The sequence below is a fragment of the Loxodonta africana genome, chromosome 18 (genome assembly GCF_030014295.1).
Source record: "Loxodonta africana isolate mLoxAfr1 chromosome 18, mLoxAfr1.hap2, whole genome shotgun sequence".
Lineage (NCBI taxonomy): Eukaryota > Metazoa > Chordata > Mammalia > Proboscidea > Elephantidae > Loxodonta > Loxodonta africana.
In genome coordinates, this window is record NC_087359.1 from 52,735,316 (window position 1) to 52,878,232 (window position 142,917).

Here is a 142,917-nt window from a genome sequence, read left to right on the forward strand (position 1 = left end):
CTAGCCACAGCGGCCCCCCACCCCCGGCCCCCGCCAGCTGGACCCTCCACCCAACGCCCTCCCCACCTCTCTGACTATTCCTGGCCTCATCCTCTCTTCAACTGTTGCATTTACTTCCTGAACCTCATTATTTACACTCTTATGTATTGTTTTACCCAGATGTCCAGCTGTCCCTGATAGGTCTCTAAGTCCTTTCATGGCAGAAACCCCTAATCAAATTTCTGTGTCTCCAAAGTCTCCCCCGGAGCCCCGCAGGGTCTCACTGAGTGCGAGCTGCGGCTGGGGTATTAGAAAGCAGGGGCAGCTCAAGCTGACCTCAAAACACAATGGACTCATGCCTAAAAAGTTTCTCAGAAACTTCTGAGCACTTAACCAAAATCCCTCCTGGGATGGTCATATTCTGTCCCATTTCACAGATGGAAAAACTGAGGCTGCAAGAAGATAAAAACAGCTAATGACTTAAATACCTACTATGTGTCAGATAAGGAGCTCTGGTGGCTCGTGGTTAAAATGCTCGGCTGCTAACTGAAAAGTCAGTGATTTGAATCTACCAGGTACTCTGTGGGAGAAAAATATGGCAGTCTGCTCTTTTAAAGATTACAGCCTTAGAAACCCTATGGGGCAGTTCTACTCTGTCCTACAGGGCTGCTATGAGTTGGAATCGACTCAACAGCAACAGGTTTGGTTTGATTTTATGTGTCAGGTCATCTGCTGGTTGCTTTACATCCACCATCTTATTTAATACCCCCTTTGAGTTGTCCTTGACTTACAGATGGGGAAACAGAGGCCCAGAGAGATTAAGTACATTGCCCAAAGTCACACACTTAGAAAGTAGGGGAACTGGTATTCAAACCCAGTTCTATCTGGCGCTTAAACACTGCTCTTTTAATTGACACTCCCCAGTGTCATCTTGAATTAATTAACCAACAAAAAGTTCTCCTCTCTGTTCAGAGCCCTTCTCCCTATGACTCAGTCAGAGGGGCAATACGCACCTTCTGGTCCTTTTTAGGAGTCCTGGATGAGCCACAGAGCCTGGGTTCTGGAAGCTCTCCCCCTACCCATCCACCCTAGGTCCCAAAGAAAGCAAGTTCTGACTCATTTAAGGATCCTGGGAGGGTAAGAATGAGGGCAAAAGGTGCAGGGCAAGCCAGGAGGAGGCCTAGCATGTCCCGAGAGCCAAGGGCAGGGGGTTGTGGTATAGAGGAAACAAGACAAACTGGGCTCAAGGATTAGATAAGGGGAGGGAGATCCTCCAGGCCTCTGCTGGAATCTCCACTCTGCCACTGTATCCATGGCCAAGTGACTCTCTGAGCCTCAGTTTCTCATTCAAGGTAAAGCATATAAAGCACTCCGCAGAATGCCCAGTGTACACTGACAATGAATAAAGGGGTCTCATTCTTTCTTCCTCTCAGATGCCTCGGACACCACGCCCTGCTGCTTTGCCTACACCCCCCGCACACTGCCCCACGCCCACGTCAAGGAGTATTTCTACACCAGCGGCAAGTGCTCCATGCCAGCAGTCGTGTGAGTCTCAGGCCCCTGGAGCCCTCCAGACCTAATCAAATCCACATACAACCTCAGAGGAACTAGGGAGGAGAGGTGAGGGGTCAGGGCCCTAGTCACATTCAAATAATAAAAAATAATAATTTTTTAAAAACTTTTATTGATTGCAGAAATAATGAGGTTCTCTTTTAAATATATAAATAAATATATTTGGAAAAATGTAATAACCCCGACTAAAACCAAACCGAACCCATTGCCATCGAGTTAATTCCAACTCACCGAACCCATTGCCATCGAGTTAATTCCAACTCATAGCGACCCTATAGGACAGAGTAGAACTGCCCCATAGAGTTTCCAAGAAGCGCCTGGTGGATTCGAACTGCCGACCTTTAGGTTAGCGGCCGTAGCACTTAACCACTATGACACCGTGTCAAATGTCTGGTATGTATTATCTCTAAATTTCATACCCAATGAGTATGCATAATTCTCTCCATGTTCTGGGTAAAGAAAGTAAGGCTCAGAGAGATTTCATGACTCGCCCAAGGTTCTATAACAAGTGAGGGGTACAGTCTGTCTCTGGAATCTTCTCTTTCTACTAAAACAAGGTCTTTAGTGATCTTTGCTTCGGAAATTTAAGATGACGGAGAATGTAAATGGGACCATCCTGAAGTTTCCTATGGAAGGGCGAAATTTTTTTTTTTTTAATAATTTTTATTGTGCTTTAAGTGAAAGTTTACAAATCAAGTCAGTCTCTCACACCTTGCTATATAACACCTTGCTACACACTCCCAATTACTCTCCCCCTAAAAAAAAAAAAAATTTTTTTTTTTTAATGAGACAGCCCGCTCTCTCCCTCTACTCTCTCTTTTCGTGTCCATTTCACCAGCTTCTAACCCCCTCGGAAGGGTGAAATTTTTTAATCCAGAAGTTCTCATGACACCAGCAAAGGGACAAGTATTCAAAGTCGGGCTTTGGTTCTGATGAATCCATTTAGTGGTAATATTTAGCATTATTCATTTTAATTCTGCAAATACTTTTCAAATGAAAAATATCCTTCACTGAATACATATTATGTATGGGGAGAGACTGATGAGCCACCCTCCCTGCTGTTATAGGGCTTTATTGGAGGGACAGGATAGAGACAGCATGGCTGGAGTGCCCTGTATAAGAACAGTACAAAAGGCTACACAGCAGGAGGAGGGAGAGAGCATGTGCGGTTTCAGGGGTGAGGAGAGGGGACTTAGCAGAGGTTTCCTGCAAGAAGTGCCTGTTGAGTGGGACATGGACTGGCAGAGAAAAGCCTGAGGATCTGAGTCTATCAGGCAGAGGCAATGCCTCCAGGACTCGGCTTTGGTTTATGCAGAGTCTTCATGTAGGCAAGTCTGAGAGATGAGGCAGAAAGACAGAGGCTGGGCCTGTCCTGGAAGTCAGGACAAGGAACCGAACGCTTCTAAGCAGTCAAGTATGAAATGAGCTGGAACAGGAAAAGCCTAGAAAATAGGGGTCCAGTTTAGAGACCGTTGTGACTATCCACACGAGTGGTTTTGAAGGCTGAACAGTGCCTGAAGGAAAAGAAAAGAGACCGGGTGAGAAGCCTTCAGAGGTGGAATGAGCAAGCTCTGGCTGGTGGCTTGAAATCAGGAGCAAGGAAGAGAGAGGGGGCGAGGCTGAGGCTGAGGTGTCAACCCAGATGGCTGGAGAGGGGCAGAGCCACATAAGTCTCAAGGAAGAGCTGTTTATAGAGGAAAGAGAGATGTGTGTGGCTTGGGTTAGTTTGACCCTGAGGGGCCAGCAAGACAACCCTGTGGAAATGTCCAGCAGAGAGTGTGCTATTTGAGGAAGGGCATCGGGGCTGGAGATGTGACATTCTTTTCTAGGAGGAAGGGGTCTTCCAATAAAAGAAGGGCAATATAACACAGTCTTGGTGAGCACTGGCTCTGGAGCTAGCCTGCCTTTGTTAGCTCTGCCCCTTGGTAGGTGCATGAGCTTGGGACAGTCACATAACCTCTCTGAGCCTCAATTTTCTCATCTGTAAAATGGGGCGAATAGAAGTATTCCCCTCACTGGGTCACATAATAAAATGCTTAGAATACTGCCTGGCACACAGTAGGTGCCCAATAAGTGCTGACATCATCATCATCATCATCTAATTGTATTATTATATACATGGGAGTAATGGGTAAAACTTAAGGAGTGAATGCAATTCATTCATTCGCTACTGATTCAACAAATACCCATTACCACTATTTTATGCCAGGCTCAAGGCCAGAAACAAGGAGAAGAACACAGAGGAAAGGGCAGCAATGTTGAGAAACCACTCTTAAAGGACAGGTCAAGGTGGAGGTTCCCAAGGAGCCTGAGCAGACAGAGGGGCAAGTCAGGCAAATAGAGGGTCCCAAAACCGGGAGCAGGAGAGAAGGCTTGGCAAGGTATCACGTTCTGCAGGGAGGAGGCAGAAATGGAAGCCCGAGCAACTCTCACCCTAGATGTTGGTTTCCTGGCTCTTGACTTCCTGCCAACAGGCAAGGGGGCCAAGGAGAGAATGATTAGTCTGGCAGGATTTCCTGTGTGACTCCTGGGGGAGCAAGGGTAGGTAGGGTCTGTGCCTGAGCTCCCTCCAAATTCCGACTCACAGCGGCCCTATAGAACACAAAGAATCTGCCCCATAGAGTTTCCTAGGAAGCAGACTACCACATCTTTCTCAGGCGGGGTAGCTGGTGAGTTCAAACCACCAACCTTTTGGTTAGCAGCCAAGTGCTTAACCACTACACCACTAGGGCCCCTGACGCTCCCTCACCCTCCCACGCCCCGTCAAATAAGCGAAGAAACGCTAGAGGGCGCGAGAGCCCAGGATACCGTTTCTCCTCCCTTTCTCATCTGTGCACAGCAGGGTGGGAGCCAGTAAGAAAGCCAAGTGGCTCAGAGTGAGGCTCAGAAAGGGGAAACAGCTTCCCTGTGAGCAAATGTCATCCAGGCTGCAGCCCAAAGAGCAACCAAGGCATCTTCCTTCTCCCGAGACAACTTATGCCTTCTCTTGGCCTGGAAACATCTGGACTCAGGAATGTGCAGGAAAACATCCTAAAGAGGAAGTCAAATGAGAAAGGTCAAGCAGGCAGGGCTGACCCCTGGGTACTTCTGAGTATTCCAGAGTAATATGTTAATTGGCAGCACTTCTACCCAGGCCCAAGGTCTCCCCCAGACAGAACCATAGACCAGTCAGGCAGGCAGCTAGACCGATCCCCATGACCCCAGGCTTTTACACTTCCAGTTTACACCATCGCCACCTACAGAGATCAGGAGCTCTGGCTCTCAAGTTATTGTCAGCTGCCGGAGTCAGCCCCAGCTCCTGGCAACCCCATGCACAAATGAACGGAAACACTGCGTAGTCCTGTGCCATCCTCACGATCAGTTGTGGATCGTACCGTTGTGATCCATAGGGTTTTCACTGGCTGATTTTTGGAAGTAGATCGCCAAGCCTTTCTTCCCAGTCTTAGTCTGTAATCTCTGCTGAAACCTGTTCAGCATCATAGCAACACGCAAGCCTCCTCTGACAGATCGGTGGTGTCTGCGCATGTGGCACATTGGCTGGGAATCGAACCCAGGCCTCCGGCATGAGAGGCAATAATTCTACCACTGAACCACCACTACCCTCATCTCACACTCATAAGCCTCTACATCCTGGCTGGTTAATTGGTAGAAGTGCTTTGACATTGCCCCTCAGAGCCACGCTGTCCAATAACAGGAGCCATGGTCTCATGTTACTCTGATCCACACCAAAGCAGAGGCTACCCAGCAATCTAATAACGAGGACAACACATTTATGGTATTTTTCAAAACTCTTTCATACATTTGAGCTTCACAACAATTGTGCTAAGTAGGAATCACTTCTATCCACATTTTAGAGGTAAACAAATAGACTCAGAGTCCCTAAGTGATCTTCCTAAAGTCATCCAACTATTAAGTGGTGAAATCAAGACCCAAGTTCATGTCCTTTCATCCATCCATGCACGTACGGATATACTCACATATGCACTGTGTTGTCTGAAGCCAATCCACATGTTTTTTTTTAACCACTTTTCATTTCCCACTTACTCAGCCATGACTCTGTTCCCAGAGGACACAGAATTCACATTCGTTCTCTCCCAAGCACCCAGCACAGGGTCTGGAACAGAGGGAGCGCTGTTTGCTGGCCACTGGTTGACTAGCTCAACCCTGGGCCCTCAGGCTCCGTATCTCCAGATCTCTTTGGCTTTCCAGGCAACATGTTTGTGTGGGGTTAAAGTTCACACAAATCTACTTCTGGCTTAAAGCCCTCTGACCCAACAGGAGAGGAAATGTCCTTTCCTTAGAGGCCACAAATAAAACTTATGGGGCTCCAAATAACCCAGTACCACCATCCTTTCCCCTTATGTCTCAATCTACCTCATCCCAAAAACTGGCTGTCCCAGCCTTGACACAGTCTCACCCCTTCCTCTCCTTTTCCACAGCTTTGTCACCCGTAGGAACCGCCAGGTGTGTGCCGACCCAGAGAAGAAATGGGTGAAGGAGTACATCAACACCTTGGAGATGAACTAGGATGGAGGGCGTCTTGAAACTGAGCTTCTACAAATTTTTCAGTTGCTGCTTGCTCTTGTCCTAACCAGCTTGGGAGGCTGTTCCCCCAATCCTCTATTCCCACCCCTCCCTGGAAAGCAGGGATTCCACCATAAGGCAGCAGTTATAAAAGCTTCCCCCATCTAAAGCCTCAAAAATCTACTGAAGCTCTGCCCTATGAACAGGCAGTCTGTAGGTTCTGAGCTGCTGGCTCCTCGGGCTCAGCTTGGCCATGGCTTTGCGACCAGGAAGGAAGGTAGTGCGTCTCTAGAAGCAAGAAAGGAAGAAAACTGGGATCCTACGGGAATATCCCGGGGCCAAGTCCCATGTCAGCCCCCTCACTGGGACGGGATGACTGGCAAACATGAGAAATCAACTTTCTATTAAAATTCTCAGTGCAGTTGCAAAGCTGACTCCTGGTTTGATTTCCTCCTCAGGAACCCTCCTTCCCCAAGAGCATTAAGTATGTGCAGGTCTTGCACACATCTAGTGTCCACCGTAGATTTGGGGGCTGTCGTCCTGCCCAGTGAGCAGGGCTGGGAGCAAAAGCCCTCTGAGAAGGAGGCATGGCCAGGACAGAGCAGGAGAAATAACTGTGACTTAGCCACTCTGGGGGAACAGTCACTGTATCTCCCCACTCCCAGGTCTCGAGCAGTTTATACACTCTCTGCCTCCGACCTCAGCTGGCCCTTCCATCCACTCTGCTCCGCTTCTACCCTGGCCTACTCTCTACCTTATTCCCAGTAGGTTTCTTTAACACCATCCTTGTCCCAGAAATGGGATTTAACGGCAATCCCGAAACTCCTCAGTTCTTTAAAATGAGGAGCATAAGGTATTTTGTGGTTTTCCACAACTGCACCAGCACAAGGTAATACTTGAACTTCCCCACCTACGTGTCCCCTGCTGCAAACATATATTAAAGATATACATAAGAGTTATATAGTAACGATATTTAAAAAAAAAAAAAACCGATATAGCTAGCATTAATGGAGCACTCACAGTGCCTGGGTGCCAGGCATTGGCTCAGGCCCTTACATTCAGCTTACCTTTCCATACTCACAACCCTACGGGGAAAGTACTATTATTAAAAAAAAAAAAACCTATTATTAGCTCTGTTTATATTGAGAAAACCCTTGACAAGAGAAAGAAATGTCTTGCCCAAAGCTACACAAGGTAAAAAACAAAGGATGGGGGTACAAATGAAATTTAAACCCATGAGGTCTAATGCCAAACCCCATGCTTTTTGTTTCTACCTTTAATTTGTAAACTTTCAAGCCTACCGAAATTGCAAGAATACCCCCACGTACCCTTCACTGAGATTCAATTTTTAACATTTTACCACATTTGCTTTACCTATTTATGTGTGTGTGTATACACACACAGATTTACATATACATATATGTGTATATATCTCGCCAAAGCCAGCTGCTGTCAAGTTGACTCTGGCTCATGGCAACCACATGTGTGTCAGAGTAGAATCATGCTTCATAGGGTTTTCAATGGCCGATTTTTCGCCAATAGATCACCTGTCCTTTCTTCCAAGGCACCTCTGGGTGGACTTGAACCACCAGCCATTCAGTTAGCAGTCGAGTGCCTTAACCATTGGCACCACCCAGGGACTCGATAAACATACACATACACACACATATATATGTATAACATATGTGCATATGTGTGTATACATATATACATATACAGTTGGTATATACATTTTTTTTCTGAACCATTTGACAGTAAATTGCTATCACTTAACCTCTAAAAGTGTCAGTATGTATCTTCTAATAACAAGGACATTCTACATAACTACAACATGAGTAGCACACTCACACACTCAGAAAACTTAGCAGTGACACAATAGTATTTTCTCATACACGGTCTGTTTTACTTATCTAGTGCTGCTATAACAGAAATACCACAAGCGGATGGTTTTAACAAAGGGAAATTTATTTTCTCACAATAAAGTAGGCTAAAAGTCCAAATTCAGGGCGTAAACACCAGGGGAAGGCTTTCTCTCTCTGTCAGCTTTCTCATCAATGTTCCCCCAGACTAGGGGCTTCTTCACACAGGGACTCCGGGTCCAGAGGACACACTGTGATCCTAGCATAGCTTTCATGGTGCTACGAGGTCCCCCACTCTCTGCGTGCTTCCCTTTCCTTTGATCTCTTGAGAGATAAAAGGTGGTGCAGGCCACACCCCAGGGAAACGCCCTTTACCTTGGATCAGGGATGTGACCTGGTAAGGGGCTACAATCCCATTCTAATCTTCTCTAACATAAAATTACAATCACAAAATGGAGGACAACCACAGAATACTGGGAATCATGGCCTAACCAAGTTGATACACACATTTTCAGGTGGGCATAATTCAATCCATGACATTCCCCCCTTTGGCCCCCAAAAAATCACATCCTTGCAACAGGCAAAACATATTCACCTCATCATATCATAGCAAAAGTCTTAGCTCCAAGTCCAAAATCCAAAAAATCCTCTTCATCTGTGAAATCTAGAATACAAGTTATCTCCTTCCAAAGTACAATGGCAGAACAGGCACAAGCTAGACATTTCATTACAAATGGAAGAAACTGGAGGAAAAGAAGGAATAACAGGTACTAAGCAAGTCAGATGTCCTAGACGGCCCTGGGCTGGGTAAGCAAGTCAGCAGAACTCATTACATTAGCCCTTAAGGCTTTGAAAATAATCCTCTGCCCTCTGAGACAATTTACACAAGGCCCTGCCCTCCAGACTCTAGGTACTGGCCATCCTCTTCAGATTCCGAGTGGAGGCCCCTCGGCCCTGGGCTTCAGCGCCACCTTCCAGGCCCACTAGGACAGCAACTCTGCTCCCTTGGCTTTAGGCACACAATTCTCCTAGGCCATCCGAGTGGTAACTCCACCCCTAGAAACACCAGAGGCCTTGGCTCCACCTTTTGAAACCCTAGAGGTCCTGGCCATACCTTTTGAGAACTGAAGCTGCTCGGCTTCTTGTGTTCCTTGTCTCTTCAGCTTCTGCTTCCTGGTGTCTTGGTCTCTCAGCTCCTTGGGCCTCACGCCCACATCTGCCCTGCTGGGGCAAGTGTTCCAAAGCTCTGTAGCTCCACCAATAAGCGCTTGGAGGCACCCCACTCCGCCAGGAAGCTTCCTGTGCACAGGCACTCAGCTCTCTGGCTCCGTGGGTGGACCCCAGCATTGTCGCGCACTGGTCTCCTGGTTCTGCTGCTGCTGGTTCACTTCTGCTGCGGCCGCCGGCCCTCTGCTACTGTTTCTCACCATCTACACCTTCTCCAGTGTTAAGAGTTCTCCTCACTTCCTTCTGAGTCTTCTATCCATTTAGTTTCAAAACCACTTCCACACTTCAGGTATCTGTTAGAGCTGCACCCCACTCTTATGGTACCAAATTCTGTCTTAGTCACTTAGCTCTGCTATAACAGAGATACCACAAGTGGACGGTTTTAACAAAGAGAAATTTATTTCCTCACAGTAAAGTAGGGTAAAAGTTCAAATTCAGGTGTCACCTCCAGGGAAAGGCTTTCTCTCTCTGTCAGCCTTCTCATCAATGTTCCCTCGGACTAGGAGCTTCTTCACGCAGGGGCCCCGGTCCAAAGGATGCACTCTGATCCCAGCACTATTTTCTTGGAGGTATGAGGTCCCCCACTTTCTGCTTGCTTCCCTGTCCTTTGATCTCTGGAGAGATAAAGGTGGTGAAGGCCACACCCCAAGGAAACGCCACCGGTAAGGGTGTTACGACCTCATCCTAATCCCCTCTAACATAAAATTACAATCACAAAATGGAGGACAACCACAGAATGCTGGGAATCATGGCCTAACCAAGTCGATACACACATTTTTGGGGGGGGACATAATTCAATCCTTGACACAGTCCATAATCAAATTTCCCCAATTGTCCCAGTAATGTCCTTTATTGCTCTTTTTTTAAATCCAGGATCCAAATAAGAACACATATTACATTTAGTCGTTATGTTAGTATCCTTTTGTCTTCCAGAGCATTGATATTTTTTCAGCATTCAGACCAGATTTTTTTTTTTTTTTTATTGTACTTCAGATTAAGGTTTACAAAACAAACTAGTTTTTCATTAAACAGTACACATACGGTTTTAGGACATTGGTTAACAACCCCACGGCATGTCAATACTTTCCTTTCTCAAACTTGGGTTCCCTATTACCAGCTTTCCTGTCCCTTCCTGCCTTCTAGTCCTTGCCCCAGGGCTGGTGTGCCCCTTTAGTCTCATTTTGTTTTATGGGCCTGTCCAATCTTTGGCTGAAGGGTGAACCTCAGGAGTGACTTCACTACTGAGCTGAAAGGGTGTCTGGGTCCCATACTCTCAGGGTTTCTCCAGTCTCTGTCAGGCCAGTAAGTCTGGTCTTCCTTTTTGGGTTAAAATTTTGTTCTACATTTTTCTCCAGCTCTGTCTGGGACCCTCTATTGTGATCCCTGTCAGAGCAGGCAGTGGTGGTAGCCGGGCACCATCTAGTTGTGCTGGACTCATTCTGGTGGAGGCCATGGTAGCCGTGCAGACCAGGTTTTTTGTGGAACGTCTCTCAATATGGATTTGCCCGTTTGTTTCCTCATATTTAGATTTAGGTTCAACAGGTTTGGCAGGAATACCACATGGGTGACGTGTGTCTTTCTCAGTACCTCCTGGTGATGTTAAGTCTGATGACTTGGCCGTCCATGTTTTCTAGCTACGGTGAGCTGCCTGCTGTGTGCTGGACACTATGCTGGGCACTGGACAGGGCAGAAGAAAGAGGTAAATGAGCGACAATCTTTGCTCTTAGGCAGTCCAGTGAGGAAGACAGACCTGTGAACAGATAAGATGTATGAGAAACATTTAAAGGGAGACAACTGTACAAAAGGCTGTGATCACATTGAAGGTGGAAGAGGGAGGATTACACCTCTGGGTGGGTGGGGCAGGGAGCCTGGGGGAAGAGGCTTCAAAGATGAGATAACATTTGAACAGGTTGTGAAAGTTTTGAATAATACTTTAACAGGTAGAAAAGGAAGGGAAAAGTACGACAGGTAAAGGGAACACCATACACAAAGGTATGGCGGTATGAAAGCAGCTCCTTACTACACAGGTGAGCGTTCATAAGATTTGTGGGGAGTCTCTTGCCCTGAAGGAGTTGTGTGTATATAAAAGGGGTTTTCCCAACACTGCCATTTTCCTGCTGACTAATTCTAAGAACAATCCCTGCCCCCAACATGGGCTTACTGGAGCCGAACAGTTCACCAAACACTGACTTTCTTTTTGAATTTATGCCTCACCACGGCCCCTCCACTTCAGCCAGGCAGGTAAGATTTTCCCACTTTTCAGATGTGGAAACTGAAGCTCAGACAGGTAAAGCGATTGGCTCAAGTTCACAGGCCAATAGATGCCAGCGCTAGGGCTCAAGAATGGAACTCGAGTGTTCTATTTACCAAGGAGATCTGGTTGCTCAGCACTTGGTAGCTTCTACCTCCAGAAGTTGGACACTTCACTGGTCCTCTTATGTCAAAATGGATGAGTCTCCCCAAGATGTGCCTCCACCTCCAAAAGAGACCCAGAAGGAACCCCCAAGTTCTACCTCACCCCATCAGGGAAAGAAAAAGATGGTCTATGAGAAAACCATCACCAAGTCAATGTCCAAGTGCCCATGGCTGGAATTTCAAGAGAGGGCAAAAGGTGAGGCTAGAATGGAGAGGAACAGAGCCAGGGGCAGGGACCTGAAAGCCAGTGCCTGGCTCCCACTCCCAGCAGAGGCTGCCTAAGTGAGTTCAGCAAATTCATGGGAAGAGATAGGGCAGGCCCTTGGGTACTTCCATGGCTCTCCAGAACCCTCAAGGTAAGTCTTTAGCTCCTTAGCAGGACCCATGGGGCCTTCGAAGATGGGGCACCTGTGTGTCTCCCAACTTCTGCTCCCAGACCTGCATCCTGCTCTCTACCCCAACTCTCACACCTCCAAGTCTTTGCATAGGTTGTTCCCTGTGCCTGGTGCTTTTCCCTCTGTCTATCTGGCTGACTCCTACTTGTACTGAAGACTCATCTTGTATATAATCTCCTCTGGGAAACCTTCCTTGATCCTCCCAGCCAGGTTAGGTGTCCCTCGTCTGTACCATCTGCTTCTATCTATCTTCACATTTATTTCCTTCTGTTAATCACTAATTAACATTTATAACTCACAAACCAGACTGGTGGTCCCTGCCCAAATCCCCAAACCCAAAAAAAACCATTGCAGTCGAGTCGATTCCAACTCATGGCGACCTCATGTGTCATAGAACAGAACTGCCCCACGGGGCTTTCTTGACTGTAATCTTCACAGAAGCAGATTTCCAGGCCCTTCTTCCACAGCACTGCTGGGTGGGTTTGAACCGCCAAGCTTTAGGTTAGTAGACTATCGCCACGTACCACCCAGGGACCTCCAGAAATGCTAATTCTCAGACCTCACCCCAGATCTACTGAATCAAGAACTCTTGAGATGGGGTCCCAGAAATCTGTGTGTCAACAAGCCCCTCAATGATCCTGATGCACACTTAAGTTTGAGAAATGCTGAAGTAAGTCAATGGTTTTCAACCTTAGATGCACATCAAAATCCTCTGGGGAGCTTCATAAAATGCCTAGGCTCCATCGCCCCAGAGTCTGATTTGATTAGACTGATGTAGTAGGGCCTGATGTTGGATGGCTTTGAGTCAATTTTCAACTCATAGCAGCCCCATGTGACAGAGTACAACTGCCCCATAGGGTTTTCTAGATTGTAAATCTTTATGGGAGCAGACTGCCAGGGCCTAGGCATTATTAAAAGACTCCACAGATAATTCTAATATACAGCCAAGGTTGGGAACCACTCTGCCAGATCAGAGCTTCTCAAACTTCAACATGCATAGGAATCATGTGGAGATCTTGTTAAAGTGAAGGTCCTGATTCAGCAGGTCTGGGGTAGAACCTGAGAGTCTGCATTTCTGAGAAGCTCCCAGACTATGACAATGGGCTGCTGTTCCGTGGACCACATTTTGAATAGCAAAGTACTAGAAGACTATGAGCCCCTGAAAGGCAGGAATTATGCCTTTCTTACCTCCCTAGTACCTGGAAAAATACCTGGCACTAGTATTCACTAAATGCTGAATATATAAATATCTGAACGAATGAGTCTTTAACCCACCTTTGCAATTGCTCTTTCATTTGTTACTACACCACACTCTTATCCTTCTTCCCAGAATTCAGGAAAGCCACAGCTCTTGTTCACCTACCCTTGTCCTGCTAACAGGTAAGACCCCTAATTTCTGCCACCCTGGGAGCACTGTCAAAGTAGGAGGGACAGCAGACTGTCCCCTCCCATCAAGGCCAGCTCAGAGAACCCTGGCACTCACTCTGGGGAAGACATTGACTCTGCGTGACCTTGGACAAGTCACTTTTCCTCTCTGAGCCTCAGGTGCTTCCTCATTCACAGGCCAACCCCTGCCTTTGTAGGGCTGCAGAGACAGAATGTCTCTCAGGCCTGAGCTATGCAGGTGGTGCTTAGTAATGGGAGTTATTTTTATTAGTTAACACAGGGATCCAACAGGGTTTCCAGATAAAATACAGGATGCCCAGTTAATTTTGAACTTCAGATAAACAATGAATAATTTTTTAGTATATGTATGTCCCAAATATGGTATTCATTACCTGAAATTCAGTTTTAACCTGGCATCTTGCTTTTTGTGTTTATTTTTTGCTAAATCCAGCAAGCATATTCATAGTGGGTCAGTGCTCCATTTTCTGAAATCATGACAATCACTTGAGAACCCTTAATATTATATTTTCAGTCACCAACTTGGGAGTCACGGGCTGAAGCTCCTATTCCCTGTTGCCCAGAGAAATCTGCTGTAAAAACAGGAAGACTTGAGAAAGGGCAGGGATGAATCCCAGCCAAATCCTCACAAAAAGCCCTTTTTACCGCAAACCCTCCACTACAGTCAGAGCTGCTGTTTCACAACTGAGACAGTTTATCTGAAGAAGTCTGTTTTCCCAATGAAACTGTAAGTTCCATGAGGGCAGGGGCAATGACTGCATCACCAGCACCTCACACAGTGCTTGGCACATAATCCAAAAAAACAAAACCCAGTGCCGTCGAGTCAATCTTGATTCCTAACAACCCTATAGGACAGAGTAGAACTGCCCCATGGGGTTTCCCATGGCTATCGGTCTTCACAGAAGCAGACTCCCACATCTTTCTCCCGCACAGTGGGCTGGTGAGTTCAAACCATCAACCTTCTGGTTAGCAGCCAAGCCCTTTATCCACTGCACCACGAGGGCTCCTTTTTAGCACATAGTAGATGCTCAATAAACATTTGTTGATTCCTGAATGAATGAGTAGCCTATCTTTTCCCCATCTTAACTCCACATTTCCCCCACCCCTTGCCTTCCTTTTCATCTCTCTGCCCAGATTACCTTTTCAGGGAGCTCTGAGATCCTCAGCTAACCAAACTTTGTACAGATCCATTTACAGCTCACCAATGGCTTCACAATCTTCATCTCTTTCGATCTTCACAACAACCTTGGAAGGGGCACAGAGCGAGGATGATTAGCTCCATTTTACAGATGAGAAGACTGAGACCTGGGTAGGGTGAAGTAACTTTCCCAAGTCACACGTGGGCTAGGAGGAAGCTGTGACTCCAGCCCAGATCCAACACACATGTAAGGGCCTCGGAGACCCTTACTGAGGGATACCCACTCTGACTTCTCTGCCACTCATACCCCCAGATGCCAAAGGAAGAGTTCCCCCCAAGTCCAGAGTGCTGGAGGCAGCACCCAAGCAAGCCACACTCGGTGCCCTACTGCTACTCCCAGAGGCCTGAAATCTACTCGCACTGGCATACTCTCTATGACCAGCGAGAGGACCGCGAGGGCCAGAAGATACTGTGGAAAATGAGAGATCTCCCTAGGTGTGCTCTACCTGCCCCCAAATCCTCCACACCGTCTAGGAAAGAGGGGAAGGAGAAGGATGGGGTAGAACAGGGAGTGGGGCAAGTCAGCCTACAGGTCCCAGAGAGGACCCTGGGTGGAAGGGAGCCTTGGTTTGGGTGGGTGTCACTGAACTCTTCTCTGTCTTCCTCCGGTCCCATTCTTGAGCTGGGCTGAAGACTGTGGCAAGGAGGGGTTGTGATCTAGGGAGGAAGGAGCAAGGGAACCAAGAAGGTCTGTGCAATTTCTCATGCAGGCACTTCAGGGAGAGTATTCACCTCCAAAAACTTCATCTCCCCATGAACAAATTGTCTCTAAAACCTCAGGTGACAACCAGGGCCTTAGGGCCTACCTTGGACCCCCTGAAGTGGCAAAGATTAAAGGTCAGGGGCCATGGTGGGAAGGGGATGGGGAGGCTCCCTCTCTGTGAGTGTTCTTACCTTGGGCTCACACTATCCTTCAGCCCTCAGTCCCTGCCTGTCCAGTAGAGGGAGGGGAGGAAAAAGGACTACACTGGATGAGTTCCTTTGTTTGAACTTCTGTACTATATTTATCCTTTTCTTCTTTTCCACTGGCTGCCTGGGATGGGCAGGAACTCACACAAAGTCTGAAATCTCCCAGAGAGGATGAGCAACATTACGCAGCTCAGGTGAGACGTGGTAAGGGTTGGTTACAGTTAGGAGTTGGCTGCGCTGGAGAGTAAAGAGGCGGCTGAGGAGGCAGGTGGAGGTGGAGGTGGTTTAATGTACAAATTCCAGCTGTGTCCAGAGGATAATTCCAGGGGTGGTATCCAAGGTCTCTTTCTTTCCTCCACCCCTGTTGTTCTTGCAGGCTCTGGGGTGCCTGGGCATCAATGACAAATTCATCATGGAGGCATTATGGGAGGTGGTGAGTCTAGGGCTGCAAGGAGTTCAGGGGAGAGGGAAACAGGGTGTGATGTGTGCAGAGAATAGGCACATGGGTGCAGACAGGGCTCCCCAGAAGCTGCAAGGATGCTGGGTCAGATCCAGGGCAGAGAGAGCCACCAGTGTGTAGCATGTCCCCTATATCCTGCCCTTGGCTTCTTCAAGAACAGCTTAATGTAAAGGATGAGAAAGGGGGAATCTGAAGACCTCCTTGGTCTAATAGAAAAGACTGGACTGAAAGCCAGGAAAGAACTAGGGCTGAGTTCACTCTCTACCAATAACTGAAACATTGCCATATGCTTCTATGCCAGTTCACAACTGGGATCCTGCATCCTTATCCATAATCTCATTTAAATCTTCCACCAACAATAGGGACAGGAATTAGCATCTGCACTTTTCTAATATGAAGAGGAAAGCTTTGAGAGGCCAAATAACTTGCCCAAGGCCACGTGGCTACTAGATACCAGATGCAGGGATTTGAACAAAAGTCTTATTCCCAAATCCAGTGTTCCTTCCATTGCATCACCCTGCCTCTGCTCTGTTTGAGTGTAGAAAGGTCACTCTTTGGCCTCAGTTTCCTCACTCGTAAAATGAAAAAGGTGGGCTGAGATGATCCCTAAACCTCTGACATTCTATCACCTGTGGTATGTTTCCACTACCTGCCTCCTAAATCAGGCCAAAACTGGTCCAGAGAAAGTGAAGTTCGAGGCCTATCGATCCCTGGCTCTCCTGGGTAAGTACATTCTCTCCTGGGGTGAAGAACTGGGGTAGCTGAGAAAGGAGAAGGTGCAGCCAGTACTCAAGTCATTTGCGAAAGGGCAAAAGGGAGTGGAATGTACACCCACTACAACCTTGAGTTTAACAGAGCCTGGGAACTATCCTATTACTGCTGGGCAGAGAAAGGAAGGTGAGGTGAAAGGAAAGAAGAGATTGGAATGGGCAGAGAGGAAGGCTCTTGGAATTGTGGTAGAGTCCAGCCAGCTGCTCCAGTGTCCTGGGAAGATGGGCAACACCTTGGGAGCTAGTACTTGGAACTTCTTCTGTCTTGAGGGCACAGTGGAGTCAAATGGATTCTGGCAGAGGAGCAGCAGCCCGAGCTCTGCCTTGACCTGAGGATCCTCCCTGTCCAGGTTGCCTGAATAAGCATGTGATCCAGGCTCTCATCCACCATTTGAAGGGGAGAAATGAAGCTCGAAGGATGGAGACCCTGGTGGGGCTACGGATGGCTCTGAACAACTGGGTGGCTGTCCCTAAAGACAAGGTGATTGGGAGCAGATTCAGTAACTGGGGCAAACTGAGACAAGGTAATTGACCGTGTTGCCTGTGAGTTACATCAGGAAGAAGGCAGCCTAGCTCCCAGCTTGGATAGGGAGTGGAGTTCCTTGTGGAGTTGGACAGAAGCATATGGCTCTGCCATTTATTAGTCATACAACCTCTGAAAAGCCAGCTTTCCAAGTTGTGGTTTTGCTCATCTGTAAAATGGAGACAATAACTACCTTACAGCATTGTTGAGAAAATTCAATGAGATATGTCTGTAAAGAATTTAGTACAGTGCATATGCTCTTTAAATGGTAACCATTTATCATCCCTAAAATAACCTATTAAAATAAAGCCTCTCTCAAGACAGAATGGGACCAAGGGAGTTCTCTGACACTATTCTGGGTTTTTTTCACTTTAGGATCATCTTACTTTGACCCCATCACCGCCCCATGTGAAAGAGAATCCATCATTCATTCATTTATTCAACAAATATGTATTAAATACCTATCATGTGTCATGTACTGTTTTAGGCCCTTGGGATATATCAGTGGACAAAACAAAGAACCTGCTCTGTGGAGCTTACATTTTAGTAGGGAGAAATACATGCTACCCAATAAATTTAATTAGAAAAGTACATACAGTGAAACATGTAAGAGCCAGAACTCAATGGGATTGCCTTGTTTTTCTGGGTCTCAGGAGTTTTCTGCCTTTGACAGGGTGCAGTCTTACCACTTTTCTATCGTTCATTTTATTTGAAAATATTTGAGTTTTCCTTCTCTGACAGGTTTCCGCCTTGCACAGGTCCCAGATTTCTTAGGTTCTGCTGTAGTACGTTAGAGGCGATAGGGAAAACTATGTAGCAGGGTGAGGGTGAGCAGGAATGCTGAGTGGGGATGGGAATGGGTTGCAATTTTAAACATGGTGGACAGAGAAGGCCTCATTTAGACGGTGACGACAGAGCAAAGACATTCCAGCCAGGACCAGTCAACATAAAGGCCCTAAGGTGGGTGTGGTTGAGGAACATCAAGGAGGCCAGTGTGACTGCAGTGGAGTGGGAATAGAGAGCCATGGGAAATGATGTCAAGTCACAGAAGTTAACAGAAGACTAGATAATTGTGGCCTTCTGGGTTGTTTTAAGCACTTGGGCTTTTAGTCTGAGTGGAATAGGGAGTCATTAAAGGTTCTTGAGCAGAACAATGACATGATCTAACTTAACATTTCGAAAGGTTCACTCTGACTGCTGTGGTGAGAAACAACTGGGGGGTGGAAGGGCGGGCAAAGGGCAGTGGCTAAGAGTGGAAGCAAGGAGACCAATTAGGAGCTACTGAAACAATCCTGGAGAGAGAGAATGGCGGTTTGACCATGGTGGTAGCAGTGGAGGTGGTGTAAGGTGATTAAATTCTGGATATATTTTAAAAGTAAAACTTTGATAGAATGTGAGCTGTAAAAGAAAGTGGTGAAACAAGGATGAAGCCAAGGTTTTTGGCCTAGGAACCGAAAAGATGGAGTTGTCATCAACTAAAATGAAAAAAGTTATAGGTGGAATAGGTTTAGAGGTAATATCAGAAGTTCAGTTTTGGACAAATTTGACACGTCTACTGGACCTCCAAGGGAGATGACAAGTAAGCAGTTGGATATACAATTCGAAGCTTAGGAGAGAAGTCTGAACTAGAAATAGCAATTTGGGAGTTGTGAGCATACAGATGGTATTTAAAGTCATGACACTCATCACCAAGAAAAAAAAACAAAAATCAAGCTTTGGGGCATCCCAATGTTAAGAGGCCAGGTAGAAGAGAAAGAATTCAGCAAATACTGAGAAGTGGCCAAGGAGGAAGGAACGCAACCAAGAATGTGGTATTCCAACTCCTAGAGACCCTATAGGACACAGTAGAACTGCTCCATAGTTTCCTAGGAGTGCCTGGTGGATTCAAACTCACAACCTTTTGGTTAGCAGCTATAGCTCTTACCCACTACACCACATGGTTTCCTTTCTGAAAAACCACGTGAAGAAGATATATCAAGGAGAAACCAACTGTATCAAAGAATGTAACGGCCGATAATTGATATGTGCATTTAACAATGTAGATGCCACTGATTATCTTAGCAAGAGTCATTTTAGTGGGGTGGTAGGAGTGAAGGCATGATTCGAGTGGGTTTAAAAGAGCCTAAGAGGCAAGAAATTGGAAACTGCAAGTATGGATAACTTTTCAAAGAGTTTTGCTGGAAAGGGCAGCAGTTGGCACCACAGGTGATTCTAGAAAAGAGGAAAAGTAACAGTGTGTTTCTACGCTGTGGAGAACAATCCTATAGTTAGAAAAATGATTCTGAAGAGAGCAGGGAGAGTTGTTGCAGCAATGGCCTTGAGTTGGTGAGAGGGGATGAGATCTAATACACAAGTGAAGAAACTGACGATAAGATAGACATATGGTCACAGTCCACAGTAACAACTGGAAAGGAAGGGCAGCATATGGATGCAGGTGTTGGTAGTTGGACAGATGTGTTGGTAGATGTCTATGGAACTTCTTTCCTATTTGCTTTAATTTTCTTGGTGAAGTAAGAAACAAGGTCATCAGCTGACCTTGAGTCTCACCAGAGTGAGAATAGAGGAAGAAGTATTACAGGTTCCAGAGGAAAGACTGAAATAGGAGTGGAAAAGATATTTGCTCAGGGAAAAATAGTACGATTACCAGGCAGCATCAGGTTCTACATGAGTTTCATGCTCATATATTTAAAGCAAGATCAGTTGCCATAATTGTGTGTTTTTCTCAAGGAGGTGCAGGCAGAGCTGGATTTAACCAGGATTGTGGTTTTGTCGAGGGAATACAATGAAGCAAGAGGACGTAAAGAACTGAGGGTGAGGCAAGGGAGTGATTATAGCAGGACCTTGGAATTTAAGCTGGGTAAAGAGGAAAGGAGAAAAACCCTGACAGTATGACCCCCAGACACCCTTTTAACCCAGTACTGAGGTCACTCCTGAGGTTCACATTTCAGCCAAAGATTAGACAGGTCTATAAAACTAACAATAACACATGTAGTTCAACCATGTATACAAAATTAAATGGGCACACCAACCCAGACACAAGGACAAGAAGGCAGGAGGGGATAGGAAAGCTGGATGAATGGAAATGGGGAACCCAAGGTCGAGAAGGAGAGAGGGCTGACATGTCACCGGATTGGCAACCAATGTCACAAAACAGTATGTGTATTGTTTAATGAGAAAATAATTTGCTCTGTAAACCTTCACCTAAAGCACAGTTAAAAAAAAAAAAAAGAGGAAAGGAGGTGAGGAGCAGTGAAAAGGCGGTAGGAGCAGTGGATTGTTGGTCTGTGGGGAGTCAAACAATTGTTCACATCAAGATACTATAAGAGGTGAGCTGGAAAGATAGGAGGTGAGGGTCAGAGTGAGATCCACATGAAATGGAGATTATGGAGAAGCTGCAGATATGGGTAATGATGAGGTCTCTGTGGGGAATTAGTGGCTGAGGTAGAGTGGATGACAAGGTCATTGGATGAGAGGTGTTGGATCAATTACATGTATATATTCTTTAAGTGCCGGGAATTAAGACAGAAGCATTAAAGAAAAACAGTGACCAGAGAGATAAAATCATAGAGAAGTGAGGAGAGGTGATTTAGGAGCCAGTAGGTGTCATCAAAAATAAGGGTCAAGTGGATGAAATAATGTGATGACATGAGACTCATTTTAGGAAGGAGGGACAGTGGTCTGGAAGCAGCAGTGAATTGCCCTCTTACAAAGTACAAAGCCTGGCTAAGGATGTAGCCCTCATCCTGCCCATTTCTCCTCCTGCCTCCCTGTTAGAGGGCTCCTGTGGGGGACGAAGGGAAGCTGGCACGTCTGCTGCAGATGCTGATGAAAGCCTTGCCGAATGATGCAGCTCTGGAGGCAGCTCTGTGCCTGGGTTTCCTGAGGCCCTGCAGCAAGGTGGTCCTAGAGTTCCTGCTGCAGTGCCTAGGCGGAGGGCCTAAGACCCAGCAGATGAAGGTATGAGGGGCAAGCGGCTGGTCGCCCAGGGAGGACTGGGAAAACAGAAGTCACTGGTGACTTGGGAAGGGTCTGGATCCTGTCATCCTCATTCAGAGAAAGGGAGCTTCAGCAGGGAGCACTGTGTGTTTGTGAATATGAATATGCATATGAGGTCACGTGGACATATAAGTATACATGTGTCTGTGCACATCTGATATCTATGGATGTTCATTTATGTATGTGCACACATGAACTTGTGCTCTCATTCAAGAGGCCCAGAGGCAGGTGAAAGAACCCCACCTGATCCCACCAGTTCTAGCTCAGCCCTCAAGTCAGCATGGCCATTCTGAGTCCTCTTGGCCCTGTCTGCCCCACCCTGTCCTGCCCCCTAAAGGCACTTAGGATGCTGGTCAAGGTGATGCACGTGCACTCAGCCGCAGTCATCAAGGCCATCCTAGAGCAGCTGTGCTCTTCCAGTGTCCTTGAGGTAAACTCTGGGGGTGCCTTGTACCCTTACTTTTCCAACGCTAGAACAAGGTTGGGGGTAAAGGTAAAAAAGGGTCTGTCCTTCATGCCTTCCCCAACCCTGCCCTCAGCACCGCTTGGAAGCCACCAAGATGCTCAGGACCATTGGGCTGGAAAAGATCCGGGCACAGGAGTTGGAGGGACTCACATTTGACCTACTCAGGAAGAAGATGTTTAATGAACCTTTTCTGGTGAGTGTCACCAAAGCTCCCAAGCTCTCCCATCCCTGGAGACCTCCCCCGACCCAAAGTATCACATTCACGCTAACCTATTCCCTGTTACCCTAATGCAGCTCATGTTTTTAAGCTACTTTGCCTTTACTTAGGCAGTTCTCTCAGTTTGAAATGCCGAATCATTCTACCCTTCTCTGCAAGGTAAAAAGCTGTTCACTCCCACTGGTTAGTAACTCCTCTCTCCTCCTGCCTATTAAAATACTACTGCTCCTTCAAGACAAATCCAAATGATACCTCCTCTGGACAGCCTTCCCAAATTGCCACAATCAGAATCAACCCTGCCTTCCTCTAGGTTCCTTTACCTTTTACCTTTATTACAACTTGTTACAGAACCAGCGATGGCCCTTCTAGAGACATTTTCTCTGAATTGTAAATCAGATTATGTTTCGACTCTGCATAAAACTTTTCAGGGCTCCCTAACGCCTTCGAGATGGCTTACAATGCCCTTCCCAACCCAAGCCCTGCTTACCACCCTATGCTTAGGGCAGCCATGTCCTGCAAGTCCTCTGTTGTCCCAGTGTAATTACTCAGAGGGCCTCGTTTTGAAGAGTCCCAGTTTGGTTGCCTCGCTAAGCTGAACTATCTTCCGTTCCCCTATGCTCCCTCTTGCCGCCAGGCTTTTGCACGTGCTCTCCCCTCTGCCCAGGAACCACCCTCCAAAACCCTCTGCCTGGTTAACTCCCACTCATCCTTCAGGATTCAGCTGAGGCATCAGCTTCTCCAGGAAACATTCCTGGTCCCCCAGACCAAGTTGGGAGACCCTCTGATGTGCACCCTGCACTTAGCCCAGCTGTAACAGTAACACAGTACCCTAACTGTATATTTAACCGTCTGTTCCCCCTCACCAGACTCTGAGCTCCTCAAGGCAGGGACCATATGTAGCACAGAGTTCAATAAAATTTGTGATGCACTTAGATGTACCTCACTACACTCCCTCTCTCTTGTCCCACCTTGATCCCTCTGCAGGCTATGAGGCAGGCTGTGGCTGAAACTGTGGAGGAGCTCAAGATGAAGCCTATGATGATGAACTTGGTGGAGGCGTAAGTAGCCCGGACTAGGAAATGCCAGGGCTAAATCCTAGGCTGTGGGAAAGGAACAGGAGGGTCAGTGTCCCTGGGAAAGACACTCTTTGACCCTGGGCTTTCCTCATCTGTAAAATGGAGCTAATAATGCCTACCACTCAGGCTTGCTATAAAGCTTAAATTAAGATGAGGGCATGAAAAGGATTTGTTAAAGGTAAAGTCCTGGGCAGATGTGAGTTCTAACCATTTAGTGCCTCCTAGAAAACTCCAGCACCTGCTCTCCCTACCCAGCCCCTTTCTTGACCCAAGAAACAAGAGAAGGAAATGAATGAAATTAGCATCACTCACTGGCATTATGCCTGTGAGAAGAAGCCACCAGCCTTTCTCCTCCACCTCTTAATTGGACCTCAACATACTCCCATCTACATAGGCAACTGATGAACTCATGTGCCACTGCACGCCAGGAAGCAGTCATCTCTTTGGTAAGGCCAGCTCCACTTCTCTGACCTGATTCCTGAGATGTGTTGATGGCACGGGGAATAGGAAATTGAGCAGAGTTACCAAGAGAAAGGGCTGTAAGGTTTGGGGAGGCTGTTTGCTTGCTTGTTCCTTTTAGGTTCCAGCCCTGCCAGGAGTTAAGAGTAACCTTTTCTTCAGGGTTGAGGATGGGTAGGACAAGGAACAGGAGATGGGGGTGGGGCACTGCAGAATTTATCTTGACTCTTCCTGGTGAATAATGGGCACTGGAGCCCCATGCAGTGAGGTGTGGCAAGGAAGAGGATATCTTGGCTGGGGTGGTGGGGGGCGGGGGGAGACAACAGTGGGTGGTTTCCCTCTCTCCAAGCTGCAGGGTCACAATGGGACTAGACTGAAAAACGGCACAGACAGGGCATCTTCCTGGAGCTGCTACTTAGGCACTCTATGCATGTGCACATGTGTGCACACGTGAACTTGTGCTCTCACTTAAGAGGCCAAAAGGCAGACAAAAGAAGTCCATCTACTCCACCAGTTCTGGGCTCAGCCCTCAAGTCTGCCTCTCACTCTGCCTCTGCCAGGGTGTCCTGGGTATCCGCAGCCCTCAAGTGTACCACCTGCTCCTAGACATGCTAGATGCAGAAAAGAGCCAGGATATGAAGAAAAGCGTAAGCCATTCCTCCCGCTTCTCCCTCTTCTCTAGCCCTTCTCTAAGCCTTTCCTGCCCAACCTCACCACTAGCTCCTTGTCCGGAGGGCGGAGAGGGGAATGAGCCTCAGACACGGTCCCTTAACCTCCTCCTTGGGGCCATCCTGGCCTGTGGCCAGAGCTCCTCCTCTTGGGTGCCCCCTCCTCTCCCAGCCTGAGCCTGAAGTATACCAGCCCAAGGACCTTTGTTTCAATGCAGCTACAAAAAACATTAATCCTTTTGGCCTCAACTGATCCCTGGGTCCAAAAAAAGTTGAAGAACAAGGTTCTCTTTGTATATGAGGCGCCTGAGACCAATGTAGAGCCAGAGCCTACAAGGTTCCGGAAGGAGCCTGAGAGCCCAGAAGAGTTAACTATCCAAGACTTTCAACTTGCACAGCTGAGCCCATTGTTTGTTGCAAAGTCCAGTGTCAAGATGGACCAAGAAGAAAAGTTGACAGCCCTGACAGGATCTGTCTTAAGCCCCACCATCAGTTCAGACTTGCATGCAGCCATTGCCTTCTCATCTCATTTCTCTAAACCAGTAAAAGACACGTCACAGGCTAAAGGGCCCTGGGAGCCAAGGATCAGGAAACAGCTCCAGACCCTCGCTAAAACCTCCAAATACATCAGCTCACTTCCTGATGATGCTTCTCAGGCTCCCCTGAGAAAACAATCTATACTTACCTCCCATGAATAAATGTGTCACTCTACCCAGCACACCTCTCTGAATCACTGCCACTGCTGTGTCCTTCCTCTTGTCATACTACAGAGGCTTCACTGCAACACCAGTCTCCTCATTCCTGGTGGGGTGTTCCTTCCACTCACCTACATGGCCTTTCATCAGGGGAAAGAGGGAAGGATAGAGCCAAAGCTTCTTTGGATAGTCAACCTGCCCTGCTAAATCAAGTCGTCATCTTGGCCCAGAATTTGATGACAAGCTAGAGAGTCGGGCCTCTGTCCAGATGGGGCCAGTGAAGGAAAACTAGGAGAAAATCCTATAAGGTTTGGCTCTTGGGTGCATTTACTCTAATTTGTCTCCTCCCACTCCTACCCCACCTGCCAAGTCCCCAGGTTCCCTATCATCCCAACCAATCAGTAGTCAGGAGTTAATTAAGCTGTCCTCAGGGCCAACCATCCCCTCTGCTGCCTCTTCTCATACACCTACTTTCTACCTGCCTCAGTCATTCCCTTTGAAGGATGCTATTTACCCTCTAAAACTGCCTCTGTTTCTCCCTTTTTTCTACTGAAGCTTCAGTTTCCCACTGCCAGTAGAACCTTCCACACCAATCTCAACAAGCTACATCCTCTATCAAGAAGGAAAAGCCCAGGTTTTGGGGTGTGAAAAATCTGAAATCTAATCCTAGGGTCCATCACTTACTTGATGTTTGACTCTGGACAAGTTACTTTTCTGATTCGGTTTCCTCACCTTTTATAAAATGAAGAGAATAATGCCTACCACCTCAGACAGTTCTTATGAGGATTAAATAATAATATAAAGTGTAGAAGTGCCTAACATTACATAGTAAGCACTCAAATGTGAACGTTTTTTGCCTCTGTTCCCTTCTTCAGGCTTGTCACTTGAGCCTGTGACCACTAGAGGTCAAAAAAGACTGACTCCTGCCACCCAAATATATATTCTCCCATTCCTATTGGAGTGCTCTAATGGAAGGTTAAGTTCTTCCCATCAAGCACAGAAAGAAGCTCAAAGGTCTTCTGCGTCCCTTCACTTCAGGTTCTAAATAGTATAAACAGTTAAAAAGCCCTGACGGTCAGAATGGGAATTCTGAATTCAGCATGGTGGTATCACTCAGGGTTATTACCCAACCTGCCCCACCACTTCCAGATACGTGTTTTGCCTCATAGAGCTGTAAGTAAATACTGAGTGTTTCCACTGTTCTGAAGTTTGGACAGCATTGCCTAGGGAATCTTCTAACTGTGTGGCACAAAAGACCAAAGACAAGAAAGATGTTCTTCCCCTCTTACCGCTTGTTTGCAGCTATGGGTCAAGAGCAACATAATCAAAATTTTCTTGGGCCTCAAAAGCCTTTGGGTACAAACAAGACCTTAGTAACTCAGATTTTACCTGCATAATTCAGGCTCTCAACTCCTACAAAATCCTGCATGCAGATTCCCAACCTCTCCCTGTTCATATTTGAGTGTCTTCAGAGAATGTCTTACTGCTCAACCAGATAGCAGTCTCTGCCCAACAGCATGCCAGTCTAATTCACCAATCCCTACCAGAAGACTTGAGATAGCACTGGGCATACAGGCCTTCATAGAGCACCAACCGTGAATATACTAGAGTCCTCCCAGTGCCAAATATGCCTAAATCAAACACTCTTAAAAACACACTTAATCCAAGCCCAGCCAGCTTCTCCCACAGTCTCAAAATCCCCACTCCCCTCAACCGTCAGGATCTGCTGGGACTTGTTAATGAATGAACTGAATCCCTCAAAAGTTATAAAAAAAAGTCCTAACGTCTGGTACCCATGAACACGACTATTTGGAAATAGGGTTGGTCTTAATTCCATCTGAGTAGTATCTTACACAAGAGAACAGAAACACAGGGAACAACAGCCATATGATAACAGAGGCAGACACAGCTGCAAACTAAGGAATGCCAACAATTACTGGGGACCAATAGAAGCTAAGAAACAGGCATGAACAATACCTCTCTCAGAGCCCTCAGAAGGCATCAACACAGCCAATACCCTGATGTGGACTTCCTGCCCCCAGAACTGCGAGGCAGTGAATTTCTCTTCTGTAAGCCACCCAGTTTGTGGTGTTTTGTTACAGCAGCCCTGGGTAGGAAACTAAGGCAGGACCAACCCTTGGACACCACCCAAAAAGTAAGCCCCTCTCTTATAGCTCCTCTGCCCCAAATCTTTCTAATGGGTTCTCTGGATGTTCTTTCTGATGGCAAAGAACATCCATATCCTCCACCTTTTTCTTGAACATTCTTACCCACCTCTTTGCTGTAACTGAAGAGGCCGCTTCCTGAAATCTCTCAGGTGTTGCTCATTCTCCAACATCTTTTCCAATGTCACCACTGTTCTGCACCCTCATAGGAAGATGACTGTTCCTCTGAGATTCCTGCTCTACGATCAGCTATACCACCCTCTACCCCACACCTCCCCATTTCCTCTCATTCATTGCCTGAAGCCGACTTCATCTTACCTTCACCTGCACGGCCTCCCTTTGGACAACCATCCAACACTCCGGCCCCGCAGTCCTTGATCTCAACAACAAAGGCCTTCTCTTTCGTCCACTTCAGCTACTCACTTCCACGGCCACACCTAACCCCTGACATCCCCAGGAATTACTCCATCTCTAAAATCTTAAATATCCCACTTTTTGACCCAAACCTTCTGTTAAGCTCTTGTCCCCACTACCAGTTCCTTGAATCTCATCAGTAGCACTAAGCTCTTGACTTCCCTAAATTCTACTAGCCTCCTCTTACATTTTTTTCCCTATTCAGCCTAGACCTCATGATCCATCAATACTATCCTCACACCTCCACTATCATCTCTCTGGTCAGTAAAGCCTCTACTCTGAATCAAACTGTCTCCATTCCTATAACCAGAATGATGATCAAAGCTGGAGAAAAACCATATATCCATGTGGAATGGTGTCCCTAGAATATTTGCCTACTACCTTAACCGAGCCTTATTGTTGCCTGGCAATTTTGTGTTTCTAGCCACCATACTTTCCTATTCCCCACAGTGGTTATTTCAAACCTTCTCGGCTATCCTCAAATCTCCTAGTCTCTTCAAACTTTCTATTGTATCACTCCCTCTATTCTCAGTAGACCGTTATACTTAAAGAAAAAAAAAAAAAAAAAAAAAGACATCAGACGGAATTACCTCAGCTTCCTGCCATCTCACCTATAAGCTTCCTTGAATGTAGTAGTTAAACCAGATGCCTGGGTTAGAACCTAGCTTTGCCACTTACCAGAGATGTGGCCATGGACAAACTGCTTAACCTCTGTGCCTCCATTCATCACTGTACCCTATGGGAAAACTCCTTCCCAATGGCAATCAAAACCATTTATACCATCCATCTCTTCCTTGAAATGTTTCCTGTATCTCCTTGCCTCATGTGATTGCTGTAAAAGTTGAAGGAGTTAATACACCACTGGCGCACAGTAAATTCCCAAAAAACGTTGGTCATTTGTTATTAGTATTACTAGCATCTGCACCTATCCTTCCGTCCAAATTGAATGCAAGAGGCATTCCCTTCCAGGGCAAATCCTCCATCAGTGTTCTGAATGCCATTCCTTCAGGGGATTTGAACATCAGTCAGTTATCCCCATCTCCTTCCAAACAGTATATAAATATGTTCAATTCCCACCCGTCTTAAAAACAACCTCCCAAAGCCCCTATCCCTGTCTAGCTACCTCCTCCTCTCATCTCACCCCACCTCCAACTACCCTTCATAATCAAGACTCTTCGAAAACTTGCTAGCTGATTCTAGCTAAGGTGGAGAACTACTGCTCTGAAATCTTAATCACATCCATACTCGTCACTTCCATTACCACTTATACATTGATGACTCTCAAATCTGTATTTCTAATACACGCAATTAGTCAATAAATATCCATCGGGTGCCTACTCCGTGCCTGACACTATTCCAGACACTAGGGTAGAAGAGTTAACAGACAAGGTTCCCTACTTCCCTGGAGCCTATATTCTAATAAGGGAAAGGTAAATAAACAACCACAAAAAGATCATTTCAAAGAGTGTTTAAGTACTATGACATTACAAGACTGACTGGGGAGAGGGGCGATATTTTAGATAGGATGATCGGGGAAGACCTGGGAGGCAAGGGTAGAATTTGTTCTGACACTGTAATGAAAACAGTCAAGTGAATACCTGACGGAAGAGAATCCTAGACAAAGCAAAAAGAATGTCCAAAGACACTTGAAGCAGAAGCAGATTTTGGTACTGTCAAGAACCATGGCCAATGTGTCTGAAGCAAGGTAAGCACGGAAAAATAGGAGGGTGGGGAGGGAGACCCAGACCAGATCCTATAGGGCTTTGTAAGACAGGGTAAGGAATTTACAATCAACATGCAAAAGAACATCATAGAAAGGGTTTTAAACAGAGGCGTGACATATGGTCTGATTTACATTTTTACAGTATCATTTGGCTGCTGTGTGAATAAGAAATTTTAGACAGCAAGATTGGAAGTATGGGACCAGTTAGGAGGCTACTGCAATTGTCCAGAAGAGATGATAGTAGCTCATACCAGGATTGTAACCAAGGCCATAAACATGGTTTCTGGATATATTTGGGAAGTGTACATAAAAGGACTTACATGTAAAGAACAAAAGAAAGTGAGAAATTAAGGATAAGTTCTTAGTTTTTGATCTGATCTGGGTGGATGGTGGAGACATTCACTGAGGTTAGGACGAAAATAATTTGGGGGCAGGAATCAAAAGTTCTGCTCAGTACATGTCAAATTCTAAGCACCCATTTTACACCCAAGTGGAAAGGTCAAGTAGGCAACTGGATATTAATCCAAAATTAAGGGGAGAGGTCAGGACTGGAGACATAAATTTGGTAGTCATCCCTGTATTAAATGGTATTTAAAGCCATAATCCGAATGAGATTGCCCAGGGAAAAAGCGAGTATAAACAGAAAAAAGAAAGGGGCTTAGAACAAGCCCCAGGAAATTCCTCAAATGTAAAGAGGTCAAGTACAGGAGAAGCTGGCAAAGGAGACAGAGGTCAGTAGGGCAGAAAACCAGGGGAGCATGATGTTTAATGCAACTTTTTCTGAGCTGTAGATCTGTATATCTAGCTGCCTACTGCATGTCTCTACTTGGAAATTTAAAAAGTGCCCCGAATTTAACATGCCCAAAACTGAATTCAATCTGCTAGCCTACCCTGAAACTTGTTCCTTTTCCAGCGTGTCCCAGGTCAATCAACAGTATCACATCCACTCAGTTATCCAGGCCACAAACCTCACTCTTCCCTCCTTATTTCTCAAATCTATTTAGTTATCTACTTCCCCACAGTACTATCTGAGCCCAGGCCGATGTCATCTCTCACCTGGCTTACCATTCCGACTCCAGTCCAGCCATACCATCCTTCAGTTATGCCCCTGCTTAAAATCTTTTAATGTCTCCCTTTCAAAAGACTGGCAGTTTGAATTCACAGAGGCACCTCAAAAGAAAGGCCTGCAATCTACTTTTGAAAGATCATGGCCACTGAAAACCCTATAGAGCACAGTTCTACTCTGAAACACACGGGGTTGCTGTGAATCAGAATCGACTTGACTGCAATTGGTTTGCCAGATTTGGAGGCAAGGGAAAAATAAAACACAAGGGCCTTATCCTATAAGCTTGTCCACTTCTCTAGTCTTAACTTTTGCATGCTAACCCTTAAATTCTTCCTACAGTAACTGAACTTCATACAATCCTCCTAAAGTGCAGAGGCTGCTCCCCACTCTGTCTCTCTCTTAACTCCTGATTTGCTCATGTCATTAGTTTCCCACTTGGAATACCATTTCCTCACCCCAGCCCCTTTACTTGACCGATTTCTATTCTTCCCTCAAGACTCACTGATCTCGCATGAGTAGATTATTTCCAATAAGCCCTCAAAGCACCTTGTACTTATCCTTATTGGAGGGCTTATCAAATTGTACCTTGTCTATTTACTTGATCAACAATATACCTAGCATCTGGTCCAGTGCCTTACCCATAAGGGTTGGATAAAGTTTTTCAATGAAACCAAATAACATATCATGTGCATTGCTATCTTAATCCTGATTTGTGGAATTCTTATCCTTCCTATCTAGCTTTTAGATCTCCATAGTCCCACCCAGCATATATGACCCTGCCCTAAACAAATGGTTCTCAACGTAAACTGACTTACTGTAACCACCTGAAGAGCTTGCCATAAATAGATTCCCAGCCCTACTCCCCTCCTCCCACCAAGATTCTGATTCAGTAGACCTGAGGTGATGCCTGGGAATCTGCAATTTTAGCAAACTCCTCAAGTGATTCTGACTTGTAGTCATTCTTGAGAACTATTCTAAACACAGTAGGAGCTCAATAAATAATTTACTAGACCAGAAGGTTACCAGACTGATTTCCTAATTCTTTAGGGTGAGAGTCTGCTATACCTGAGTCCTGAGTGTAACAGAACAATGCACTAATGTACAAAAGTCCACAAAACAAGCAGCCTTTATTGCAGTATTACAAAACACTTTCCATTTTGGCAATATTTTACAATGCACTCAGCTTCAAGGGTTGGGAAGGAGAAGCTTTAAAACTAAAAGGGGAAATTTCAATGGACATTTCTAGAAGAAAAACTGTCCCAGCCCTCCCACCCAAATAAAAATCCAAATGTCACTTAATTTTACTACCCAAGAAGAGGCCACGAGGAAAGCAGCAGGCAAAACTCTGGCAATTTCACTACGGATCATGTCAGAGACAAAGGAACATTCAAAACAGTCATCAGTACGGTCGGCTGCGCTGATCATTTCTGTAGTCGTTTCTAGGAATGAAAAATAAAGAGCCAGACTAAATTCTAATTTTCTACCAAGGGAGCATTAGACACTTCTTCAGGGTGCTGGTGATTGGCATCCGCCAGACAATGCATTTCTGTAAGGATGAGGCCATGTTTAATGTATTTCTATCCTCCTAGAAGGTGCTTCATAAATATCTGACTAATTTATCAGCTTTAAGACTCATAAAGTTTCCAGAAGAAGCTCTGCTATCACTAAGTCAAAATTTTTCCACCTAGAATAAGGACTCCAAACCACTGAGGTATTTCAGGAGGTCAGAGACTGTGCCAATTTCAGTGGAATGGGCAAGCAAGCACTTTCATGTATAAATTCTGGATCTGCCACTTATTAACTATGTGACTGGGAAAAAGTTACTGAACACCTCTGAGTCTGTAAGATGGGAAGTATATCTACCTCATGGGATTGACAAAAGGACTAGAACTAAAGTATATAGAGACACTTTAACATTATTTGTCACATAGTAAGAAGTGTTCAATACATTCTAGACTATTAACAACAGCTAACAATTACACAGTATTTACTACGGGCCAGCAAATGTTACAGCAATCCAATACAACTCTACAAAGGAGGTATTATTGCTATTATTAGCTTCATCTTACAGATGAGAAAGGGTTAAGTAACTTGCCTAACTAAGGTCACAGAGCTAGTAAATTGTGCAGCCAGGGCTGAACCCAGGCTGTCAGTCTCTTGATGCCATGCTTTTAACCATACCTAAATACACAAATTCTCACTATCCTATACTGCCTCTTTTAACCATATGCTATACAAATTCTCACTATCCTATACTGCCTCTGGCATACAGATGTTTTGTTTAATAAATGAAGCTGTTTTACACTGCTGGTTCTTCAACCTTTTCTGCCTCTACACCATCCATGTGCACAACACACTGCCACCAGTAGTACCGTGAGTGATTTTCCTCTGGCAAAGGTATTACCAGAATCTCCAGAGACACCAGTAGGGTAGCACATGTGTGGTTTGATAAAGAACCCCTACGAAAGGTGGGTTCTCCACTGACTTAAGATTAAGACTGCCTGACTTAAATACAGTTTAAAGTTAGTATGATTCCATCTCAATTATCTTCCGCTTTAGGGCAGAATAATACACACATAGACACGTATGTCCAAATACAAGTATTTACGAATAAGAATTTCCAAAACAAATTTTAGAAACTGCTAAGCAGGGAAATAAATGGATCTTCTCTAAGAGGGTTTGCCAATGAGAAATTCAAGTTCCAAAAAGTCAGACAATGAGAAACAAACGTGACCAACAGGTTCAGACTCTAAAATCTAAGAGCAGTGAGATTAAAAAGTTACCAAGTAATACTCACCTTCCTCCCATTTTGCCTCCATAGCCACCTCGGTCTCCACCATAGCCCCCTCCTCGGTCTCCTCCGTAGCCACCACCACTTCTGTCTCCTCCGTAGCCTCCACTTCGATCTCCACCGTAGCCACCACCACGGTCTCCTCCGTAGCCCCCCCCACTTCGGTCTCCTCCATAGCCTCCTCGGTCTCCACCATAACCACCTCCTCGGTCACCACCATAGCCGCCGCCTCGATCTCCGCCATAGCCACCTCGATCTCCGCCATAACCGCCTCCTCGATCTCCGCCATAACCGCCTCCTCGGTCTCCACCATAACCGCCTCCTCGGTCTCCGCCATAGCCGCCTCCTCGGTCCCCGCCATAGCCGCCTCCTCGGTCCCCACCATAGCCACCCCCACTTCTGTCTCCACCGTAGCCACCCCCACTTCTATCTCCTCCGTAGCCACCGCCGCCACTTCTGTCTCCACCATATCCGGCCCCACTTCTGTCTCCACCGTAGCCACCTCGGTCTCCGCCTCTGCCCCCACGACCTCTGTAGCCCCTCTCTCCACCATAGCCTCTCCCCCGGAAATCTGCAAGGCAGAAATGCAAACCAATTAGACAAACAGAATAATGTAAGCCTTCTTCATGTAGTCAGAAAACTAGCACCATGTTAAAAAAAAAAAAAAAATTTTTTTCTTTTTTTTAAGCACCATGTAGATGCCGTTAAATGGTGGACCGACCTCCTCCTGAGGGACGAGAGTCCTCTGGTCTGGGCTCATTGCACTGATTGCAGGAATTCCTTCGAGCAAAGTTCATATTTCCACATGACCTGAGAAAGCAGACAGACAAAATTCTCTTAGAGTTTCCACAAGATTCAGAACCCCATCTTGCACACCTCCAACCTAATCCCAACCCTACTCCCATCAAAGTAAATGGGATACTTACGGATTAGGACAAACCCAGTCCCCACTTTTGGGGTCTCCACCTCTCCCCTGAAAGCCTCCACGACCTCTATATCCTCCACGGCCTGGGGGAAGGGAGGGGAGAATGCAAGGGAAAAATCAGCAGCAGATACTAACAAAGCAGAGCAAACGCACCACATGAAAGAAGGGCAAGTGCCCAGCAATAATTGGGAAGCCTCCAAAAAACTAACTCTATGGCAGAACTTTGTAATTCTTTGATCTGAGGCTTATTTACTAAATGTAGGAAATTTGGGAACAGACCACAGACCCACATTACAGTGCAAACAGTGCACTAACGAACATCAAAATTTATTCTCTATAATACCTACTTAGTTTGAGAATACGTGATAAAGGTTAAATGAGAAGATACATCCCAAATTTGAGGAACTGGAACCAATATAAATAAATAAGCTAGCAGTAACTACATTACAGAGTTTACAAGCTAGTCAGGTTAACCCTGTAAGTAGGTTATCATTTAAACAATTGCCTCCTGATTTCCAGGTGAACACACTGCTATACAGTTTTCCAAAGGGATTTCTGGAACCTTCTCTGACTACTTTCTTACATACCAAATCTCCTATTCAGTACCTACCCTCATCTTAAGATAAAAGAAAAAAGACCTAGGGAGAAAAAGGGGTAGCAGTTGGGAAAGAACATGAACTCAAATTCAAACCCTTTTTACAGTATCCAGGCCTATCAGTAATGACTATCTTACCTCGTCGCCCACCTCCACTTCCACCTCCTCTCATGAATTCAGGTCTTCTGGTGGCAAAGGACACTTTAATGATGTTGCCGTGGAATTCTTTTCCTAAGAAAAAAGAAAATGGTTTTGCAGAAATGCTGGCTGAAGTTTCTAGTCCACACCTCCAGCTCCCAATACAAACACAACCATCTTGGTCATTTTCAGTTTCAGAGAAATAAGGCACGCTGACATGTATCCTCACAGAAACACAAATATACTAATGCTCCAAAGTCAAGGTAACAGTGCAAATGCATGACACAATCTATTCGATAGAGCAGATCAGCTACTGGGAAAGTATCACTTCTTTCTAGACTTAGGAAAAAAAACACATATCCAACATTTTTACATAAAAAAGGCCAGGCGCAGAACAATGTGTACTATGCTATTTATGTTTCTGAACGGTAGCATGTGTGCACTTGCGCATGTGTATACCTACATATGCATGCACATGCCATTCCCCACTGTGCTTATCTCTAAGGAGGGGAAGAGATCACTGGAGGTCAAAAGTAGAAAGGAAACTCATTTTTTATTATATACCCTTGGTACCACTTTAATTTCTTTTACCATGTGCAAGTGGTATCTTAAAAAATATGTATATATACACATAAATACATGCACACACACATATATTCTGGCCTTAAGAAAAGGAATTAACTGTTTCACTTTAATATGAACAAGAGAAATGATGTATAAGGAAAAGATGCCCAAGGATTCATAAAATAGTTATAAATCCAGGAGCCTGAGCTTCTGACCAAAGCCCTAATGATAGTGGCTGGCAACTTCCTGTGATACAGATGGTATGAATAAGCACTTTGACATAGGAAGCAACTCTCGGATCAGTATTCTAAAAACTGTGGTAAAAGCTGGTAATATCTGAACTAGGGGCCCTGGTGGCACAGTGGTTAATAACTGGCTGCAAATTAAAAGGCTGGCAGTTCAAATCCACCATCCATTCCTTGGAAACCCTATGAGGCAGTTCTACTCTCCTATGAGGTCTCTATGAATTGGAATCAACTGAAAGGTAATGGGTATTTTAATATCTGAACTACGAAGTTAAGTTTAAGAGGCTCATCTGCCCTATGCGCAAAAGCTACAAAAATTTTTTAACATTCCATGAGCAAAAAAAATTGCTTTATGATTCACAGAACCTACGAAAGAAACCGAAAACTCAGGCAGAATGGACTTAGTTTTCAAGAGCAAGGTGATGGGGGTCTAGTCTTAGTGCAAAAACGTAAAGAAAGTGGAGGTAAGGACAAACAGGGCATCGCTACCTCATCTATGAAGAAGAACTGCAACTATGTTCTGGGGGACACGTGTGCGATAATCTTGTATATGAAAGGGACTGTAAGTGTCTGTCGATTCATCACAGTTGAGAACCTTAGAGACAGTGGGGCGAGATAGCCTGAGTTTGAATCCTGACTCTGCTACTTACTCTATGACCTTGGAAATTACTTAACTTCTCTATACCTCAGTTTCATCATTTGTAAAATGTGGGTAATAATAGGGCATATGTCTCATAGCGTTTCCGAGAAGAATAAGCTAAGTAATGCACGTAACGCTCTTATAACCATGTCTAGCCTGTAAACCACAACAAATAGGCAGTAAATGTTATTATTAAATTAAGGTACAATAAAAATGATGAGTTTGTAATAACATGGGGAAATGTCTATGTTAAAACGATAAATGAAAAACGCATGAGACAAAACCGCATTTGGAATATAAACTATTTTAAAAATACATTTTAAAACGCTGGAAGGGAAGTTAATAAAATATTACAAGTGGCTATCTCTGAGTAAAGGACTATGGGTGCTTTACTCCTTTCTTCTACTTTCCTGTATTTTCAATGAGAAAATAAGACTGTCTCTTCTAAGAATGCACTAACTTTATATTTGAAAAAAAAAAAATCTAGATCTTAAAATATAGAGTCAACCAGGCAAATCCTCTACACCTATGCTAAGATGGCCTCAAGCACAAGGCATGATATAAGGAAATATTCTAGGCAAACAAGGGTAGAGCTTATTTCTAACGATACATACAAACTCTGACCTGCATACTTAATAGAACAGCTGCAAAAATAAACATGAATATAACCACTGCATTCCAGCACATACTTTGACTTCAACATTAGAAAACTTTGTCCAAATTGTATGTTGAAAACTATACGATGAGGCATACCATCAAACCAGTCAATGGCTGCCTTAGCTGAAGGGGGGTCATCAAATGACACTGTCGCCTCCCCTTTTGGCTTCCCCGTGTCCTTGTCTGTGTAAAGATTTATCATTGGTTTTCCAGTCTTCTTGTTTGTCTGAGGAAAAAACAAGTTGGTGTCAGACAGCATCTTAAAAATAAGTAAACATGTACCATTTAGATAATGTGAACTAGAAAATACTCTGCACCTAATATAAAGTTATCTACAGGCACTGGACAAAGGAAACTCTCCAAGCTACATTAAACGAAAAACCAAGCTATAAAAATGATACATGGTAGGCTGTTTTCTACATATAATTTCTTTAAACCCACAAAAAATAAATATGGATAATGCTTCATGTAAATATGTACCTTGTAAAACACAGAAAAAGGTCAGGAAGGATGCTTACTAAGTAAGTCAACAGGTTACCACTAAGGAGTAGACTGGAATTTGGCTGGGATGGGAATGGGAGACATGGGAGAATTTTTACCTTATAGAATTGTATTAACTTTTTATATATTTCCTGTGTGACTGGATTTAAAAAAAAAAAAAATTTAACTCCCCAAGAAGGAGAAAAAATGAATATGCAGACACCAAAACAAGGACAACTGATTTTGACAACTGCTACAACCTACTTAACACTGCTCTAAGTGATGCTTTCTAGAGAAGAGGTAAGAAATATATGCACGAAACAGTGCACAAGACCCTTGAGTGAACAATTAACAACTATGAAATAAAGCATTATATACTGCACTAATATGTAGCATAGATATTTGAATACCAAAAGAAGTTCTCAATAACAAAGTGAGTTTACATATATTGATTAGCATTTCAGAATCTACAAAAGGCTCACAACCTCATTTGCTTCTCCCAATTTTAGGAGGCAGGCAGGGACTGTATTTAGAGCAGGGCTTCAAACCAGTTCATTCCAGTTGGAACTCCTGCTGATAATTTGCATTCCGCCCCCCTCCCCACACACTGAATCAGAATCTACATTTTGAGAACCACTACTCTACTCTACTACTGGGTTCTCAGAACTAGTCCCTAACCAGCACATCAGCATCACTGGGGAACTTGTTAGAAATGCAAATTCTCAGCAGGGGTTCCAAAGCCTGACTTAGAGCCTGGGATTGAAAACTGAAGCTCCAGAAGGGTAAACCCCGAGGAAGGAAGAAAGGTAAACACAAGCAAGGAAGATATTTGTTAGCAAATTCAACAAAGGCCTACAGACATGGGTAAGCATCTGCATCAAGCAATTTTAAGAGACAACTCTTACTGGAATACAAGCTTATTATGTAATCTACACGTTTTAACCAGAATATGTTGGTAATTATGAGCTTTTCAACATTAAGTCATACTTCTTACTCACCTTGATAATTCCTATTTGCTTAAAGAACTCCCCCACTTGATCAGTAGACACACCCTCCCCAAGTCCTTGCACAAAGATTGTGTTGTTATCTGAATTATCAGATTCTGAATCTAAAGGGGGAAAAAGTTATGGTTAATTTTACATGTTCCTTGGTTTAACTACATCCTGTTCAGTAATCAAGAACAATGGTTTATACTCTGATATTCAACTGTTCCTATACCAAAAGGAATAGATGAGACCAACAATAAGAACCTTATACAGACATGCAAAGTGGTCAAAATAGTTATTTGGTAGGAGATCTTACAGCTAAACTTCAGGTAAATTGGATCAAGTCTACCACTATGTGAAATACATAGACCAATTTAAGGAAAATTTTACAAATCTCACTCTTCAGATTCAGATACAGGACTAAGGCTCATAAGGAGATGAGGAGAGTTAGTATAAGTGAGCATTCCCTTCTCTGAAGAGCTTTAAATCCTTATGGCTAATCAGTACCTTTAAAGCTCTCTGTAAGAAAATTTCCCAAATCTAAAACTTTGGACTTTCAAGCAAGCCAAGCAGAATTGCTGGTCTCATTCATTGCAATAAGCTTTGTATATACCAGAGGGTAGAAGCGCCTTGTACACACACCTTACCTTACACACGCACACTTTTGGATTAGTACAACAAAGTAAGAAAGATGTACAAAAATTCAGTCCAAGGCATAATTCAGAAATTGCCATCCATATAGAATACTTTGGCATCTTAATAAAAACTAAAGTTCTGATTCCAATATTTATTAAAATTCCTTGGCTCAAGTAGATTTTTAATCTCTAAACCATAATAACTTTCAAAAGGCTCCATGAGTAAATCTGGAGCCTTGAATTTCATTTAAAAATAAAAAGCCACATGAAATCAATGACCTCTGCCCAGAATAAGACCATTCTCTCATGTATAAACTCAGGTTTCTTAAACCCACTAAGGAGACTACCAATCCAATTTAACACTTTCTTAAGCACGACTTTTCTACTTCTAATTCCCTGATGATACCAATTTTCTCATTAAAATCTGATTTGTAGTAATTAAATGATTAATGCTATTAAGCAACAAAAATTCAAGTGTTTCTTCAAAAAAGAAAAAAACGTGGGAAAGCACAAAGAGCAATTTTCCCCAGCAAGCTATTCGATCAATTCCCCTAAATTTTTATTTCTGGTGTTTCTTTAGAATGAAGCTTCCTAGTTCAGGCAGCACTGTCAAATTAATTCTTCCTCCTGTGCTAGCCCCTCCAAACAGACACACTCTTCCATTCAAAAAACACAACCAAAACTAACATTCTCTTAAATGCAAAGTCACAAACTACCATAAGCCTTACCAGCATCTGGTCTGGGTCCATAATCCCTGTGACCTATGGAAAAGAAAAGGAAAACAAAAAAGCTATTTAAAGGAGCTCATTTAAAAACATAAGAAATAGAGTAATAATAACCAAGGCATGAAAAGTCAATACTTCCAAAATCCTTGAAGGTCAACCATCACAGATTTACAAAATAAATATATAAATTAATTTTTATTAAAAGTTTAAGAAATAAGATGAATGTCAACATTTCTTTAAACTTGTCCCAGACAGCACCCGCCATTTCGGCATTATGCTAGCATCACTTTTGTTAAGTTCTGGTTTGTGAAGGCTGATTGGAAAACCCTAATAATTTATGAACACCATGTCAGCTACCTTCTTTATACAAAAACATTTTGTCAAAATCCAGTGAAGGTCTCATTGGTCACCACAGACTCTTTCATGCAAATTCACGGTACAGAAACCCATTGGACTGTTTAAGAGATCAACTTTGCCTTTTTAATGTTTACTTTGATATATATATATGTGTATATATATATAATTTGTTTTAAGCACACAACACACACCAGCCTCAACAGAGTAAGAGAGGGCTTAGACTGCGTCTGCGGGATATTGGTGGCTCTTAGATTTATATAGCATTTCCACTGAAACATTTTGGGATACTCAGCACTTACCACCAAAATTTTTGAAGCCACCGCGGTCACCACCACTGCAGAGGAAAAATTGAAGAAATGATTTCTTCCTTAAGTCTCTAATGTGCTGAGCCCTGGGCTCAATCTACACTTAACTGTCACAAGTAGAGAGCCTAGGGAAACAGTAGCACCTCTAACTTTCCAGTAAGTTCCATTCATAGACTTCAAAATGTTGTTTCCATCTAAGTGTGCTCCCAGTGGGATCTACCTCCACAAGGGTACTTTTCAAGCTTACTACATAATATAGCTAATACACTCTTATTTTAAAATCTTCCCAACCCCAAGCCAAAGGGATACTGTTCAAACCGTAACTTAAAACTGGAGGCACAGCATAAAGAATGCTAAACCAGAGCAAATATTCTCTCCAAGGGGATATTTTTAAAATATGAGAAAAAGGAACAAGACTAGAAGAACAATACCAAGGTAAGATTTTCATAGCAGAACGGAAGAGGTAAAAACTTGAGTACTATGTTCTATTGTGATATCAAATAGTGGGTTTTATGAGATGAAGAAAAAAAGTGAGGTACAAATATGTACAAAAGCAAACCTGAATGAAAGCAGTCCTAAAATTTCAAATCATTCAGAAATCTGATAAAATGAGAACTAAAAGGAAGTGTAACTTTAAATTGCCCTCCTACTCCATACTCACTATAATATACATTTCTTCCCATTAGAGCTATTAATCATGCTGCCAAATGCTCTGCACACTGATTAGCAGAACACATTAGAGAATGCAACATACTCCAGTATCACCACTGCCCGCAACAAGACCATGACTTGATCTGGCAAACTACCATCGTCATATAATCAACAGTGCTCATGCACACAAGCTTTATGTAAAAATCTAAGAAGGTTTCTTTTATCAAGAAACTCTTTAAATAGCCATCCACTAAAAGCTTGTTTCTCTTGACTGGATTATATAATCCTCCAAGATTCAAACCACGAGCTGACAAGAGAACAAAAAACACCAGAAGCTTTCAGATGGCGGTATCTAATCTCCTGCTATAAGCCGAGAAACTAAGACCTCTGCTTTCGCCATCACCCTACCGTCTGGATGGCTATTCTGAGCCATTCTGAGAAAAACCACTCTAAGTGAGAAACTGTTCTCTCTTTATAATAAATCTATTCTACTACTTTGATGCCAAAATTTTTTTCCCTTGCAATAAGCTTCAACCTTGCTATTCTGATTTCTAGAAAAGCAGGAGAATAAAGCTACTTCAAGGCTATGCAGACAATGTGAAACACATTCACATACAGCTTCATACATGCAGAGCTTCCTACTAAGTCTTCCTATTAAGATCCCTCTTTTATAACTACTCAAGTCCTATACTTCTAAAAAAAAAAAAAATGACATGCTTAACTGATTACAAAAGAAAAGCAACAGGGTTCTTGAAAGTGAACTGCTGAAGTCTTGTTAATAGAAACCAAGATACCTCAGATTTCTTAAAATATGATCATTAAAGCTCCAAAGAATAGTAAGAGAGAAAAGAACTAGTAAAAATATTAAGTCCATGATCCTATGTTAGGAGGTTAAAGTGCCCAGAACAGACTTTTTAAAAAAGAAATTGAGGTCACTGTTTTCACAAGTGCTAGAAGAGATACCCCTTAATTACTCTGCTGTCATCTTAATGTGGTACCAAATTGTTAACCTGGCCACAGGGAGGAAAAATAATGAAACTTCACACATAAGCTAGGACTGTAATTTTCCTTTTGGCCAGGAATATAACTTTGAACAAGAAAAAAAAGGGCATACTCCTGCAGAAAGAATATAAAAACAATTAACATTTGAATAGGTTTATAATTTCTTATTCCTCCACATAATGACATTTTAACTCAAACCATCTTTACTGAGCACTTCCTTCAGAAACAAAGCAGCTGAAGATGAAAACACAATGGCCATAAACATGGAAACAACACAGCGCACTGAGAAAAGTGCCGGTCTTCAAACCAAGAGACTCATCATATAGTCTTCACTGCTAACTAATCATGAATATTTGGACAAGTTGGTAATTCTCCATGGGCTTCAGTTTCCTCCCTTACAAAATTAAGGTCTACATCCTCCTTTACAAAAAATTAAGGCTATTCAAAGGGTGGTCAAAGAAACAGCGGCATGAACACAGCCTGGGGAGCATCTCAGAAATACTGGATCTCATGCTCCACCCCAGACCTACTGAATCAGAATCTGCATTTAACACGATCCCCAAGTAATTTACATGCACATTAAAGTCTGAGAAGCACTGGTCTAAATGATCTCTAATTCTATGTGAAGCTTTCTTTTGAGTTCAAATGTTTCGATCATTTTCTTTTTTCTTATTAAGTAAACCACAAGCAGTACTTACTATTAAAAAGTAACAGCAGATAGGACTATAGTTAAGAATCTTTCAAACTTCATAGTCAAGTTACAAGTCCCTTTTCTACATCTGAGTACCTCATTAGGAAATTAAAACACAAAAGGTACTTGAACATCTGAGTCAAGATGTTGCCACCAACAAATTTGTTTTCATTCCCATAAAGACAAGCAAACATATACACAGAAAGAAGCCCTGAAGCAAAGACATTTTAAGGTGAAGTAGTAAAAGGTATTTAACAGAGACAAAATATAAGCATGTTCAACTTTACGGCTGAGAGCCTCCTGCATAAAAAAACCAGCTGTATACTTGACTCAACCATGCCAAGATGGTTCTCCAAGTTCAAAACCACAAAGATCAGCCTACCCTATGATAGACTTATGAGACTAGTATTACATATTTAAAGAAGACGGATTCTTTACCAGAATCTCTATACCCAACTTTAATTTGTTTTTTTTTTAATTTAAACTTAAACGTATCATGGAAACCCTGATGACGTAGTGGTTAAGTGCTACAGCTGTTAACCAAGAGGTCGGCATTTCAAATCTACCAGGCGCTCCTTGGAAAATCTGTGGGGCAGCTCTACTCTGTCCTACAGGGTTGCTATGAGTCAGAATCGACTCGATGGCAGTGGGTTTGGTTTTTGGTTTTAAATGTATCTATTTAAGGCTTAAAACTGCCAAGAAATAAAAGGACAACACAGGAATCTTTATTCATGGAAAATTCATTATCTAGAAAAAAAGGGTTACATAAAAATTTTAAGACATTAGTTTTTAATAAATCCAGATCACAATCTTTGGGGTGTGAGGAAAAGACCAATATTAATTCCAAAGGTAAATGACTCACTGGATTTAAATATCATTCCCAACAGTAGCTCTATTCACGTTTTCTTTCTTCCCATATATGCGTGGTAAAATGGCTTTCTGGATTCAACATTTACCAAAATTTCAGAAAGCCAAAATTCCATCATTCTAGAACTGCACTGTCCAATACAGTGTCCACTAGCCACATCTGAAATGTGGCTAGGCTGCACTAAGATGTGCTATAAATTTAAGATACAAAATGGATTTCAAAGTCTTAGGGAAAAAAAAACAAGAATGTAATAGCTCATTAATTATTTTTTATACTGATTACATGTTGAAATGGTATCTTAGATATATGCTGGCTTAAATAAAATATATTATTAAAATTAATTTCACCTGTTTAATTTTTAGGTTTTTTTTTTAAATGCAGCTACTAGAAAATTTTAAATCACACACAGCTTACATTGTATGTCTACCGGACAGCACTATTCCAGGCTACCACCACGACACACGTATACTTTAAAGGGAGCTAATCATTCTTGTCAGATGGTGAAGACACTCGAAATGCAAAATAACTTTTTTTAGGCTTGAGATATTAGCATGAACCTACACAACTACTTAGCCTGACACATACAAATAATGAAAAACAGTATCCATGATGCTCTGGCAGACAAGTTTGCAATGCATTAATCCCAATGTTGAATTTAAAAACACTGGGAGAATTTCTGAACAAACTTTTAATCCACTAAGATTTCAATGATCAATTTTAGACAACCATCCTTTTTCCTGCAACTGTTTTTTTCAAAGAAAAAGATTTCCTGCAGTCCCTATAGTTTTCACACATTTCTCTTTCACATGTGGAAAGCTGACGGCTTCCTTCTGATCTTAATTTGTCCTCCCGTCAAGCTCTCAAACAATCTAAGAGTAAGAATGTCCCATCCTGCAACATGGACCTCACCCTCATCCATAAACTACGCCCTCTTCTTCTTTAAATATAAATCCAACTAATCAGATACTGATGAAACAGCCCCCCAAAGGATGACTATTTTCAACCTTGCTATTTTTAAGTAAGATGATTAGAAACACAAATGGAAGTGTTGATGAAGACTAATGAGAAATGTTTGGGTATTTTTGGTACCTAAATGCAAAACCAAGTATCCAAAAGAAAAAAAAAAAATCCTAAAACTGGATATCTGAATTTAAGTTCAAAACTCTTTACCCTAATTATTTATTAACAAAGCACATCTTGAGCAAGATGTGACACATAAAAATTTTGCAAACTTTAAATTTCGAGGTCCATAAATGAAGCTTTATTGGAACATAACCATGTTTGTTTATTCATTTACAATTGTCAGTGTCTGCTTTGGCACTTTAAGGGCAAAGTTGAGTAGTTGCAACAAAAACTGTATGGCTTGAAAAGCCTAAAATATTTACTATTTATCCTTTTACCCTAAAACTTTGCTGACCCCTGATACAGGGAGTAATCACCTAATTATCAATTCACACAGATTTCTAAAAAAGGCCTTGCACAAACACCCCATTCACTGGCTGCAGATCTCCCACCACCACCAAAATCCTATTCAACCAGATCAGCATTTTGACCTAATATATAGGACTTCTGCTCAAGATTTTGTTTAAAAGCGTTCTAAGGCTAAATAGAAAGGTTTGAAAATAAAAAACTTTATTCATGAATCACTATCTGGGCCACAAATTATACTCAAACATATTGCCCAGGAGGTTATAAAAGTACTGAGAAATTGGACCTTTGGGTTGGTTAAGGTATGGACCTTCCCTCCTTTATCAGGGAGATCATTCAAGGTCCTTTCAGCCTTCTGGCCCTAAGATGAGTCATCTCTCACAGATGAAATTTTTGAAGACTTCCCTACCCTTTTTCATCCCTTTCTCCCTTAAAGGTGGGATTCTACCATCCTCTGCAGACAGTGACATAGTTTAATGGATAATGTATTAGAATGTAACTTCCTTATAAAGAAAATTAAACCTACAATGTACTATCAAATGTATACCATTCCAAGGTGGCCAGTTATCTAAAATCTAATAATAGAAAAATTTAAAAATCGGTTACCTAGTTTGGGGTTCTGTGTGAGGTAGGAGGGAAGCTATAGGGTAAGCACCATGTCACTTTACATTGCTCACTTCATTCATATCCATATGAGGGCAGACTGCTCTCTTTGATAATGAAGAGGCATACAATATCTTTGTTTTACCTTAGTAAGCTGACTTTAGCTATCAGTCAAGACTTTTAATGTCTAAGTATTATAAAATGTATTAAATATGTTTAGACTTTAGTTGTTCCACAATATCAAAGCACTGTACACTAAACAGAGAAATGTAAGTTAGTGAAATCAAATTCCTAGTTCACTTGAAAAAGCAACAGTGCTATATGTAACTGGCTTTATTTCTCAGGTCACCTCAGGAGACAGACAGTCCCTAAAGAGCAAATGAATGAACTGGTACGAGTATATCATTAAGTATCAGTTAATGGGCCACTGACAATTTCAGTTTTCAAGGAGCATAAAGCTTGCAAATTTGCAATCTGCAAAACTCATGTTGGGATTATAAATGTCAACTACTTTTTCATTTTTGTTTTTAGAGTCAAAGTGCTAAGTTTACAGAAATACTTAAAAATGATTGTTAAACCAATTTTCACAACTTACGTTGTAAGTAAATACCAAAACCTGAAAATACTAGCAATGAAAAAAAAAAACCTGAATCAAAGTCATTCTTTTCTTCAACCACTTAATCTAAATGAAATACACAATGGTATGTGATGCTGCACTAAATTATTTCGGTAATTATTTACTTAAAGAGGAGGGCAAAATAGTTCACTTACATTAGGCCTTTCATTTCCCAATCCCACCTTTACACTCTGCTATTGCCTCCTACACACTTTCCCTTCCCAAGGGGATTGAAGACTAAGGAATACCCTATCCTCCAATCTAGAGTTCACTTACCTGTTACTTTTTACATACAAAACACTTGGATTTTCCCGAGTCAACTTTTAAAGGAGTTTAGATTCTAGCTTTGGCAGAAAGACACAGTCAAGTGGTTTAACCACAACCATAGTGGGAGACTTTTCTCCACTGGTGTTTAAGATCCACCACATAAATTAAATGTTAACATAGCCTATTCTAAGGTAATTTATATACCATCTTACAACTGAAAATAATTTTGAATCTCTGTCTTCTTCTCCACAACATAATCTTTTTTAAGCCTAACTAAATTAGATGCTGCAATCAAACCAACTAAGTACCAAATTAAAAAAAAAAAAAAGAAATGTAGGCATTTACACCTAAATACTTACCTTGATCCTGTCATAGGACCTCTTCCATCCTTGTCATATCCCCCACGCCCTCTACCTCCTCCCTGTGACCCGCCATAGCCTCTATTATCTTCTCCATACCTACTCATATCACGACGGTCATCTACAAAAAAGGAAAACAACAAATACATACGTAAGTAAATAACCACTGTCATTTCTGACAAAGGCTTCATGTAACAAACTTAAATGGCTCTTTAAGTCACATGTTATGTACTTCGGAAAATGCCACACGTGCACAGAACTCAAACACAAATTATCATAAAACTACTTGAAATTACATGTTTTAAGAATTATGTAAAATTTCATCATATTCCATTCTGCTAACGTCAGGTTAGTAAGATGATGATGTGCAATAGTTTGAATTAAAGTATACCCATACCCTTAGGTATAAGAACTCTGGTAAATCAGATAAAAAGCACACCCCTAACCTTAAAACTTATTACTTTCTTCATCTCAAAACATTTGAATGTAAGCCAAACATGCACAGGGAATAGTTGGATTTTCAAGCTGAGAGGAGATATTCAGCGAATGAGTTCAACTTTTACCATTTACTTATTTATCCAGTCAATTATTCAACAAATATTTATTGAGCACTTAATATGAACTAAGCCCTATGCTAGGCATTGAAGGTACAACAATGAATAAAACAAGACCCTTGTCCTTGAAGTATAAAGAGATTACTAAATATAAGTGGTATATACAAGGTGCAATGGGAAAACAAGAGGGAAGAATGACCCGCCCTCCTTAGATTAGGTTAGAGAAAGCTAATATGGGGTCATAATCTTTCCAAATCAAGCATACCACCACCAACAAAAGGAAATGGTAGCAGCAGCACTGTCAAATAATCACTGTTCATTGAGACAAAGTAAATTCAGGTAGCCTGCCACCAAAAAGTCATGTGACCATCTGGGAGTCTCCATGAAATTCAAAAATAGAAATCTAGTAAATTAGTTTTGATGGCCATGAGAAAGGAAAATATTCAAGGTCACCTCAAATGTTCACGAACAGTTGAAATCCTCTATGAGCCTTTTAATCCAAAACTCAATATAAAGGTTAATTCTATGAGGGAAAAAAAGAAAACAGAAGTGGGTATACCTTACCTTGTGCGTGGTGGCTGTAATTTTCCCTTTGAGAATGATAGGACTGCTGGTTTTGATTATAAGAATCATGCTGCTGATCATAATTTGAATGCTCGTCATATGAGCCTTGATGTTGATCATAGCCTGACTGTGGGTCATATGACTCTTGCTGACCATAGTCTGACTGATCGTATGAAGGTGCTCTTCCACCTTGGCTAAACAGAAATCAAGAACTTAAGAGATTTTACAGGAGGATTACGTTTAACATAGCGAGCCAAGTGAGACTGATATGAGGCCTCACCAGCTAAACCTCTGCCACATTACATACTATTTTCCCATGATAATTATTTAGCTCTTTTACTAACAAAGTCTGCTTTTAGCCAATGGAATGTCTATCAAATGATGATTTCAATATTAATGAAGAGGTGCCATGTTATGAGAAAAATCACATGCACCTTTAAAAATTAGAGTGATGCACTAAATCACTACAGTTGTCGCTATCTCCTTGAATTAAAAAAAAAAAAAAAAAGGTTAAAAATGCCTAAGTACAACAGTATGTCTAATTCTTAAACATGCCACGATAAGCACAGAGTTACACTGAAAAGGTCTACATATGCTAATTTTTAACAGTGTCACCTCTTAAAATATTTTTGGAACTATTCTTTTAAAATTTTCTTTAGAACCTAGAGTACAGATCTACCTTAGAATTTACAATATATACATCTTTTAAAATACCTTCAAACAGTAAATTTTAGAAAACAGTAATAAATCATTTATATTTAAGTCTGTTAAGAAGAAGGAACTTGCTTTGTGATTCTTTTTTTAAGTGTAAAAAGAAATATATCAAGTAATGAGATTGCCTTCTTATTAATTCATACAATTCCAAGAGAAATTCTAAGCATGTTCTGAGTAATATGACTAACTACATGGGAATGCTGAATGGCAACTTAATTGGAAATGAGTTCTAATCTGTTTACTTAAAAAAAGGGGGGGAACAAAAAAGATCTCGAAATTAAAAAAAAAAAAAAAGTTGCCATCAAGTCAATTCCAACTCATGGGGCCCCCATGTGCTCCATGGGCTGATTTTTCAGAAGTAGCTTATCAGGCCTTTCTTCCAAGGTGCCTTTGGATGGACCTTTTGATTAGCAGCCTAGCGAGTTAATCATTTGCACACGTAATTTAATCTTATTCACGTCTTATTCTGAAGCAAAGCAATTTAACAAAGATCAGTATGTTGCCCAAGCGCCTACTGAAAGCATAATCAACAACGGTCAGAACTCTAGCACTTCACTTTAAAATTGCTGTCAAACCCAACCTAACATTTCCCTTTGGCCTACATTTATATGTCATGCTTCCAGAAACACAACTTTATCAAAGAATCCTCTTTAAATTTAAAATTAACCTTCTCTCTACCTCTGTAAGGAAACCCTGGTGGCATAGTGGTTAAGTGCTACAGCTGCTAACCAAAGGGTCGGCAGTTCAAATTCGCCAGGCGCTCCTTGGAAACTCTATGGGGCAGTTCTACTCTGTCATAGTTCCGACCATGAGTCGGAATCGACTCAATGGCACTGGGTTTGGTTTTGGTTTTCCATCTCTGTAAAACAGGAATAAATTACTAACTACCTCATTGTGGTATCTGAGGGTCAATTAGGTTGGAGAATACAAAAGCATTTTATAAAATGTAAAGCACAATTTTAAAAAGTTATTATTATTAAAATCAGTAACAAGTACAGGCTCTTGAAATCTGAAAAAAATCTATAAACTTCTTAGTGAATATTTACTCAGCTATATTACCAAATAAAATGTATTTTAGGGGATCTGACATATACGGATGGGTTTCGGGTTTTTTTTTTTTTTTCCCTAAAAAAGTAATACATTCAAATAGTTCAAAAATAAAGTCTAGATAAAAAGGTAGATTTTGAAGAAGTCTCATTTTTTACAGGCAGGTTTTATTTAATCTTGGATATAAAGAACAGGTCCAAATTTTTCTAACGTTTAAGTCACGTGTTCATTTACAGCTAAGCAATAATTTTACAAAACACAAATTATAAGAATCGAATTATAATGCTGTGTCAATTTCCAGATTCCGCATACCACGAAACTGAGAAATCCATACACTATCAAAACCTTTTCTGAAAAAATTTTTTTCTGGAAACTAGGAGTTTGTTGGTGAAATCTGCTTCACACCAGAAGTGTTATTTCCACTGTTCAACACCATCTCAGTACTTTTACTGTTTCCTTACCCTCCTGATGAGTCCGTGTTTTGCTGTCCCTGGTTATTATAAGGTTGCTGGCCATAAGAGCTCTGCTTTTGATTCTCATAACCACCGTAAGACTGTGAATAACCTAAAGATTGAATGGGTATACCATTTAGTGAAGGTTCTGATTCTTAAATTTCTAAAACAGCAAATTTAACAAACCAGTCCAACCTGATTGGCTTTGTCCATAACTGGAGTAGCTGCCATAGTTCTGTCCATATGAGGAATCAGTCGATTGCCCATAGCCAGAATAGCTCTGAAATTTAGGTAGATACTCAAATTTCATCACCTACTTAAGATAAAAACAGCTATTTATGAAGAAGGTAGTTTATACTTCAACCTACTTGTGGTGTCTGTCCATAGCCTTGGCTGCTTTGATTTCCATAGGAAGAATAACTGTAAAGGAAACATGCAATAAATACTTGAAAGAAATGTGCCAGAATTAAAGTGTAAATGAAGACTTCTACCTTCATTTTCAACTTTCGACTCAAATACAACCTTCTTTTCTAGAAACTGTCAATTTGCATGTCTCGTAGAGTCTAAACTGAAAAAGGTGACTATTACAGACATAAATGAAGTCATTTCAAGACCTCCTGAATGCCAAACAAATACCAAAAGTTCTCCTTTCGCAATCTCCCAAAAATAAAACACTTGAGCTAGAAAATCCCAAGAGAATTATGCTTACATCATGGCAAGGCCCATAAAAATATCTAAAGCACAAAAATGATGACTTTTCAAGTTAGCACTTTAATCAATTTAAGTTCCAATTTTGACAGATTATTTCTATCATTTGCCTTAGTTACATCTGTCTTTAACTTCCTAGAAAAAGCAGTGTGACATTAAAAGTGTAGTTTAATGCCTCAGTAATTACAGGCATGTACATCTTTAGAGTATACTTATCATAGACGAAATTATATTGTATCCCCAGTGTTGCTGCAGAGTCTGGCACACAGGAGTTCAATTTGCATTTTCTTTAATTTTATAGCATGTAAGTTCTAGCAAATCAGAAGCAAACTTTCTGGATACATACTATGACTTTCTAATATCCAAAGAAAAATAAAACATTTATTTGAAAGGAAAAAAAAACCTATTATTTTAGTCATAGGGTACGAACAGAATTCCTTAACTTTTAAAAATATATTTCAATGAACACGTTTGATAGATGCCTACTATGAGATTAGCACTAGCCTGTGAGATTAAAAAATGAAATTTGTTTTCATGAAGCTTAAAAATCTTATGACAAAGGATATCTAAAATGCTATATTCTGAACATCTCCCACTGAGCTGCGAAACATTCACATTATTATTAAGCTGAAGACTGTATTTCTGGTAAGCAAGAGAAGCCTAGTGGATGTATGCATTCACAAAAACACAGACTTTTTATTGTGAGCAAGGTAAGAATTTTACCAAAGCTAAATGTTTCTGTTTATAGGGCTTTAAGAAAATCTGCTCAGAAAGAAACACACGAGCATATTATACACCATCAAAACATGAAAATTTTTTTAAAGAAATCTGCTACAGTTCAGCTGCTTAAATTCCTTTAATAATTATATTTCTTCTAAGAAATGTCATAAAGAAAACAATCTTTAATTACTTACAAGATTTATTTTAATCTCTAGGGAACATCTACATTTATTAATGCAAACAGCCTTAAAAAAAGAAAAAAAAAATTTTTTCAGTACCTGTTTATACAGGCCTACTTTCTTTCCCTCTGTTAAGAACTATCATCTCTTACAGCATCCAAATACCAAGCCCCAAGAGGGAAACATGACTAAATTCACTTTTTTCTCAGTTTCACCCTTCACGGTATCATTAAATATATGTATACTTTACCTTTGCTGCTCACCCCCAGACTGACCGTAACTTCCAGTATCTAAAACACATAAAAAGAATTTTTAATCTTATTTAAAATTATGCGTCCCTCAAAGGCTAACTTTAGCTCTTCTAGATGAAACAGGAAAATGTCACAAAAAAATGCAGAAAGAAAAGCCAAGAATCAAAACGAAAAAGTACAAAGAAAAACCTGTACAGATAGTATTTGCTTTTTACAGTAATTAAGTCTTTGAAAACTTTTATTCCTCAAATGTGTGCTAATGGTCATAAGAACCAAGTCAATAACCATTAAACAGTTAATGAAAATCCATTCTTTTAACAAAAATTCCAAAGCTCAAAATTATAAAGCTGTATTATCTTTGTATGTAAAAGCTATTTGTTAAAACTATTAGAACCTAAAGAGGGAAAGACATGAACGCTAACAAGTTATAAATATAAATCGCAGGATTATATTCACGTGCATATCTCCCTCACACCTCCACCCCCCGGCCCAGCTATTCTCTACTGGACTGCTTGCTTGTCAGCAGCAACAAAAGATCTCCAAAGACTTGGAAAAAGCAGCTTAGTTAGTTGTTTAATTTTACCAAGCTTTCAGGGACTCAGACAGTTGGCCTAGAAAGTAAGCAATACCTGCTCCTAGATTCTACTTTAGTAATAAAAACTACCAAGGAAGGCATAAATTGATATTAATATGCACCCCAAAATAAAGCTAATCTGAACTATGGTTTTCAACATTTCAAAATGTCAGTCACATCCATTTTTTAAAGATGCTCTATGCTTTCTTTAGGCTTTTACTCAGAGCCAAATGAATGGTCTAAGTTTGTGATGAATCAGTAATTTCATATCAAATACTCTTCCAATTGTAATAATTGACTGCCTTCTGAGTCTCAAACTTCTTAGCATTAGACCCAACCTCACCCAATTTGAAAAAAACACTGAACAGTTCTGAAAACCCACCAATTCATATAAAGCTACAATGAGAACATTGCCATTGGCTGCGTAAGTACATGACATCACATTTGCCACTTTTCTGCAGTATAGTAAAAATCTCCAATCATGCTGACTGAGACCTTTTTTTAAATCCTTAACTGTGAGAGTATTAAAAGAAATTCTTACACAAATTACTACTTCTATGAATGTGGAGGAATGCACAAAACAAAACCCACTGCCGTCAAGTCGATTTCGACTCATAGCAACCCTATAGGACAACTACCCCACTGAGTTTCCAAGGAGCACCTGGCAGATCTGAACTGCCGACCCTTTGGTTAGCAGCTGTAGCACTTAACCACTATGCATAAGGCTACCTGAAATGAAAAAGAAAAAACTGCATCACTGCCATATCCATAATAAAATGACTGCTGAATTGTAGCTAACAACCAAATGTGAAAAGGATGCTGAATCTAACTGGACCACAGATTAGTTGCATCCATCAAATGAAAAAATACGAGAGATTCACCCAAATCAGAGACTGAAAACAGTTGAGGGGGGCGGGGATCTGTGTAAGAATAAAACTTAAGTACCCAGTGGATATATAAGCTTTGGCATGGATACGGACTTTCTCAATGGCAGAACTGCCTCTAAGAAAATCTCAGCTTATTTCCCTTTAGCTCAGGTGTAACTAAACTAGAAGCACCTGGGTCATCTGACCCTACCTCAACTCTGATAGGTACTAGGGTTCTTAACCCTTAACCCAAGAAGCCCTGGTGGCGTAATGGCTAAGAACTCTGCTGCTAACTGAAGGGTCCGAGGTTCGAACCCACCCAGCAGCTTCACAGGAGAAAAAAACCTGGCAATCTGCTCCTGCAGATCTTCAGCCTAAGATACCCTACCAGGCAGTTCTACTGTTTTAAAGGGTCACTTTGAATTGGAATTGACTGACAGCACACAACCACCTTAACCCAGCCCTCCTGAATTGTAAATTTGACTCATTTAGCTTGCCAACTTTAAAACTTGGGAAGATACAAAAATAACCATACTGACAAGTCTGAACCTTAGTATACTTTTATCAAACAGATGTTTTATATTCATCAGAGAAAACCAGTTTGTACCTGTTATTTAAGGCATTTCAAATAATTGTTCATTTATGAGAGCACCTGACACTCGAGCGCTGTGACTGGACCATTACTTCTAAGTGCTTTAAATTTCCAAATGTGTAGGGTTTTCTTTTTGTTTTTAGTTTCTATCTCATTGCTGGCAAAAAATGTATTTTCTATATTATTCTTTGGTTATCTGTCAGGATTTGCTGGGTTTTTTAACTCCCCCTGGGTAAACATTTACAGCAAAACCTGTGAAAGCCGGAGGCTGTGTAAGGCAGAAACCCGTCAGAGAGGGAAAACACAAACATTGCCCACTAAAAAGGTGGAAAACTTTCGAGATCTGAAAAAACAAGGCAGTCCCATCAAGTTCCGGCTCTCACAGGTTTCACTGTACTTTTAAAAATGTCTCCTACGTACTTGGAAAGAATTGTTTTGACTGTTGAGTACATTTTGTCAAATGTATAAAGGTCAAAGGAGTGTTTAAAATCTCTTTTGACTATGGATTTGTTAATTTCTTATCTTTTTGCTTTCTATATTTTTAGGCTATGCTGTCAAGTACATATAAGTACAGACTTTTTGTATCTTCCTGGTGAATTTTAACATTACCTGAAGGCTATCACTAAAAATGCTCAAACTTTGACTGGTAACATAACTTGAAAACAATCTTCCTTTCAGTTGATTATCTGCCTGGTTAATCTTTTTCTATCTCTTTACTTTCAATATTTCTTGTTCTTATGTTTTAGTTATGTCACTTATAAACAGCATTAGAGATCACTTTTTCCTAATATGAAAACCTCTGCCTTTTAACTGATGTTTTAGTACTTTTACATTCCCTATTATTTCTATCTTCTTATGTTGGACTTTCTGCTTCCTGTGGGTTTTTCCTTTTTAAAGCTTCTCCTCCTTTCTGCTGGACTTTCTTTACTCCCTTTTCTTCCTTTCTACTGTTTTGAAAGTTATACATTCAATTTCTGTCCCTTTAATTAGTCACCACTCATGATTATGTTCAATTTTTAATATGTGTTTTTTGACAAAGTTCAAAATTATCTTTCACCTAAAAAAAAAGGCCCTAATAATTCACTGGCACAGTGGTTAAGCGTTCAGCTGCTAACCAAAAGATCGGTAGTTCGAATCCACCAGCCGCTCCTTGGCAATCCTATGGGGCAGTTCTATCCTGCCCTACAGGGTCGCTGAGTTGGAATCAACTCGACAGCAATGGCTTTTTTTTTTTCCTTCTGTTTTAGTAACCCAATATCAATCACATCTTTTATCTATTAATTTGATTCTACCTCTTTTTTAATCTCTAAATTTAATCATTTTTATCTTCATTGTTCTACGCAGTCAATACTTGCTTTTTATTTACCATGTTTTCTTCCTCTAGGTTGTTTCTGCTTCCATCCCTCCCTTTTGGATTTAATTTCCGTTATTAGTTCTTTCAGTTAAGGCCTGAGCAGTATTCTTAGCCTTTTGTATCACATATCTAGGTAAAAAATTCCTGATCAATGGTTATTTTCGCTCTAGACTCTTAGGACTATTTGTTTTCTGGCTTGAGAAGTGTACTGTCAGTCTTACTGTTGATCCCTTTATCCTTCTTGTGTATTTGTTAATGGAGTTCACAATCCACAGTTTCGTAACAATGTGTCTAGGTATGAGTTTATTTTTATTGAGACTCATGCTTGACTCAAAAGATTCGTTTTTTAATAATTCCGGAAAATTCTCAACCACCTTACTGATTTCCCCCCACCTTCTCCTTTTGGAACTCATTACATGACAGGACTTTCCAACCTATTTCCCATGTTTCTTAATCTTTCTGAACTGACTTTTGGGTAAACAGATCACACGTAACTTTGCCTTCACTAACTTCTGCTAGGTCTGTCTGCTATTCAATTATCCACTTTTTCCATTTCTACAAGTTATTACTGGTTCTTTTTCAAATCCATGTGGTCTTCTTTTGTAACATCTTGGTCTTAAGGTTTAAACTGATAATTTAATACTCTCTTTTAGATTATTAGCACTTCTAATCCTATTTGTCACTTTAATTTGGTAAATTGTTTCCTAGAGATCTGCAATTACTTACCGTGTCCTAGGTTGTGAGGATTTCCTCAGAAAAGGTTTTTCATCTGTTTCTGCCCAGAACCAATTTTTAGGTTAATTTCTTGGCTTTAAGGTTTCCTGGCCCACATAAGTAGCCTAAACGCACACCCAAATTGTATGAGGTATAGGTTCCAGGTTACAAATTCTCAGCAAAGACTTTTTTTCACTCAGACCCCAAGCTTCCTTATAACTTCTCATGCTGGTACCGAACCCGGTGCCGTCGAGTCGATTCCAACTCACAGCAACCCTACAGGACAGAGTAGAACTTTCCCAGAGTTTCCAAGGAGTGCCTGGCGGATTCGAATCGCCGACCCTTTGGTTAGCAGCTGTAGCACTTAACCACTAAGCCACCAGGGCTTCATGCTGGTAGGAAGGTTTTTTCTAGTTCATTCTTTTACTGAAGGTACAGTACTTCAAACATTCAGGCTTTATACAAGGATCTCAGTTTCCATTACCAGGCTCTAATGGTCTTAAGGCTTCATCTTCTGTCCGTACACAGTGGGAATTAAAATCCATGTCTCTGAATGATGATGCCTACCCCCTCCTTCCAGGTCAGCCACCAAGTTAGCTCTATACTTACCATGCTGCTTCCTACTTTTATTTCTGGCATCTGAGGCTTTCCCTTCCCTTTTTCTAAGTCCTTGCATTTTTAAATGTTTGGCAACGGAGGATTTTTTCACCTATCTTGGTCTTCCATATTACCAGAATGAAAAGTATCTTGACTTTGTGGCTTTTAAATGTGTAATTGATATTATTAGACTTGTGATTTTAATCTGAAAGATGTTAGATAATTCACATTTGTAAACAGTATTTAACTGTCTGAAAGTCTGATTTACAATATTTACAATTTTGATTATGTACTGACTACTTAAATAAGTTTTATAAGTCTACCCCCCAGGCATTTGGAGTGTTTGAGTCAACTTGATAGGTTAAATTTATAAGTGTAGTTTGGAATGTTTAAAGGACTTAACTAAGCTTGTTAATGGCATTAGTTAAGAGGAGTTTACTGTTAAATTTATTAATGCACTTGAACATTCATCAAAGAACAAAAGCATTATACAAAATCAGAAATATTATTTTTACACACATATTGCAAAATGCATAAAGACTATAACAAGATTAAGTAAAACACAGACTCTAGCTTTAATGAACTGAATGTTAATTTAGAAACAAGAAACTATTAAGTAGTTCTTTTCACACATGAAAGTCAATCTCAATATTAAAAAAAAAACCAAAGTACAAAATGACAAATATCTGGTGTGGCAATTTGAAGACCAGTACCAATGGGTAAGCAAGTTCACAAATGATATACTGGAAAGCCTGAATTTTACAACTGGTAAACCCTAAAAATTAATTTGCCATTTAAATAAAAACTACAATGTTTTATTTTAAATAAAAAAAGTTTTATTTTAGATAAAACATTGCTTTATACCAATACAGTAGTTGTTAAAACTCAAGTCAGCCAGAAGTTTTTAATGACCACTGTATCCACTGAAACTTGGTAAATCTCTTCATGAAGGCAGGTTTTTTGTTTTTTAACCATGGATAGGTTCCACATCCTCCCAAGTACGTACTTCTGTGAGCTTTACCAAGCTTCATTTCAAACGATGCACCTGTTGTGCTGTACCACTGTCTACTCTGGAGTAAGAAATTATTTCTTGTAGGAGCAAGGAGTAAACAGATACTGAAAGGAGCAAGTGGTAAATTCAGTGCAGCTACTGCCTCTGACACCAGGTAGATGGGTCCCCAAAAGGGAGCAATATTCTGTTTCTATAAATCAGTGTTAACCCAAAAAAGTATCAATCACGTATATCATTGTCCTCTTCCATCATCTTTGTTCATCTGAACTCTTCTCAGCCTGCTGCTTCCTTTTTGTCACACATGTCCATCCTTATGCAAGACTGAGTTGCAACTTTTTTTTTTTTTTTTAATATTAACAGGTTTGCCTTTTAAATGAAAAACACAACAGACTCTGCCAGCAGACGTATTTTCACCCCAACTATACGGTTTCTGGAAAACGTTCTGCTTTTCCACTTGAAAAAGTGACATCTAACTCTCATGATGGTTTTTACCAAGTGGGTACCTAAGTTTTTGCAGCCTGTGATGTGATGTAGCCCAACAATAGAGGCCCTTGTGTGAACAGCTAGGGCTGCTAAATGAAGAGGACATCCAGGTTCCAGACTTTACATTCTCTTAGCACTACTCCCTCCCTTTTTCTCTTACACAACGGGTGGCCCCTGCCAATTTAACTGCCTCGTGGGAGAAAGACTGCCTTTCCTTTGGTAAATTTTAAGGCAAATGCCACATGCACCTGCAGAAGTCTATCAATAACAAAAAAAGGGCTCACTTTCATGCTCTTGCAGGAGGCAATCCGGAGAGGGGAGGGGAAATGGCGGTAGGGAGTGTGTGTAAAAAGGAAGCTGAATTATATGCAAACACCCCCAACTCGAACCCAGGCGGCTACTGCAAGGGGAGTAAGTACGATCTCGTACAAAGCAAACTCCTTTGAAAGGGCCCCCAGAGCGTCAAGGCCCCCACCTGATGAATGGGTGAATCAGGAAGGCCCAGCTCCACTTCACGGATGGGGAAACAGAGGTACGAGACGACGAGACGACTGGCCCGAGGCCTCGCTGAAAGATCGGAGGCGGAGCAGAGAACCAGAAGCACCGATTCTCTCAGGCTGATGCTCTCATCACAGCACCCCCCGCCCCCACGATGGCGTAGATGGCCTCCGCCCCCCGACTCACACACACCCTCCCCCGGGAGCGGCTCGTCTCCTCAGGTTCCAAGGACAGGCCCAAGATACTGATCTGCAGACCGAAAGCCGTGATTTGCAGACCGAGAGCGTTGGGATCGCGCGTCCCTCCAGTCCAACATGGCGGCGGCCACGGCCGCCCCCCCACCCCAAGCCTCCCTCAGGGCCGGGGGCTTTCCCTTGGGGCCCTCTGGTGGGCGGGAAGACGGCCCAACCCAGCCAGGCCCCTTCTGGCCGCTGCTGCTGCTCACTGTAGGAGTCACCTACCCGACATGACTAACGGCCGCGGCGCGGAGCCCCCAAAGCCCGCGGAGAACAAGGAATACCAAAGCCAGGCGGCGCGGCGGCCGGAGCTGTACTGAGGGCGGCGCGGCGGGCGAGCTCGACTGCGGGGCCTCGACAGCCAATCAGAGGGCAGCGGGCGGTACCACAGCTCCAGCCCAGGAGGGGTGATCTATATATCAGGATCAGCCTCCGAACCCTGGAGACATCATAATCTCTCTGTGTTCTCCCCTTCGCGAACGGTACCATTATTGAGAGGGAATTGAGAAGAGAAAATACCAATGCGGCTATTAGGATGGGGGAGGAAGCCGAGCCTACTCACTCCGTCCGAATTACGATTCTATTTTTCACTTCATTAGGTCCGATAGAGTTCGAAGTTAGGCAGCGACAGAGGAGGCACCTTATAAAAACAGGCTAGTGGTTAGGAAAGACCTTTCTCCCACGAAAATTTTTAATGGTATGACCTAGTTCGCTCTGCTTTTGCTGCAGAGAGCTTGAGCCACCTGGGGGCGTTCGGAGTCGACGAGCTCTGGGACTTTGAGTCGTGACGAGCTTGGGAACCGTACCCTCTCCCGATTTGTTGTAAAAGCCTTGTCAGAGGAAAAAAAAAAAAGATTACAAGGTGATACCGAAACAAAAGTCTGCATTAAAACAAAATCACACACAATGCATGACCCTGAGAAATGCGGGGGGAGGGGGGCGCAAGCTTCAGTTTCCAGCGCTATAATAATAACTAACTCTAATTGTCAGGCGCCTTCCATCATCTCATTTAATTCTCACAGCAGACTAATGAAATGCTAGTCCCATGTTACAGGTGAGAAAACAATCACTTGCCCTAGGTCGTACAGCTAGTAAATGGCCAAAGTGGAATTCGAACCCTGGGAGCCCGACACCATTGCTGTGGGCTTAACCGTCATGTCGTACCGCCTACCACAAACAAAATCAAACCCGCTGCCGTGGAGTCGATTTCAACTCACGTCAACCCCGTGTGTTACAGAGTAAAACTGCTCCATAGGGCTTTCTCGGCTGTAATCTTCATAGAAGTAGATCCCCAGGGCTTTCTTCACCTAGAGTGCCCTAAACTCTAGAGTAAGAGACGGGGCTGTGAAAAAGCTCGGAAAGCGCGAGACATTTTCCCAAAGGGTGTTGTGACATCTGAGCCAAACCCTAGGTAACGTGCAGAAGCTGACCAAGTGAGCAACGGGGAAAAGTACTTTCCAGACTAGTGTAGAACAAGTAATTCAAAGTGTTTGGAGTTTACCTTCAAGGAGAGAATGGTAGGAGATGAAGTTGGAAAAGTAGGATTTTGAAGGCACCCACTAGAGAATTTTTTTTTAATAATTTTTATTGTGCTTTAAGTGAAAGTTTACAAATCAATTCAGTCTCTCACACAAAAACCCATATACACCTTGCTACACACTCCCAATTTCTCTCCCCCTAATGAGACAGCAACTCTATGGGGCGGTTCTACTCTGTCCTATAGGGTCACTAAGAGTCGCAATCGCAATCGACTCCAGGGCACTGGGTTTGGTTTCTTTGGTTTGGTAATGAGACAGCCCGCTTCACAAGAGAATTTTAGAAGAGAAGAGTAAGATCAGATTTGCATTTTCAGGCTGCAGTATGAAGAATGCATTACCATAAGAGGGGCCTAGAAGCAGGGACACCAATTAGATGGCCAATGTAATAATTCTGGTAAAAAGATCATAGTGGCCTGAACTTAAGTAAACCCAGTGCCGTTGAAAGCTATGGAAATTGAGGTATGTAAAGAGATCCTAGGGATACTTGAGTCTGTAGACTGGACAAGACCTGGGGACCAATTCAGGTGGAGGGAGTTAGGCAAGACAGAGGAATCTGGGATAAATTTTGGATTTCCCACTTAGACAAGTGAGCAGATGGTGGTGTCATTCACAGCGAGAGGGAACAGGAGGAGGGGCAAGTTGGGGAGGAGGTGGAGGGGTAAGTTCAGAATTAATGCCTTCAGTTCAGAAAAAAGTTATACCAGCAGTAATTGTGCCCTCCACTCTAGGTAAGAAGGTCACAAAGCCTTCTAGGCAGGTCTAAACAAGCAAGGTTAAAGGAATAGAAATTATTTCAAGACTAAAAACCATTTAGTATACCATTATACAGAACAAGGCAACCCAGAGGAGGAGATGGGCACATACAATAGCAGGAGAGAATTGGTTTGGGAGGGGGGGCTCATGGTTCTTTTAAGAACTGGGTTATATTTTAAAAGAAGGAAATACAGAAAGTGTTGTCATCATTAACTCCTTAAGTTTGTACTTCCATCCATTCATTCACACTTCATTCAACTGCTATCTCCTCAAGTCTAGTATGTGTCAAGCCGTGGAAGATCCTGGAGATAGAGAAAATAGGAAGCACAACCCCTGCCCTCCAGAAACTGCAGTCTTATAATAGAGCCAGTACGAACCTGTGATTCTAGTCAACTACTGGACGTGTGAAGATTGGAGGGTTCAGAGGGCACTCTGGAAACACAGAGGAAGGGCATCTAACCCACATGAGGGGTGGAGAGATGTTAAGGAAGGCTTCCTGCAGGAAGTGCCTCCTGAACTGCGCTTTGGAGAGAGAGCAGGAATTAACCCAAAACAAACCAATCACATTGCCATCGAGTCAATTCTGACTCATAGCGATCCTGTAGAACAGAGTAGAACTGCTCTATAAAAAAAAAAAAAAGGGTTTCCAAAAAGCAGCTGATGGATTCAAACTGCTGACCTTTCGGTTAGCTGCCGAGCTCTCAACCACTGTGCCACCAAGGCTCCCGGAATTAGCCAGAGGGTGTATATCAAGAATAGTATGCTCTGATCAGACAGCAAAGTTATAACCCAAAACTCAGTGCGGTCAAGTTAATTCCAACTCATAGCAACCCTATAGGACAGAGCAGAACCGCCTCGTAGAGTTTTCAAGGAGTGCCTGGCAGATTTGAACTGCTGACCCTTTGGTTTGCAGCCGTAGCACTTAACCACTACACCACCAGAGTTTCCAGCAAAGTCTTGGGAATAGCAAGTGGCTCAGTCTGGCTGATCTGAGGAGTTGCAAGGGTGGGGAATGGTGATAAACAGAGTGAATCAAGTAAGCAGAAACCAGAGCCTGAAGAGCCTCGCATACTCTGCTGAGGAATTTCTGAGGCGTCTAACCCAGGGAGTGACATTATAAGTTTTCTATATCCACTATCTTTTGGACAGCCCTGTGAAATAGGTATTGTTGTTATCGACATTTTGTAGGTGAGAACATTGAGGCTCAAAGAGGTGAAATTCTTAGCCAATTTCACGTAACCAGTTACAGGCAGAAACAGACCTCACATTCAGGCCTTTGGACCAAGCCTGCCAGTCTTTTTCAATGTCACCTGGTGATCTCCCAAACTTGAAAGAGAAAACTTCTGCCAGGTCTGCACTGCTCTCGGGCTTCTTTCCAAGGGTCCTTCTCTACCACAGACTGACTCACAAATTGTCTCCTGTACCCTCCTCACCTTCCAGGCTTTTAAACCAGTTGCCATAGAGTGGATTCAGACCCATGACGACCCCATGTGTGTCAGAGTGGAAGTGTGCTTCATAGGGTTTTCAATGGCTGATTTTTTGGAAGTAGATCACCGGACCTTTTTTCTGAGGTGCCTCTGGGTGGACTCCAACCTTCTGGTTTGCAGCCAAGTGTGTGAATTATTTGCACCACCCAGGGACTCCTTCCAGGCTTTTGCCTGGGGATCATTCCATTTAGTGTATTACCTATAACAAACGTTTAATTTTCACCCAGTCATTCTTTGTGCTGCAAGATGATCTTCCTCCCTCTACCCCCACAATCCTGGCCTCAATCTGCATTTTTAAAGAAGACAGCAGGTACATTTTGCATAGCAGCTTTAGCCGGATGTATATCTGGGAAGATCTCTTGGTACTGGGCCTGTTGGCCCCTGTTCCATTCCTCTTTTCCTCACAGGGGAAGCTGACTGCTCAGCCTGCATTTCAGTATCAAAGACGTGTCTCCTCAGGTAGCTTCCAGCAAGAATTGGCCAATTAAGGACTGGGTAGCCCGGTCATTTAGGTCATTTACAAGCAGCCCTCCCCCGCCCCACACCCCGTCCCCACAGCTCACCTCTCCACCCTGTGTTTTCTGTGAAGACTGAAGGAGCACCACAGCTCCTGGGATGCCTGGGAAATGAGATAGTAGAGGAAAGGGAGAAGTGGGCAGGGGTAGGGGTCCTTTCTCTCTCCCGTTCTCTGCCTCAGGGGGCATGGCAGGCAGCAGCTGTCTTCTCTCCAGTTCCAGCTTCCACTGGTGGTCTTGGCTTCTGGGTTCCAGTAACTCGCTCCTCCCATTGTCCTTCCAGCCTGTGGCTGGTTAGCCTTCTTGCTATTATTTCTGGGTTGCCTCTGTCCCCTTCTTCCACCATTGATGAAGGACCTTGTAAGACATTGTAAGGACTGTGAATTTACTCAGAGTCAGTGGGGAAACCATTAAAACCCAGTTGCCCTCAAGTCAATTTTGACTCATAGCAACCTCATGCATAGAACTGGGGAAACCATTAAAACCCAGTTGCCCTCAAGTCAATTTTGACTCATAGCAACCCCATGCATAGAACTGTGCTCCATGGGTTATTCAATGCGTGATTTTTCAGCAGAAGATCACCAGACTTTCTTCTGACCTGCCTCTGGGTAGACTCGAACTTCCTACTTAGCAGGTCAAGTGCGTTAACCTTTTCTACCACACCCAGAGATTCCCGGGTGAACCATTGTTGTTGTTGTGTGCCCTGGAATAGATTCCAAGGACCCTACAGAGCAGAGGAGAACTGCCTCATAGGGTTTCCTAGGCTGTAATTTTTACAGGAAGATGACCAGGTCTTTTCTCCCTCAGAGGGACTGATGAGTTTGAAACACCGACGTTTTGATTAGCAGCCAAGCGCTTAACCATTGCGCCACCAGGGCTCCTAGGTAAACCATTTAAAAAACAAAACCTGTTGCCATCTGACTCATAGTGACTTTATAGGACAGAGTCGATTCATGATTTCAACTCATAGCCACCCTATAGGACAGAGTAGTACTGCCCCGTAGGGTTTCCAAGGAGCAGCTGGTGGATTCAAACTCCTGACCTTTTGATTGGCAGCCTGAGCTCTTAACCACTGCGCCACCAGGGCTCCAGTAAACTATTAGAGGGAGCCATTTGAGCAGAGGCCCTACATGATCCAACCTGTTTTGCCAGGATTACTCTGGCCGTTGTTTTGAAAGTAGACCTGGGGCAAAAGTGGAAGCAGGGAGAGGTTATTGCTCAGACCAGAGGAAAAACCTGACCACAACGATCTTTTCCCTCTTTTAAAATCTTGTGGAATTCACAGTTGCACCACATAATTCAAGGCTTGAGCACCTGATTAGAGGTTGATTTGTTCTCTGGTTGGGTTGCAAAATTCATCTCTGAATCCCTAGTACGTAGTCCAGTGCCTGAAACGGTGGTCACTAAAAAAAAAAAAAAGAAAGAAAACAAACCAACCTCGTATCTAATAAATAAATAGATAAATAAATGGGAGGAGGAGAGCATGACTTGTCTGTCTGGCTTGTCTGCAAACTCAAGCTCCAAGATCTTATCTAGGACTTCCCTGTGTTTCCCATGGGGCCCAGAGTAAGCACTCGGTGAGTGTTTGCTGAAAGAACGACAGCCCACTTTGTGTCAGGTGCCACAGGCAGTATGTGGCCCTGGTCACCGCTTCCCCCTCACACACACTGAGGCATCCCAGGAGCTATGCTCCTCTGGCCTTCCTAGATAGCAAGCCTCTGGTTCTCTGAGGCTCTGCCGAAGGGAGAGGCTACTTGTAAATGACCGGGCTACCCGGGTCATCCGACAGTGGCAGGCCCTTCCTGTTTGGGGTGGAAAGGAACCAGACACTTTCCTGTTAGCACGTCTTCTAAGCAAAGCAGCAGATGCTGAGCAGGTCCTGGCCGAGCCTTTCAGGCCAGATGCCTGGCAGATAGACAGCCTTTATGTGGAAGGGAAGTGGGGCACAGCGCCAAATTGGCCAGGTTTTATTGTGCTCCTTGCAAGTCCCTTGGGTTCTGGTGTGAGTAAAAAACAAAACAGAAGAGGCTGACGCCCTGCAAAACTGTAATGAGGGTTAGGGGGGAAGGGGCTGCTCTGAGCATTTGCCTGGTAAGGAGGTGCTCATGTGATTGCCCTGGGGCAAGCTTGTGTATGTCATCTGGATGTGAGTTTGTGAACCTGTGTGCACAATATATGAGTGGATGCCTGTATCTGTGCACCCAATAGCCAGCATTTATAGCATTTACCAGTTACTAATTGTCTTTTTTTGTTGTTGTTGTCTAGCTTGCTCCCCATAGCAAATCGGAGAAAAATAGGCAGAATGGTTGGTTTTTCTGTTTTTAAAATGGCAGAAACTCAGAGAGGTTAGTTGACTTGCAACGGTCACACAGAGAATGAAAAAGTCACAACTCAAGTCCAGGTCTGTTTTGTCCCAAATTTCTTGCTGTGGCACAGTGGTTAAGAGCTCAGGCTGCTAACTAAAAGGTCAGTAGTTCGAATCTACCAGCCACTTCTTGGAAACTCTATCTATGGGGCAGTTTTACTCCTCCCTGTAGGGTCACTGGAGCTCTGGTGGCACAGTAGTCAAGAGCTATGGCTGCTAACCAAGAGGCTGGCAATTCAAATCCACCAGTTGCTCGTTAGAAACCCTGTGGAGCAGCTCTGCTCTGTCCTAGAGGGTTGCTATGCGTCGGAATCCACTCCACAGCATTTTTTTTTAATACATGTGTATATATGTACAGAAGGCAGATAGGTAGGTGTACTTGTGAGTGTGACCCATATGGATGAGACATGCATGCACATACATGCTGGAGAGAGGAAACTTCTCTTACAGAGGTAGAAGCAGTTGCTAGAAAGTCAAAGCTTCTGGAATTGAGTCACAGCTAAAACTGCACAGAGGCTACGATCAATAATGAACACAAATTATCACAGCTAAAGTCCTCACAATTCTGGGAAAAGCCCCCTCTTCTGCGCCCCTAAACAGATTTAATGTCCTCATTATGACTCTTAGAGCCCTGGAGGTGCAGCTGTTAAAAGCTTGGCTGCTAACCAAAAGGTCAGCAGTTCAAAATCCACCAGCCTCTCCTTGGGAACACTACGGGGCAGCTCTACTCTGTCCTATAGTCTTGCTATAAGTCAGAATTGATGGACGGCAATTTTTTTTTTTTATTCCTGTTATTGTGGCTTTTTGGGGTTGGTCATTCCATGACTGCCTTTCTCTGAAACACAGAATTTCTTCTGATAACATCTACTTTGTGTTTCGCATACTTCCTGGGGAGGAGGAAGGGGCAGAGACAAAGCTGATTGTTCCTCATATTATAAAGAGAGAAACTGAGGCCCAGAGTGGCCTTTTCCAGGCTCACATATCCTGCCTGATTCAAGGGGTCCCGGGCAGGAAGATGACTCCCTGGCCAGCTGTTGCCTTCTGTCAGAGCAGCAGGAGTGGCCTGGGCAACTGCCAGTTACTCTCCTGGGCAGGCGACCTGCCCAGGCCCTGGCATGAGTTCCATAGAACTCCTGTCCACTGTTGGTGGGAGTGGGGGAGGTACTGAGGATTTGGGCCCAGCCCTGGTGCAGTGAAGGGTAAGGAGGTGAAGCTGCTCTCTTTGAAGAGACATGGAGGGCTATGCCAGGAGAGGTGGGTCAATCAAGCTTGGGAGGGAGGGAAGGAGAAAGGCAGACCCTTGGAGAACCTAGAATTATCTGGGACATTGGTATTTAGTATTTAGTGATTCAGCTGGTGTGGAGCAGGGTTCAGAGGTAGAACTCTCACCTTCCACGTAGGACACCTGGGTTCAGTTCTGGCCAATACACCTCATCTGGCCCAGTCACTTCATGTGACTTGTCTGTCAGTGGAGGCTTGTATTTTGCTATGATGCTAAACAGATTTCAACAGTGCTTCTGCTGGTTCCAGACTTAGACTGGGAAGAAAGGCCTGGCAATCTATTTCTGAAAATTCAGCCAGTGGAAACTGTGAGTCACAGCAGTCTGATCCCATTGTGCGTGGGGTCATCATGAGCCGGGGGCTGATTTGACAAAAGCTAGCAACAAAAACAGCAGGAGTGGAGTAAGGCTCAGGAATCTGAATTTTTAATACGCTCCTCCAAGTGATTTCATGTAAGTGGCCCAAGGACCACATTTTATAAATTTGATTTGAATCAAGATAGCGTAGTATTTCAGGGCGAAAGGTCTGGATTTATACCCTCCAGATTTGAATACTGGCTCCGCCATTACTGGATTTGTGACCTTGGATAACGATATAATCTTTCTGTGCTTCAGTTTCCTCATTTTTTAAACAAGGATACTTATAACAGCATCTTTCTAATGAGGGAGCTGCACAGATTTCCGTGAAATAATTTAAGTAAAGCACGTAGCACATACGTAACCAAAACCAAAAACTGCTGCTGTCGAGACGATTCCAATTCATAGCAACCCTATAGGACAGAGTAAAACTGCCTCATAGGGTTTCCAAGGAGCAGCTGATGAATTCGAACTGCTGACCTTCTGGTTAACAGCCAAGCTCTTAACCACTGCTGCACGAGGGCTCCAGCACATACATGGTGTGTGTTAATAGCTCCAAGTATTAATCTTTATGATTTGTTCCAGCTCCCGATTCCCATCCTCACCCCTACACCCACCAGCGGAAGAAATAATGGTGTTGGAGCACTACAGGAGCTTGTCACCACAGTGTTGTTTTGGATGTGGGTGATCTTTGGGCTGTGTTTTGAGAATCCCAGCTCCAAAGCCATTCTCCTCCCCTCACTCTCCTGATACCCCTGCTGTGGACTGAGGGTCTTTCCAATAAACCACAGTGCCTTTCTCATCTTCCTTTCTTCCTTCCATACCCTCCCCACCCCACCCCCACCAGCATGCATATGGCAAGCTGCTTTCCTTCCCCACTCCATCCAAAGTGATTTGGCTCAGGATGTGTCCCAGAAAATAAAAACATATTGCAAGTCAGTTGTGGAGCTAAGTAGGCCCCCAGATTCTTGAAGAAGATCACAGAATTTGGTGCTCTGAACTTGTGAGTAAGCTTCGGAGGCAGAAGGGAACCAAGGCCTACTGTTAACCAGGTTCTAAGTATGGAAGAATGCTGTCTTCCCTGGGAAACAAGTCATCATGTGTAAAGGTGTGGTTGAAGCCTGGGGTGGATGTGGGTAAAGAAAGCTCTGTTCTGCATAAATTCTTGCCGGCACTTCTAACCCTGGATGGCACTTCCAGGTGACCACAAGAATGGACAGGGTGGCAGGGGATGAGAATGGGATAAAATAATTCAACCAAGGACACAAAAGCAAAGAAGTCGATTTTCAAATACAGCAGTGGTGACGGTGTGCAAGATGCCAGGGACCAGAGCTAACCTGGAACGCAGAGAAAGATGGGGTCAGCTCTCTGGATGGCCGAGTCTGTCTTGACCGAGCTGGAATGGAGAAACCTGGGTTGTGCTGGAAGAAGGAATGAAGAAATTCTCCCTGGAGAAAGAATTGACAAACCTGGATTTGACTCCAGCTTGACCCACAGTGTCCTTATCAACTGGTGCTCCTCAGCGCTCCCTTCTCCAAAGCAGGGCTGTATCTTACCTGTCAAAATCCACCTATGTGCCAAGGCCACCATATACCATGGAATCTTCTGATGCCCCCCTCCCCCACTGTAGGGTTGCCAAACAAAATATAATACACCCAGTGAAACTTGAATTTCAGGTTAATTAACAATGAATAACATTTTAGTAAAAAATATGTCCCAAATACTGTATGGCATATACTAAAAAAATTTACCGCCAGTGGCTGTGGAGTGGATTCCAACTCATGGCAACCCCATGTGTGTCCCAGTAGAGCTGTGCTCCATAATGTTTTCAGTGGGTGATTTTTCAGAAGTAGATCATCAGGCCTTTATTCTGAGGTGCCTCTGGGTGGAGTCCAAACTCCAGCCTTTCAGTTAGCAGCCCAGTGAATTCGCTGTTTGCACCATTCAGGGGTTCCACACTAAAAAATTACCCCTTGTTAATCTGGTATTCAATTTTCACTACCCGTTGCCCTCGAGTCAATTCCGACTCATAGTGACCCTATAGGACAGAGTAGAACTGCCCCATAGAGTTTCCAAGGAGCGCGTGGTGGATTGTGAACTGCTGACCTTTTGGTTAGCAGCCGTAGCACTTAACCTCTACTTCAGCAGGGTTTCCTCAAATTTCAGTGGGTGTCCACAATTCTTATTTGCTAAATCTAGTAACCCTACTCCACAACCCCTCACAATCTCCTTCCCCCAGGCCCTCCACAGGACCTTGCTTGAATCTGCAGCAGTTTCACTGTCTGTTCTGTCCTTAACTGAGAACGTTCCTTCTAATCTCCCCAGCTGAACTGAAGTTCCCTGAGGGCTGGGCCTTGTCCACCAACTCTGGGGTGCCCTCCCAGGCAGGGACGCTCCTTACAGAAGTGCATAAGAGCACCCACCCAGAAAGGCACCTAGATGGACAAAAAAATACACCCTCAATCTTACACCCTTAGAGGGGCCCTGACACAGGTATCCGGCGGCTGGAAAGAAAGGTGCCTTTTTTCTTATTGGTCGGCCCAAGAAGCACCTGTTTTTAATTGGTCCACCCGGAAGAGTCCCTGTTTTTAATTGGCCCACCCGGTGGGCTTCCCTTTTTCATTGGTTGGTTGTTTTGTAGGTGGGCGAGGCCTGTTTCCAATTAGTCCACCCAAAGGAATGCCCTTTTCTAAATTTACTCGAAAAGGTGACTTTTTCCAATTCTCGGTCAGAGGTGGCGTCTTTTCCTAAACAGCACAAAATCATTCTGTGTGCTACTGAGGCCCTGAGTCTTAGGACAAAAACACTGCCCTACATGTGCTTTTAGCACTTTATAGATTCCGAACTATTTTTACACACATGAACCTCCCTAATCCTCACAACAATTCCAAGAGATAGATGTGATTGTTGCATTTCCATTTTACAGGTTATCGAGCTGAGGTTAGAAAAGAGACAGCGGCCTGCTCGCAGTTACTACGGCAGGTGACGAAAACAGCTTACTTTGCTAAGAGTTTAACAGTCTTCCGCATAAATCTTTTCATTCGACCCCTACAACGACGGTGTGGGATATACAAAGTTAAGCACGTTACATTCACTTTCTTTTCATCGTCCTGCAACTCTGGGTACTAAATATCATTTGCCCTCCTTTTATTGAGGAAGACAGTGATCCTCAAAGCGGTTAACTCCTTTGCCAAAGGTCACACAGCTGCAGGCTACTATTCATTAGATCACTAGACTGAGACAGGCACTGTGCTTATTTACAGGCGTTATTATCTCATTAAATCCTCGCTGCAACCATATAATATCAGTATTCTTATGATATATATAAATATCATATTTATCGATAAGAATAAGATATCTTATTCTTATTTAACATTTACTGATAAGGAAAATGGGTTCGGAGAGGATGAGTGATGTTTCCAAGATTACACAGCCAGCAGAAACACTGGTAGTGTGGTGGTGATGAGTGATGTTTCCAAGATTACACAGCCAGCAGAAACACTGATGGTGTGGTGGTGAAGTGCTATGGCTGCTAACCAGAAGGTCAGCGGTTTGAATCCACCAGGTGCTCCTTGGAAACTCTACGGGGCAGTTCTACCCTGTCCTGTAGGGTCACTACGAGTCGGACTGGACTGCAGCGCGTTTTTCTTGGGGGAGGGGGGGCGGGGAGGGGACACAGCCAGCAGGTGGCTAACCGGAATTCACACGGCTAACAAGCAGCGGATCTGGAGCTCAATCCCATTTCTTCTGACCTCAGCCTAGGCCTCCTCTTACACCCCAGGGCCTAACTCCCTTCCAGCCTTGCTGAAACAGTCAACGACCCTTTTCATCGAAGTCTTCGGTAGCCCCAATCACAAAGCGGAGGACCCTTCTTGCCACGCCCTCCCCAGAGAGATCAGGATCAACTGGAGGTGGCGGGCCAAAGAACCGATCCTCAGGGCGGTGGCAGGCGCGGGGCGAGACCGTGCAGCCTATGGAAGAGGTTCCAGGACTGTGGCGAGTCCCAGCAGCCTGGCGGGGTAGGTGGGGCCGGAGAGCCGGGCTCCCGCCCCCTCCTCCCCTCCCTCGGTTGTCCCTCCCTCCGTCCGCCGGCCGGCAGAGCGGCGCGGGGGCACTTCCCCGGCTGGACGACCTCGGGTCGGCTCGCGGAGAAGCGCCTAGGAGGAGCAGCCCAGCGCGCGGTCCTCGGGCGCCGGCGGCACCCAGAGACCTTGCTAGGAGGGCGCGCTCTCAGCGCCGGGGAAGAGCAGAGCCGGCGCATTCCCGGGGTCCCCGGCACAGCTCACCGCCAGAGGGGTTCCCCGAGCGCCTGCAGCTGCACGAAGCTTCCCGCGCCCCCGCGCCCCACGCCAAGAACCGCGGCGAAATGTCCACACGCGTCGGCCTCCTGCTGCGCGTCCTGCAGCTTCTGCTGTGGGGCGGCCTGGAAGTGGAGCCGGTGGAACCGGGAGGCGAGGAGTTGCTCAGAGAGGCGGAGGTACCTGGGTGTGTGCGGGTGGAGAGGGGTCCGCGTGCTTGAGTGAGACTCGCCAGAACTTTGCAGTCACTCTACCGTCGCACCTGAGCTGACAAACTGCGTGCGTTACCCTCGCCTTGCCCTCTTGCCGTTTACATTTCCTTGCACACAAAGGCCCTGGGACAGAATTCTCCCCTGGGCCAGGCAAGGCTGGGACCACACGGCCTTGGAGATCCACCTTGATTGTCTAGGGTGGGGGCGGGGGCAGCGACAAGGCGGGACGGACAGGGTAGAGCTGAGAGGGAACCCCCCCACCCGAGTTTGGCACGGAACCATTGCCCTTCGCCGTCTGAGCTGGGGAGACTAGGCACTCATTCATCGGATGCCCCTGAGACCTCCCTGAGCGTCAGACCAGACGCTAAGGAAGCCTCTAGATTGGTGCGGTGGAGAGGGCACTACTCAGTGGCCCGGCAAGCAGACAGAAGTGCTCTTGGGTTTTGGACCAGGCTTCTGGCCAGCTTGGACAAGTCACTTAAGTACTTAGCACTAGTTTCTTCATCTGTAAACTGCGCAAGAGTAATGTTACTCTCAAGAGCTGCTTTAAGGAGCTTTAAACAGTATTTCAGGACTGAAATTGAGGAAAGGGGTCAGGGAGGTGAAGGTGAACCTTAAAGACTCTCTGTTTCATTTTCCTCCTTTGGACCCATCTGCTTCCTTTAGGTTGCACATGGGGAGCTTTTTGTGAGGTAGAGATGGGTCAGTGTCTCCAGGTGGCACAAAGGGCTAGGCTGCTAACCAGAAGGTTGGTGGTTTCCATCCACCCAGAAGCTCCCAGGGAAAGAGGTATGGGGATCTACTTCCAAAATATCAGCCACTAAAAACTTTGTGGGCACAGTTCTACTCTGACACACATAGGGTGACTGCGAGTCAGACAGCAACAGGTTTGGTGTTTTGGGTTTTATTTTTGTTTTTTGGGGGGGGATCTGTTTTCTAGATAAGGGTGATGGTAGTAATACAATAATATCACCATTCCTTTCTTCCCCAAAGAAGCATCTCAATTTGTGGTCTTACCTCTTTTCAGCAATAGGACTGCTAAAAATAATCTCTGCTATTTTATGGAGAAGAGATATGTCTTAGACTGGGTCCTCCAGAGAAGCAAAACCTGTGAAGTCTGTATATATATGCGATATGTATAGAGAGAAAGTTTTATCTCGAGGAAATGGCTCATGCAGTTGTAGAAACTGGCAAGTCCCAGGTCCTTGGGTCAGGTGTTAGGCGTCAGACTGGAGGCTTCTTCTGACTCACGTAGCTGCAGGGGCTGATCGCAGGTAAGACCGCAGGCTGCTGAGCCAAGTCCCAAGAACTGGAGGTCAGATGCTGATTAGCTGAATGGAAGATCCAGAGCAGAGCAAAAGCCAAGGAGCTGTGCCAGAAAGTCCATATATATTGGATGCAGGCCACACCCCCGAGGAAACGCCTTTTCAACTGATTGGCTACTCACAGCAGATCCAATCATGGAGGTGATCACATTATGTCAAATCTCATCATTATATGACTGCCAAACAATATCATAACTGCCAAACCACTGAGAATCACGGCCCAGCCAAGTTGACACCCAACCTTAACGATCACAGGATGTGAACAAGTTCCAAATTCCCCAGCCCAGGACTCTGCCCTAAGACTCTTGCTCCCAAAGAGCTTCATTCCTGCCCTAAAAGTGCCAGTCAAGAGCTTCTTTCAGTATCTTTCCCTCCACTCCACTCCACTAGGTCATCTGAAGGATCATGCCGAATTTGGAAAACTTCCAGAATGAGGAAGGTCCTCTCTGAAACTCTCTGAATCACCCTTCCTTCCATCAGACTGCTCCCATTATCACTCTGGAATATTTGGAAACGACCCTGCTTCAACAAGGGGATCCTCTCTCAACTCCTCCACTCTCTCCCCTGCTAAGCACTGGTCTCTTGCTCTGTGCTCTCAGCTTTTGACATTCAGGGAATTACTTTGTTTCTTTGGATTTGGGATCTTACAACATTCAGTTCAGAGTTCCCATGGCCCCAGGAGAAGGCTTCTGCCTACCAAGCCAAGTCTTGCTAAGAGTCCCCCCCTCAAGTCTGGGTCCCAGGCAATCCTTGGCAGGGGAAAAGAGAGGGTGTCTGCCGCCCATGCCTGCAGTGGCCCCAGATGGACAGAATTTCATCTTGGGGTGTGCTTGGGAAACTTAATATCTAGCAGATTGAGTCTCTTTCAGTCTATTTAACATGATTGGGGGAAGGGTTTTTTTAAATCTCAGGACAAGGAATATCTTAAAAGCATAAAAAACTCTGGAAACATGTAATGGGTGTATATATGTCTCTGTACGTGCATGCACACCTGTGTATATGCGTACAAACTGGTGTGTGTTTATGTGTATGTCTGTCAGTATGTATTTCTGTATGTGGTCCATTGTATGGGCTTTGATGTCAGACAGATGTGTATTCAAACCATGGGCAAATCTTTTAACCCCTATGAATCTCAGTTTTTTTAATCTGTAAAATGGGGAGTAATAATACCTATCTCACAAGATTGCTGTGCAGTTTAATGGAGGTAATGTATGTAAAATGCTCAGCGGAGTGCTTAGTACATAGAAAACAGTTTATAAAAGGCAGCTGCTATCAATGTTGTTGTTATTATCAATCTTTATCCTATTTTAGAGAACACATCTTCAGGTTCAAACTCACTTGGTGACTAGCTTTCCCACTGTAAACAACAATAACAGGATAAAATATGTAAGGCAATTGTTCTCAGCACTGGGCAACAGGCAGCACAGACTGCAGCTCTTAAGAGAAGATGTTGCGGTTCCTGTGGCTACATTACAAATGACTCAAAACCTTAGTGAAGTAAAACAATCGTTTATTATATTCACAGATTCTGTGGGTCAGAATTTTGAATAGGGCACATTAGGGCAGCTTATCTCTGCTCTGCAATGTCTGGGGCTGAAACCATCAAAAGTCTGTTTATCACATATCTGGCAGTTGATGCTGGTTGTCAACTAGGGGCCTCAGTTCTTTTCTCTGTGGGCCTTTCCACCTGGCCACTCCACATGGACTAGCTTGGTCTTCCTCACAGCATGGTGGCTGAGTTCCGAGGATGAGTATTCCACCAGGCAGAAGTTTTTTTGTGTGACTTAGATTCAGAAGTCATATAGCATCACTTCCACTGTACTCCATAGATTGAGGTAGTCACAAGCCCCTACCCAGGCTTACAGGGAGGGAACGTAAACCCTATCTTTTGGTGGAAGGAGTATTGAAGTAACATTGTGAGAAGAACATGTGGAATGAGAGAGATTGTTGTGGTCATTTAAGGAAATACAATCTGCCACAGAAGAGAAACTTACAAAGTAAGCCCCACAATCACCCCAGCGCTATGCTCCGGGGCATTTCCTTGAAAGCAGTGCAGGGAGTTAAGACTCCAAGCAAAGCAGTCCTGCTGTGCTGAGGTGTCTGAGATCAGAGATGCTGAACCAGCTGGAATCTGTGGAGCAGTGCATCATAGGACGATCTCCACAGAAGAAGGTTCCCCGAAGTCCTTGGCTGAGGTCTATCCTGGCGTGTGTAGGTAGGACTACGTGAGGCTTGCCAGAGAGTAGCTGTTAAAGGATTGAGAGCAGAAAAAAGTAGGTCTTGCTCTAAAACATGGTCCTTACTCCTAAAGCATGACATTTCTGGGGTTTCAGATGGATGCCTGGGATGTTAACAAGTTTTGTTTTTTTTTTTCTCATTCTGGTTGGTCCAAAATTCCAACATCCTCCAGAACTGCTCAACTTCTAGAATAAGGCCTGCTTTTATGAAACTTAAAAAGGAGTACATTTAAACACTTTTTTTTTCCTCCATTTGTCATAATTTCCTTAAAAGACAACTGAATGCTTAAAGTAAAACCATAGCATTGTAAGTTGGCCTTTACATGTAAAAGTATTTGATTAACCCAAAAGAATTTGATTAATCCAAAAGTAGAGGAGCAGAAGAGGAACAAAAAAACAGAAGTACAAGTGGAAAGTGAGTAATAAGATGTTACACTTAAACCTAAACATATTATCATATTAAATGTAAATGGAATAAACACTCCAATTAAAAACTAGAGATTGGCAGACTAGATAAAAAAGCAAATCTATGCTGTATACAAAAGATACCTTTAAATATAAAGGCACAAAAGGTGGAAGGTAGAAAAGAGGAAAAAGAATTATCACACAAAAACTAATCATAAGAAAGCTAGCATAAAAAATAAAAGCTATATTAATATCAAACAAAATAGGCAAAAATAAAAAGATTATTACTGTAGATATAAGGGGTACTTCATAATAGTCAAAAAGGAAATTCAACAGAAAGACATGACAAGCCTAAGTATGCTTGTTTGCAGAGATTCAAAACACATGAAACAAAAAGTGACAGAACTAAAGGTAGAAATAGAACTCCTCAATCCTGGTTGGAGATTTTTTTATATAGCTTTATTAAGATGTACAATATAATCCACCCATTTAAATCATACAATTCAATGGTTTTTAATATATACACAGAGTTGTACAACCATAACCACAATCAGTTTTAGAACTTTTTCATCACCTCAAAAAGAAACCCTAAGAACTAGATGGTGCCCGGCTACCACTACAACCGCTCTGACCGGGATCCCTACAGAAGGTCGTGGTTAGAGTGGGGAAAAAATATAGAACAAAATTCAAATTCATAAAAAAGACCAGACTTACTGGTCTGAGAGAGACTGAAGGAAGCCCCTAGACTATGGCCCTTAGACACCCTTCTAACTTGGAACTGAAGCTACTCCTGGAGATCATCTTTCAACCGAATAACAGACGAGCCTATAAAATAAGCAATAACACCCTTAAACAATCATATATATGAGACCAAAAAGGAAACGTTGGCCCAAAAACAAAGATGAGGAGGCAGGAAGAGGCAAGGAAATAGGAGGAATGGAAATGGGAAACTCATTATGGTAATGGGGAGAGTTCTGACACATTGCAGGGATTGCAACCAATGTCATGGAACAATTTGTGTATCACCCATTGAATGGGAAACTGATTTGCTCTGTAAACCTTCATCTAAATCATAATAACAATAATAATAAAAGTATATTCTTTAGCTATTACCCCCAAACCCCTGATATCGGCTTACCTAAGCAACCTAAACAACAACTTATCTACTTTCTGTCTCTCTATATTTGCTTATTTGGGACATTTCATATAAACGGAGGCATATAATATGTGGTCATTTGTCACTGTGTAATTGAAGATTTTAACACCCCTTTCTCAGTAATGAATAGAAGAAGTAGACAAAAAAATCAGCAAGGATCTAGAAGACTTGAACAACACTATCAACCATCTTAACTGATACATATAGAAAACTACACTTAAGAACTCTAGAATACACATTCTTTTCAAGTGAACACGAATCATTTTCCAAGACAGATCATATGCTGTGCCATAAAATAAGTCTCAATACATTCCCAAATTTGAAGTCTTACAGATTACATTCTCTGATGACACTGAATTAAATTAGGAATTAACTACAATAAACGAAAACACCAAACTCAGTGCCATTGAGTCGATTCCGACTCATAGCGACCCTATGGGACAGAGTAGAACTGCTCCATAGGGTTTCCAAGGAGCAGCTGGTAGATTCCAACTGCTGACCTTTTGGTTAGCAGCCAAGCTCTTCACCACTGCGCAACTAGTGGTTGGAACAACACTTATTGTTGGAACAACAACCACTTATTGGAACAACAAAAAGATATCTATCAAATCCCCCAAAATTGGAAATACACTTCTAAATTACCCATGAGTCAATGAAGAAATCACAAAGAATATTAGAAAATGTTTGAAACTGAAAAATGATGAAGGCAAATCATATCAACTCCTGTGGTTTGCAGCTAAGCAGCACTTAGGATGAAATTTACAGCTTTAAATACATGCGTACATGTACATCTCGTCTGCCATGTATATGTGTGTCTGTCTGAATGTGTCTGTGTTCCCACCTCTCTGCATGCATTCCTGTGCCCTGTGTACATGGCTCTATGTGTCCCTTGTGTGCACACAAAGTAATAAAGTTGAGGGCCTTCCAGAGTGGAAGGAGGAGCAAGTCTGGGAGGAGACTTGCTGCTTACGAGACTGCGTTATGAACAAGTTCATTGTTGCCCACTTAGAAAAACTACAGCAACTCATAACACATAAATGGGAGAAGCCTCCACTGCTGAGTTGCAAGATTGAGAGTTAATGAATGAAATCATCCTTCTGGCCCCGCTCCCATTCCCAGCCAGACCCTGTGTTATTCTCTGGAGACAGACTGTCTCAAGGGGTCTATCTACCATGGTTTGCTTGGACCTTCTTTAGAACAACCAGGCAGTTTTCCAGGGCCTACCTCCTACTCAGTAGTCTATCCATATTTGCATGACTACTCCCAAGGTGGCAGAACAGCACGGAGCTGGGCAGCCCGTTTCTCCAGAGAGACATTGGAGCTTCTGTGGAGTGCCTACCCCCAGATGCAGTGTCTGTTTCTCATACCCCAGAGCCATTCATTTGAATTTTTGTGAGTCAGAAACCCAGAAGCCTGGGTGTGGAAGCGGTTCCCAAGAGCTCAGCTCAGTGACTCATGGGTACAGGGTGAATAGAAGTGCAGAAGAGACTCTGCGGAATCCTAGAGGACCACAAGTTGGTGGAAAAGCAGTCATGAAGCCAGTTGGAGGACCACGAAAACTAGCAAAAGCTGGGTGGTAGGAGCAGAAACATAGCAGGGAGAGACTGCTGGACAACTGCCTTAGTCATCTAGTGCTGCCATAACAGAAATACCACAAGTGGGTGGTTTTAACAAAGAGAAATTAATTTTCTCACAGTCTAGTAGGTTGCAAGTCCAAATACAGGGTGTTGGCTCCAGGGGAAGGCTTTCTCTCTGTTGGTTCTAGAGGAAGGTTCTTGTTTTCAATCTTCCCTGGTGAAGGAGCTTCTCAGGCGCAGGGGCCCCGTGTCCCAAGGACACACTCTCCTCCTGGTGCCGCTTTCTTGGTGGTATGAGGTCCCCAAATCTCTGCTTGCTTCCCTTTCCCTTTATCTCTTGGATCAGGGAGGTGACCTCAGTAAAGGTGTTGTTACAATCCCACCCTAATCCTCTCAACATAAAATTACAATCACAAAATGGAAGACAACCACACAATACTGGGAATCATGGCCTAACCAAGCTGATACATATATTTTTGGGGGGACATAATTCAATCCATGAAAACAACTTCTCCTTAATCCTAGCCTTGGTTAAGGCATTATTTTATGCCCTGAACTTGCCCCCTTCCCCCCACAAGCCTAGTGAGGACCATACAAGCTTATATAGTTAAAAAAAAAAAAAAAAAGTACGGTTGGTTGTTTGGCATTAGAAAAAGAGTACAAGAGGGGGTCTGGATGGGACTGGTCAGCTAATGTTTCCCATCTTCCTTAAAGACCAAAAATGAAAGGAGGAGCAGGGATTACAGCAAGAAGTATCTAGGCTACACCACACAGAACCTTGTGAATTGAGCTAGAACTTTGTGAATATGAGACTAGGAACAAGGAAGGGGAAGAGAAAAGAAAGGGAGTCAGACAGGAGGGAATGGGAAGTCTTTGCCCAAAATAAAGGAAGAAGACTGAGCTGAGGCTTGAGGAGCCAGAGAGTGAAAGCAAAGCATCCTGGAAGCAGGCATTTGTCATTTTGAAGGGACTTGCTTCAGTCCTGTTCAATGCCTGTGGCTTGTCAGGTGACCTGTTTGGGGTGTGCTGGGAGATGTGGTCCCAGCCCCTATTTGAAGGCTGCAGTCCACTGCCTAAGTAACTTCTGCCCGCCTCTCTGCTCTGCCCTTGGCCGGTCTTGTAGAGGAGACAGGAGAAACCCAGCTTGAAACATCCCAGCTTTATCTTTTTCTGAGTTGAGAGCCATCTCTCCAGTAAAGAGAGCAGCTTGGCCCCTGCTCCTTCAGCTTCAAAGCCTCTGAGCCACTTGTTTGAATGTGAAATAAACCATCCTGGGATATGTGTCAGAAGATTCTGGTTCAAGTGTTGCTTTTCCACTCATTGGGAACCTTTGGCAAGACACCGCGCCTCCCTGAAGGTCCCTGGGTGGTGCGAATGGTTTGCACTCCACTACTAGCCAAAAGGTTGATGGCTTGAACTTACCAGTGGCCCCATGGAAGGAAGGCCTTCGATCTGCTTCTGTAAAGATTACAGCCAAGAAAACCCTATGGAGTTTCAGTTCTACTCTCTAACCCCTGGGGTCGCCATGAGTTGGAACTGACAGCCATGGGTTTGGTGTTTTTTTTTTTTGGTTGCACCTCCCTGAGTCTTAACATCCTCCTCTTTAAGATGGAAATAACAACACTGGTTCTGCCTGAGTTCTCTCAACTTGATTATGACGCTCAAAGAAGGTGTAATGCCTTTAAAATCTCTAGAAAAGTCAGGGACTCTCTGTGCTCCCAATAACCAGAAAAACAGTTTTGTTTATAGAACATGCCAAGGCAGAACGCCAACTATCATTCCTTGCATCTTGACTTAGCTAATCATGCTAAAGATGTAGTTGAATGATAAGCACGGTCCCACGGAGTCACTATGGAAAGAATAAAATTGTAATGAAACATAATATGAGATGGAATAAGTCATAGGTAAAGCAATGTCGTTTCTGCACGAGCTTACCATTCTGCTATTTTTTCAATTCTTGGGCTTATTTTTGCAGCTGAAACTCTTTGATGGAGGATGTCACAGCCACAGTCTAGAGATGGCTCCTCCTAGACTCACCTACCAAAGGTCTCTTCAGTAATAAAACTCTGTGGCTATGGGGTAAAACTAACTTTTTTTTTTTTTTTAATTAAATACTGTCTTTTATTCTTTTTTTTTTTTTAATTGTGATTTAGGTGAAAGTTTACAGAGCAAATTAGTTTCTCGTTAAACAGTTAATATACAGATTGTTTTGTGACCTTGGTTGCCAACCCTGTGATGTGTCAACCCTCTCCACTTCTCTACCTCAGGTTCCCTGTTTCCATTTGTCCAATTTTCCCGTTCCTTCCTGCCTTCTTGTCTTTGCTTTTGGGCTGGTGAGCCCATTAGTCACGTATACATGATTGAGCTATGAAGTACATCCCTCACGTGTGTTATTGTTGGCCCTATGGACCTATCTAATCTTTGGCTGAAGAGTGGACTTCAGGAGTGACTTCAGTACTGAGTTAAAAGAGTGTCCAGGGGCCATACTCTTGGGGTTTCTCCAGCCTCTGTCAGACCAGCAAGACTAGTCTTTGTTTTTTTTGTTTGTGAATTTGAACTTGTTATAAAATTTTCTCCCCCTCTGTCCCAGACCCTTTGTTGTGATCCCTGCCAGAGCAGTCGGTGGTGGTAACAGGGCACCGTCTAGTTGCGTTGGACTCAGTCTGGTGGAGACTGTGGTGCTTGTGTTCTATTAGTCCTTTGCCTAATCTTCCCCTGTGTCTTTGGTCTTCTTTGTTTTACTTTGCTCCAGCTATCATGGGACCAGTAGATGTATCTTAGATGGCCACTCACAGGCTTTTAAGACCCCAGTCACTGCTCACCACAGTCAGATGTAGAACATTTTCTTTATAGACTTTGTTTTGCCAGTTGAGTTAGATGTCCCCTGAGACCATGGTCTGCAGCCCTCAGCCCAGTAGCGCTGTCTCTCAGGGCATTTGGATATATCTGTGAAGCTTCTACGACTTTGCTCTGATAAAAAAATAACATTTTTAATAGGACAGCAATCAAAGGTTTCCCAATGGATTTTCTCACTGGATTTTTATGAGTTGCTGTGAGAAGGGTAAAGCAGTATTCTTACCCCCATTTTGTACTTTGGGGCACACACAGGTTGAGTAACTTTGCCATAGTTCATATAGTCAGTCGCATAGCAAGGCTACAATAATAGATCTGGGATATATCTTAAGACTCCAAATGAAACGCTCATTTTAGAGAAGAGGAGACTGAGGCCCAGGAAGGCACAGGATCTACAGTTAGCAGCAGCACCAGGTATAAAATTCAAGACTCTCAGTCCAGTGCTCTTCTCCTTACAACCCAGCGACTCAGAGCTCTTGACTCAGGCCTGGGATTTGTCTGGCTACACCTCATTGCTATGCTTGCTCTGCTCAGAGATGGCCAGAATTTCCCCTTCCCTCAGGCTTAAAATGGGCTGGGCTCTCCACACCCTCTCATGACAAGTCAGAACACTTGCAGGACTAGAACCCCTAAAGTTCTGATTCTACCCAGCTTTCTGGGCCCCGGGAAGCGGTTTTCATTTTATCTAGACATCACAGCCACTCCTAGTGCTTTTCAGAGGTGACTCCCGAGGAAAGTGGCCCTGGCCCTGACCAAGTGGGTGAGGCATGTTGGCACAAGCTTTTAGGCAACAGCCAGATGAATCACCACAGGGATTCCTCTCCATTCAGCTCAAGGTTGTCGAGGAGAGAGGATGAGTGGAGAACCGGGAAGAGAAAAAACCTGGTGTTGGAAATTCAAGGCAGGGAGGAGCGGCCTGGGCACTGTCTCCATGAAGTGGGACAGGGATGATGCCAGGTGGAGCTCAGAGTCCCTAAGAGAACACAAGTAAAGCCCACACCGGGCAGATGCAGTGCAATATGTCACTTTTATATGGCCTTTCTTGCCATGGCTTTGTAACTCCCATCAAATGACTGGGTGGGACTATGCAAATGAGGTGCTAGTGGCCCACCAAGGGGATTGGATACCTTGCTAATAATGTAAATAAGGTGCATGGCACCCTTGTAGGGGTTGTTGTTGTTAGGTGCTGTCAAGTCGGTCCCGACTCAAAGAGACCCTATGCACAACAGAGCAAAATGCTGCCACTCCTGCGCCATCGTTATGCTTGAGCCCATTGTTGCAGCTACTGTGTCAATGCATCTCACTGAGGGTTTTCTTCTTCTCCTCTGACCCTATACTTTACCAAGCACGATATCCTTCTCCAGGGACTGACCCCTCCTGACAACATGTCCAAAGTGCGTAAGACACAGTCTCACCATCCTTGCTTCCAAGGAGCATTCCGGTTGTACTTCGTCCAAGACAGATCTGTTTGTTCTTTTCACAGTCCATGGTATATTCAATATTCTTCGCCAACACCATAGTTCAAAGGCGTCAATTCTTCTTCTTCGGTCTTCCTTATTCATTGTCCAGCTTTCCCATACATATGATACGATTGAAAATACCATGGCTTGGGTAGGGCACAGCTTAGTCTTCGAGGTGACATCTTTGCTTTTCAACGCTTTAAAGAGGTCCTTTGCAGCAGATTTGCCCAGTGCAATGCATCTTTTGATTTCTTGACTGCTGCTTCCATGGGTATTGATTGTGGATCCAAGTAAAATGCAATCCTTGACAACTTCACTCTTTTCTCCGTTTATCATGGTGTTGCTTATTCATCCATTTGTGAGAATTTTTGTTTTCTTTATGTTGAGGGGCAATCCATATTGAAGGCTGTGGTCTTTGATCTTCATTAGTAAGTGCCTCAAGTCCTCTTCATTTCCAGCTAGCAAAGTTGTGTCATCTACGTAACACAGGTTGTTAATGAGTCTTCCTCCAATCCTGATGCCCTGTTCTTCTTCACATAGTCCAGCTTCTCAGATTATTTGCTCAGCATACAGATTGAATAGGTATGGTGAAAGGATATAACCTTTACAAGCACCTTTCCTGACTTTAAACCACTCAGTATCCCCTTGTTCTGTCCAAGCAACTGCCTCTCGATCTATGTACAGGTTCCTCATGAGCACAATTAAGTGTTCTGGAATTCCTATTCTTCACAATGTTATCCACAATTTGTTATGATCCACACAGTTGAATGCCTTTGCATAGTCAATAAAACGCAGGTAAACATCCTTCCAGTATTCTCTGCTTTCAGCCAGGATCCACCTGACATCAGCAATGATATCCCTGGTTCCACATCCTCTTCTGAATCCAGCCTGAATTTCTGGCAGTTCCCTGTCGATATACTGCTGCAGCTGTTTTTGAATGATCTTCAGCAAAATTTTGCTTGCCTGTGGTATTAATGATATTGTTCTATAATTTCCACATTTGGTTGGATCACCTTTCTTGGGAATAAGCATATATATTGATCCCTTCCAGTTAGTTGGTCGGAAAGCTGTCCTCCATATTTCTTGGCATAGACGAGTGAGTGCTTCCAGCGCTGCATCTGTTTGTTGAAACATCTCAATTGATATTCCATCAATTCCTGGAGCCTTGTTTTTCGCCAATGCCTTCAGAGCAGCTTGGACTTCTTCCTTCAGTACCATTGGTTCATGATCATATGCCACCTCTTGAAATGGTTGAACGTCCACTAATTCCTTTTGGTATAATGACTCTGCATTCCTTCCATCTTCTTTTGATGCTTCCTGCATCATATAATATTTTCCCCATAAAATCCTTCACTATTGCAACTCAGGCCTTGAATTTTTTCTTCAGTTCCTTATTTTGAGAAACACCGAGTGTGCTCTTCCCTTTTGGTTTTCCATCTCCAGCTCTTTGCACATATTATTATAATACTTTGCTTTGTCTTCTCTAGCTGCCCTTTGAAATCTTCTGTTCAGGTCTTTTACTACATCATTTTTTCCTTTTGCTTTAGCTGCTTCATGTTCGAGAGCAAGTTTCAGAGTCTCCTTTGACATCCATCTTGGCCTTTTCTTTTTTTCCTGTCTTTTCAATGACCTCTTGCTTTCTTCATGTGTGATGTCCTTGATGTCATTCCACAATTCTTCTGGTCTTCAGTCATTACTGTTCAACGTGCCAAATCTGTTCTTGAGATGGTCTCTAAATTCAGGTGGGATATGCTCAAGGTAGTATTTTGGCTCTCGTGGACTTGCTCTGATTTTCTTCAGTTTCAGCTTGAACTTGCATATAAGCAATTGATGGTCAGTTCTACACAGTCAGCCTCTTGCCTTATTCTGACTGATGATATTGAGCTTTTCAATCGTCTGTTCCACAGATGTAGTCAGTTAGATTCCTGTGTGTTCTGTCTGGCGAGGTCCATGTGTTTAGTAGCCATTTATATTGGTGAAAAAAGGTATTTGCAATGAAGAAGTCGTTGGTCTTGCAAAATTCTATCATTTGATCTCTGACGTTGTTTCTATCACCAAGGCCGTATTTTCCAACTACCAATCCTTCTTTGTTTCCAACTTTCACATTCTAATCACCAGTAATTACCAGTGTATCCTGAGTGCATGTTCGATCAGTTTTAAACTACAGAAGCTGATAAAAATCTTTAATTTCTTCACCTCTGGCCTTAGTGGTTGGTGGTAAATTTGAATAATAGTCGTATTAACTGGTATTCCTTGTAGGCGTATGGATATTATGCTGTCACTGACAGCGTTGTACTTCAGGATAGATCTTGAAATGTTCTTTTTGACGGTGAATACAACACCGTTCCTCTTCAAGTTGTCATTCCCTGCACAGTAGACTATATATGATTGTCTGATTCAAATTGGCCAGTACCAGTCCATTTCAGCTCGCTAATGCCTAGGATATCATTGTTTATGCATTCCATCTCATTTTTGATGATTTCCAATTTTCCTAGATTCATACTTCGTACATTATTAATGCACAATTATTAATGGATGTTTGTAGCTGTTTCTTATCATTTTGAGTTGTGCCACATCAGCAAATGAAGGTCCTGAAAGCTTGGCTCCAACGACAACATTAAGGTCAACTCTACTTTGAGGAGGCAGCTCTTCTGCAGTCGTCTTTTAAGTGCCTTCCAACCTGGGGGGCTCATCTTCCGGCACTATATCGGACAATGCTCCGCTGCTATTCATAAGGTTTTCAGTGGCTAATTCTTTTCAGAAGTAGACTGCAGGGTCCTTCTTCCTAGTCTGTCTTAGTCTGGAAACTCAGCAGAAACCTGTCCTCCATGGGTGACCCTTCTGGTATCTGAATACTGGTGGCATAGCTTCCAGCATCACAGCAACACGCAAGTCCCCACAGTACGACAAACTGACAGACGTATAGGGATGGGACCATACAAATAAGGTATATGGAAGCCTAACGAGAGGATTGGTCAGTTTGGCCATCCCACTAGATTAAAATGAGCCATCCCCGAAGCACGAAGGGAGGATCTCAACACCACCAAAAAAGAAAAGCCGGGAGTGGAGCTTGTCCTTGTCCCTGCACTGAAAACCTCCTAGATCCAGGAAACAGAGAGAGGAGCAGTAACACAGAAGACAGCAAGAGATGACAGTGCTAAATGGCAGGAATGAGGAGACCTGGATGAAACAGTTGCAGTGGGGTTTCCTGGCCCACGGGTGAGAAAGCTGAGCACCTTAGGGCATGAGGCTTACTGGCGGAGTGGGGTGCTATCAGGCAATTATTGACTGAGCTGAGAGTTTTGTTAACACTTGCCCAAGCAGGGCAGAGGCCAGGCTGAGCGGCTGAGGGCCAGAGACCTGTCTACAGGCTGGGAAGAGGCTGTCCTGATTGAGAACTATATCCTGAGTGTTCCTGAACCTCAATTGTAACCAGTTAGTTCCCCAAGAAACCCCATAATCGTGAGTGTTGTCTGTGAGTTCTGAGTGGCCATTACAGTGAATTATCAAATCCAGCAGAGCAGCAGAGAGTGCCATGGGGGGGACAGTTGGTGTTAGAATTGGTAAAAAGGTTGGAAGGTGGAAGCATGCCTGACCTCCTCCTCATAGGAATCAGCCATGGTCTTGATTGTTGATTCTCCTTCCTCCTTGTGAAGCTAGAGGAGGTCAGATGCTACCACCATGCCATTTTCATAGCAGGAAAACTGAGGCCTAAATGGGATCATGACTCCTCCAGGAAGATTAGTGTTTGAGCTGGGATGTGAACTGGGGCCCCGCTTTCCAATCCTTCCTCTCCTGAGATCCCCTTGCTGCGTCCTCGATAGCACACACCTGCTCCTTCTCCATGCAGACAGGTGTTTCTCTCACCTTTGCAGGGAGAAACTGAGGTATGGCAAATAGGCTTACAGAAGAGGGTTAGGGACAGCTCCTAGAGCAAATGCCTCAACCCTGCCTCCTCCCCACCCAGAGATGTGGATCTGCCTCTGCTCAACAGAACTTCAGAGCACTCAGCACTAACAGTATTAAGGAGCCCTGGTGGCTCAGTAGTTAATCACTGTGCTGCTAACTGCAAGGTTGACAGTTCAAACTACCAGCCGCTCTGCGGGAGAAAGATGTGGCAGCCTGCTTCCGTAAAGATTAAATTACAGCCTTGAAAATCCTATAGGACAGTTCTGCTCTGTCATATAGGGTTGCTATGAGTGGGAATCAACTTGGCGGCAATGGGTTTGGTTTGGTTTGATGGGTATGTAAATAAGAATTTTAAAATACATGCACGTTAAACAAAAAATAAGTATACGGGAGTCCATCTGTGCTGATTCTTCCCATTATAACTACTTCAGTGCTTTTATGGAAATATCAAATGTCAAATTCTTAAGATCTCTTTTTCTCATTCTTTCGGTGCCTCTGCTTGGCTGGTGTCCTGGGCACATGCTCATTGGGCTTACTGGGAATTCAGCTCAGCCTTGGAACCCACAGGGTCCCAGAGACAAGTCAGAAAGGCCCAAGGGCTCGCCTCTGATGGGTCCCTGGAAAAGGCCTCCACCTTAGTCCTGCCCTGCATTCCACCTTGCCTGCCAGGCACTGCAGCCCAGCCAGGAAATGAGACGCCGCTAGTCAATTTCCCCTCCCTCCTCCCCCTCTGTCCAAAGCTTCATAGTTCTAGAACTGGAGCCAACTCCCTGATAAGGGCTGGGAGGGTCTGGGGGGAGGGGCCCAGGGAGTGCCAGCCATCTTGGCCTGTGACCTAGTCTCTCCTAAGTCACACACTGAGCAAAACTGCTTCTAAAACCAAAAAAAAAAAAAAAAAAACCAAACCCAATGCCGTCGAGTCGATTCCGGCTCATAGCAACCCCAAGGAAACATTAATTCCCTGGCTTCCCACAGAAAGCCACTCTGTCCACCTTTTCTCAGGGGAAGGGATGAGGCAAGGAAGAGAACCTGGCACCAGGCAAGTCTGAGGTAGAAGTACCTGAACTGAGAACAGAGGTGTTACTGCCTTGTTAAAGCAGTTCCCATTTTACAGATGGGTCATATTCCAAAAGTCTGTTATTAATTTTCCCGCTAAGATAAAGCAACTTGATCAACTGTTTATTGAGCACTTACTACGTACCAGGCACTGTACTGTGTATTCAAAACTAAACCAAACCTATTGCCTTAGAGCTGGTTCTGATTCATGGCAACACATGTGTTACAGAGTAGAACTTCTCCAGAGGGTTTTCTGGGCTGTAATTTTTACAGAAGCAGATCCTCAGGCCTTTCTTCCACGGTGCCACTGGGTGGGTTCAAACCGCCAACCTTGGTTAGTAGTCAAGTGCAAATCATTAGTGTCGCCTACGGATCTTGCTATAGATGCATTCCCTTATTTAAGTCTTCCAAGAATCCTGTGGGGTTATTCTTATTCCCACGTTGTGCATGAAGAAACAGACTTAGAGAGATTAAATAATTTGTCCCTAGCCACCCAGCAGAGTCAGGGTTGGGAACAGAATCTGGGCTCCAAATCCTGTGGCCACTATGTGAGGCTACACTATTTTGAAATGTACACAGTTTCCCAGAGTAACCCAGTAAAAAAACCAAACCAGTTGCCATCAAGTTGACCCCGACTCATGGCGACCCCGTGTGCTGCAGAGCAGAGCTGTGCTCCATAGGGTTTTCAAGGCTGTGACTTTTCAGAAACAGATCACCAGACCTTTCTTCCAAGGTACTTATCCATGGGTTCAAATAATCATTTGCAATACCCAGGGACTTCGATTGAGCCACTACCCAAACCTATTGCCGTCGAGCAGATTCCGACTCATAGCAACCCTATAGGACAGAGTAGAACTGCCCCATAGGGTTTCCAAGGAGCTCCTGGTGGATTCGAACTGCTGCCCTTTTGGTTAGCAGCCGTAACTCTTAATCACTATGCCATCATTGTTTCCGATTAAGTCACTAAAAAAAACTTCTGATTAAGCCACTAGAAGTCCTTTAATCCATTATGCATCCGAAAACAGTATGTATTTGCAAAGTAAAGAAGAAAACAATGGTGCCGAAATACTAATGCAGAAAAATATTCATGGAGAAAAAACCCCACTGAAATGGACTTGGAAAACATTCTGTCGTCTACAATGGAAAAGAGTTTGTTGAGAAGAGGATGTGGAGGTCACTAAAAACAGTGTAAATGAAATCCAGAAAGACAAATCTGAATACTTGCAAAGGCTTATGGGCTTGACAATCCTAGCTCTTTGTGTCTAGTTTTATTTTCCAACTTATGCATTTTCCTTGAGGCAGCAGCTATGATTGGAATTGATTTAAGAAATACAGAAAAGAAAAGCAGCAATAAGAGAACAAACAAGACAAAATTATTTCAGAAGTAATAAGAAGGGGTAAAAATTAGGAGGCTATGTGTACCTATTCACCACTTGTCTGAGAGTCTGTCACCCTACGGTGGCTTAGAAGCTATGCCACCAGTATATCAAATATCAGCAGGGTCATCCTTGATGGACAGGTTTCAGTAGAGCTTCCAGACTAAGACAGACTAGGAAGAAAGACCTGGTGGCCTACGTCCAAAAATTAGCCGGTGAAAGCCCTGTGGATCACAACAGAATATTGTCCAATGCAGTGCTGGAAGATGAGCCCCCTAAGTCAGAAGGCACTCAAAATACACAGTGAACTTGACCGTGCCAGTGATCATGAAGATGGCACAGGACTGGGCAACATTTCATTCTGTTTTATATGGGCTTGCCATGAGCTGAAGCCAACTTGATGACAACTAACAACAAAAGTATGTACCTCGGTATAAGAATTATGCAGCCAAGGGGGTATTTATGGGACTTTATCATTGAGAGAGGCAAGCTAGGACCCAGGTGCATCATCTCCTTGAAGGATGGGACTGGTGCTAGGTGTGGATAATGAAGTGAGGACACACTTCTCTCCATCGGCCTCCAACAACTTGGTTGCTGGGAGAACAGCTTCCAGGTATCTAAGGGCAGGCAGTGAGCAAAAAGCAGGTGAGCTGTGGGCTGTTCTCTAGTTTCACTGATTTCCCAGGAGACCTTGTCCAGGACCTTGGCTTCACATCATCTACTGCTGGAAGAATCCAGCTTCTCCTTTGAGCTCCAGAGTTATACGGCCAGTGCCGCCTTGACCTCACTAATCTTCCTCCCACTCCAGGCCCATCTGTTTCTCCCTCAGGTGTCCTCATACAGTAAATGGCATCACCTTCTGGTGCAAACGATTAATGAGCCCAGCTGCTAACCAAAAGGTTGGAGGTTTGAGTCAGCCTTGGGGCCCAGACTCCCTCTGTGTCTGCATTCCTCTGTGTTTCTGGGCAGCAGAGGGAAGGACGAGGCAGAAGGTAGAAGAGATATGAGCCCACTTAGAGGTGCCTTGGAAGAAAGGCCTGGTGACCTACTTCTGAAAAATTAGCCACTTAAACCCTATGGAGCACAGTTCTACTCTGATGCACATGGGGTCACCATGAGTCAGAGGTGACTCAACAGCAACTAGTTCCAAGCCAAAAGCTTTGGAGCCTCCTTTTCCTTCATTTTGTGTAATTAGTCCATCAGCAAGTCAAAGGAAACCCAGACTGCTTCCTTTAGTCGAGGAGCCTCTGCTTCATCTCATGCCCAGCTTCTTTGCACTTACTCTGTTTCAGCCTTCTTTCTGTTCCTTAAATGTGCCAATGCTATTCCTAGCTCCAGGCTTTTGCATTTGCTGTTCCCTCACCTGGAACAGGAGCCCTTATGGCAGAGTGGTTAAAGCGCTCAGCTGCCAACTGAAAGGCCAGCAGTTCGAACTCACCAGACTCTCCATGGGGGAAAGATGTGGCAGTCTGCTTCTGTAAAGATTACAGCCTGGGAAACCCCGTGGGGCAGCTTTGTTCTGTCCTACACGGGGGCTGCTATAAGTTGGAATCCCCTTTCCCATAGGACTCAGATAAAATATCAGCGCCTCAGGCTCCTTCCCTCACTGCCTTATCTAAAGTTTCTCTTATTCTAGATCACCTCACCTGATTTCTTCTTAGCACCAACACTATCTTCTTTATTTACATGTTATCTGATTTTATTGTCTACCTCTCTTTACTAGCATGTAAGCCCGTTTAGGGTTGTCTTGTATACCACAGCACTTAGCAGGGCGCCTGGTATATTGCATGAATGAATGAAAGTAAATAAGTTACCAGTTTTCTAATTCAACTGTAAGGTCAAAGGTAAGCACATTTGTTGTTCATTGGGCCTGAAATATGCCTGCATTGTAGGGGAGGAGACTTGTTTTTAGGAAGAAGACAGAATTAGAGAGATAATTCATTCCCAACCCACTAAGGACAGAGCTGGGACTTGGTCAGCTCGATTCCTAATCTATACAGGAAAGTTTCCTAGAAAAGTTAGATGTTTCCTAGCAAATTTGATGCATATGAATAGTGTATATTTGCATAGCACACACTATCACTATGTGACAGGCGCCGTGCTAAGTGTTTTATGTGCACTATTGTGTTTAATCCTCAAAGTAAATCTATAGGTTTTTTGGAAGTAGATTGCCAACCCTTTCTTCTGAGGTACCTCTGGATGGTTTTGAACCTCCAACCTTTCAGTTAGCAGCCAAGCACCTTAACCATTTGCACTACCCAGGAGCTCCCACCTATAAGGTAGCTACTATTATTAAGCCCAGGTTCCCTGGGTGGCACAAACAGTTGAGTGCTTGACTAGTAGCCAAAAAGTTGGTGGTTCAAACCCACCAGAGACACCTTGGAAGACAGGCCTGGCAGTCTGGTTCTGAAAGGCCACATGAAAACCCTGTGGAGCAGTTCTACTCTGCACACATAGGGTCTCCCTGAGTCAAGATTGACTCAATGGCAACTAACAACATTATTAAGCCCATTTTACAGATGAGAAAGTTGTGGTTTAGAGAAGTAATTTGCTAGCTGGGATTCAAACCCAGGCTATCCTGAGAGCCAATAACTCTCCCGTCCAGCACGCCCTACTAAATTCCCAACAATGCCATGAGATTCGCGGGGTAGGTATTGCTGGCCCAGTTTTAGGGATAAGGAAACTAAGGTTCAGAAAGGTTGACTTGTCCAAGGTCATCCAGTCCTTCTGACTTTGATCCCAGGACTTTTTTTGCTATAACTTATACACCCTCTTGGGACAAAAGGTGAGACAGGGCAGGATGTATGTGCCCTTGATCCTTGGAGGGGAAAGGAGGCTGCGTGATAGGAAATGTTGGTGGTCCTCTCTCCCCCAGGCATTCCTGGAGAAGTACGGCTACCTCAGTGAACAGGTTCCCAGAGCTCCTACTCAGCTCAGCAATGCCATCAGGTAGGACAGAGGGACGTGGTGAGCTTGGAGGTTTTGGGATGCAAAGCTGAGTCGTCTTACCCCTCTCCTGGAAGGCTGGCTGAGTAACCCCAGGAAGGTATCCTCCCTCTTGTGCCCAGGGACCATCGTCCTTTGCTTCCTCCTTCTCTGTCCCCAACCTCTTGCTATCTCCAGGGAGAATCCCTGCCCTCACCACTACCCCCCAGTCTCCCTCCCAGGTCTTTTATCACAATTCCTCCTGACAGGGAGTTCCAGTGGGTGTCCCAGCTGCCTGTCAGTGGCGTGCTGGACCGTGCCACCCTACAACAGATGACGCGGCCCCGTTGTGGGGTTACTGATGCTGAGAGTCATGCAGCCTGGGCCGAGAGGGTCAGTGCCCTGTTTGCTGGACGCCGGGCGAAAATGAGGAGGAAACGCTTTGCAAAGCAAGGTGAGCACTGTTCAAATCCAGCCAGCTGGGGAGTCCCCAACGTCCTGAAGTTCTATGGCCAGAAATGTTCCTCAGCCCTGGGACTGAGCTTTGTCATCATCTACTCTTTCTTAGGGCGGGGAGGGGGTAAGCAGTAGGCAAATAAGACCTCTTGGCTCCTCATTTCGAGCTCGAGGACCATGTTTGTGAATAGTTAACCAGTTGCCATCAACTGGATTTCAACTCATAGCGACCTCATGTGTGTCAGAGTAGTACTGTGCTCTATCGGGTTTTCAATGGCTGATTTTTTATTTCAGAAATAGATTGCCAGGGCTTTCTTCCAAGGTACCTCTGGGTAGGCTCGAACCACCAACCTTTTGGTTTCCAGCGAAGAGTGTTAATGTTGTTTGCACCACCCAGGGACTCCTGTTTGTGAATACAGCCACGGCGATGAGAATTATACATATATTGATGAATTTTCATTGTGCGAGTTTTTTCAAAGCAAACTTCATCAACCCCACTTAATTCCTTGATCAGGGCAGTTAAGCTGTTGCCATTTTTTTAATGCACATTTTGCTGAAGTTATTTTCATCCGAATTCGTTCTTTTTCATAAAAATTATTCGATAACGATGTGATCCATCAATCTGTTTTCTTTTGTCTATGGCTCATTTTTTAACAGCTTTATTGAGATGTAATGCACATACCATACAATTATTCACCCATTAGAAGTGGACGATTCCGTGTTTTTTAGTAGATGCTGAGAGTTGTGCGACCATCAGCCGAATCTAATTCCAGGATATTCTCATCACCCCACAAAGGAACCATGTGCCCAGCAGCAGTCGTTCCTCACTCCCCATCCCTCACTCTCACCAGCCCCTGGCACCCACTCACCTACTCTCTGTCTCTGTAGATTGGCCTGTTCTAGACTTTTCGTTATAGCACAGTCGCACGTTTTATACATTACAGCTTCTACTGTTGTGACTTTCCTTTTGTAGGTTTTTTTGTTTTGTTTTTTAACCAAACCCCCTCAGGCTTCCAGGGTTCACTGTATAGACCTCACATTGATGAAATTTTGGTTCTTCTGTCAATTTTTCATCAATAACAAGTTTTACCATGTGTAATTTTAACATCTTGATTGTTTTTACTAATCAGTGTTTGCAGTTTCAAAGATTTCAGTCAGGTTTGCATTTATAGTTAATTTTACTGTGAGCACTCTCTGGGCCATTGTCAGTCTTAATTTGCACTAAGTACTTTTATCCGTAATGGTAAAGGACAGAGGCACATAGTTTGTATTTATCTTTGAGGATGGCTGTTTCCAGGTGTTTGCCAATCCAATTCCTCTGTGTCTACCTATGTAGCCACTCTGGGTACCCAGTACTGACAGACCACGCTCCTCGTAAAGCAGACTCAGCCTTGAGGTCCAGACTCCCTCTGTGTCTGCATCCGCCTGTGTTTCTGGGCAGCAGAGGGAAAGACGAGGTAGAAGGAAGAAGAGCTATGAGCTCAGGAAGCTGTGGTAGAGCAGAAAGAACAGCGTCCCCGGAGCTAGGGGCTCTGAGTTCAAGTCTCAGCTATGTGACCTGGACATGTTACTTTGCTCTCTGAACCTTCGTTTTCTTCAGGTTGCAAGGGAGAGACAAGCCCTGATTACCAAATGGAAGGGGCTCCTTGTGAGAATGCAGTGTGAGGTGACGCAGCCCTGGAAGCCGTCTCAGCAGCTGCACCTTCAGGCTGTAATTGGCCTCACAGAGAACTGGGATAATACCTCTCAGGCACCCAGAGCATACCCTGAGCACTAGGGATGCTTCCCTCTGATCTAATGGCAGCTCACCTCCTTATGCCCCAAGAGGGGATCTAATGGAGTCCACTCAGCTCCATCAATTCGGAGCACCCCTGTTGGGCACAGATTTTTGCAAAGGCACCGAGGCTGGTGGCCTTACCCCTGTCCGGACTAGCCAAATTGCCTGGTCCAGACAGCAGTGGCCAGGTTGGATGGAGAGTTTTCCCTCTTACTTACAGCATGAGCCACAGAAGTGTGCCTTAGATAACATCTGCTGGGTGGGAAGATGTTCTCTAGAAAGGAGCTGTGGGCTCAACAGGCATTGAGCACTTTTGTTGTCTAAGGAAAGAAAACATAATAATATCGGTTAACATTTATTGAGCATGTATGATGTGACAGGCGAGGTTCTAAATGGATTAACTCGTTTAATCTCCCTAACAACCAAATGAAATAAGTACCATCATTATCCTCACTTTGGAAACACTGGTGGCATAATGGTTAAGTGCTATGGCTGCTAACCAAAAGGTCGGCAGTTCGAAACTGCTGGGTGCTCCTTGGAAACTCTACCGGGCAGTTCTACTCTGTCCTATAGGGTGGCTATGAGTTGGAATCAACTGGATGGCAGTGGGTTTGGTTTTTTTGGTTTTTATCCTCACTTTACAGATGGGCAAACTGAGGGATAAAGAGCTTGGGTAACTTTCCCAGCTAGAGTATGGCTGAACCTTGTGATTGAGAGGATTAAATGAGTTCCAGATGTGAAAATCCCCAAACATGGGTAGGTGCTTAAAAAATGACGTGGATTCCTAGATCAGTGACTGCATTAGGTGCCAGAACCCTGGGCTGATGAAGCCAGCTTCCGGCTTAGGGTTGCCAGACAAAATACAAGATGCCCAGTTATACTTGAATTTCTGATGAACAACCAATAATTTTTTGTTTTGACCTAATTTATATTCAAACATTATTTCTTGCTTATCTGAAATTCAAATTTAACTGAGTGCCTGTATTTTTATGTGTTAAATCTGCCAACCTCAGTCTAAGTGCTTGCTCCTCTCTCTTCTTGCAGAGCTGATTTTCAATCCCCCCGTGCTCCCTCACAGAGCTGGCAGGGGTGGGGGAGATGGATATTTACCAAGCACCCCCCACACATTGCAAATAAGGAAACTGAGGCTTGGCGAGATTCTGTAATTTGTTTTGTAACTTTGCGAGTGGAGGTACTGGCATTCCCACCCATGCTTTTTCCACAGAATCAGCTACCTACTGGTTATCAGGACTCTAGAGTCCTCCCCAGCCAAGACTTCTAGCTCTTCTCCCCTTTCCCATTTCCTTTTCTTTCTCCCTTCCCTTTAGGACAGAGTCCCTAGGTGGTGCCGCCCAGATGCATCTCAGAAGAAATGCCTGGTGATCAGGTTCCAAAAGGTCACAGCCTCAAAAACCCTATGGAGCAGTTCTACTCTGCAACACATGAGGTTGCGTGGAGTTGAAATTGACTCTATGGCAACTGTTTGTTTTTTATTCCATTTTGGACGTTGGAGCAAGAGGGGTACAATGCCTGGTGCTACACGGGTCAGGCAGAAGCCATGGAAACCAGTGAGAACAGGGGAGAGGGCTCAGGCTGCTCTCCCTCCCCTCCCTCATGGGTTCCTTCCTCCCTGATAGGCACGCCAACAATCCTCAATACTGCACTCCTCCCAAGGAAAATTAGGCATTCTCTCTCCAATCCTGTTCCTATTTGCCCTTCTATCCTCACCCAAAACACCACACACACACACACACACACACACAGACAGGATTTTTATCCTGAGAGCTGTCATCCCAGGGGCTACCTAGAGTGCGAGAATTTGCCCATCCTCCCTGTTTCATGCCTGTGGGGTGAGGTGCCCCCTTAGCTGCAAGGAGGCAGAATGAACCGCCACCTCAGAATCTTCTAGAAGACTTGGGGGCGGAAAGGAAAAGTGACACACAGCAGAGTGTAAAAAAACTGGAGCCAGCCAGTTCAGGCCCACTGGTGAAGACTTTCAATGTAGAAATATCTTTAGTACTAATGAACGTCAGGGGGCCTCTGGACCCTGGGCCTTCCCTCCACTTCCTTGTCTCCCTCCCTCCCTCAGAATCATTCCATCTTCCCTCCTTGAGGGTTGGTCACTGGCTGGGAGGCAGAGGTTGGGTGCCTGCCAGGCCAAACATGCCCCAGGGCAGCAGCATTGCCTTGAATGGAGCTTGGCTCAGGGGTGGGAGAAGGGACATGTCCCTCCCCCTTCCACGGGTAGGAGAATGGAGCCCAGCGCCTCTGCTCTCTAAACCCTCCCTTTCATCTGGAGAATTTCAGTTCCAGCAGAGCCCCTGCTTTGACCCCAAGGAATGATGTTCAGACAGATTTATAATCCTGGAGTTTTAGCAAATGTACCTGCTTATCTCCATAGTATAGTGGAAAGAGCACTGGATTAGGTGTCAGGGGGTCTGGGCTCAGGGCCTAGCTCAGCCAATCACTCATTCTGTGACCTGCGGGTCTCAATTTCCCCAAATAGAACAAAAACATTGGATAAGGAGATGGCCAAACTTCCACTACGTATTCCTCCTGCTTTTTCAGGCAAGGGCTTCCCCAGGGCAAAGGGGACAGGTAGCCTGAACCTGCTTTGGACCCACAGGGCACCTGCCCTTCCAAGGAGAAGAGATGGCTGTGGCCTGGGCCTTCTGTCCTCTGGCCTGGCCCCCTGGCATGACCAGGCCTGCCCTTCCTGCCTACTGTCCATGCTCCGGGGATTCTGGCCCATTTGTATAACTGAGGAAACTAAGGTCCAAAAGGGAACACAATTCTTGTGTTCTCCCTGGGCCCCTGGGTCCTGTAAGAGAAACTCTGGGTCTGGACCTTCTAACCACCCTGTTCCTGGGCATGTGGCAAGCTGCAGACTGACCCAGACTCAGTTGACCTGGGGCCAGAGTCTCAACGCTCAGGGAATAACTTCAGTTTTAGGCTAAAGGAAAGAAACTCTTAACTGAGCGGAGATGGGAAAATTCCTCTCAGTCAGTGACAAAACACACCCTTTGTTCTTATTTGTTTTCATTTTAAAGCTCTTCAGAGTCCCTGAGGAAGCAAGGGGGAGGGGGATGGGGGCAGGGATCGACCTCGAATGAATGAGTCTTGTGGTCGCCCCGCCTGAGGCACTGGAAAGGGCAGGGTGAAGTCTTAGGAGGTGGCAGGAGGGCTAGAGGGAGGGAAGGTGGGGGAGGGCAGCCTTAGCTATGGCCTCAAGGCCCCACCTCTCCCCTGCCCTGACAGGGAGGCAGGGGCTGGGATTTCCTGCCAGCAAGAGACACAGAGCTGTTCTCAGGGGAGAGAACAGAACCTAGACCGGGGGTTCAGACATAGACTTCTTCAGGTTGGGCAGGGGCTGCATCTCTATCAGACTGCGGTCTCCTGATGGAAGCCATTGGACTGAGGACTTTCCAGGGCTGAGGTGTCTCCTCTCAGTCTGAGGTTAGTGTCTCACCCGTCAGACTGGGGTTACCCAGGGCAAGGACTGTGTCTTCCCCATCAGATCAGAGGCTCCTCCATGGGGGCTTCGCAGGGACTGGACCCAGGTGTAACTGATGCAGCCTCTCTGGGTGTCAGGCAACAAGTGGTACAAGCAGCATCTCTCCTACCGCCTGGTCAACTGGCCTGAGCACCTGCCTGAGCCGGCAGTTCGGGGGGCCGTGCGCGCCGCCTTCCAGCTGTGGAGCAACGTCTCAGCGCTGGAGTTCTGGGAGGCCCCAGCCACAGGCCCTGCCGACATCCGCCTCACGTTCTTCCAAGGGGACCACAACGACGGGCTAGGCAACGCCTTCGACGGGCCAGGTGCTGACCTTCCATCCCCACAAAGCCTTTTCTCTCCCACACCCAGGCGGGGGCTTCTGATGGTGGGAGGGAAACCCAACCAGAAGAGACAGTCTAGGGTGTCACTGAGCATTCACTCTCCCTGTGGCCTCGGGCAAGCTGCTTCCCCTCTAAAGAGTCCTTAGTCTCTTCATCTGTAAAATGGGAACAATGATTCCTGCCCAATTGTGTACGACACGGCTGAAGGGAAGGTCAGATGAGGTTCCGTATGGAAAGTGCTTTGGAAGGTCTAAAGAGTGTTACCTGTTCTGGGAAAATCTTCTGAGACCTTGTCATCCATCCCCTGTCTCTAGAAAGGCCTGTGCCTTTCTTGTTCTACAGGAGTGGATGTTCTTCAGATCAGGACCCTCAAAAAATATCCAAAGGCTACCACTGTCCCGCTTATGCCCCCGCCAGCTGCCACAGGACAAGAGGGTTTTACCCCTGCCTGCCGCATAAATGCTCCACATACCCACAGCCACAGACCTCCTGTTTGTCTAAGCTGAAGGATTCTGCTGCAATTAAATGGTTCTCCTCCTATCCTGCACGGCATTGGCCTTTAGAACCTGAACACTGGCCCTCTGCTAACCTCCTCTCCCCTAACGAGGAAAACAAGCCTGATCGGTCCCCTTCAGGGAGGAGAATTAAACCCTTGTGTGTCCTGGGAACTTGCCTTCCCCCACCCCCACCTTTGCACTATCCCGTTTTCTACCAAACCCACCCACCGCAAAGCCGCTTCCAGGCCCGACTGCTGAGACCCCAGTTAGGACTAGATTTTGTGGAAGGCACACAGAGCGCACACATTTGCTCGCATGTAACTTACTTCACCCACGATACCCACATGAGATGTTTACGTCCATACCCAGGCGAGTCAGGTAGCTAAGACAGCACTGGAGGCCAGGTTCCGCCAGCGGCTCTCTGATGTGGGACAGATGCTGTGTCTTCCTGGGTTTTGATCTTCTCTCTGAAACCTGCCCATCCATCTCCCAAGGTTGTTGTGAAAACTGAATGGAATGGATCTAACAGTGCTCAAAACGGGTTGAGGCATATTCAAAATAGGAGGCATGTATTCCCCACCGACTCTCCACGCCCCTGTAAGGCTGTCCTTTAATGCGAGCGTCCCCACCTTTGCCAGGTCCCAGTTGGCCTGGGCTCCGAGAAGGCAGCTCTGAAGGTCTCTCAACAAGGCTCTAGGTCAACATTATCACAGTATAGCCTGCATCAGGGTCACCTGCCCCTGAGGAAAGCCAACTACCAAAAAAACCAAACCAAACCCAGTGCCGTCGAGTCGATTCCGACTCATAGAGACCCTATAGGACAAAGTAGAACTGCCCCATAGAGTTTCCAAGGAGTGCCTGGCAGATTCGAACTGCTGACGATTTGGTTAGCAGCCATAGCACTTAACCACTACGCCACCAGGGTTTCCAAGCCAACTACAAGGGGTGGAAACTGCACATCTAGTAAGCTCCACGTAGGGTGTGCAAAAAGCTTGAAAATCATTGCTGCAGCCCAGCTCCCTCTGCTGCTCTTACAAGCAGGGCTGTAGCGGTACACAGAGGCGCCTTTGTAGAGGAAGGGCAAGAACAAAAGAGTATATATAATCTTTATTGAAGAAAACAGACACATACAGAAAGTGTACAAATCATAAACTTAGAGCTTGATGACTTTTCACCAACTGAACATGCCCACACCCAGAGAGAGGAAGAGAATATTATGGTTCCATAATGACCTCTTCTAGGGGTTAACAACTATACCTATTTCTAGATCTTGTTTTTTTTTTTTAATTAATAAACTTCATTTTTTAGAGCAGGTTTTTTTAATGATTTTTTGTTGTTGTTGAGAATATACACAGCAGAACATATACCAATTCAGCAGTTTCTACAGGTACAATTCAGTGACATTGATTACATTCTTCGAGTTGTGCAGCCATTCTCAACCTCCTTTCCCAAGTTGTTCCTCCTCCATTAACACAAACTCACTGCTTTCTAAGTTTCCTATGTAATTTTTTGAGTCGCATTGTCAGTTTGATCCCATAAAGACCTTAAAAGAGCACAATGCTCAAAGGCAGACGTTCTTTACTAATTAGGCTAAACTATTGCCTGGTTTTAAGAAGATTTCAAGAGATGTTTTTGGTTTAAGTTTAAAGGTTTAAAGATTACTTCAGGGGTTCATTTTAGAGCAGGTTGAGGTCTCCTAGATCTTTCTGAAAATAGTTCTTATGTAGCACCTGAGTGCAAACACTGTTCTAAGTATTATGTTTAGCACCCATATCTAATCCTCTGGACAACAATCCTCAGAACAAAAGAAAGAAGCTCATTGTTATCATTCTCATTTTCGGATCAGGAAGCTGAGACACAGAGAAGTTAAGCTACTTTTCCAAGGCCAAAAAAAAAAAAAAAGTAATGGTAAAATTAGAATTTGAACCTTGGCGGTCTGGCCCCACACTGTCTTTACACTCCGCTGTCTCATAAGTGTCCACACCCCACAGGCTAGTCATCTGTGTTCACTGCCTCACACTCCAGCTTCTGTCAGACTTAATGCGGAGGGAAGTTGTGCAGCGGCAAACAGCGACACACACACCAAAGGCATTTGAGCTGGGCTGTGGATACTTGGGGGCGGCGCGAGCCGGTCGCTCCCCCTGACCCACTGTGCCACCTACAGGGGGCGCCCTGGCGCACGCCTTTCTGCCGCGCCGAGGCGAAGCGCACTTCGACCTAGACGAGCGCTGGTCCCTGAGCAGCCGCCGCGGGCGCAATCTGTTCGTGGTGGTGGCGCACGAGATCGGCCACACGCTCGGCCTGCCCCACTCACCCGCGCCGCGCGCGCTCATGGCGCCCTACTACAAGAGACTGGGCCGCGACGCGCTGCTCAGCTGGGACGACGTGCTGGCGGTGCAGAGCCTGTATGGTGAGCCCCCAGCCATGCCCCGATAGCGACCCACCCCTAACTCCTGCACCTCCAGTCCTTGGACACCTGCTGCTCGACTCAGATCGCCCATCCTAAGCGCAGGAATCTGGCGCTTCCCACCCCGGTCCTCCCCAGTCCTGAGATCCTTGGTTTCTCAAATCTGAAAACCCCATCCTCGGTCAAGCTCCTGGTTCCTCCTGACCCTGGCCCTCTCTTCATCAGTCCCATCCAATTCTTGCACAGTTCTCCCTTGCAGTTCAGTTCCTGAACTCTTGGCCAACCCGGCCTCAGCAGCTCCTCTAACATCCTTGCCTCATCCTTGGTCCCATCTCTTGCCCCACCCCAGACCCCAAAGCCCACATTCCTGCCCCAGCTGTGCTTGCCTGCCTCCTCGGCTCATGGATGTCCACTCCCTTCAACCATGAGCTTGAGTCTCTGCCTGGCTGTGAACTCAGATAAGGTCTTCCCTCCCAGAGCAGGCAAGGCCGAGTGAATTAGCCAGTGCTGCTGCTGCCCCAGGGACCTGCTGGGACCCCAGGCCTGCCCCAGCGTGTGGTTTGGTGGGGAGAGCCAGGAAGCCTGGGTTCAAGTCTCCATTCCATACCTGATCAGCCCTTGGGCAAAGCATTCCCCCTCTGAGCACCCTCAGTTTTACCTTCTGTGAAAAGGGGTGATAATTAAGGCCCTGCTTACCTCACAGGGCTGTTAGGCTGGTGGGTATGAACATGCTTTGTAGCCTGAGAAACCTGTGAAATGTAATGGTTATAGCTGCTGTTTCATGAGTATCTACCATGGGCCAGGCACTTAACATACTCATAACATGCCCATGAGATAAGTACCTTTTTGTCCACAGATGAGGAGAATGGGGCTCAGAGAGCTTAGGTAACTTTTCCAAGGTCACACAGCTGGGAAGCTGAAGACTGGACTCAGGAATTGTTGCCAAATTCTAAGTTCTTTGAACTCTGCCTCACTCCTCTCATAAGGGAAGGATAATAATGATTACTATAACTGCTATAGTTATCACAGCCTGCATCCCTGAACTCTGCCCTCACACCACCAGCATTGCCCAGGACTCAGAACGCTCTGCACTTCTTAGTCCCAAACCCTTGCTTGGCATCTGATCCCAATAGGTCCCTCTTTTCCAGGCTTTCCCTGGGATCAGTGATAGGGCTCAAGACCTCCAAAGAGGAGGTCTTGAGCCCTCAGCATAGCCCCCATCCATGTGTGTTTTCTCCCTCTTCTCTCCCTCCTCATGAAGGGAAGCCCCTGGGGGGCTCAGTGGCTGTCCAGCTCCCAGGAAAGCTGTTCACTGACTTTGAGGCCTGGGACCTTCACAGTCCCGGGGGCAGACGCCCTGAAACCCGGGGTCCTAAATACTGCCACTCTTCCTTCGATGCCATCACTGTAGGTAAGATGACCCCACCCAGTGCCATGCCTCACTTCTTTCTTCCTTGCACCTTCTCATCTCCAAGGGTCTCCAGAGCGGGAGGACAACGTGTGTGTGTGTGTGTGTGTGTGGGGCGACATTGTAAAATCCAGAAATCCCAGGCCAGAAGCATTCCACTGGCAGCAAGCCCACACCAGATACTGCTTCCTCCTGCCCACTTTCTCCTCAGCTCCAACTGTCACGCTCCCTCCTCTGCTGATCAGTTTGGGAAGCTGAGTTCTAGGAAAGTGCCTTCCCTGGAAAGAAGACAGGAGAGTGATGGTCCTCTCTCTTCTTTCATGTCTCTGGGAAGACGGGCAGCAGCGAGTGTACATTTTTAAAGGGAGCCACTTCTGGGAGGTGGCAGCTGATGGCAACGTCTCAGAGCCCCGCCCACTGCAGGAAAGGTGGGCGGGGCTGCCCCCCTACATTGAGGCTGCTGCAGTGTCTTTGGAGGACGGAGACTTCTACTTCTTCAAAGGTACCAGCCCTGGGCCAGATCAGAAAATTGAGGCCTGGAGCGAGGCGTCTTACCCAACCAAGGTCAAGAGGGGAAGAGTATCACACAGGGAGCCCATGGTGGAGTCTCTATTCCCATTTGAACCTGTAATCCCAGGGAAGACCCCACCAGGGGATTCCTCTCTGTGATGGAATGGGGGCTGGGCAGGTGTCTAGGTTGCAGCAGAGAGACCCACCCAGAACCCGAGACAGGGAAGGAAGATTTCAGAGAAGAGCCTAGGCGGATGTAGAGGACCCCTCCTGAACTCTGCAATTCAGCAGAAAGGGTTGGACCTGCCGTGGAGTCCTGGCTGTGTGGGGTTGGGCATGTCACTCGAAGTTCTGAGCTTGAATTTCTTGAATGGGGAAAATAATACCTCAGGTTTGTGGGAAGGATTAGAGCATAACATCTGCAGAGTGTGCAGTATGTTACTAGATGCATGGTGATGCTTCAGTAAACAGTATTCATTCATTCAAAGATTGAGTGCCTTCTCGGCACTAGACACTGTTGGAGACAGCAGTGAACAAAGCAAAAATCCCTGTCCTCATGGAACTACCAGTTACCACAGTACCTGGTAGTGAAGAAAGCTCCTGGTCTTGCCTATTTTCCATTTCTTACCAGTGGGGGGCGCCTTGCCTCCTGTGTGTGGTAAACAGGTTCAGGCGGTACTATCTGCCCTTTGTTGACACCGCCTAAAAGTCTGGACCACAACGGTCGTCCTACCTCCCCTACTGTTCATAAGTGAAGATTAGCATAATCCATTTTGACTGTTAAGAATGCTAACAACTCTGGGCTCCAACGTGGGGGAGGGGAAGGGAAGCGGATAGGAGACGGGTGGGGTGGAGGAATAAAAGCCGACAGCCGCCAACTCACCTTGCCCCTCCCCCATGCCCCACAGGGAGTCGATGCTGGAGGTTCCGGGGCTCCAAGCCAGTGTGGGGCTCCCCGCAGCTGTGCCGGGCAGGGGGCCTACCCCGCCACCCCGACGCCGCCCTTTTCTTCCCTCCCCTGCACCGCCTCGTCCTCTTTAAGGGGGCTCGCTACTACGTGTTGGCCCGAGGGGGCCTGCAGGTGGAACCCTACTATCCCCGTGACCTGCAGGACTGGGGCGGTGTCCCTGAGGAGGTCAGCGGTGCCCTGCCGCAGCCGGACGGCTCGGTCATCTTCTTCCGAGATGACCGATACTGGCGCCTCGACCACGCCAAACTGCGGGCGACCGCCTCGGGCCGCTGGGTCGCAGAACTGCCCTGGATGGGATGCTGGCACGCCAACTCCGGGGGCGCCCTGTTCTGAAGGCCCCACCACTTACACAACCGTTGGCACCCTAATGGCCAACTCGATTCCTCTACCCCAGAGGCGGAACCTGTCTGGGAAGCCTCTGAACCTCCTGTAGAAGACGGGGCAGGAAAACTCCACCAGGAAGTTTGTTGGCTTTTGTCCCCTGGAGAATATGGCGTTTTCTGTGTGCCCTTCCCGCTACATGGAGGTGGGGGTGGGATCAATCCAAGAGTCCCTGATCTCACGGCCTTTTCTCCAAGGACCTTTTTTCTCCCAAACCAAAAACCCACTGCCGTCGAGTCGATTCCAAGCGTTGGAGATTTTGCTTCTTCTGATAAAGGGGCAGCTCCTGCCCACAAGGGGGCAGCACTGGGATCCAACGAGAAAGGATGCAAGACTCTAAGCAGAGGTTGGGGACCCTTCTGCAAAACTGTGCCCTGATTCTCAGGGCTTCCTGTCTGAGTTTTGGAGAATTGTGTCTTATTTAAAGCAGAAACTCCGCCCTAAGGAAGCTTGGATGGGGCGGGAGTATGGGGTCTCCAACGTCAGAGGCCCTGAAGGGATCAGGACACTCAGCAGAAGGAGACTGATGCAGGCCTGCTAGGCCTCAGCTTTTTGTGAAGGTCTGGAATAAAGTGGAACCCCCAGATGGGGAGCTGGAAGCAGAACCAGCCTTCCCTGGAGCCGTTCTTCCATCCTTTCCAGTGAGTAGGTGGGTGTGGATGCGGAAAGGCTGGGACTGTGTGCATGGACAGTGCTCCACTGAAGCCAGGGCTGGCCGTGTGTGTGTGTGTGTGTGTGGTTATGATGGGTAGAAGGGGGCTTTTCTTGCTTCAAAAAGCAAAACATCCTGCCCCCTTCCCAGGCCAGACAGAACCATATGTATGCAGTAGGGTGTGCAGGCCCTGGGGATGCAGCCCTTACTACAGCTCAAGGAACAAGGAGGCTCTGCTGGCCCTGCTGGTTGGAGGGAGGCCTTGTCCTCACAATGGCCCCATTCTCCAGGCCACACAAGCAGCATTCCAGAAGCTCCTACCAGATGGCCAAGAATAGTTGGAATTCCTGGAGAAGGAACCAGCTCCCCAGCCCCCCACCCCCCCCCCCACCCCTTAGCCAGTCTGATTTTAGCATCTGGTTCTGTAGTCCTCTCCCTCAACCCCACCCCCCCCCACACACCTGCCGGCACCTCACTATACACTCATTAGCTTCAGCAAGACCAGCTTTCCAGGGGGAGAGGAGAATGGTCTGGCCAAGAGTTCAGCCCCCAACTCCCAACGGGTGTTCCTGGCTCTGGGCCTTCATTTTCTTCTCTGCAAAGTGGGCAGAATGGCCTTTGTCTGCCTTTGGATGCAGGCCCTGTCCTGGGAGAGGCAGAGGGAGGAGGCTCTTTGCCAGCTCTTTTCCCTCTGACCTGAAACCCAGGGGAAGGTGAAGAGGGTTAATCTTCATCACCCCCTCCCCCAGTCACCTCATCCTCACCTCAAGGCACGGACACTTTGATCAGAAGCTTTACTGAAGGGTTTGAGGTCAAGGGGCAAGTTTCTCAAAGGGGTGAGGGAACCAGGAGGTTATTTTCTCTAGGCGATTTCTCTGCCTGGGGGGCCCAGAAGGACCTGAAATACCCAAGAGATGAATGTGTCCGGGACCGAGTCAAGTGGGTGGTAGGCACTGGGTGCTGCCTGGGACGGGTAGCCCTCAGGAGGCGCTATTAGAGGAATGGAACTCCAGGCCTGTTGGGCTCCTCATTGGGTGGGAATGCCACGTCAACAATGGGCCTTCTTGACTGAGGAATGGCGGCTCTGAGAAGGGGCAGTCCTGTGGAATGTGCTGGAGAGGGCTCCGAATCAGGGGTGAAAAGATTGCGGGGTGTCTGGGTTCAGGCAAGGACGGAGGACACAAAGGCTTGGGGGGGCAGGCGCTCAGGAGCCCCCGGGCGCCCCCATCCTTCCTGAAACCCTCGCCTCACCCAGGTCCGGGTGTTCCAGAATGCAGTGAGCCACGTAGGCAGGGTGGCTGTGCAGGCTTCTGCATTTCTTGCAGAAAAGGATCTCGCAGCGAGCACAGCCCCCGCCGCGCGGCCGCTGCCGCCGCTTCTCCAATACGCAGGGCTCCTCCGGGAGGCTTCGCTTTCTGCGGGCGGGGACCCGGGTGCTCAGTGCAAAGTCCCGACCCGTTCATCCTGGAGCCCTGGCAGCCTCCATCCTACCCGGCCCCTAGTCCTCTGGCGGGACAGGGCGCCCTGGGGGCTGAGCGGCCAGGGGCGCGCCCTCACCTGTCGGCGGGAGCCCCCAAACCGCCGAGCAGCGCGAACGGGCTGAACCAGGCCCAGAAGCTGCTGTCTGAGCGCCGCAGCAGCGCCACCTGTTGGGTGCTGGACTCCTGGCGCAGCGGGCAGTAGGACACTGAGCCCCGGTCGCGGCCCTCGTCCTCCACCGCCACCGGGCACTCCTCCTCGCCCTCGGCCGCGCTCTCGGCCGGCTGCCTCTCCTCGTCTTCCTCCTCCGACCCCTCCTCCTCTTCTTTCTCCTCCACCTCCCTGTCCTGGGGCTCCTCCAGTTCCTTCTTCCACAAGGGGGTCTTCACGCCTGCGGGTGGAGAGGAGGTCAATGCAGTCCCCCGCCCCTAGTGAAGGGTCCGGGTACCCTGGTGTTGCCTACAACCGGCTCCTCCAAAAAGGCAGGTGCATGAAGGACCATGACTATGAGATGCACCAGGTCAGCAGGACTCCGGGAAAGGGGGTTACAGAGTGCAGGGATTTCCGGTCGAGGGGAGGGCCTGCCTGCCTGCTCCCATTTCCAGGCTCCTACATTTCCTACCTAAGGATTCCAGACTAGTCGCTTCTGTCAAGCTGTTTCCTCATCTGTAAAATAGAGAAAAGTGGTGCCAATCTCAAGGGCTGTTGTGAGGCTGAAGGAGATGTCCTGTCTGTGTAAAGCAGGGCTTTGGAAAAGAATCACCTGGGTATCTTGTTAAAATGTAGATTCTGATTCAGTACATTCGGTGTGGAAATGCAAATTCTTAGCAGTGGGTCAAACCGGAATGGACCGGTTGGAAGCCCTAGTGTAAAGCACCCAGGCCAGGGCCTGGTGCACAAGAAGCAATCAACAAAAGATAGCAAATGTGAGGCTGAAGACCGCAAATGGAGAGGAAACCGACGGGTCATCACCAAATTTCTTCTGATTGATTTTAGGGTTGGCATCTTATATCCTATAGGCTGTCAACAAACATTAGTTGCACTAATTGTAATTTTAATAGGTGATTGTTTATATATTGTTTTATGACCGGAATTTCCTTCCTCAAAGTGGACCTTGCGTTAAGGAAAACTGAAGGTGAGTGGGTAGGCTGCTGAGATCCAGCACCTCTGTATAATTAGAAAAAGGCGCCCCCTAGCGGTAGGCCAATTGGGAAAAGTGCCCCTTATGCGCAGACCAATTAGGAAACGGCTTGGGGAGAGGGGAGCCGCGAACCAATCAGAAAAATCTGCCTCTTCCTCAGTTCAGACTTGACCAACCTGGATAGCAAGCTGGATTTCGGTACCACCGTTAGGGAGCCCTAGTGGCGCAGTGGTTAAGAGCCATGGCTGCAAACTGAAAGGTTGGCAGTTTGAGTCCATCAGCTGCTCTTTGGAAATCCTATGGGGCAGTGCTACTCTATCCTAAAGGGTCGCTGTGAGTTGGAATTGACTCGATGGCACTGGGTTTGGTTTTTTTGGTTTTGGTTCCTCATGGGGTTCCCTTGTGACGCAGTGATTAAGCAATCGGCTGCTAACTGAAGCGTCGGTGGTTTGAACCCATCAGCCGCTCAGTGGCAGAAGGATGTGGCAGTCTACTTCCATAAAAATTATAGCTTTAGCAACCCTAAGGGACAGTTCTACTCTGTCCTATAGGGTCTCTCTGAGTCCGAATCATCTCGATGGCTTGGTTTTGGTTCCCCCTTACTCGGTGCCTTTGTTTATGGCACAGACACCACAGCCTGGGCAGGCAGGAAGTTCATGTCTGACATGGGAAGCAACCTGGCATCTGTCTCAAGGCATTTACTCAGTCATTCAGCAAACATTTACCCAATAACACCACATGCTCTGCTGTTCCCTGAACTGGGGGAAAAAAGAGGGTGGGGAGGGCAGGGAAAACACAACTTCTGGGCTTTGCCTTGGAAAGGTCTAGAAAATTTTCTATTGATCTCTGGTCCTCCTGCTTACGGGGGTGGGGACAAAGGAGGGAATAAAAAAATTAGTGTCCTAACTCATATGTATCAAACACCAACTGCATACAGTCACTGTGCTAAGCTCCTCTCATACACCGTGCCCCTTAATCTTCACAACCTTCTGAGGTAAGTAAGGAAGAAGGTAACAGAGGGCCCATGAATTTGTCCCAAGAGTTTGAAACATATAAAGTTGTTTCAAAGATTCTGCCAGTTCTTGGTGTTGCTAAAAGTGGAGAAACAGGTCCCATTTAACTTTCATTTGGGAAAACACATTAAGGAGACTTCTGGTTGTGAAATGCTAGGCCTGGTGCACAGCATGAAAAAGGAGCTGGGAACATTTTGGGGAGGAGTGGGAAATGTGTAGACAGTAAGGTTGGGACCTCACTGTAAAGGACTTAGGGAGCTGGACTGTGGAGTCTGGACTTTGTCCCTCAGCAGTGAGAAGCCACTTAACATTCTAATGGAGGGACATACTCTGAGGTGTATTTTAGGATGTTTTCTCTGACACTGCAGAGGGAGACTCGTTTAGGAGTCATTACAATGGTCCAGTCTAGAGAAGTCTAAGGTCTGAACAGGAGCAGGTGGAGATGAGGGAGCAGGTGTTAAGAATATTCAGGGAAAGGGCTTATAGCTACATGGATGGGTAACTGAGAAAAGGCTGGACTGCTACTCTAAGGTTGCCATGGTGATGGGCTGCTTAGCCCAAGCTGGAGTCAAGAGGCCCTGTCCTTGGACCCTCCCTGCCTCCAGCCCCACTCACTGTACTTATCCATTCTTCACAAAGTTTTGCTGCCTTCATCCCCTGATCAGGAACTGGGATGTGAGGGGGTCCCTAGGACCCAAAGAACTTTGTCTGGTCTCTAGGACCTCTGTTGGATCACAAGGGGCGGGGCCAGAACCTCACCTGCCATAGGGCTCCGTTCAAGAATAGCTGTCTTTTCCAGAAGCACTCAAAACCTAGTTGTCTTTGGGTCCCCTACCTTCCCTCTTGGAAAGGCACTAAAGGCAAGTAGAGGGTGGCTTTGGACTCAGATATACTGGGTTCAAATTCTAGGTCTCCCACTTTACTAGCTACCTGACCATCACATTATCTCTCTGACCTTCAGTCTTTTCATCTGTAAGTCAGAGATAGTATTATAGTACTGGACCTTAGCTGGCACACAGAAAGCACTCAAAACATTGTGTTTATTTGTATCATTTTCTCTCTTCCCTTTCCATCCTATCCCTATCCACCCTCAGCCCTGCTCTACACTCCTCCTACTTTCAGCTCATTGCCTTATCGCCAAGGAATAGAAGGGAATTGGGACCAAGTCAAGTAAAAAGCGGGGCTTGGACAAAAACCAGGTGCAGCTCCTAGATGTTGCATATGTGTGTGTGTGTGCAGGGTGTGGGGAAAAGAATAAAATCATGATGCCTTAGGAAAATCCTTTCCTTTCCTGCTCTTAGAGTGGAGTATGTTGGCAGGGTATGCAGAGGGGCAGAGGACTGAGGTCCAGCTACGGAGCGTCCTCGGTCTGGTGGCTAATTATAGGTAAACACCTTCACAGCAACATCTAGACTGGTGTTTGACCAAACAAATTGGCACTATAGCCTAGCCAAGTTGACACAAAATTAACCATCACACTCTGCTCCTTGTCAACTTTGCTCTCACATACACCTCATTAAATCATACGGAATCTCCAAATAAAGACAATAACAAAGTCATACTTCTGCCTAACATGATACAACTGTCCTGTGCACAACTGAAAGGAGGAAGATACAAAATCCTTGGTTAATGTCCATTCTTCTTGATATCCTGTAACTTAAATACACTGATGTAAAGTTAATACATCTTAATGATAATTGAGGATAAGAGAAGAAAACAAAGATATTTGAGATATATGAAATATCTGAGACACACACACTCACAAACACATAACAAAATAAGGAAGAAATACTCATAACAATTATAGTCCTCATTTCTGCAGCTGATTACATGGTCATAAAAAAATAGGGGGTATTTATAACTACCTCTTCCCCTACCAATTGCTCATTCCCTTTGTCTTCAGCAAGCACCTCAGTTGGTCATGGTTCTTTGCCTAGTGGGGTGATCCAAACCTTCACTCCTGTAGGGTCTGGGCCTTTAGTCATCCTGCCTGAACTGGGTTGTAGTTTCCATTGACTTTCATCACAGGCAGTACTAAGAGATGCCCTAAAGGATCTCCAGTAGTCTAAACGTACTCTTCATTGTGTCAATTTCTCCTTGGTAATCAGGATCAATCACTCCAATCCGTACAGTAACTCTGTTCTTTGCCTGCTGATTCAAAGGCATGAAAAGCCCAAAGGAGCCTGGTGGCAGTCTTAACTTCCAGTTCAACAAAATCATTGTTCTATCTCCTGGTGGAAGCGTTCCTTCCTTTAGAACCAAGACCTCTAGACGAGCATAGCATACAGTTGCAGGGACAGGAGGCAAAAATTTTACTAATGGATCGCTAGAGGAAATAGTGAGTGGTGACACCCCCATTTCCACCCCTTTGATTCCTAGACCCGTGAATCCTGACTATGGGAGAAACAGCACAGTTTCAGGCTGGGTTCTCTAGCGGAGTAAAACCATTGATGCACATGTATAGAGAGAGACTTATCTCAAGGAAATGGCTCATGCAGTTGCGGAAGCTGGCAAGGCCCAAACCCTTGGGTCAGGCATCAGCCTGGATGCTTCTCCTGACTCACATGGTTGCAGGGACTGATGAACCCAAAATCAGCAGGTCAGGTGGAAGGCTGCTGGCTCACATCCCAAGAACCAGAGGTAAGAGGACGACAAGTCAGATGCAGGATCCAGAGCAAAAGCCAGCAAGCTTTGCTAGAACATCCATATATACTGGATGCAGACCACACGCCTAAGGAAACTCCCCTTACAACTGAATGGCTAACCGCATCAGATCACATCATGGAAGTGATTACGTTTTGCTACTTATGGAAGAGCAACCAGTCCAATGTTTGCCAAACCAGTGAGAGTCATAGTCTAATCAAGTTGACACATAACATTAACTATCACAACTACCATACATTGGATGCTGATTTAGAGCATATACAGCCTCCTGGAGAAAGCTTCCCCCACCCTGTAAGGTATTGCCACCTAGCTGATGCCATAATGGAGTCTTCAAAAGGTCAATCCCCTGTTCTATCAAGCCAGCTGCTTCAGGATGATAGGGAACATGGTAAGACCAGTGAATTACATGAGCATGGCCCAATGCCGCACTTCATTTGCTGCAAAGAGAGTTCCTTTGTCAGAAGCAATGCTGTGTGGATACGATGATGGTAGATAAGGCATTCTGTATGTTCACAGGTGGTAAGTTCAAAGATAAGACGTGCTGTCAGTTCACTTTTGGTAGAAGCATTACAAGCAGGGAAGACAAGCCCATATTTAGAGTAAGTATCTATTCCGGTAAGAACAAAATACTGCCCGTTTGACCATGTAAGTGGTCGAATATAATAAACCTGTCACCAGGATGCTGGCTGATAACCCTGGGGAATGGAACCATATTGGGGACTCAGTGTTGGTACCAGATTAGGCACTCAGCAGTGGCTGTAGCCAGGCTAGTCTTGGTGAGTGGAAGTCTATGTTGATAAACCCATGTATAACCTTCATTCCTGCCACGGTGGCCACTTTGTCCATGAGCCCACTGGGCAAGGACAGGAGTGGCTAGAGAAAGGCTGACTAGTATCCACAGAATGGATCATCTTATCCACTTGATTTTTAAAATCCTCCTCTGTTGAGGTCACCCTTTGGTAAGCATTCACATGGGACACACATATCTCACTTTTTTGTCCATTCAGAGAGGTCTGACCACATACCTCTTCCCCATACCTCCTTGTCACCAATTTTCCAGTTATGTTCCTTCCAAGTCCCTGACCATCCAGTCAAACCACTGGCCACAGCCCATGAAATGGTATACAACTGCACATCTGGCCATTTCTGCTTCCAAGCAAAATGAATAACCAGGTGCACTGCTCGAAGTTCTGCTCACTGGGATGATTTCTCTTCACTGCTGTCCTTCAGGGATGTCCCAGAAAGAGGCTGTATTGCTGCAGCTGTCCACTTTTGGGTGGTGCCTGCATATTGCACAGAACCATCTTAAACCAGGCCCAAGTTTTCTCTTCCTTAGTCCAGTGATTGTAGGGAACTCCCCATGAGGCCATAGGTGCAGGCTGGAAGGAGGTAATGTAGGAAGAGTGGTGGCCATAGCACTTGTACCTTCAGTACCTGCTCAAGCCACATCTTGTATATACCACCGTTTCCATTTGATGATAGTGCGCCTTTGCATGCCCAACTTTACGGCTTTGTGGGTCAGACGACACCCAGTTCATGAGGGCCAGCCCACATTGTATGGTAACTTGATGGCCTGTGGTTAAGTGTTCAACCTCTACTAAGGCCTAACTAGCAAAGCAGTTTGCAGGTCAGCATGGACCTGTTGCAGGCTTCTCCTTTTCTGGGCCCCATTGAAAGCTAGCAGCTTGTTGGGTCAGTTGGTAAATGGGCACACCCAAATGAAGACTATGTTGCCTCCAAAACCCAAAAAATTTTATCCATTTTTATCCATTGTCAACTTGTTCCATAAGAATGAGAAAGAATTGTCTTGGGTAACATACTGAAATCAACCCAAAAGTGAACAAACCTCACGGGAAGGCACAAATTAAGAATAAAAAATAAAAACAAAACATATACCAACAGAATGGATGTTTCCCAGAAAATAAAAAATGATGGCTATTTATGGAATTATTAAATGGATCCTTGTTACAGAAAATTAACTTCACCATGAAAAGCAGGTTTACAAAATTTAAAGACATTATTTTTTATTGTAAAAATATACTAAAAAAAAAAACCCAATATGTTCTCTCTAAAAAAGTACAAATAGAACAATACAGACAGTGAAAATCCTCTGTAATCCTACAACTCTTATTTAACTATTAGTATACTAGGGAAACCCTGGTGGCGTAGTGGTTAAGAGCTCAGCTGCCAACCAAAAGGTCGGCAGTTGGTATCCACCAGGTGCTCCTTCGAACTGTATGGGGCAGTTCTACTCCATCCTACAGGGTCGCTGTGAGTCAGAATCGACTTGATAACAATGGGTTTGTTTGTTTGTTTGGTTGTTTTTTGGTAGTATACTAGAGTAAATCCTGCCACATATTTTACCCACATATACATCATTTTATTAACAAATAATGAGTTCAACCTCTTATTACAACAATTATGTTTTAACCACATTTTCAATTTTTAGACAGGAATAATGGAGTTCCTGCCTTGGACTGTGCTTGCACCAACTCCCTGATTTGTTAGTTTTATCACGGTTTTACTTTGTCAAAAAGCATAAAAGGTACATTCCGTCCTGTAGATAATTCTTCCTTAACTCACTATTTCAATGGATTCCATGCTTACCAGCAGCGCTTTCGTCACGGCTTTTCCCACTCTTGATTTCGCTATTTTGATTCATCTATTTGTTGGCTGGATTTCACTGTAAAGTAGTTTTTCAAGGAGGTATTAGAGAACTATGTTCCTTAAGCTCTTTAATTTTAGAATGTCTGCCTGTTGCCTTTATATTCAAAAGACATCTTAGCGTGGTAAAATATCTCTGGGTAAAACTTAATTTTCCTTAGAATTCTGTATGCATTGCTCCACTGTCCTCTGCTATTGAACACAGTAGTGGAGAAGGCTGAGGCTTTGCCAGGGAAGCTGAGTTCTAGTTTCTGTTCCGATGCCCCACTGAATGTACCAGACACAGACTTGGAACACCCAGCCAAGGGTGTGTCCCACTCCTTTGAGCTTCATCTTACTCCCCCAGCTCATCTTAAAGAACTGAGAAATATCAAACCCTCTTCTTAATGACAATAGTTATTGTCTGAAAAGGTTTCTGCTTACACCTTGGTTGCTTCTCTCTAAAACTACGCTACAGAGAATGTACAGGACTTCTTTATTCAGAAGTGTTTCCAGGGAAATAAAGTAACCATTCTGTTGAGTTCTTTGAGGACACTAGCTGAGCAATTAGGAAGTCCACAGCCTCCCCAAGAGACCAATGTAAAAGTAGTGCAAGAAGATCCAGAGAATTCCTGGAGTTTTTATTTCAGGTTAATGAATTTTGTCTTCTTTAAAGACACTGTGGAAATTCTGAGTTCATTTAATGATATTTTTCCTAAGTTTTAAAGGTTTTCTGAGCATATCCTGGAAGATTTTTGTTGTGGTGGTTATTGTTAAGAATAAAAGTATTGCAATTTTTTCCAATTTAAAAATGGAAGAAAATTTATCCATAACCTATGCACAGATTGAATAGCAGATTAATTTTACTAATGACCCTTAAGCAACATCTATGAAGATCATTTTGGAAGGAGAAGTGAACACGGACTAAACCTAATTTTCCAACATCATGTCAAGCTTCTTACCTTGCAAAGTTCTTCCAGTGTGTATTTTCCTAGGATTAGAGAACATCATTGACCACATAATGAAAAACATCTTCGAGGCCTGGTCCACCTTCCCTGATTCAGGTATGCCTTGGACAACATTTCACCAACCTTACGACATTCCTCTGAAAGTGGTTCATACTGTTTATCTGAGAACAAGCTGAAAATCTCATGGGCAAACTGTTCACGCCAAGATTTAAGTCTCATCAAGGCTATTAAAAGGGGTTTCTGCAAGTCTTTCATTGTTTGAATGGTTGTAAGATTGTAGGAGTCAGAGTAAAATATTTGCAAACCTGAGTCATCAGTGGGGTTTCCATTGTTTTCAGGACTCAAATAGAAGATTTTTCTCATGACACACACTTTTCCTGTGTAACCACCAATTTTGACCAGCTCCTGCTTTAAAGTTAGGGCAGTGTCTTAGTTATCTAACCAAAAAAACAAACCCATTGCCTTCAGTTCCAACTCATAGACCTTAATGGACTACAATCTTTGATAGACAGGAAGCATAAGAGGTAACGCTTTATTCACCCATTTTTTTCCTAAGGATATTTTCCGTATCATGACTTGGGTGAATAGAGCCCAAGAAGAAATCAGCAGTTTTACTCAGCTGAGGAAAAAGAGATCAGAGTTCACGGCTGCCAAGGCAACTGGGATTTGAGGAGCAAAATTCCAGAGAGGATGATACTGCCAAGGAGAAGCCAAAATCTGTGTACAAATTCCCTTCAACTCATTGACTAATGCAGGGTGAGATGCCAAGAAACCAAGAAAAAAAAAGCAACTGGGAGGCTAAAATACTGAACATAAGTTTTATCAGCCTCATGGTGCGAGGGTTAAAAAGACTGGAATTCAAGCCCCAGCAAAGTAAAGTCACCTTGTAAATACCTCAGATTTTAAGTTGAGACTTCAAAACAGCCAAGACCTAGGAGTAAGGGGAAAATTGAAAGAAATTATCCCTAGAAAAGTATAAAAAAAGAATCCAGGTGGTACAGTGGGACTCTATCTGCCTGGCAGATATAACCCTCTTTGGAAGAATACAACAACTTCCAAAGCATCTACAGTCTGTCATTCATAATACAGTAAACAAATAAAGAAACATGATAAAAATTAGGACAAATTACTAACAAACAAAAGAAAAAACAGGTAAGACAAACAGACTGACAAGCGATCCAGATACTGAAGTTATCAAAAGAGACTTAAACTATAACTAATATGTTGCAAAAAGGGGAAAAATCAGTAAAAACGGTAAATTTAAGTACATTAAAATTTAAAACTACAGGTTATCTGAATATGCCTTAAGAAAAAATACAAGCCACAAATTTGGAGAAGATCTGTAATACCTATACCAAAAGAGGATTGGATTCCAGAATTTGTAAGTTTCTCTTACAAATCAATAAGGGGGGGGGGAGGTTTAATACAAAAAAATGAGCAAAAGACATAACAGGCACTTTATAGAAGATGAAATGCATATGGTCAATAATGAAGAGATGCTCAACCAAATTAGTAATCAGGGAAATGCATACCATAAATAGATAGCACTTTGTAGCCATTTCATTCAGAAGAAGGAGGAGGAGGAGAAGTTTGACAATTGGAGAGGGTGTGGCATTTCTAACATATTCTTGATGAGAGTAAAACAACCCATCTACCTTGGAAGATGATTTGGCCTTATCTGATTCCCTGAACATCCACACACCTCCTGACCCTCCTTGGTGTGTACCCAAAGACAGGAATTCTACACTTAGGTGTGTACCCAAGAGACACTCTTGCACGTATGCAACAGAAGACTGAACAAGAATATTCAAGATAGCACTGTTCATATAGCAGAAAACAGGAAGTAACTCAGTTGCCCATCAACAACAATTTTTTTTAAAGGTAAATAAATCGGAGACACTAAGTACTGGTGACATTTCTTCAGCGACTAAATCTAGACATCCTCAAGCTAGGTCTCAACCTAGATTTTTCAGTGACATGATATACTTTCTTTTTCTATTTAAACTAAAATGCATTGGATTTCTCTCGCTTTCAAGCAAAGGAGTTCCTCTAGTTCCTTTTACACCAAAGAAAGTCTGAGGGAAATCTTAAGCCTTAGAATTTGACAGATTCAATGGCTAAAAACACCAAAATAGTCACATAAACACAAGACAATATGCTTTGATGATAAATTTCAAGACAGAGCTGATATGAAGAGAAGGAGGCTTGACCATACACCAACAAGCCCAAAGAAGCTAGAATCAAACTACATGGAAAATGACATCTCTGCTGCTGACTTTTCAAATTCTTATAAACAGGCCAACTGTGGGGAATGGATGAGGACATACATTGCCAAAGGGGCATCTCTTGTGGGAGAGTCTTAGAAAACAACAATTACCCTCTTAATTTGCCACAAGAGAGAACCCAGCTAATACTGAACGTATCAGAATTCTGCTTAGAACTGACCCCGTTTTCCAAATAGAAACATTATTAGATATTGTGACAAAAATTTAGCCCCTGACACTGCTGAAGCACTATATACCTGGAGTGAAAATTAATAGGAAAAATGTATTAATAATAAACACATTACCATATAATTAGTTTATCTGGAAAGCAATTAAAGTTAGAAGATGAGCGGGCTAGTGAAGGACAGCTGTTTTGTGCAGCAGATTCTGAGGAAGAAGTTTGCATTTGCAAAGACTTCAGAAGCTGCTAGTGCTGGTCTAATTTCATTTCAGGTTTTCCTTTTCCAAAATCAGATAAAAGAACAGCACTATTCTTTTCTTGAGTTCATTTTAGGGTTACGTTTGGCTCACCAATGGAAGAGAAAGGAGAGGGAGAGGGAAAAGGCTTTCTTCAGGGAAATAAATGGGGAAGGATAAAGAAAGGTGAAGGGGAAAGTAAATAAATAAATGTAGCAAGTATTCCTGAGAGAAGGAAATTCCTCTAAATGGACAGTTACTGAAATTGAGCTCACGAGGAAAAAAAAAAAGGAAAAGGATTGAGAACAGGGCTTGCTTGAAAATTAGTAAAGAGGTGGCAGGGAAGGCAGGCAGGGTGGGTTTGACTTGACCATCACCTTAGGTTAGCAGTCAAGCCCAAACTGTCTGTACCTCGTAGGGACCTCTGTACCAGGTAACACGGCTGAAAGAAGACAATGTACTTGTACAGAATACCTACTTTCTAAGCAGGTAGGAGAAAAGAGAGAGGGAACTACTGATCGTGTTCACCAAACCGAAAAAGCCAAACCCAGTGCCGTCGAGTTGATTCTGACTCATAGCAACCCTATAGGACTGAGGAGAACTGCCCCACAGAGTTTCCAAGGAGCACCTGGCAGATTTGAACTGCTGACCCTTTGGTTCACAGCCGTAGCACTTAACCACTACGCCACCAGGGTTTCCCCGTATTCACCAGAGATCAGTAAATTAGGCGATGAAATTTGAGGACTATGTATCTTTCCCCCAATCCCGAAGAAAAAATCTTCTTCACCAAATGCATACTTATTGCTAATTCCCATTCCTGATTTGGGTCAGTATCCACTGTGAACTGAATCCATTCCTTTGTGGTCAACTGCTCCATATGGTTGTCTTCCATGGGCCAGGAATTGGGCTCCCCAGCAAACACTACACAGCAAAATCCCACTACTTTGAGTGCACAAACATATCCACAAAGACTTCTATTATTATATACTTCAGGGAATTTGCATGAATAATTTACCTTCCTCTCCTCCACACAGAAGTGATGGACAGGCAACTTCCCAATGGACTGCTCTATTTCTTTTTCTAACTTAAGGAGATCAATCATCTCTGTTTTAAAGCCAATTATTTCTTCTTTATCGTCATTTAAACCAATAAATAAATATCCCCCATCAGTATTTGCAAAAGCAGAAACATATCGAGGGAGAATCTCTTGGATGTGTTGTAACAAGTTTTCTTTGAGAAGTATTTAATTTTAACATGTGTGGATTCAGTAAAGGTGAGTTTTTCTTTGTATGTAAGTTGCTTACTGTTAAAAAAAATCGGGAGCCAAGGTTCTGCACATTTCTTTCTTCTTGTACATCAATATGAGCCCTTGTTGAAAGCAATTTCGGTCTTAAATACAATCTCTTTCTAGATTCTTTCCTGTCTTTGAGGAACTCCAGCGCAACAATGGCACTCCTAACATTTGCAGATGTTATGTCTCTCTGGTACAAATGTTAAGGTTGTGTGTCAGCCTGGCTGGGCCATTCTGTGGTTTGGCAGTTATGATGTAGTTTTGCAGTTGTATAATGACGTGATCATCTCCATGATGAGATCTGATATAACGTGATCACCTCCATGAGGGACTCTGTTGTGAGTAGCCAATCAGCTGAAAGAGATTTTCCTTGCGGGTGTGGCTGGCATCCAATATAGGCGGACTTTCTGGCAAGGCTCCTGGGCTTTTGCTCACTCTGGATCCTACAGCTGGCTCCTGTTCTTCTGATCTCTGATTCTTGGGACTTGAGCTAGCATCTTACCTGCCATCTTGCCTGCCAATCTTGAGATTCATCAGCCTCTGCAGTCTGGATCTTGGGTTCTCCACCCCTGCAGCTACATGAGTTGGGAGAAGCCTCCATCCTGACCCACGGACTTGGGACTTTCCAGCCTCTACAACCGCATGAGCCATTTTCTTGATATAAATCTCTCTCTATATATATGTGTGTGTTTAAAGTCAGGAAAGATGTGCGTCAGGGTTGTATTCTTTCACCATACCTATTTAATCTGTATGCTGAGCAAATAATACGAGAAGCTGGACTATATGAAGAAGACGGGGCATCAGGATTGGAGGAAGGCTCATTAACAACCTGCGTTATGCAATTGACACAACCTCGCTTGCTGAAAGTGAAGAGGACTTGAAGCACTTACTGATGAAGATCAAAGACCACAGCCTTCAGTATGGATTACACCTCAACATAAAGAAAACAAAAATCCTCACAACTGGACCAATGAGCAACATCATGATAAACAAAGAAAAGATTGAAGTTGTCAAGGATTTCATTTTACTTGGATCCACAATCAACAGCCATGGAAGCAGTAGTCAAGAAATCAAAAGACGCATTGCATTGGCCAAATCTGCTGCAAAGGACCTCTTCAAAGTGTTGAAGAGCAAAGATATCACCCTGAAAACTAAGGTGTGCCTGACCCAAGCCATGGTATTTTCAATCACATCATATGCATGTGAAAGGTGGACAATGAATAAGGAAGACCGAAGAAGAATTGATGCCTTTGAATTGTGGTGTTGGCGAAGAATATTGAATATACCATGGACTGCCAAAAGAACGAACAAATCTGTCTTGGAAGAAGTGCGGCCAGAATGCTCCTTAGAGGCAAGGATGGTGTAACTGTGTCTTACATACTTTGGGCATGTTTTCAGGAGGAATCAGTCCCTGGAGAAGGACATCATGCTTGGCAGAGTACAGGGTCAGCCAAAAAGAGGAAGATCCTCAATGAGGTGGATTGACACAGTGGCTGCAACAATGAGCTCAAGCATAACAACAATTGTAAGGATGGCGCAGGACCGGGCAGTGTTTCATTCTGTTGTGTGTAGGGTAGCTATGAGTTGGAACCAACTCGACGGCACCTAACAACAACAACAAATATATATATAGATGCTTCGCTGGTTTTGCTTCTGTGGAGAACCCAGCCTGAGACAGTGGAAAGCCACAGACCAGAGATCTCTGAGCTCCATGACTTCACAAAATTAAAAAGTAGTGTCCTTGCTGCATGAAGTCTAGGTACTTAAGAACAACAGATGGCAGAATATTCCTAAAAGAATTTTCCAAATTTAATCCTGTTCCATCTTTTTGGTAACCATACTTCTCATTTTCGATTTTCGCCTTGATCATTCCCCCTCCAGAATGCAGCAAAGCACACACAGCTTGCAACACATTTCCGTTCTGCTTTTTTCTCAGTTGACAATTTCGAGTTTTTTTTTCTATTCTTCTCCCAACAGCAATTCTTCCCACATCTAGAACCAACTCAGCATAGTTTCCAAATCAATACAGATGTTCATTTTCTCAGGAGCCATTCAATTTCCAAACAGAAATCTTTCTCTGTAAAAACAGACAGAGCCATTAGAATAGGACCCAAGCAGGAGAGGGCAGATTCCATGAAGTGAGGTAATCGAAGCCAAGTCCTTCGCTGTATATTATTCCACTGGACTCCAGGGTAAAGTGTGAAGTAACTTTTTTTTAACAGATCTTGAGTTAAAATTACAATAATTTCTACTCCTAATTTTTCCAATTTGTTGCCATAGCTTTATGTGACTCTCTTCTATTTCTTTTAATCCATCTTTATCTGAGCTTCTATTTCCTTTTTAATCACTAATGTTGTATAACTTGCTTCCTCTGTCTTTTTTCCTTAAATAAGCCCACAAGGGGAGTCTGTTTCTCATCTTCTCGTGAACCAGTTTTTGCTTTTATTTATTATGTCTACTTTTACTTCAGTTTTTATAATTTCAGTTTGTACCTTCATTATAACCTTTTATGGAGAATCCTTTGAGGAAATGCTCAGTTGAGTTCTAAGAACATCCAGCACTATGCCATGTTAATAACTTGTCCCTCTTGTAAGGATGGGTTAGACTCACAAATTTTGGCCATTGATCTTTAACAAGGTCGGCCAAGTCACTGTGCCTTTTTCCTATAAGTTGTTCACTTATTTCCCATAAGGTAAACTTCTTATACGCAAAAGTTCTGCTTTAGTGTATATATCCCAAATCTATTAGCCCTATCCCTTTAAGGTCTATTGGGATCACTGCTTTACTATAGATGGAAACCTAAAAAGATTTTAGGTTTCTCAACTGACCCAAGGCAGCTGAGTAGAGTTCATCACAAGCAGCGGTCACTACAACATGAAAGGTTACAAAAGGGCCATATTCCTGTCCACTGCTAGACCACTGTCACAGATTGAATTGTGTCCCCCCAAAATATCTGTCACTTGGCTAGGCCATGATTCCCAGTATTGTGTGACTGTCCACCATTTTGTTATCTGGTGTGATTTTCCTGTGTGTTGTAAATCCTATATAATGTTGATGAGGTGGGATTAGCAGCGGTTATGTTAATGAGGCAGGACTCAATCTACAAGATCAGGTTTTGTCTTAAACCAATCCCTTTTGAGATATAAAAGAGGGAAGTCGGCAGACAGACATGGGAGCCTCATACCACCAAGAACCAAGAGCCAAGAGAATAGCACATCCTTTGGACCCAGGGTCCCTGTGCCAAGAAGCTCCTCTGCTGGGGAAGATTGATGACAAGGACCTTCCCCCAGAGCCAACAGACAGAAATTCTTCTCCCGAAGCTGGCACCCTGAATTTAGACTTCTAACCTCCTGAACTGTGAGAAAATAAATTTCTGTTAAAGCCATCCACCTGTGGTATTTCTGTTATAGCAGCACTAGATGACTAAGACAACCACTATCCTGGAAGCTCTGTGCAGAGGCTCAGCTGTAGGCTGTGGATATCACCCCTGCCTCTATATAAATTTCTGATCACAGGTAAGCAATAATAATTTGGACCCAAGACCATTTGTACAATTGGAGTTAGATCAAGAGAATTCACATGCCTGCAGAAGAAACATATATTCCATACAACACTTAGCCAATCTCCGGGACCAGGCAAGGTCTTCAATAAATGCCACCACTCCAGGTGTACCAGAATAGCTACCACGCCCCATGTGACTTGGGGCCTCTGAGCCTTTGTCACCTGATAAACTCCTTTCATTCTTCATATTATCCTTTGCTCCTTGGAGCTCCCACAGAACTTTGTACCCATAAAACTAACCCATACTGGGCACTAGGCACTAATTTTACTGTGGATCTAGGGATATCTTTGGAAACAGAGCCCTAAGTTGTCCAGAGTAGTTGTTTTCAAACCACAGGAAATCAGAGGAGGTCTCCTAGAGGTTAAGGACCACCAGGGGTAAGGGCTTTGCTGCCTGGTTCCTGCCCCAGACCCTGAGCCTCAGAGAATACACCCACCCTGCCTCCACCCCCTGCCCAATGCTTTTGGAGTGCCTTCTTTGAAACTTCATAAATCCCCCCAGTGCCTGGGACCAGTCAAGGCCAACAGTGTTATCCCAGCCGATGCCCAAGCCTGGACAAAACTACATGACTCCAGGTCCCCATTTCTCCTCTTCAGGGTGGTCAACGTTCTAGCCAAGAAGTTCTGGGACTCATGCCCATGGAGTTGTCCTGGAACCCCATGGCCAGGTCTTGGTTCCTGGAGGGCAGTCTGGCAAGTAGATCACTCCCACTACCCACAGCAGTATTTCTTTTGCAGCATCAAGGGACACTGGGTTGTCAGAATGGTGCTGACATGCTGCTTTTGATTCAAATTGTTTATGACAGGGAACCCACAAAGAAAATCTGCCTGGGGCCTCATATACCCTAGGAGTGGCCCTGGCTGAGTCATGAGGTATGCATATCTTCACTTTTACCAGAAACCAACAAATCGTTTTCCATAGTGGTTGTACCAATTTACAGTCCCACCAGCACCGTAACGGCCCAGCTGATCAACATCTTTGCCAATAACTGATAATATCAGATTTCTTTTTGTGAAGCTGGTGGAAGTGAAACGGTTTTCTCATTCGTGTTTTAAATTATACTTCCTTGATTGATGAGATTGTCCATCTTTTCATATGTTCTTGGTCATTCAGCTTTCCCATTCTGTGACATGCCTGTCCAAGTCTTACACTTATTTTTCTATTGGATTGCACTGCCTTTTACTTTCTTACTGATTTGTGGCAATTCATTATATATTCTAGATACTAATCCTTTGTCAGTCATGTGTGATGCAAATACCTTCTTTCAGTTTGTAGCTTCTGTTCTACTCTTCTCACGCTGTCTTTGGATTTTAATGTACTAATGTATCAATCTCTTCCTTATAGATTTGTGTTTTTGTGGATTTAAAAAATCTTTCTCAAACCTAATATTCACCTATATTTATTCTAACATCTTAAATCCATCTGGAATTATTTTGTGCATGCTGAAAGACAGGAGTTCAGTTTCTTTTTTCCATTTGAAAAGCCAATTTCTAAGCTCCATTTATTTAAACTTTATTCCCACTGATCTACAATGTCAGCTCCATAACTCAAATTTTTTAATGTGTGGGTCCATTCCTGGGCCTTCTAATTTGTTCCATTTGATCCTTCCTCTTTTTGCAACTACTGATACATTTTCTATTTTAAGGTGTTTATATTATGAATTATACTGTTTTCTCTTTATTAAATTAACCTTGCACTCCTGGAATAAATCCAACTTGGTTATGAGCTGTCATAATTTCTTATTACTGAATTTTATTTACTAAAATAAAAGACACATTGCATTGGGTAAATCTGCTGCAAAGGACCTCTTTAAAGTGTTGAAGAGCAAAGATGTCATCTTGAAGACTAAGGCGTACCTGACCCAAGCCATCGTATTTTCAATCGCATCATATGCATGTGAAAGCTGGACAATGAATAAGGAAGACCGAAGAAGAACTGATACCTATGAATTGTGGTGTTGGCGGAGAGTATCGAATATATCACGGACTGCCAAAAGAACGAACAAATCTGTCTTAGAAGTACAACCAGAGTGCTCCTTAGAAGCAAGGATGGCGAGACTGCATCCTTACATACTTTGGACACGTTGTCAGGAGGCATCAGTCCCTGGAGAAGGACATTCATGCTTGGCAGAGTACAGGGTCAGCGGAAAAGAGGAAGATCCTCAACGAGGTGGGTTGACACAGTGGCTGCAACAATGAGCTCAAGCATGACAATGATTGTAAGGATGGTGCAGGACCAGGCAGTGTTTCGTTCTGTTGTGCACAGAGTCGCTATGAATCGGAACCGACTCGACGGCACCTAACAACAACAACATTTCATTTAAGACTTTACATCTATGATTATGAGTGAAATAGCTTTGAAATTTTCCTTCCTCATATTATCCTTGACAGATATTGGTATCGAGGTTATAGTAGCCTCATATAATGAGGTGGGAATGTAGCCTGTTTTCTATTCTTTCAACATTTTACCCAATATGACCAGTTGTCTTCAGTGAGAGATGGATCATGATCTGCCACACTGCCAGAAACTAAAAAGACATAAAGTTTTGAATCTTGCTTTTCCATGTAATACATATATATAATCATGTTTGTAAAAGAATGATTAACTATTTTTTAAAAACTTCATTAACTGCTATATAATTTCATATATAGTATTGATGTACCATTATTTAACTATTCCTCTACTATAACCTCGATACCAATATCTGTCAAGGATAATATGAGAAAGTAAAATTTCAAAGGCCTTGAAGTTGCTTTCAATTGTTTGATATAACTAGACCAGGATCTTGAGACAGTACATTGAGGCTTAGATATGCTAATCATATTTCCTAATTTGTACTGAGTGAAAGAGTCCCAGGGGAAAGTACTTCCCCTCTCTCTGTATACAAATAAGCTTCAGACATATATAAAGACCGGTTAGAGATGGGAGATGGGAGGCCAGACAGGCAGGTGGGAAGGAAGCCAACTTGCAAAAAACGAATGGAACCCTACAAGGGAAAAAAATCCCTATATGTGAAGAAAGAGTCTGGATCAAAAGTGAAAAATGGTTAAGAAAACATGAGGTTATATTTGACCTCAGGTACATAAATAAGCTAAAACTATGTAAGTATAAAAAGTACATACATGCATACACACTAATTTAGGAAATAATATTGGAGTTATTATTCCCTGTCCCATGACCATAAAGAATGTGATCCAGCTGTGTTCACAAGGGCTCACAAGGACACATCACCTGGGCCCTGAGATATAAAGACAATGTTGTTGTTGTTGTTAGGTGCTGTCCGGTTGTTTCTGACTCATAGTAACTCTGTGTACTACAGAATGAAGCACTCCCCAGTCCCGTGCCATGCTCACAATTGTCGTTATGCTTGAGCCCATTGCTGCAGCCACTGTGTCAATCCAACTCGTTCAGGGTCTTCCTTTTTTTTTTTTTTTTACTGTGCATTAAGTGAAAGTTTACAAATCAAGACAATCTCTCATACAAAAATTTGTATACACCTTGCTATGTACTCCTAGTTACTCTTGCCCTAATGAGACAGCACACTCCTCTCCAACCTGTATTCCCTGTGTCCATTCAGCCAGCTTCTGTTCCCCCTCTGCCTTCTCATCTCCCCTCCAGACAGGAGCTCCCCACATAATCTCATGTCTCTACTTGAGCCAAGAAGCTCACACCTCACCAGTATCATTTTCTATCTCATAATCCAGTCCCAATCCCTGTCTGAAGAGTTAGCTTTGGGAATGGTTCCAGTCTTGGGCTAACAGAAGGTCTGGGGACCATGACCTCCGGAGTCCTTCCAGTCTCAGTCAGACCGTTAAGTCTGGTCTTTTTATGAGAATCTGAGGTCTGCATCCCACTGCTCTCCTGCTCCATCAGGGATTATCTGCTGTGTTCCTTGTCAGGGCAGTAATCAGTTGTAGCCAGGTACCATCTAGTTCTTCTGGACTCAGGCTGATGTAGACTCTGACTTATGTGGCCCTTTCTGTCTCTTGGGCTTATAATTATTTTGTGTCTTTGGTGTTCTTCATTCTCTTTTGCTCCAGGTAGGTTGAGACCAACTGATGCATCTTAGATGGCTGCTTGCTAGCGTTTAGACAGTCTTCCTCTTTTTCACTGACCCTGCACTTTACTAAGCATGATGTCCTTCTCCAGGGATCAATCCCTCCTGATAACATGTCTAAAGTATGTAAGATGTAGTCTCACCATCCTTGCTTCTAAGGAGCATCCTGGTTGTACTTCTTCCAAGACAGATTTGTTTGTTCTTTTGGCGGTCATGGTATATTCAATATTCTTCGCCAACACCCCACTTCAAAGGTGTCAATTCTTCTTCAGTCTTCCTTATTCATTGTCCAGCTTTCGCATGCATATGATGCAACTGAAAATACCATGGCTTGGGTCAGGCATATCTTAGTCTTCAAGGTGACATCTTTGCTTTTCAACACTTTAAAGAAGTCTTTCATAGCAGATTTGCCCAACACAATGTGTCTTTTGATTTCTTGACTGTTACTTCCACAGGCGTTGGCTGTGGATCCAAGTAAAATGAAATCCTTGACAACTTCAATCTTTTCTCCATTTATCATGATACTGCTTGTTGGTCCAGTTGTGAGGATTTTTGTTTTCTTTATGTTGAGGTGCAATCCATACTGAAGGCTGTGGTCTTTGACCTTGGTCAGTAAGTGCTTCAAGTCCTCTTCACTTTCAGCAAGCAAAATTGTGTCATCTGCTTAACACAGACGGTTAATGAGTCTTCCTGATATCAGTTCTTCTTTATACAGTCCAGCTTCTCAGATTATCTGCTCAGCATACAGATTGAATAGGTATGGTGAAAGGATACAACCCTGATACACACCTTTCCTGACTTTAAACTATGCAGTATCCCCTAGTTCTGTTCGAACAACTGCCCTCTTGATCTATGTACAGGTTTCTCATAAGCACAATTAAGTGTTCTGGAATTCTCCTTCTTCGCAATGTTATCCATAATTTGTTATGATCCACACAGTCGAACGCCTTTGCATAGTCATCAAGCACAGATAAACATCTTTCTGGTATTCTCTGCTTTCAGCCAAGATCCATGTGACATCAGCAATGATATCCCTGGTTCCACGTCCTCTTCTCAATCTGGCCTGAATTTCTGGCAGTTCCCTGTCGATATACTGCTGCAGCCTCTTTTGAATGATCTTCAGCAAAATTTTACTTTTTGTGATATTAATGATACTGTTCGATAATTTGCACATTCAGTTGGATCACCTTTCTTGGGAATAGGTATAGATATGGATCTCTTCCAGTCGGGTGGCCAAGCAGCTGTCTTCCAAACTTCTTCGCATAGACGAGTGAGCACTTTCAGCGCTGCATCCATTTGTTGAAACATCTCACTTGATATACCATCCATTCCTGAAGCCTTGTTTTTCACCAATGCCTTCAGTGCAGCTTGGATTTCTTCCCTCAGTGCCATCAGTTCCTGATCATATACTACCTCTCGAAATGGCTGAATGTCCACCGATTCTTTCTGATACGATGACTCTGAGCATTGCTTCCATTTTCTTTTGATGCTTCCTGTGTCGTTTAATATTTTCGCCATGGAATTCTTCACTATTGTAACTCGAAGCTTGAATTTTTTCTTCAGTTCTTTCAGCTTGAGAAATGCAGAGTGTGTTCTTCCCTTTCGGTTTTCCATCTTCAGGTCTTTGCACGTGTCAACATAAAACTGTCTTCTCAAGCCACCCTTTGAAATCTTCTGTTCAACTCTTTTATTTCATCATTTCTTCCTTTTGCTGCTCAACGATCAAGAGCAAGTTTCAGAGTCTCTTCTGAAGTCCATTTTGGCCTTTTCTTTCTTTCTTGTCTTTTTAATGACCTCTTGTTTTCTTCATGTATGATGTCCTTGATGTCATTCTACAACTTGTCTGGTCTTCAGTCATCAGTGTTCAATGCATCAAATCTACTCTTGAGATGGTCTCTAAATTCCGGTGGGATATACTCAAGGTCGTACTTTGGCTCTTGTCAACTTGTTCTAATTTTCTTCAGTTTCAACTTGAACTTGCATATAAGCAACTGATGGTCTGTTCCGCAGTAGGCCCCTGGCGTTGTTCTGACTGATGATATTGAGCTTTTCCATTGTCTTTTTTCCACAGATGTAGTCGATTTGATTTCTGTGTTAAGGTCCATGTGTATAGTTGCCTTTTCTGTTGGTGAAAAAAAGGTATCTGCAATGAAGAAGTTGATGGTCTTGCAAAATTCTATCACACCATCTCTGGCATCATTTCTATCACCAAGCCCATATTTTTCAACTACCGATCCTCCTTCTTTGTTTCCAACTGTCGCATTCCAATCACCAGTAATTATTGATGCATCCTGATTGCATGTTCAATCAATTTCAGACTGCAAAAGCTGGTAAAAATCTTCAATTTCTTCATCTTTGGCCTTAGTGATTGGTGAATAAATCTGAATAATAGTCGTATTAATTGGTCTTCCTCGTAGGCATACGGATATTATCCTATCATGGCCAGCGATGAACATTTCAAGATCTATCTATCATGAAGACAACAGCTAGGACAACCTTGGAAAACATCTTTTAGGGAACCTTTCACAAAAGACTCTGCACTCTTACCTTTTTCTATTAGCATTTAGTGAATAGAAAATTTGCTGGACCAATGAAGACCCTCCTGACTGTCATAACTGAAACTTATACCAATGATTGTTAAGACAATTTAAAACGTAGAATCACAGTTTCTAGCCAATCTGTGAAAATGTGAAGCTTTCAATGTTTTTGCCCATTTGTAATGTTAACATGGACAAGCAGACATGGCTGTAGCAGCATGCTTGTCTGTTTTCCCATTCTTGCCTATTCTGTAATATTTCCTTGGACTTGGGCAGACATGGCTGTGACAGCATGTTTGTCCCTTTTCCCACTTTTGTGTATTCTGTAATTTCCTTGGATTCAGGCAGACATGGCTCTGGCAGCATACTTATCTGATTTCCCATGTTTGAATATATGTTGAATAAAACTTTCCTTTTGCTTCACTAAACTTTGTGATTTTTTTTTCCGTACAACAACACACATAGAAAGGTTTCTAAAAATGGAATTACTGGGTCCAGTGATGAAATATTTAAGGTTCTCAATATATATTGTCAATTTTTTTTCCCAGAAGAATTGTATCTGAATATCTTTAGCAGTTTTATATCAGGGAGGATTACAGGGCTTCCCTGAGGGAGAGGTTTATGGTTGTATTAGAAGGCAGCACCATTCCCTTAGGTTGCCCAAAAGCTCAGAGCTAAGCCAGAAAGAAGTTACTTCCTAAGAGACCTGTCATTCATTCAAATGGGCCCCCTCCCACCAGGCCTAGGTCCCTAAAAGAAAATATTTAAAATGACCCTGAGAAAATAAAACAAACTCATTGCCATCGAGTAGATTCCAACCCATAGCAATCCTATAGGACAGAGCAGAACTGCCTCACAGGGTTTTCAAGAAGTGGCTGGTGGAATCGAACTGCCAACCTTTTGGTTAGCAGCTGAACGCTTAAGCACTGTACCACCAGGGTTCCATATTGTGCCACCAGGGCTCCCCAAAAAGATGAATTAGGGGAAGAAGTCTCGCAAGTCTCCTGGTAAGTAAACAACACACTGTCAGGTAGGCAGAGTCATTTAAGTATAAACTTAAGACTTAATAACAGCCTTAATGTGGCAAAGGGAGATGTGGATTCCTGCCAGATTCAACTTTCTCCATAGTACTTTCACAATTAGTGCTCTTCATATTTCTTACATTACACGAGGGCTGCGCCAAATGTGAGTTCACCTTCTCTGCTGACCTGGCAGAAGAGACTCGCCATCTGTACCCCAAAAGGCTGTAGGAGAATTGGTTTCACTTATGCCCAGCCACACAGCCCCAGCCCTGCCATCTTCTGGCATGCAAGCCCTACCAAGCAGCCTCTCCTCCCTCATTTCCTTCCTCTCCCATTTCTTCTTGCAGCCTTTGAACTACAGTCCTTCCACCTTTCCTCCCCGTCTACCTTCCAGCCCCCTCTACATCAGTCCCTGCCACAAATGATCCCTGCCTGGTTCATCCACTACCCACGGAAGGGGACGAGAATCATTTCTCACCCCAAAACACTTGAGGATGCTGCCACCCCTGGGAAGCCTAGAACTCACAGAAACTGTAGCTGAGCCACTTTAGAGGACCAAGGGCTTGTGGGCTAGCCTGGCATCCTGGCCATCCCAGTCCAGTGCTGCAGCTATCTAAAACCTTCTACAACTCAAGCCAAGTAGCCTTCAAGCAAACATCTGGAACACACCTTTTAAAAGATAAGCTGGAGACTAGAGCATACCAACCCCTAGGATCTAAAACTCATTAACCTCACTCACCTTAGAGTCTAGGTTTACAGGTTAGTTGTTCCCTCCGGAATCATTTATACTTCTGACTGTGACGGAAATTCTATCAGACTTGGAATGTTGGGATTTAGGCTGTGTTGTTAGCTGTCTTTAGTGGGAAAGGGATAATTATCCCATGGCATTCCGAGTTCCTTAGAGTAATGCCAGAACAGCACAGAACGGAGCTGAAAATTGGGATGGGAATGACAGGACTTGCCTCCTGGGGAACAAAATTCATGGAATATTCTTTGCCCTCCTCCCATGGCATTTTGTACTTTAGTTGGGGAGGGCATATAGATATTTTCTCCCTTATTCTGGATTATAAACTTCCAGCAGGGCAATATCGTGCTTGGTTTCTCTCTCTGGATCTACACCGTGGTTCGTCAGTGACCGAACAGCCCAGTCGTGCAACTACAGAATCTGTTCCCCAACTCCCCTCATGTTCCGCACCCTAGGGCCTTGGAGCACCCCCCATAAGCTCTGGAGACCCGCACTTGCCTGACCTGTCCACACTGCACTATGCCCTTCCCGCCTCACTAGCCCCTGCTTGGACACCGCTAACCCCGTGCCTTCTCGAGACTCAAGGCTCTTTAGACTCTTTCCAGCCCTCGCAGTAGGCAGAAGCCCTCGAGCCCCAAGCTCCCCATTCCTCAGCTCCCTCGTCCTCCACAAGTTGGTGGACTTTGCTACCGGGACAAGAGCCAAGGAGCCGTGACTCCCAGACGGAAGAGAAAGGAGCCTGGGAAGCGCAGTCTAGACTCCTGAGAGTTTAGAAGCTGGGGTTCGAAGGCTTGGACAATGGAATTGGAAGAACTAACCGGCCGGCGCTCCTGCCCATCGCAGAATTCCTCGCCGCGCGAGCGCCCCAACCCCGAGCGCCAGCCCCGCTCCGCGAGGCGAGCAGGCGCGCATTTGACGGACAGCGCTCGGGGCCAATAGTGACACCGGCTGCTGCCCGGACTCATTCGCGACGCGCCTGGAATTAAAAAGCAGTTGTGAATATCTCTGAGCGGGGTCGGTAGAGTTCTGGTTTCTTTTTTGCTTACTTGTGTTTTCTAAATTTTATGTGATAAGACAAAAAGAATAAAGATCCTTTAAGGGAAACGAAGAATGGACTTGGGTAGGCCCGGGCTACCGTCCCTGTCTGTGCGCTCTCCACCCGGGAAGGGGACGCGGGCCTTCCCCACGTTCCGGCCGTCCGCGGCCTGCGCTCAGCCCTTCCCGCGTAGGACGATGCAGGCTGGGGGCTCTCGGCGCGGCCGTCCGACCGGAATTTCTAGAACCCGGATTCTGGTCGATCTGCTGCCATCCCTCCACTCCGGGAAGTGTCCGCGGGCGCACGTTAAGCAACCCCAAGCCTTCGGCGGAGTTGGCATTCATTTGGCCCATCGAAACGAAAACGTGCCAGGCTACTGACGAAGTGACCCTGCCACGCCCTTCCAGCTTTACGCACATTCCTGGACACGCAGTGCTGTCCTGCTTAAAGGCGCAGTTGCCGCAGGGGACCAGGACCTGAAAGGCAAGAAAAACCAAACCCCCTGCCGTTGAGTTGATTCCGACGCATAGCGACCCTAAGAACTGCCCCATAGAGCTTCCAAGAAGCGCCTGGCGGGTTTGAACTGCTGTCCTGTTGGTTAGCAGGCGTAGCACTTAACCTCTACACTACCAGGGTTTCCCACCACACAGTACCAGCGTTTCCCACCACCCTGTCAGGGTTTCCCCAAAACCCCCAGCTATTAAATCTCCGGAGAGGAGTGGGCGCCTCGGCTGGAGGCAGATTCGAACACGCAACCCTAGTGGTATAAGGAGCACCTTGGAGCCATCTGGGACGATTAGTCCAGACCGGGCTCCAGTGCTTTCTTTGGAGGATACAGCTCTTACCACTTTGCTTTTTCAGCACTAGTGGAATTAAGGTAAATACCTGTTTCTCCAGCCCATCACATCTAAGACCTGTCCCCAATGCAGAGAGGCTAAAATGACTTCCATTCGCTTGGGATTTTGCAAGTCTGAACTCTTTCTCGCTAGCCCCCTCGAGCGGCACTCCAGACTCAAACAACTGCCTGCTATTACAAGTCCACTCTAGCATCTTCCTGTGCCTCTACCCTAGAAATGAAGAGTACTTACTAACACCGAGTTAACACACACCAGGGAGCAGGGCTTCCATCATCTCGTTTGATCCTCAAGCCAGCTCGAAGAAAACTAAGGTTCAGTGAGGTTAAGGAACTCTTCTTCAGTTGTTGGCTTACAAAATGGTAGTAAGGGGCTTTTCCCAGAGCTGACCTCCTTTCCAAGAAGTCAGCAAAAACATTTATAAGTTGTTCTATGGAAAAGTGTGTATGAGGCATGCGATTTTCAGATCAATTCAGAGTTGAAATTGCACCTTACAAAAAAAAAAAAAAAGCCTCCAAAAAAGTGAGCATAGAAAAAATTCACACAACTTTCAAATTATATTTTTATTAAATATTGAGTATCTGTGAGATAATATTTATGGAATATGTATAAGGTATAAAGAACAAAAGCATGACGTCTGCGTGCCCTTCACCCAGTTACAGAATGTTAAGACAATATAGAGTTCCCTGAGTGCCAATCCCTGATCCCATCTCTTCCTTCCTTCTTCCCTCAGAGGTAAAACACCATATCAAAATTTTGTGTTTATCCTTCCCTTGCTATTCTTTATAGTTTTATCATTTTTTCAGCATATAACAGATTTGGTTTTGTACATTCCAAACTATAGTACAGTGTATATGTTAATGGAATCATACTTAGAGTGTTTTGAAAAACATGTTGGCAAATTCTTTGACACTTCTCCCATAAAAGAGAAGTCTAATTCCCCTTGCCTTGAACTGCTGCCAACTTTGGTGACTTCTAACCAATTGAATGCAGCATAAGTTACAAGTTACACTGTGTGACTTCCAAGGCTATATTTGAAACGGCAATAAGTGCAGCCTCCACTTGGCCCTCTCTTTTGGAATGTGCGTCTGGGGGCCCTGAGCCAGTGTGCAAGAAGTCTAGCTACCCTGAAACTGCCATGCAGGAGAGACCACGTGGAGAGGAGAGAGAGCCAGGGAGAAAGCTAGAGAGGGAGACAGGTAGAGAGCGAGCCACCCAGAGAGAGAGGAGAGATCTGAGGAACCCCTAGCTGTTTGTCTTCCCACCATCAACCACAAGACTGTGTGAGTGCCACCAGATGATTCCTGCCCCAGCCTTCAAGTCACCCTGCCGAAACTGAAGCAGGGGCTAGGGAGGATAACTACCACCCAGGGGCAATCTCTAAATAGTGCCCCGCCCCCTCCCAATTTCAAGATAGATGTTGAGAGTGGCCAAGCCTCAGCAGAAACGTCTTATCCCCTCTTGTCCAGCTGCCTCAGTCAGGTGCCTTTCATATTTGTGGCACCTCATGAGGCTTCCCGGCTGTGCCCTGTCCCTATCCCAGACCCTCAGGACCCCTGAGTATAATAAATGGCTGTTTTACACCACCGAGCTATGGGATAATTTGTTGTGTATTTATATAACTCAAAATTCATCAAATTGTACACTTTAAACATGTGTTCTTTAATATATGTCAATTATACCTCAATACAGCTGTTTTAGGCATCCGAAGATGGCGTAAACGGTTAAGTGCTTGCTGAAAGGATGACAGAGCCCACCCAGAAGCACTCGGAAGACAAGCCTGGCGATCCGCTTGCAAAAGCAGCCTTGAAAACCCTATGGAGCAGCTCTACTCTGCACACATGGGGTCACCATGAGTTGGAATCCACGACTACTGTTTTTAAAAAGCAACTACACTTTTAAAAAAACAGACCGCAGGTTCGGTCAAATGGTCACCTCTCACAGCACGTGCGGCCTCTGAGCGAAATTTGGTGCATCCCAGGAATTTGGAGGCCAAGAATATCCCTCAACGCATCACCCTTGGTGCGGGACCGGGGACTACTGCGGCACTGGGTTCCTTTCCTCGCCCCCTCCTACGTTCGTCCTCGGGGAGGCGCAAGAACTGCGGTCCTTGGGAGCCCTGACCCCCACCCCCTCGGCGCTCCCTCTGCTCCCGCTCGCCCGGCCGCGCTGCGGGGGTTGGTGTCCACTTGCCCATTTTCCCGGCGCGCGGGGACTGGGCGGGAATCTGACGCCAGGGGGCGCTCGCCTTACGCTCCCTTAAATTGCTCACCGGTAGGGTCCCCCGGACCCGCCATCGGTGAGGAAACTGAATCTTGGAGCATTAGGGAAAGAGGCTGGGAAAAGCTCGTTTGCAAAAAGAAAACACGTGCAGTGTGTACAGCGCAGTCGAGAGTGCATTTAAATTCCCCGCGCGTCTTTGCAGGAGGCGGGGTGAGCTCACCCCAGGAGAGGCTGTCACAGGGCGCGGCGGGAGGGGACTGGGAACGGCACCGCGTCGGGGCCTCCTCCACGCTTCCTCCTTCTCCCCGGCACGGCGCCGTCGTCGTCTTCTCCGGGCGACGGCCGCCCAGGACTTCGACAGCGACCGAGCGGGCGCAGCTCGTGGCCTTCCGGTGGCAGGAGCCCGGCCTTGCCCCGCAGAGCCAGCCGCCGCGCCGGGGGTTGCGCGGTGAGTCCGCGCGGCGGCGCCTCGGGCAGTGCTCGCTGGGGCGGCGCACGCTGCCTCGGGGCCCGCGACCCGGCGCCGGCCGCCCCAACGCTGAGCCCCCGGCGCCCTCCCGCCGCCCCCACCTTCCCGAGGCGCCGGCGGGAGAGCGGGGCCGCCCCAGAGGCCCGAAGGCCCGGAGCACCGAGGGCTGTGGGCGAGGTCGGCGCCTCGTGGCCGCCTGGGACCGGAGACCGGGAGCGGGTAGCGGCCTACCAGTGGGTCCGGGCTGCGCTGCGGAGGCCCGGGAAGGCCATAGACGATATGCCACGTCACAAAACAAATCTCAATAAATTTTAAAAGATTAAAACCGTACAATGTATCTTCTCTGACCACCATGGCACGAATCTAGAAATTAATAACAGAAGGAAAACTGAAAAATACACAAATATGTGGAAAATCAGCCAACACACTATTAAATAACCGGTGGGTCAAGGAAGAAATCAAGAGCGAAATCAGAAAAGACTTGGAAAATATCACAGTCAAATGAAAACGAAGGCACGCCACACCAAAACTTATGGGATGCGGTGAAGGCAGTGCTCAGAGGGAAATTTATAGTGTTAAATGACATTAAGAGAGATGAAAGATCCCCGAAGGGGGAACCCAGCTCCGTGGTGGAGAACTCCTCAAACAAGCATGAATCATAAAATGTATACCTGTCCTTTATAGGTTACAGGTAAAATCTGTAGGAGCAGGAGAGAGACGAGATCTCCATTTTTTCACTCTATTTTTTTTCCTTACAAATGCATTTTAGATGCAACTGAAATTAGAACAACTGAAATTTGAACCAACTCAAATTGGCTCAATAATAAAAAGATGCTGTCACTGCTCCATCTGTCTTCCTATTGATTAAGATGTTCTCTGACCTAGTAAAAGTGTGAACCATTCTCCATTTCATCATTAAAGCCCAGCTCAAATTCTTTTGATTTCATTATATCTTCCAAATGAAATACATTTCCACCCAACCCCTCTTCAGAATTGGATGTCTATCTCAATTCTCTTCCATGTACCATTTATATCTCAATTCATCTCTTATCTAGAGTAGTAAAAAAAAACAGATAAATGTTGCGTTCAACTGAAAAAGACAAAAAGGAATTTAATTCACGTAAGCCAGAGGTTGACAAACTAGTCCAAATTTGCAAATCTGAAACACAGCCTGTTTTTGTATGACTCTTGAGCTAAGAATGGTTCTTACACTTCTATATATATAATATATATCATTAAAAGCTTTAATTAAAAAAAACCCACAAAGAAGAATAAGTGACACAGACAGCACATGGCCCTCCAAGCCTAAAATATACTATCTGGCCCAGTACAGAAAATGTTTGCTGACCAGCCCTTGTTAAGCAAAGTCAGCTAAAGGCAGTATGGTTGGAACTATTAACTGTCCCCGTCTCCATCCTTGCCTTCTTTTAGTGAATGCTCCCAGGGTGTTTGGCGGCCAGCTAGAGTCCATGTTTTTCAGCCTCCTTTGCAGCTAGTCGTGGCCCATTGTCTAAATGCTGGCCAGCGATGTGAACAGAAGTGCCATGAGCATCTTTCACATCGTATCCTTTAACAGGAGGTTGGTTGCTCTCACGCTGTTCCCCCTTCCTGCAACCTGGGACAGGACAAAGTACTGGAGAGCATTAATTATGTAGTAATGGCAACAGCCTTAAGGAGCAACAAGATAGAAAGAACCTGGGTCGCTAGACAACCTCATGGGGCAGAGCTACCTGCCTACTTGGGATCATCTGTCTACTTCTGAGAGAGAGAAATAAACTTCTCTCTTGTGTGGGTTACTGTTTTAGGGGTCTGTTATAGCAGTTTAGTGTGAGCCTAACTGATAGAAGTAGATAAATGGGTGGCCTAATACAGCTGAATCAAAGGTTCCAGCATCCTCAGGGTCCTCTTTCCTTTGTTCTCTTTGCTCTTTGTGTGCCAGCTACATTCTTGTTTATTGCAGAAGGGCTTTCTCCATGTAGTGAGAACATGGATCCAGACTCACATCCCTAAAAGCTTAACCATCTGGGAGGGCAAAGAACCTGCCCTGGTAAGCTCCAATTCAAAGATCCCAGGAAAGGACTCTGATTGGACTAGCTTGACTCACATGCTCCTATAGCAGTGGTCCTCAACCAGGGGCAATCCCATCCCCCCAGGGACATTTGGCAAAATCTAGAGACATTTTTGGCTGCCGCGCTTGGGGTTGGTGCTATTGGCATCTAGTAGGTAGAGGCAGGGATTCTGCAAAACATCCTACAATGACAAAGATAGCCTCTAATAGCCCCCTACAACAAGGAATTATCGGGCCCAAAATGTCAATGATGCTCAGGTTGAGAAATTATGCTTCGGACCAATTCTATTAAGTCATCAAGAGTCATACAGAACGTGACCACTTGTTATCAGCCTGGTCTAAGTCACCATCAACTCTTGCCTGGATGACTGCAATAACCTAACTGTTCCCCTTGATTCCACCTGCCCTTGAAGTCCTTTCTACACAGCGGTCAGAGTGGTCCTGTTCAAACCTAACTAGAGCATGACACTCCTCTGTTCAAACTGCTCCAGTGCATTTTTTATTTCACTCAGAGAAAAAGCTAAAGTCTTTAGTCACCCACAAGGCCCTGCATGATCTGGACCCCGTTTCCTCTCTGCCTCACATCCTATCTCTCTTTGCTATTTCCGGAATATGCCAAGCATCCTCCTGCCTCAGGGGCTTTGCACTGGCTCTTTTCTCTGTCCAAGCACTTCTCCCACAGATATTCATAGGGCTTGCTTCCTCACATCTTTCAGGTTTCTGCTCAAATATCCCCTTATTGTGAAGTCTTCCCTAACACCTTGTATAAAATTGCACACACACACCCCCATCTCCTTTATATCCCTTCATTTTTCCCCCTTTGGTTATCACCATCTGATTCACTATACCAAACCAAAATCAAACCCAGTGCCGTCGAGTTGATTCTGACTCACAGTCGGAACTATGACAGAGTAGAACTGCCCCAGAGAGTTTCCAAGGAGCGCCTGGTGGATGTGAACCGCCGACCTCTTGGTCAGCAGCTGTAGCACTTAACCACTATGCCACCAGGGTTTCCTGATTTACTACAGATTTGTTTATTATCTGTGACTCATCACGCAGCAAAACATAAGTAACCCCAGGGACTTGGTCTTTTTTGTTCATTGTTGTATCTTCAGGCCTACAATAGTGCCTGGCTCGTAGTATGTGTTCAAGAAATGTTTGTCAAATGAACGAATTGCTCTGGCAACGAGGAACTGCTTGACAGCTGGATCTAGAAGAATCACATGGTTAGAATGGGGGGTGGAGCAGATGCACCAAAGGAATTGGGGATTGCGATCATAGACAGGGCTGCTGGGAGAATCATTGAGGGCTAGGGCCCACCCAGTCCTGTGTGTGCTTGTGTGTGTGCATGTGTGTGTGTGCATGTGTGTGTGTGCATGTGTATGTGTATCCCAATGGCCTTATATTTTTACATACAAAAAGGAAAACAAAACCCGTTGCCATCGAGTCGATTCCGACTCATAGCGACCCTATGGGACAGAGTAGAACTGCCCCATAAGGTTTCCAAGAAGCAGCTGTTGGATTCGAACTGCCAACCTTTCGGTTAGCAGCCAAACGCATCCAAACCAAACCAAACCCAGTGCCATTGAGTCGATTCCGACTCATAGAGACCCTATAGGACAGAGTAGAACTGCCCATTAGAGTTTCCAAGGAGCACCTGGCGGATCTGAACTGCCGACCCTTTGGTTAGCAGCTGTAGCACTTGACCACTATGCCACCAGGGTTTCCGCCAAACACGTATTATTCCTTTATTTCTCACAACACCCCCGGTGAAGTAGATATTATTATTCTCATTTTACAGTTGGGGAAACTAAGGCACAGAGAGGCTAGGTAGGACATGAAGTTCACAAAGGGATTTAGGAAATAGGTCCGGGACTCATGTCTTTGGACTGCTTTCCTTTCATCCCCATCCTACCATGTTCACAGCAACTCCTGCCCCTGCTTTTCTCCCCCCTTCCCCAGGAGCTCCCACCTCGTCAACCTGGTGAGAGAAGCCAACCTCAGTTTCTCCTCCCTGCTCCATCTGCTCCAGGGTGAGCTGTCCAGGGAAGTCCTTGCCTGCCCGCCTGCCTGCCTGCCTGCCTGCCTGCCGGGAGGGTTAACAAGGAGTGTTTGTAGCAGCTGCTGTCTCCAAGGAGAGGAGAAGAAAGCAGAGTGAAGAGACAGGCCGCCACACCAGGCTCCGTGGCCGGTGGGGGGTGGGCGGCAGCCCGCTTGACCTGTCCAGCCCTCAGAGGAGAAAGGAGTGTCCTCACCTCTGTCATCCTGGGAGGTGGTGAACTCTACATGGACTGGGCAGCTAGACAGTGAGGTCGCTGCAGGGCCAGCAGGCAGAGAAAGTTCTGGCAGGCACTGAGGAATGTTGGGGGTTGGGGGCTGGGCCTGGCCAGGCCGCTGAAGCTAGAGGCAAATAGCAGAGCTGAAAGTCCTGGGCTCAAAGGCTGTGGAAGGGGACCCCCTGAGTCAGGGAGGACGGGGCCAAGACCCAGCAGGTGGCAAGAGTGAAGACCAGCAGTGGGAGAAAGGAGGTGTCTGCCTCTTCACCTGCTGACGGTGGAGCCATGTTCCAGCCCAGGGGGCTCGGGAGGAGGCCCAGGGTCCAGGGGCCTCCTGTGCGCAGCATCCGGCCCTTTAAGTCCAGCGAGCAGTACCTAGAGGCCATGAAGGAGGACCTGGCTGAGTGGCTGCAAGATCTCTATGGACTGGACATAGATGGGGCCAACTTCCTGCAGGTGCTGGAGACGGGCCTGGTACTGTGCCAGCATGCCAACACTGTCACTGAGGCTGCCTTGGCCTTCCTGGCTGAGGCACCTGCCCAAGCCCAAAGGATTCCTATGCCCCGAGCTGGAGTTTCCTGCAATGAGGCCGCCCAGCCGGGCACCTTCCAGGCACGGGACAATGTCTCCAACTTCATCCAGTGGTGTCGCAAGGAGATGGGCATTCAAGGTAACCACCCTAGACTCCTCCCTTCTTTCCCCTGGGCCCTTATCTTGTGAGGATTTCCTGGATCCTCCTTCAGATTCTCCTTGGGCCAGCTCATCCCTTTTCATGCCTCAGTTTCCCCATCTCATAGTAAATCCTCAATAAATAAATGTGCTGATTAATTAATTCATTTAAAAAAAAACCTGTTGAGCACGTCCTTTGTGCTGGAAACCTGGTAGCACAGTGGTTGAGAGCTACGGGTGCTAATCATAAAGTCAGCAGTTCGAATCCACCGGCCGCTCCTTGGAAACCCTATGGGGCAGTTCTACTCTGTTCTATAGGGTCACTAATGAGTCGGAATCAACTTGACGACAGGCAGTGGGTGGGTTTGGTTTTTGTTTTTTCCTTTGTGCTGAGCATCATGCTGGGCCTTAAGGACCCAGTGCGCAAGGAGTTCGGGGTCTAGGAAGAAAGAGAGGTGTGTAGATTTGTAAATCACAGCTGATGTGATAAATCCCCGTGTATGTACTGGGGAGCCAGAGGAGGTAACAGCTACTGAGGAGGTGCCAGTGGTGGCTGAGAAACCCTGCACAGAAGCGGGAGATTTGAAGACGAAGAAGAAGAAGTCTGGGGGAAAGGACATTCTAGGTGGGGGGACAGCAAGGGTGAAGGCACAGAAAAGGTTTAGTGTTTGGATGCCCGGGATAAAGCCAGGCAGGGCATTGTGAAGGCACAGGCCTGGGGTGGGGTGGGAAAAGGACAGGGGAAGAGGCAGGGGGTGTGTTGGGAGGGGCCCGGTCGTGCTGGGGCTTGTAGGGCTCAGGGGGGGGACATGTAAGGATCCTTCATCTCCTTGGCCTTATACCCAACCGTGGGATGAGGTGGGATGTTTCAGAGGAGAGGGAAGGGGTAGAGCCTGGGCTGCTAGTTGGTGGTGGGTAGTGAGGGCTAGGTTTGTTGTTTTTAGCCTCTGTTGAGTGGGCCCCTAACACATGGGGACCCAACACACAGTAGGACAAAACACTGCCTGGTCCGGTACCATGCCCATGATTGGTTGTGGATTGGACCATTGTGATGCACAGGGTCTTCAATGGCTGCTTTTTGCAAGTAGATGACCAGGCCTTTAGCAACACATAAGCCTCCCACATGGAAGGCAAGAATTCCACCACTGAATCACCAATGTCTCAAGGAGCAGGTTTAGAGAGTTAATAAAAGCTAACATTTTATTGAGGGCCCACCACAGCCCAGGCACTGTTCTGCAGATGTATAACAGCTATTAGCTCATCTAATCATCATCATAACAACCCTATGAAGACTACACCCCCATTTATAGGAGAGGAAACTAGCTCACAGACTGACCCACACAGCTGGCAGGTGGGAAACGCAGGACTCTGACAGTGGCAGTCCGGCTCCAGGGCCCACCTAGGGGTTGAGTTTGAGATGCCTGGTGGATATTGGAGGTGTGTGGTGGGTGGGGAGTATAATAAAGTGCTTCCTGCTCCTAGACCCATCCTGGCAAGCTGGCTGAGGAAGGCAAGATGGAGTTAACCCTTCCTTTGCCACGGGCCCACAGCCAGGCTCCAGGTTCCTTTGCTTTGCCTGTGTCGCCCCTCCAACTTCTACCTCTTCTGTGACATGGGCCACCCTGACTACACCCAGTAACTGGGCAATGCTGCTGGGACCCCTCCTGGAGGCTGGCTTGGCCCTAAGATCCTGAGACCAAACCACCCTCATGCCTGCCATCCCCATCCCAGGAGGCTCCCAGGGCGTTCACGCCCTCTGGCCTCAGTCCCCAGGACTGCAGAGTCACCGAGTGTCCTGTCCGAGCCCACTCTTGGCAGCTAGCATCCCCCACCCATTCCCCCGGAGGCCAGCAGGGGGCTCACGCTGCCTCCTCCCCCGCCCCCCAGAGGTGCTGATGTTCGAGACCGAGGACCTGGTGCTGCGCAAGAACGTGAAGAACGTGGTACTGTGCTTGCTGGAGGTGGGCCGCCGGGCCTGGCGCTTCGGCGTCGCGGCGCCTACCTTGGTGCAGCTGGAGGAGGAGATCGACGCCGAGCTGCGGCGGGAGCTGGCGCTGCCCCCGCCCGACCCGCCGCCGCCCGCGCCGCCCGCGCGCAGGGCCTGCCACTTCCGCAACTTGGACCAGATGGTGAGCGGCTCGGGACACGCCCTCCAAGCCCTGCCCCGCTCCCCATTCCTTCCCACCACCCCCCGCTACCTCCTACAACCGGCTCTGAGTCACCCCCTTCTTGGGCACAGTCCCAGCCCTGTCACGAATTCGCCGTGTGGCTTTGAGTAAGTCACGTTCCACTCTGAGCCTCGGCCCCAATCACAGGCAGTCCTGGCTATGCTTCCTGCTAGGTTTTTATTATAAACCCAGCACTCTGCACGTCGTTCATCTGACCCACACCACAGCCCTGTGCACGGTTTGTAAAAACAGACGCTGGGGTTTTGGTGCAAGTCTTAGTTCCATTGCTTTGTAGCTGTGTGACTTTGGGCAAATCATTTAACCTTTCTGTGCCTCAGTTTCCTCATCTGTAAAGGGAAGAGAGAAACCTTCTCTGGCTGTTGTATTAAATGAGCCAATGCATGTCAGTGCCTGAACAGTGTCTGGCCTATAAACAGGGCTTCATCTTACTGTAATGACTACACTATGACTTCACTCTTACTGTGATTAACCCCGTTTTCACCGCTGAGAAAACTGGAGCTCAGGGAGGTTCCTTAACCTGGCCAACGCATA

At 44.9% G+C, this 142,917-nt stretch overlaps 6 protein-coding genes, 1 long non-coding RNA gene and 1 pseudogene across 9 annotated transcripts in view; 4 read left to right on the top strand and 4 right to left on the bottom strand.

The window, feature by feature from the left end:
• The window catches only part of CCL5 (C-C motif chemokine ligand 5), a 6,809-nt gene extending 305 nt beyond the window's left edge, over positions 1–6,504 (top strand). The window contains exons 2-3 of the mRNA XM_003414556.4: positions 1,413–1,524; positions 5,991–6,504. Coding sequence (XP_003414604.1) covers positions 1,413–1,524; positions 5,991–6,078 — 200 coding nt within the window. The 3' untranslated portion in view covers positions 6,079–6,504. The remainder of the gene's footprint in view (positions 1–1,412; positions 1,525–5,990) is intronic.
• Positions 6,505–10,098: 3,594 nt separating this feature from the next.
• LOC135228097 (uncharacterized) lies at positions 10,099–20,451 on the bottom strand. Its single transcript, XR_010318385.1, has 2 exons — positions 14,515–20,451; positions 10,099–10,911 (listed from the first exon to the last, which is right to left on the bottom strand). It is a non-coding gene; the product is annotated as an uncharacterized LOC135228097 (long non-coding RNA).
• On the top strand, positions 11,005–24,847 carry HEATR9 (HEAT repeat containing 9). The gene is given in 15 exon segments (XM_010594586.3): positions 11,005–11,772; positions 13,302–13,351; positions 14,827–15,008; positions 15,284–15,410; positions 15,620–15,676; positions 15,859–15,915; positions 16,608–16,665; positions 17,063–17,193; positions 21,010–21,192; positions 21,569–21,661; positions 21,771–21,890; positions 22,899–22,972; positions 23,385–23,436; positions 24,010–24,096; positions 24,336–24,847. Coding segments are annotated over 15 exon segments (2,019 nt in total). The 5' UTR covers positions 11,005–11,504; the 3' UTR covers positions 24,816–24,847.
• Positions 24,848–31,472: 6,625 nt separating this feature from the next.
• Positions 31,473–59,165, bottom strand: TAF15 (TATA-box binding protein associated factor 15). Of its 2 annotated transcripts, none has more exons than XM_064271395.1 (16): positions 59,049–59,165; positions 51,897–51,936; positions 50,408–50,459; positions 50,235–50,319; positions 50,049–50,151; positions 47,827–48,020; positions 46,808–46,829; positions 40,218–40,252; positions 39,565–39,597; positions 38,214–38,323; positions 36,832–36,961; positions 34,630–34,722; positions 33,898–33,979; positions 33,693–33,781; positions 32,978–33,542; positions 31,473–31,619 (listed from the first exon to the last, which is right to left on the bottom strand). In XM_064271395.1, the coding sequence occupies exons 1-16, from the start codon at positions 59,053–59,055 to the stop codon at positions 31,580–31,582; spliced, it is 1,680 nt and encodes a 559-aa protein (XP_064127465.1). In that variant the 5' UTR covers positions 59,056–59,165; the 3' UTR covers positions 31,473–31,579. The 2 variants fall into 2 exon arrangements, with proteins under 2 accessions (XP_064127465.1, XP_064127464.1); XM_064271394.1 differs by having other exon boundaries at positions 46,709–46,829.
• Positions 59,166–71,263: 12,098 nt separating this feature from the next.
• On the top strand, positions 71,264–104,752 carry MMP28 (matrix metallopeptidase 28). 2 transcript variants are annotated; one of them, XM_003414353.4, is made up of 8 exons: positions 71,264–71,595; positions 91,858–91,931; positions 92,177–92,361; positions 97,732–97,956; positions 100,636–100,881; positions 102,140–102,289; positions 102,621–102,788; positions 103,705–104,752. In XM_003414353.4, the coding sequence occupies exons 1-8, from the start codon at positions 71,485–71,487 to the stop codon at positions 104,097–104,099; spliced, it is 1,554 nt and encodes a 517-aa protein (XP_003414401.2). In that variant the 5' UTR covers positions 71,264–71,484; the 3' UTR covers positions 104,100–104,752. The 2 variants fall into 2 exon arrangements, with proteins under 2 accessions (XP_003414401.2, XP_010592545.1); XM_010594243.3 differs by lacking the exon at positions 97,732–97,956.
• C18H17orf50 (chromosome 18 C17orf50 homolog) lies at positions 104,692–109,060 on the bottom strand. Its single transcript, XM_003414352.3, has 4 exons — positions 109,048–109,060; positions 106,357–106,669; positions 106,051–106,214; positions 104,692–104,762 (listed from the first exon to the last, which is right to left on the bottom strand). Exons 1-4 carry the CDS (start codon positions 109,058–109,060, stop codon positions 104,692–104,694), a joined length of 561 nt encoding a protein of 186 aa, XP_003414400.1.
• Positions 109,061–117,718: 8,658 nt separating this feature from the next.
• LOC100677474 (protein SLFN14-like) lies at positions 117,719–131,991 on the bottom strand (annotated as a pseudogene).
• Positions 131,992–137,408: 5,417 nt separating this feature from the next.
• GAS2L2 (growth arrest specific 2 like 2) overlaps positions 137,409–142,917 on the top strand; it is a 10,930-nt gene continuing 5,421 nt past the window's right edge. The window contains exons 1-2 of the mRNA XM_064271397.1: positions 137,409–140,198; positions 142,085–142,326. Coding sequence (XP_064127467.1) covers positions 139,814–140,198; positions 142,085–142,326 — 627 coding nt within the window. The 5' untranslated portion in view covers positions 137,409–139,813. The remainder of the gene's footprint in view (positions 140,199–142,084; positions 142,327–142,917) is intronic.

Excerpts from the sequence above, each read along its gene's own strand:
- MMP28 (XM_003414353.4), top strand. The coding sequence starts at position 71,485 with ATGTCCACACGCGTCGGCCTCCTGCTGCGCGTCCTGCAGCTTCTGCTG. Across the intron at positions 97,957-100,635 it reads CAACGCCTTCGACGGGCCAG|GGGGCGCCCTGGCGCACGCC; the intron begins GTGCTGACCTTC and ends TGCCACCTACAG. Across the intron at positions 100,882-102,139 it reads GGCGGTGCAGAGCCTGTATG|GGAAGCCCCTGGGGGGCTCA; the intron begins GTGAGCCCCCAG and ends CTCCTCATGAAG.
- C18H17orf50 (XM_003414352.3), bottom strand. Across the intron at positions 106,215-106,356 it reads TTGGGGGCTCCCGCCGACAG|AAAGCGAAGCCTCCCGGAGG; the intron begins GTGAGGGCGCGC and ends CCCCGCCCGCAG. Across the intron at positions 104,763-106,050 it reads TCTGGAACACCCGGACCTGG|GGAAGGCTGGTTCTGCTTCC; the intron begins GTGAGGCGAGGG and ends GAACGGCTCCAG.
- TAF15 (XM_064271394.1), bottom strand. Across the intron at positions 50,320-50,407 it reads GCTATGGACAGACACCACAA|AGCTATTCTGGCTATGGGCA; the intron begins GTAGGTTGAAGT and ends CCTAAATTTCAG. Across the intron at positions 36,962-38,213 it reads AGCAAATAGGAATTATCAAG|ACAAACAAGAAGACTGGAAA; the intron begins GTGAGTAAGAAG and ends TTTTTTCCTCAG.